Source organism: Aotus nancymaae, unplaced genomic scaffold (genome assembly GCF_030222135.1).
Source record: "Aotus nancymaae isolate 86718 unplaced genomic scaffold, 86718_ANA_hifiasm-v0.15.2.pri h1tg000014l, whole genome shotgun sequence".
Classification (NCBI taxonomy): domain Eukaryota; kingdom Metazoa; phylum Chordata; class Mammalia; order Primates; family Aotidae; genus Aotus; species Aotus nancymaae.
Window position 1 is genome coordinate 2,210,989 of NW_026988425.1, and position 144,179 is coordinate 2,355,167.

Here is a 144,179-nt window from a genome sequence, read left to right on the forward strand (position 1 = left end):
GGCTTCCCTGGTCTCCTCTTGTGGTTGCCTGTCTCGTAAGGAAGGTACAGGACGTTTGTGCCCAGCTGTAAGCTTCTGCTGAAGTCCTCTGCCAGTTCATTTTCTCATGAAATGTCTAGAGAAAATGTAGTGAATGCATGACACCAAACCCACGTCTGTCTCAAATCCTAGAACGTGGTTGTATTATCTAGATCATTTTTAAGAAAACAGAAAAATGACCAAGCCGGTGCCAGCACCCTGGGTGTGCCCCTCCCTGGGTGTGCCCCTCCCTGGGTGTGCCCCTCCCTGAATGTGCCCCTCCCTGGGTGTGCCCCTCCCTGGGTGTGCCCCTCCCTGAGCGTGCCCCTCCCTGGGTGTGCCCCTCCCTGAGCGTGCCCCTCCCATCGGATTCCCCTTTCTCTTTCCCCAGAAGCACCTGCGCTGCAGATTTGGCGTTAATTATCCTCTGGGCTTTTTCCTTTTAACTTTCGCTGCACATCTGTTTACCCACAAACAATAGAGAGTATTATTCCACATACTGTTATGCTTCATATCGACATGGCACCGCACTGTATATCTCTTTCTGCAACTGGCTTTGGAAGTGTTGTACCATGTTAGGTTCTGAAATATTGCCTTAGACTTTTTCTGTAAAGAGGTAGATAATACATGTTTTAGGCTTTGTGGGCAACTACTCAACTGTATCCTTGCAATGTGAAAGCAGCCATTGATAACACATAACCCAATGGGCTTGGCTGGGTTCCAGCCAAAGTTTCTTTACAAAAGCAGGCAGCTGGCCACATTTGTTCTGTGGGCTCCAGTCTGCAGATCCCTGCTTCAGATGAAGTCGGTGATGTGATTTAAACTCCTGTGAAGTGCTTGGTCACATGGATTGTGCAGCATTTATTTACCCACTCTCTTTTGTGCTAGATATTTACATTGTTTCTATTTTTTTCCTAGACATGGACTGATACATAGAGATGTCCTCGACTTCACGGTGTTTGCCTCTGAAGTTATTTCATTAATTCATACTCGACCCTCACCAGCACAGTACGAGATGCCTGGATTCTCTGCTTTCTCGACCAAACTTCCTAAAGTCAGACTTAAAACATTTTTCCCAAACTAGTGAGTGTGGTCTGATATCTTAATTTTCATTTGTCTGAATCATTTCAATGTCCTTTTCTGTAAATTCTGTATTTTAACTCTTTGCTTTGTCATCTATTTATTTGTGTATTTTCCCTTATATATAGTCCTGTAAGATTATATATATTGAAAGACTTCTCTTTAATTCCTGAAACCAATCTTTCACTTACTTAATCACAATATGAGTCCCTGACTTGTCTCATCTCCTCGTCAGTGGTGCTTTAATGTTAACGTAATGAAACATTTATATCTTTTTCTTTACTCCTCCTGCACTTGTGTCTTTCTGAAGAAATAATTTCTTAGCCCGAAATAATAAAAGAAACCACCTACATCATCTTCAAAACGTTTTAAGATGTTGCTTTTGACACTGAGGTTTTGTGGTATAGGTTTGTGTATGGTGTGAGGTAAGAATTTAATTTCACCAAGCTTTCCCATCTGAGTAAGGAATGTTTTAAACACGATGTAGTCATTTTATCTGCCTTTACTCTGTCATTCCTCTTCCACTTTTGAGTGTTAGAGAATATGTCCATATATCTGCTGGCTATTATTGGAGTATTCTTCCACAATAGACGGTGTTGATTTTTGTAATTGCATTAAATTTATAGAGTGTTTGGGGAGAAGATAGCTTTGCAACAATGTGTCCTCTTCTCTGTATGTTCCCATGCTGTCAGGGCTTCCTTTATGTTGTGTGGTTGAGATGATCACATCCTTGCCACTCGTCCCGTTGAGAAGTGGGTTTGCTCCCTCTTGAGGCCAGGCTGCTTCCTTGACTTCCTGGATGAGCAGAGTGTGGTGGCCCTGAGTGTGCCTGGAGCTTTCCCAGGTTTGGTACTGGGAAGCCTCGTGAGTCTGAGCACAAAGTGATGGTTGATCATCCTCCGACTTCCAAGATGAGGTCATGGGCGTTTTGGCAATAGCTGGCCTTTGGGGACGAGTTGTCACAGCAAGCCCAGGCTGCATGCCTGGGTATATGCTCACGGCAACGAGCTGTCCACATTTCTACACCGCTCCCTAGGGCACACAGACCTGGGTACCTGCACCCCTGTCAGACAGTAGAATTGGCTTTAATAGTCTTTGTGGAATTTGGAGTCATGGATTTATATAAATCTATGCAAATTTAATCATACACTAATCCAATCTAAGAGGTTGTTTAAAAAAAACACTACATTTAATCTTTCAATGGAACCAAAAAATCTTAATGCTTGTTTTATAAATTTAACTTGCAGCAGCTTTTCATCAAGTGGTCCACCCCTTACAATATTAGATGCACTGAGAAGCAAGATGAATTTCTGCAGCTGTTGCCAATGCATAGACTGCCCTTCTAAGCCATCAAGCACGCAGTAACACCAAGTTAGTATGGTTAAATTTCATTGTTTTTTTTCTATAATTTAAAACATAATAACCATAGGAACTCAATAAAGATCTGGTAATAAAGAAGTTACGGAGATAAATTATTCTAAATGGAAAATAAATGACACTGGATGATAAGCCTGATGAGGTCTGGGATTCAGCCTGCCACGTTCACAGCGGCGTCCTCACCACCCAGACACGCCTGGCTCGCAACTGGCACACGATAAATCCTCGCTGAATATTTTTAATAACTTGTACTCACTTCTAATAAATGTATTGTCACTTGATTAATTCAATTTTCTAAGAAACAAAATACACTCAAACCACTTTTGAATAGTCTCTTTAGGGATCTAAGCCAGGGACTACCAGGTAGTTCAATCGACCCACTAATGAGATCATTTCATCAACTTAGTGTTTAATTTTCTTGGGATCTAGTCCAAGACAGGCCCACGACTCTGGAGCTTTTCTTTATAACTTGAAGCACTCTCTCAGGTTTCCATTATTTTATGGGTGGGCTTAGCATTATTGGGAAGATAAACAACAGAACCCAGGACAGAGTAGAAGGTGAGAACGTTGCATGTGGGCACTCCTGAGTGGACGGGGCATTCCACCACTGAAATCCCTCAAATGTGTTCTGTACTAGAAGAAAAAATGTCTGTGTCTCCATAAATAGACAATTTCTCACTCACAGGAGGCTGAACAAGACACCAGTTTTTCATCTCACTATTGAATTGGCAAGGAATCCAGTAAATAACAAACAAGACAAGAATTTCTGTCCCTTTATTTAATAAAAATGGCAGGCAGGAAGTAACACAAATGGGGACTCTTAAAGTGAAATAACCACGGCGGGGCCCAGCCCATCTAGTTGTCTGTCTCACAGTTGTGTGGAAGACGCTACTGTGGGGTCTGTCGTCTCATCAGCTCCCTGTCTCTAGTGATGGAGACGGTCAAGCCTGTGTCCTGCAGTTTAACATGAGAGTGTGGGTGGCCCCACTGAGACAGAGTCATATCAAAGACGCGTCTCACTGATTGAAGACACACACACACACACACAAACACACAGACACAGACACACACAGATGATACAGATGCACACACAGACACACATATAGACACAGGCAGACATACACCCAGACATACACACAAACACACACAGACCACACAGACACAGATACATACAGACACACTCAGACACACATACAAACATACACAGACACACACACACAGAGACACACACAGATATACACACAAACACACACACAAATGTACCGACAGGCACACAGGCACACACAGAAGCAAACACACAAACACACACAGACACAGAAACACACACACAAACATACTGACAGGCACACAGACACACACAGAAGCAAACACACAAACACACGCAGACACACAAACACACACATAAACGCCATCATTATTATTCTTCCAAACTGGACTCATTGATAACGTGATCTCTTGGATTCTCAAGCAGGCTTATTTCTTGGCTCTATTCTCCACATAATTTGTCTTTGGTCAAACCTCTGAAAAATTTGTTTTACAATTTCCTCTTAAAAGCTTAAGGGGCTTAGCTCTATCCACGAAGAGACGTATGCTCCCAGCCTAGCATTTCTTCCAGCAGACGCTGCAGTGTGACCATCTTGCATCAGGCTGTGAACCCAGCAGTCAGACTGTAGCTCCATTACGTTGGCTGCCCAGTTTCTTCATCAGAGACCAGGCCCACCCCAGGAAACTCGCCGGGCCTCCCCTTCACAGGTGATGGAGCCAGGCATTGGTGGGACGGTGGGGAGCATAGCTGCCTTCCAAATGATGGAGCCATAGAGCAGAGTGGCCGGCACAGTGGGGCTCCCGCTTCCCACAAGGCCTGATGCGGGTCCACCAAACACTCCAGGCTACAGCAAACACTTGAGGCTGTTACAGCGACTCTGAGGCAAAGGGTTCAATAAGCCCCTCTCCTGTTTGTTTGCTTTTTTTTTCTTTTACTTGAAACAATCCTCAGAGAAGTGCTGCCTTCCAATGGTCCAAAGATTAGGCTTCCCTGCTGCAGTAATCAGCAAAGAGAGGCTTCTGGCAGTGGCTGTGATGACAGTCTCAGGGGTTGAGTGGCCACTGGCTTTGTCCTGGTGTCTCCTGGGCTTCCAGTTACTCCAAGGGGAACAGGAGGGTAGCTCAGATGCTGAGCGGTTGCTCGTACGTGCTTCAGATGAAAGATTCCAGACTCTCAAGCAGCACCCTGCTCTCCCCTTTGCAGAGTCTGGAGATCACGTCTCCCCCCGCAGCCAAATCAATCAGAGTTGCGAGAATGGACATCATCGTCCCAGCTCACACAGAAAGCAAGGTGTGTGTTTACAGTATTCATTGCAGCATTATCTTATAGAATAAATTAAAGCTGGATCATAATATTGTGTTTAGATTCTATACTTTAAAAAAAATGTGTGCCAAAAGAAGTCAGCATCCCGAAAGCTGCAGCAAAGGCCAGGTGCAAAGTGCTATTGACCTGTGACCCAAAGGCACCAAGCCAGGCTGCTACTGGGCATCAGGCTTAATTTTCAACTAGACCCAGATTCATAACACAAAGCTCAGCCGAGGAGTCCTTCCTATGTTTAGACCAATGCCTGAAGACCCGAGCTCTGAAGCAGCCATTTGCTTTCAATGGTGGGAGGCTTCCAATGTGTAACTCACAGCTCCAGGATGGGACTAGGTAAATATTCAGAATTTGTAAGAATGCCTGGCCAGCACTCAGCCCAACATCCAGTCCCTCCCGTGGCCCAAAGTGGGAGTGCGATTTTTCTCACCATCCTCTGGAAATCTTCCTTCTGGCCAGGTAAAGACAAGATTGTTTCAGCTAACGAGAGCTGCCTGTCTCCGTGTGGTCCAGGTGACAGACGAGAGGCGCAGCTACAAACAAGTTGACATTGTAGCTGCCACCTGCCATGACCACTGCAGAGGCACCTTCTTCTTCCAATCTGGTCACTCTGGAAATTGTTGGGTGCCATCTATATGCTTGTATGGATTGAGGGGTGTCTTCATGTGAGTTGAGTGCCTCTGTATTTCTGCATGTGAGTGTATGTGTGTGTGTGTGTGTGCGTGTGCACGTGCACACACATAAGGTAAATTGCATTTCAGAGAACAGAGAGCAGAGCCTTACTTGCAGTGCATCTGAGGGCATTCCTGCAGGGCCGGCGACTGACTCCCCACCGCAGGGACTTCTACCTGCAGTTCACCGGGGCTGCCAGTCCATGAATGACCCATCTCTAACAATAATGGCTTTTACATTTGTTTTCTTACAGTCAGCTCATCTTTCTCACCAGTCCATACACAAATACTTACCTTGCATTAAATTTGTTCAAGTTCAAAAACTAAATCAGCAATTCTGCAGCAAAGACAAGTAGGGTGCATGAATATGGAGACATTCCTTCTCATCCATCTTCATTCATCGTCCTTTCCAAGTACTTGAGAGGCAATGATGCTTCCTCTCAACCCAGTGAAATTTAGAAGAGAAAAAGGATGCAAGCCTTCAACAATGTACTCTCAACTCCAAGAAACAATCTCAATGGATGATCAGCTGTCTAGAGAAGCTCATTTGTTTAAAAGGTTTGTTCATGTATAGACAAAACAGATTCTTTAGACTTTCAAAATATTCTAACTACATTCTTTGTCATATTTTAAAGTGTGTGTTAAAAAAATAAATAGCCTGAGTGCAACAATAAAGGTCAGATGCAAAGTGCTATTGACCTGTGACCCAAAGGGACTAAGTCAGGCGGCTCTTGAGCATCAAGTTTGATTTTCAGCAAGACTCAGAAGTGGGATGCAAAGCTCAGCCAAGGAGCATCTGGAGGCCTGGAGATTTTGAAAGGTAAGTTTAAGGGATATTCAAATTTTGATTAAATCTTGGTTCTGGTCCTTATGTCTTCAGAGTAAACAGAGATGGTAGCATATTTCAAGGATATATTCCCAAAGGTCCTCTTGGAGTGTGGGTTAGTAAAAAAATGTGCTTGTGTTTGTAGAGGAGTGGGGTCCCTCTCAGACCCCACTTCAAGGCCAGCCCCCGCTCTGTCCACGCTGATTGAACACAGACCTTGCTACATCTGGCATCCCCTATCGCCTTCACATGGTGATGAGCACATGTCCTGAGCTTGCTTCACCCAGCAGGGAATCCCACTCCTTTCTGGTAGAATCTGAGTAAGAGCATCTCCAGCCCTGGTCAGTGTATTTCACCCTGATGTGGGAACCGTTGCCAGCCTGGAGGCTCTGCTGTTCTGCTCCAGCAGCATGATCGCTGGCTCCACGTTGCCAGGAATCTTGCCAGGTGGAAAGGGCCAGAACGCATAAGTCCCTGAGGGGTGAAGGCTATGGACCTAGAGGATCCTGGCTAGAGGAGGCCCCCTCTTCCCCGGGCAGATTCAAAGACAACTACCATTTCTAGACTGATTCATAGCTGTCCAGACCTTTGCTGGATACAGCAGGTACCAATGAAGCATGAAGCCCAGTCCCTGCCTTTAAGAGCTCACAGAGGGTACAGAAAGGGCTCTCCTTGGGATGGAGTGGGAGACTCACGCAGGATACCTGGACGCGAATGAAGAGAGAATATAGTCAAATGCAGGTGGCACTGCGTGTAGACACTGAAAACAACAGCAGGGAATCCTCCGAGCCAGAAGTGGGTGCAGGCATGATGTGTGTGAACTCCTCACACCAGAATGCCAGAAACAGCAGGAATCTGGCATGGGCCACAGTGGGAAATGCACCTAGATAAACAGAGGATGGGTAGGAAGGCTCCAAGAGCCAGAATCAATGTCACTCCAAAAGACCGGGAGCTTTCGACAGTGCTCTAAGGAGGCGGCGGCAGCTGGGGCGGGGCTCTGTAGGGTGGGTCCCTTGGGAACAGGTGCATCAGGATGACCCTGGGTTAGCCTACGAGAAGTTTCCACAAGGTTCTGAGCCCAGAAAGGCAAGCTCAATGAGGGCGCCTCGCTCATCACCCGCATCTTCTCATTTAGCCCTTATCTGATGCACCTTCTGTCCCAGTGTTCATAATCCTAAGGATCCAACGTGAAATGTACCAGTCTTTTCAGTGGTGAGTGGTGTCCATCTGCTCCCAGGTCCAAGGTCCAAATAAAGATCCCAACTTTCTTGTCCTACATAGATCCTAACTAAACACACACACACACACACACACACACACACACACACACACTGCTTTTTGGTTTGAGGGACCCGTATTCGTGAGCAGTTTCACAAGAAGCTGATTTCTTTTTAAGCTTCAGTCATGTAAAGTTTCCTGTTAGGAAACAATGCTCTGTCTAAAATAGGGGCCGTCAACATCATGTCTGCCCAAGGGGAAAAACAGCTGCACCCTGAGAGACACTGTGCCCGGAACCCAAGGCGGTGGCAGGGTCGTGAGGTCTGCAGGTGGCGAGGAACACCCGCTGCCGGTCCTTAAGCTGGACCTTGCCTCCTCAGCACAGTTTAGAGCATGTACAGCCTGATGCTGCCAGTCCTTCTGGGTGGTGGCAGGGGCATCTCTTCCCTGAGTTTGGAATAAGAAAATGACATCTGAGATAAGACCATTTGGAAGAACATAGTGCTTCAGCACTTCCGGGAAATGTGTTGAGTGGTCCTGCAGATCAGTGTGCATGATTCGGGAACATATCATCTTCCTGGAAGACCCCAAAGCAGCGTCTCTTTGAAGTGTGTGAGTAAAACTTCTGCAGTTTGGATCACGTAGCCAATTTAGGTCAATTAGAACTCTCTTATCCCCGAAATGCACCTGGAAATGATAAAAAAAAATCTAGCTGCTTATTTTGAGTAATGTTGGCAAAGTTTTCCAAGATTTTTACAGTTCAGCTCTAGCGCAGCTGAAGCAGAGGGATCTGTTTTCAACACCAAAGTGGGGAGTTTGCTGCCGAATCGCTCCTCACGGCAGCCAGATTTGTTGCTTCGATGTCTCAGAAACGACAATTTAAAAAGCACAAGTTTGTCCGTTGTCATTCTTGCTGCTGCTTTGAAACACATCCACTAAATGTTCTAGAAAGAAAGAAGGGGCGCTCACACAGCCTCTGAGAAATCATCCTGAGCATTAAAACAGTGCATATCAGACAGGATGTTTGGAAATCTCTTTTGCATCTTGAGCCAGTAGAAATGTTTTCATTAAAATCTTCAGATACTTTTACAAATGTACGTTCCTGGGTTTCCTTATTAAATGTGTGGCTCTGCCTCATTGGAGAAAAAAAAATTTCTAAACAAGTGATGGACTGGATGTGACCTCTTACAGGGGACAGAGTGGCTGGGTGTGGAAATGAAGCAGCAAGGATCAGGAGCCCTCCTGGGACCTGAGGGGTCTGCAGAGCCAGAGCCTTTCTGTGGCAAGTGAGTGTGTGCACTTTTGTGCCTGTGCATGCCTGTGTGGAGCATGTGCACGTGTGTGTGTGTGCCTGTGCATGCCTGTGTGGAGGGTGTGCATGTGTGTGTGTTCCTGTGCATGCGTGTGTGGAGGGTGTGCACGTGTGTGTGTGCCTGTGCATGCATGTGTGGAGGGTGTGCACATGTGTGTGCCTGTGCATGCCTGTGTGGAGGGTGTGCATGTGTGTGTGTGCCTGTGCATGCCTGTGTGGAGGGTGTGCACGTGTGTGTGTATACTTGTGCATGCCTGTGTGGAGGTTGTGCATGTGTGTGTGCCTGTGCATGTGTGTGTGGTGTGCACATGTGTGTGTTCCTGTGCATGCCTGTGTGGAGGGTGTGCACGTGTGTGTGTGCCTGTGCATGCCTGTGTGGAGGGTGTGCACGTGTGTGTGTATGCTTGTGCATGTCTGTGTGGAGGTTGTGCACGTGTGTGTGTGCCTGTGCATGCCTGTGTGGAGGGTGTGCACGTGTGTGTGCATGCTTGTGCATGCCTGTGTGGAGGCTGTGCACATGTGTGTGTATGCTTGTGCATGCCTGTGTGGAGGTTGTGCACGTGTGTGTGCCTGTGCATGCCTGTGTGGAGGGTGTGCACGTGTGTGTGTGCCTGTGCATGCCTGTGTGGAGAGTGTGCACATGTTTGTGTGCCTGTGCATGCCTGTGTGGAGGGTGTGCACGTGTGTGTGTTCCTGTGCATGTGTGTGTGGAGGGTGTGCACGTGTGTGTGTGCCTGTGCATGCCTGTGTGGAGGGTGTGCACGTGTGTGTGTATTCTTTTGCATGCCTGTGTGGAGGGTGTTCACATGTGTGTGTGCCTGTGCATGCCTGTGTGGAGGGTGTGCACGTGTGTGTGTATGCTTGTGCATGCCTGTGTGGAGGGTGTGCCTGTGTGTGTCTATGCCTGTGCATGCCTGTGTGGAGGGTGTGCACGTGTGTGTGTGCCTGTGCATGCCTGTGTGGAGGGTGTGCATGTGTGTGTGCTTGTGCATGCCTGTGTGGAGGTTTGTGTGTGTTTTCATGGGTTGTGTGTGTTCATGCATGTGTGGGTGTGTGGGCACCTGTTGAGGCAGGAGGGCTGGCACATGACTGACTTTTGGGCCATCTACAGCCACCACATCATAATAGAAAGGGGATCTGATAGGTGCAGGTTAGGAAAAGAAGGCAATGCCTTCCTTCCAATGGATGAGCATGCACTTCATTTCTCTCTATGACTCACTTCACCTGGCTGCAGTGAGCAGGTGCCTTATAGAGGCAGAGACCCTCTGCACAGACAGGTAAGGATTTGGTGATGCCTCAACATTTAGAGCAAGAATACCCAGAGAAGAGTTGGTGGGAAGGCCCACGGCAACTTTGCTTGCTCCATCCAGAATATTCCACACTAGAGCCTCAAGTGCATGAGGCAATCAATAGTCTTTCCCACAGAACGGACTGAAATTATGATCTTTATAATAAGGTGAAACCCGAAGCTTGGAAACCAGAATGTTGGAGTGCAGAGCCAGTCCTGTCTTTAAGACTGTGGAATGACTACACAGGCCTCTGTTCACTGATGGCAGAACTCGGGGATCTCGTGGACAGGTTTGCTATGTCCCTGTGTGGAAGTGGCATCCTTCTGTGCCATGCAACTCAATCTGTCTGCGCCAGCGAAACAGATGCATGATGAAAGCAGGGAGAACATACTCAACATGCTAAGAACACACCACTTCTCACTCAGGAAGCTCAGGGTAGCCCTCTCTGAGCCTGTCCTGCTACTGCAGCCTGAAAACACACAAAAAGGGCCATAATCAGGGCAGGGAGCACCTGCAGCTCATGGCAAAGGTGGCTGCGATCCTAACTTTGCTTGAGGAGCTCCGACAGTCGAATGCCATTTTAGCTTTGGATTGCAGCAACTTACTTTTTAAAGCATGGCCAATGGAGAGGAGACCCATCTCCTGAGGTGGTCAGCGCAGGCCTGCAGGGCGGCTGTGATGTGAATCTTTGAGTATCCCGTGGCGGGTGACAAGGACACTGGGTCAGCCAGGTCTGAGGAATCAACTCTGGCTGGACTTAAACAGACACAACATTTCTCCCCACCCCTCTTTGATTATGGACCCTAACGGGTGTTGTTGGAGGGAAGAAACACACGTAGAAGAATGTGTCGTGCAGGCCATCCATAATTAAAGCCCAGATTCAATGGGAGTGTCTCCTCGCCTTGCAGCAAGCTTTGTCATCCTGCAGAAGGAACATGAGCCTGGCGGTGTAGAGAAAAGTTAAACAATTGTCAGCGGAAGGCAGATGAGGCTTTATTGAATGCGTGTATTACTAATGCATGAAGAGGTGCTGTGCTGAGCACGGAAGATACAATCATTGCTTTAATCACGGTACAAGTTTTATCACCAATAGCCCCATTAAACATCAAGAGCAGGGCAGACTGACTTACTCCAAGGCAGGGAGCTCGTGTAGCTCCAGGAAAATTGGGGAGCCGGGGTCATTCAGATGCCAGTGATCCAAGCCGGAGGGTCACCTGGGTGCAGCGAGAGGGCTAGTGTTACCATCTCGAGGACAGAGGAGAGGTGAGGATTCAGGCCCAGGGGAGCTGGGGTCAGGGAGAGGCTGCCACGCAAGCGACTCCCTCACTGTCAGTCAGCACCTGGGGCCCAGCCTCCTCCCCTCCCCCAGGCCCAACCTGGGCAGGTTGAAGAAGAAAACAGAGAGGAAGGAGAGGCCAGCCTCTGCGGGCACTTCTTCTTCTTACCTGTTGCTTGCAGGGAGAATGGTTTGGGGCTGGGCAGTGGGCGATGCCAGGGATCTTCTCCCATCCCCATGTTGTCAACAGGGTCATCAGTTTCGGGTCTGGCCTGTCTCCAGGGGACACTCTTTCTCTCCCTGGCCTCTCTACTGGGGGCTTAGTGGGCGCGCAATCTCTGACTCTGGCTGCTGGGCAGACCCCGACCCTTGGGTGAGGGGCTTTCAGACACAGACCTTGGGGCCGCTTACAGACCATTATCCATGGGCCAGACAACCCCGGCACAGCTTCCTCGAAAGTTTTGCTAATTTTTGTCACCTTCAGACTGAACCCTAGAGAAGCCAGGACTAGGGAAAGCAACCAGGTGCTTGCCTTGGGCACAGGCAAGGGACCGGCCGTGAGGTAAATAACACTCAGCTCCATATTTAAAAAACGCACATCAATGAAAACAAAAGTCCGTTATCAACGAAGTTCCAAGGTTTTCTTCGAAGCCTGAAGCCAGGTGAAAAATCCTGCACTTACGCCACATTCTTATATTTTTGTCCATCCTGGGTATTTTGCATTAATTTAGACATTTAAAATATTGCATTGAAATATTCTATGTTTGGGTGAGTGTTTTTTTAGCCTTTAAATGTTACAGGTTGACTTGCCTCCCCAAAAAATTCATGTGAAAATTGTAACCCCCAGTACAATCGTGTGTCCCTTGCAAATGTTTAAATACGATTGTTTTGCACTGATGATATTTTATTACCCTTCTGGTTTATAAACCACACAGCATTTTATACATTTTATGCCAAATGGTCAATTTGTTCATTTTCGAGTCATTTCCCCTGCTCCCTGCGCCCCACCCCCACCCCACCCGGCCTTCATTTGTCTTGAGCTGGGCCTGTTTTGGGTTCTCTGCTCTGAATCCATCCCCCTTTGCCTTGGCATTTGGCTGTCAGTGCATGTGTTGAAAACACAAGCCTTACAGCTCCTCCTCATTAACCCGACCCTGTTACAGGAGCTGGGGGTGGGGAGGGAGCTCTGATGCGGACAGAATGGTGTGGAAACAGCCTCTCTGGTTATTACTTTCCTAAAGGAAGCTGTCTAGGATGCAATTCCATTCCTCTCTAATCCTTTTATTCTTTTTTTTAAGAACAAGATCAAATGTTGTATACAGTGTCAAGTTTTCATAACCATATAGAATAAATATTTTAAAGTCTGTAATTTAAACAGGTGACTGGGTGGCACACAGGCTGCCTGGGTCAGGAGGAGGTGAACGTGTGAGCAGGGACTCCGTGGGCCACCTGGGTGGAGCTTGGCTGCGTCTATATGTAGACGAACCCCAGTCATGGGGCAGCCTGCTCGTTCTGGCCACACAGGTAACATCAGTGGCTTATCAGGATAAATGGTAACTGTCTTAAACCACCTCTTCGCCACCTCCTCCTCCCAGCCCTAGCCCAGCCCCCAGTCCTGAGCAGGTGCCGGACTCAGCCTTGGTTATTTTCCTCTGCACTGCTACCACAGTGACACCTAGTTGATTCTCAGTAAATATAGGGTTGATTCAATGCACACCTGCCTCTGTCAGGAGATTAGAAACTTGGGGGCTAGGAAGGAGCAGTGAGACCACTTAGCTGCTTCGACAAGACACACAGGCAGATGATTCGGGAACTCCAGAGACACAGCTGACCTACCTTGAAAATGCAGCCTGTGGTAGCCCATCCTCGGTCCTTTCTGGAAATGTTAGAGGAAGGAAGACAGTCCTCTTTTCTCTTCTATTCAATTAAATAATTCAGGTAGTTTAAAATCTTCCCTCAACGTTTTTATTTTGCTTTCCAGTCCCTTAGCCACTGAGCACTGCTCTGGAAAGGTCTTCACCATTTCTCACGTTCTGCTAGCCCCGGAGGCCAGCTAGCTCTCACCTTCCCGCATCTTCCACACACGGTGCCTGCAGCCACACCGTGTTTTCTCAGACCGAACCATATCGGCCCTGGGTGGGCACGTGGCCCTCCCTCACCCTTGGGGTGGGGTCTTTCCCCCAAATAGGTTATCTTTCCACTGTGCAGGGATTGCGGGCCTACTTGCAAGTCATGAAATCAGTTGCTCCAAAATTACTGCCTCTATTTTTAAACCTGGTCCTATACCTACGAACGTGTGCACAGAGGACAGATACGTCTCTCTCTTTACCTTCTCTCGTGGCCTCTTGCACTCTTACAGAAGGGTTGCATTAAAAAGCAGCCTCTTGAGAGGCAGAATTCCTAAAAGTATGGGAGGTTTAACCAGATCCACTTACAACAACAATCTGTCAAGCAACGCACTTTAAATACATTTAAAGTTATCTTTCAGTAAGATGTGTCTCCTTTAAATACTATAATACCCATAACACTCTCACAAAAGCTCCACACATCATCCTGACAATGCTGTAACGTTTGTCTTTACCCAGAAGGTAAACATGCCTGGCCAGGCCCTCTTCAGGGCCTGCACACAGCAGAAACGCAGTTGAACTGAGATGGCTGCTTTGCAAAGGGACTTGGCTGGGTGTGAGTTCCAAGCAAAATATCATGCAGAAGCCTGGGAGAAATATGTTGAATTAGCTAGAACATTGGTCGTAAGTCCTCGGCAAGGCGATAATCCCCTAAAAATCCCAGTGCATGCAGTGATGAGGTTACCCCCATTTAGAACTCGACTGTCCATGGGCAAGGAGGCTGCGTAGAATTCAGTGAGGAAGGTTTAAAGATCCAAGACAGTCTGTGTGGGTGGCGTGTGGCGTGTGGGTGCGCTGTCCTCAGACCTCAGGTGACGCTGAGAAGGCGTGGGTGCCCATCCTGGGGTGCCAGTCCCCCCAGCAGTTCTGCAAGGGCACGGGGCGCTCCTGCTCCTGCCTGGAGAGATTTACACACAGGCACCCGTGGTGGCGTCGGCTCTCGGTATTGTTCCCAGGGGTGCTCAGTGACTTCCGCAGCAGCTCTTTCTCCGTCCCACAGAAACTCATGAGCCAACGCTTTCTGGAACAGGCCTGTCTTTCCCAGGCACCTCTTTTCTTTGGTTTAACTTCTCTGTTTCTGGCTCGCACATCTGTTCTCTCCGTCATCCCTTTCATTTGGTATTCTGAGAGCAGAGAGCGTGATTAACCACCGGCGCCTCCTCTGAGCTCCCATTTTCAAACGCAGCAGGTCAGAAAAGCTGTTTTAACGGGGCTGAGATATGGGAAGTGTTGGTCCCAGGTGAAGCACCCCAGGCCCCAGCAGGAAGCCTTGGGGTACTCTCTAGACTTCTGGCAGTATTTTGCATACCATTGATCTCTATGTCCATTTCAAGCTCATTACTTGTTTGGAAGATGTATGCTTTCTCTCCTGCCCCCACTTCTCTCTGCTCCTCATAAATGCCAAAATCTTTCACAAGAAGTAAAATTTCTCCAGTGCAAGCATGCGTCCTGTCTAGGCTGACACCCAGCTCTCGCTGGTATTTGTTCCCATCTGAATTAAGAATATGTAACTGAAACTAGGTTTCTAGTATGGTTTGAAATTAAAACTTATTATTTTTTCTTTTAGAAGACACTTGGTAAATGTGAACTGTCCACACTTAACAATCTTTTCTTGAAAAGGCATCTATCTATTGTGCAATCAATAGCAGCCATGAGGGCCATGGGCTTCCCCACGCTCCTCCCCCAGGCTCTGCTCCCTGCAGCCCCCGCAACAGACCCTGAGGGCAGCAGGGACCGATGTGGGCTGCCCAGCTCCTGGATCGGGGGATGCAGAATGATTCAGGCACCCCTGCCTCCTCACATCCTTCTGCCTGGGGGCTGCTGGGGCAGTCATCTGCCCAGCGGTCCATCCGTTGTGTGCACAAGAATGATGTGTGCATGCTTTTGTGACGGTCTCTCTTCTTTGTGTTAGTTCTCTGAATGCATGTGGGTGTGTAGGGCTCACCAGGCCTTCAAGTACAGAAGAAACAGAAATCCTCACTCTCTCATTCAGTCCCCTAGACCCAGAACTCCCTAGAAATGGCGTAGAATAAACATTTCCACATTATAAAGAATCAAAAGTTTGGAAATTTAGGCCAGGCAAAACGGCGTCATCTCCCAGAGACAAAGTGGCCAAATCCCTGAATCCAGTGAAAAAGTCAAATGGAACAACTCACACGTCCACAGGTAACGATGTCCACGTTAATCCTGTGATAAGAATAATAAGTTTATTCTGTTCAGGTGAATGTTTCAGACTCGAATATTAAATACTCTTCTTTTCCCCAAATCTTAGTATTCAAGCAGGTAATGAAATTATTCTCTGATGAGAATTTCCCACTGGATCTTGACCCTTAAGGAGCACACAGAAGTGAGAATTCGGAAAAGGCAGCTTTTGCTTGAGCGAGATGCTGAAAGAGAACATTCCCTGCGGTCCATCTCTTTGAGCAACCTAACCCTCTTGAGAGAAAACCAAACAAATAAAAGAGACACAGCGGCCGTCCAGTATCGACCACACAAACGTCTAAGCACGTTCCTACTGTGAGATTTCAACAGAGCCGAGCACTGGCTGACAGGAACACGCCTGGGGAAACCGAGGCAGCCCCAGACACTCCAAAGCCTCCTCTCACCGCCTGCCAGTTCCTCTCTCCTCCATCCCCTCCAGCCATCAAAGCAGTGGGGTCCAAGCCTAACCCTGCAGTCCCAGCCACCTGTGGAAGGAAGGAGAGGATGGAGGTGGTAACGACGTGGCTGGGATAATAAACGCATTGTTCCAGAGACAGACTGCAGCCTCCGTGTATCCTTGCAGCTGTGCAGGCTCCAGCCTGCCAGCACCCAAATAGACCATCGGTGAGTTTAGGTTCCCTGGGAAAACAACCTGCGGGAGGCATGCAGCCCCCCTCCCATCCCACAGCCACCAAATGAACATCGGATGATGTCATAGTGAGAAGCTTCTTGCCAAAATCTGGCCACCCTGCTTCAGAGTTTGCGCTTTGAATTTGGGTTAAAAGGGTTTAAATGCCCCTGAAATTTCTTTCTGAATCATCAAGAATGATTTTTCCCCCAGGAGGGCGTACTATTCTGGGGTCACTATCATTTTTTGCCCTTCAGCTAAAACAATGCTGTGATCGTTAAGATTAAAAGTGAGCATGAACAGCCTGAAACAAAATAAATACATCTACCTGAGCATCTGCAGCTACAACGGGGGCGGGGGAGACACAGTTTGACGCTTCTCCTGAAAGCGCTGCCCAGCCCCTGCTTTTGTCAAGGCGGGATTTTCATGCAACCTTCATGGCGATGTTTGAGTAACACCCGAAGCTGAGTGAAGTGTGGGTCCTCCTTTAATCTTCGCAGAAGCCTCCCTGTTAGGGCTCAACTTTGTTCTTTCTCCGCTGTCATTAATTTTCCCCTTGAACATGCTTTTTCTCTCTGACAAAATAATGATTTTATTTGAGCCGCTGATGATTATCTGGCTATATCAGACTTGAAAACTGTAATTTGAAAAAGGTGAGTCCCCTGCTCCCTCGAAGGCACATGCCGCCTTTTTCTTTTCCAGAGACAGATATTAGAGGGCTTCTTTTAAATTTAAGCTGACATTCTTTGTCCAGGGATTTGAAATCCTGTAGAATATTAAAGCCCCATCTTTATCTTTAAAATATACTTTTAAAATCTGTTCTCTGTGGGGCTGTTTTAGTCCCTGGACGATTCTAAGTGACATTAAACAGCAAGTGAATTAGACCCAGCATGAATCACTAAATGGAAATGTATGTTTTAAAAATAATTGATTCAGGTGGGTTTGGTGAGCTGAGCCATCGCCTGGAAAAGCTGGCAGCCCGTAGCCCTGGCTCTGCCCGCCTGGCATGATGTGACCTTGACTGACTTGCTGAGACCCACCTACCCCGGTTTCCTTGACTGAGAAAAGGAGCTAAGTCTGAGTGAACCCCATTGAGAACAGTTCTGGAATCAACCAGAGCTTAGTCACTGTGAAGTCCACAGATGGTTCTGTCATTGTTGAATGATGAAGAGAAGGGGGCCAAAACTGCCAAGTGAAACATTAAAACAAACGTAGTTGGTTCTCCCAACATGACTTTTGGAATATTAAAAATATTAACAAGTAATAATAGCCAAGGTGGGTGGCAAGATGGTTGAACAGGAACAGCCCTGGTCTGCAGCTCCTAGCAAGATCAACGCAGAAGGCAGGTGATTTCCGCATTTCCAACTGAGGTACCCAGCTCATCTCACTAGGACTGGTTAGACAGTGGGTGCAGCCCACGGAGGATGAGCCAAAGCAGGGTGGGTTGTCGCCTCACTGGGAAGCACAGAGGTCAGGGACCTCCCTCTCCTAGCCAAGGGAAGCCGTGAGGGACTGTCTGTGCCATGAGGAATGGTGCACTCCAGTCCAGAAATGCTTTTCCTAGTCTTTGCAACCCACAGACCAGGAGATTTCCTTGGGTACCTGCACCACCGGGGCCCTGGGCTTCAAGCACAAAACTGGGCAGCCATTTGGGCAGGCACTGAGCAAGCTGCAGGTGTTTTTTTTTCATACCCTAGTACCTAGAATGCCAGTGAGACACAACCATTCACTGCCCTGGACAAGGGGCTGAAGCCAGGGAGCTAAGTGGTCTAGCTGAGCAGATCCCACCCCCATGGAGACCAGCAAGCTAAGATCCACTGGCTTGAAATTCTCCCTGCCAGCACAGCAGTCTGAGGTCAACCTGGGATGCTCGAGCCTGGTGCGGGAGGGGCGTCGACCATTACTGAGGCTTGAGTAGGCAGTTGTCCCCTCACAGTGTAAACAAAGCCACCAGGAAGTTTGAACTGGGCAGAGCGCACCATAGCCCAGCAAAGCCAGTGTAGCCAGACTGCCTCTGTAGATTCCTCCTCTCTGAGCAGGGCATCTCTGAAAGAAAGGCAGCAGCCCCCGTCAGGAGCTTATAGATAAGACTTTCATCTCCCTGGGACAGAGCACCTTGGGGAAGGGGCAGCTGTGGGCGCAGTGTCAGCACTTAAATGTTCCTGCCTGCTGGCTCTGAAGAGAGCAGTGGATCACCAAGCACAGTGCTTGAGCTCTGCTAAGGGACAGACTGCCTCCTCAAGTGGGTCCCTGACCCCCGTGCCTCCTGACTGGGAGTCACCTCCCAGCAGAGGGTGACACACACCTCATACAGGAGACCTCTGGTTGGCATCCAGTAGGTGCTCCTCTGGGATGAAGCTTCCAGAGAAAGGAGCAGGCAGCAATCTTCGCTGTTCTTCAGCCTGTGTGATACCCAGGCAAACAGGGTCTGGAGTGGACCTCCAGCAAACTCCAGAAGACCTTCAGCAGAGACGACTGACTGTTAGAAGGAAAACTAACAAGCAGAAAGGAATACCATGAACATCAACAAAAAGGAAGTCCACACAAAAGCCCCATCTGAATGTCACCAACATCAAAGACCAAAGGTAGATAAATCCATGAAGACGAGGAAAAACCAGCACAAAAAGACTGAAAATTCCAAAAACCAGAACACCTCTTTTCCTCAAAAGGATCACAGCTCCTCACCAGCAAGGGAATAAAATGGGGCCGAGAGCGAGTTTGACAAATTGATGGAAGTAGGCCTCAGAAGGTGGGTAATAACAAACTCCTCTGAGCTAAAGGAGCATGTTCTATCCCAATGTAAGGAAGCTAAGAACCTTAAAGAAAGGTTAGAGGAATTGGTAACTAGAATAACCAGCATCATAAATTACCTGATGGAGCTGAAAAACACAGCACAAAAACTTCATGACGTATACACAAGTATCAATAGATGAATCAATCAAGTAGAAGAAAGGATATCAGAGATTGACGATCAACTTAATGAAATAAAGCATGAAGACAAGATTAGAGAAAAAGGAATGAAAAGGAACAAAAAGTGCCTCCAAGAAATATTGCACTATGTGAAAAGACCAAACCCACATTTGATTGATGTATCTGAAAGTGATGAGGAGAATGGAACCAAGTTGGGAAACACTCTTCAGGATATTGTCCAGGAGAACTTCCCCAGCATAGCAAGATAGGCCAACATTCAAATTCAGGAAATACAGAGAGCACCACAAAGATCCTTCTCAAGAAGAGCAACCCCAAGACTCATAACTGTCACATTCGCCAAGGTTGAAATGAAAGAAAAAAATGTTAAGGGCAGCCAGAAAGAAAAGTCAGGTTATGCACAAAGGGAAGCCCATCAGACTAACAGCCGATCTCTCTGCAGAAACCCTACAAGCCAAAAGAGAGTGGGGGCCAATATTCAACATTCTTACGGAAAATGATTTTCAACCCAGAATTTTATATTTAGTCAAACTAATCTTCATAAGCAAAAGAGAAATAAAATTCTTTACAGACAAGCAAATTCTGAGAGATTTGTCACCACCAGGCTGGCCTTACAAGAGCTCCTGAAGGAAGCACTAAATATGGAAAGGAAAAACTGGTACCAGCCACTGCAAAACCATACCAAATTGTAAAGACCATAGACACTATCAAGAAACTGCATCAACTAATGGGCAAAATAACCAGCTAGCATCATAATGACAGGATCAAATTCACACATAACAATATTAACATTAAATGTAAATGAGCTAAATGCCCCAATTAAAAGACACAAACTGGCAAATTGGATAGAGTCAAGACCCATTGGTGTGTTGTATTCAGGAGACCCATCTTACATGCAAAAATACAAATGAGCTCAAAATCCTAGTCTCTGGTAAAACAGACTTTGAACCATCAAAGATAAAAGAAGACAAAGAATAGCATCACATAACGGTAAAGGTATTAACACAACAAGAAGAGCTAACTATCCTAAATATATATCCACCCAATACAGGAGCATCCAGACTCATAAAGCAAGTTCTTAGAGACCTACAAAGAGACTTGGACTCCCATGCAATAATAGTGGGAGACTTTAACACCCCATTGTCAATATTAGACTGATCAATGAGACAGAAAATGAACAAGGATATCCAGGACTTGAACTCAGCTCTGGACCAAGCAGACCTAATAGACATCTATGGAACTCTCCACCCCAAATCAGAGAATATACATTCTTCTCAGAACCACATTACACTTATTCTAAAATTGACTACATAATTGGAAGTAAAACATTCCTCAACAAATGCAAAAGAGTGGAAATCATAACAAACAGTCTCTCACACAACAGTGAAATCAAATTAGAACTCAGGATTAAGAAACTCACTGAAAATCACACAACTACATGGAAACTGAACAACCTGCTTCTGAATGACTACTGGGTAAATGACAAAATTAAGATAGAAATAAATAAGTTCTTTGAAACCAGTGAGAACAAAGATACAAGGTGCCAGAATCTCTGGGACATGGGTAAAGCAGTGTTTAAAAGGAAATTTATAGCACTAAATGCCCACAGGAGAAAGTGGGAAAGATCTAAAATCGACACACTGACATCACAGTTAAAAAACCTAGAGAAGCAAGAACAAACAAATTCAAACACAAGAAATAACTAAGATCAGGGCAGAACTGAAGGAGATAGAGACATGAAACACCCTTCAAAAAAACCAATAAATTCAGGAGCTGGTTTTTTGAAAAGATTAACAAAATACATAGACCGCTAGCCAGACTAATAAAGAAGAAAAAAGAGAAAATCAAATAGACACAATAAAAAATGATAAAGAGGATATCATCACTGATCCCACAGATATACAAACTACCATCAGAGAATACTGTAAACACCTCTATGTAAATAAACTCGAAAATTGGCCAGGCGTGGTGGTTCACGCCTGTAATGCCAGCACTTTGGGAGGCCAAGGTTGGATCATGAGGTCAGGAGTTTAAGACCAGCCTGGCCAACATGGTGAAACCCCATTGCTACCAAAAATTCAAAAATTAGCTGGGTGCAGTGACAGGCATCTATAATCCCAGCTACTCAGGAGGCTGAGGCAGGAGAATTGCTTGAACCCAGTGAGGAGGAGGTTGTAGTGGGCCAAGATTGTACCGCTGCACTCCAGCCTGGGTGACACAGCAAGACTCTGTCTCAAAGAAAAAAAAAATTCTAGAAAATCTAGAAGAAATTTATATATTCCTGGACACATACACCTTCCCAAGAGTAAACCAGGAAGAAGTCAAATCCCTGAATAGACCAATAACAAGTTTTGAGATTCAGGCAGTAACTAATAGCTTACCAACCAAGAAAAGCCCAGGACCAGATGAATTCACAGCCGAATTCTGCCAGAGGTACAAAAAGGAGCTGGTACCATTCCTTCTAAAACTATTCCGAACAATAGAAAAAATGAGGCCAGCATCATCCTGATACCAAAACCTGGCAGAGACTCAATAACAACAAAAAATTTCAGGCCACTATCCCTGATGAACATTGATGCAAAAATCCTCAATAAAATACTGGCAAACTGAATCCAGCAACACATCAAAAAGTTTATCCACCACGATCAAGTCAGCTTCTTCCCTGGGATGCAAGTCTGGTTCAACATATGCAAATCAATAAATGTAATCCATTGCATAAACAGAACCAATGACAAAAACCACATGATTATCTCAATAGATGCAGAAAAGGCCTTCAATAAAATTCAACACCTCTTCATGCTAAAAACTCTCAATAAGCTAGGTATTGATGGAACATATCTCAAAATAGTAAGAGTTATTTATCACAAAGTCACAGCCAATACCATACTGAATAGGGAAAAGCTGGAAGCATTTCCTTTGAAAACTGGCACAAGACAAGGATGCCCTCTCTCATCACTTCTATTTAATAGTATTGGAAGTTCTCGCCAGGGCAATCAGTCAAGAGTAATAAATAAAGGATATTCAAATAGGAAGAAAATAAGTCAAATTGTCTCTGCTTGTAGATGACATAATTGTATATTTAGAAAACTCCATTGTCTCAGCCCAAAATCTCCTTAAGCTGATGAGCAACTTCAGTAAAGTCTTAGGATACAAAATCAATGCACATAAATCACAAGCATTCCTATACACCAATAACAGGCAAACAGAGAGCCAAATCATGAGTGAACTCCCATTCACAATTGCTACAAAGAGAAGAATATGACTAGAATACAACTCATAAGGGATGTGAAGGACCTCTTCAAGGAGAACTACAAACCATTGCTCAAGGAAATAAGAGCAGATACAAACAAATGGAAAAGCATTCTATGTTCATGGATAGAAAGCATCAATATCATTAAAATGACCATACTGCCCAAAGTAATTTATAGATTTAATTCTATTCCCATCAAGCTACCATTGACTTTCTTCACAAAATTAGAAAAAAAACTACTTTAAATTTCATATGAAACCAAAAAAGAGCTCGTATAGTCAAGATAATCCTAAGTGAAAAGATCAAACTGGAGGCATCACTCTCAAACTATACTACAAGCTACAGTAACCAAACTATACTACAAGGCTACAATAACCAAAACAGCATAGCACTTATACCAAAACAGATATATAGACCAGTGGTACAGAACAGAGGCCTCAGGAATAATGTCACACATCTACAACCAGCTGATCTTTGACAAACCTGACAAAAACAAGCAGTGAAGAAAGGATTCACTATTTAATAAATGATGTTGGGAAAATGGGCAGGCCATATGCAGAAAACTGAAACTGGAACCCTTCCTTATACCTTGTATAAAAATTAATGCAAGATGGAATAAAGACGTAAATGTAAGACCTAAAGCCATAAAAACCCTAGAAGAAAACCTGGGCAACACCGTTCAGGACACAGGCATGGGCAAAGACTTCATAACCAAAACACCAAAAGCAATGCCGACAAAAGCCAAAATAGACAATTGGGATCTAATTAAACTAAAGAGCTTCTTATCAGCAAAAGAAACTATCATCAGAGTGAACAGGCAACCTACAGAATGGGAGAAAAAATTTGCAATCTATCCATCTGACAAAGGGCTAATAAGAATCTACAAGAAACTTAAATAAGTTTACAAGAAAAAAACAACTCAATCAAAAAGTGTGTAGATGATATGAAGAGACATTTCTCAAAAGAAGACATTTATGCAGCCAACAAACGCACACACAAAAAAGCTCATCGTCACTGGTTATTAGAGAAATGCAAATCAAAACCACAATAAGATACTATCTCATGCCAGTTAGAATGGCTATTATTAAAAAGTCAAGAAACAACAGATGCTGGAGAGGATGCAGAGAAATAGGAACATTTTTACATGGTTGGTTGGAATGTAAATTAGTTTAATCATTGTGGAAGACAGGGTGGCGATTCTGCAAGGGTCTAGAACCAGAAATACCATTTGACCCAGGAATTTTATTACTAGCTATATACCCAAAGGATTATAAATAATTCCTTGATAAAGACACATGCACACTTATGTTTATTGGAGCACTATTCACAATAGCAAAGACTTGGAACCAACTTAAATGCCCATCAATGATAGACTGGATAAAGAAAATGTGGTACATATACACCATGGAATACTATGCAGCCATAAAAAAGGGTGAGTTCATGTCCTTTGCAGGGACATGGATGATCTGGAAACCATCATTCTCAGCAAACTAACACAGGAACAGAAAACCAAACACTGCATGTTCTCGCTCATAAGTGGGAGTTGAACAATGAGAGCACATGGACACAGGAAAGGGAGCATCACACATCAGGACCTGTTGGGAGATGGGGGACAAGGGGAGGAATAGCATTAGGAGAAATACCTAATGTAGATATCAGGTTGATGTGTGCAGCAAACCACCATAGCACATGTATACCTATGTAACAAACCAGCATGTTCTGCACATGTATTCCAGAAATTAAAGTATAATAATAATTTTAAAAAGTAATAAAAGCCACGAGTGCTGACAGTGTCTGTCTGGAAAGAGCACTGTGCCATCCCCTGCAAACTTGCTGCTGAGTCTGAAGGCCCTGCTTCCACCTCTCTGACCTTCGTCCTTCCTCAGCATCTCTTTCCACCCCTCTGCCTCTCTGGGGCTATTTGTCTTTCCCTTTGCACCTTGTATTAGTCCATTTTCACACTGCTGATAAAGACATACCAGAGACTCAGCAATTTACAAAATAAAGAGGTTTAATGGACTTACAGTTCCTCCTGGCTGGGGAGGCCTCACAATCATGGCGGAAGGCAAGGAGGAGCAAGTCACATCTTACGTGGATGGCAGTAGGCAAAAAGAGAGAGAGCTTGTGCAGGGAAAACCCCCCTTATAAAACCATCAGATCTTGTGAGACTTACTATTACAAGAACACCCCCATGATTCAATTACCCCCACCACGTCCCTCCCACAACATGTGAGAATTGTGGGAGATACAGTTGAAGATGAAATTTGGGTGGGGACACAGCGACATCATATCATACCTCTAGCTCAGATGGCTCCCGAGCTGGCCATGTTTCTGGCTCATGGGCAAATGGTTTTCTCCTCTTGCTAGTTAGACCGTCTTCCATCTCAGAAATTCGTGGCCATCACAGTGTGCAAAAGAGTTCCCTAGGACTGAGGAATGTTGTCAGAATCTCAAAGTTTCCATGCAGCCAAGGGCCCCAAAGGGAGAAGACACTAACCATTTTCCAGCAAGACCGTGGGTTCCTTGTCTTTTCTGAAGAAGCTTGATGAGTGTCTGGGAGGTCAAGCTCAGCAAGGCCACCCCAAGGTGGGCTGAGCAGGAGGGGGGCACCAGCCCCTGAGGGCAACACAAGCGGTTACTGACTGGGGGAAGGCTGGTCTCTGTCCCCCACACTCTGTCGGGGAGCAAGCTATCCTACTTCAAGGCATGCAGGTTCTCTATCTCTGTTCAGATCATTGATCTAAATGTTCCTGGCTGTCCTTCCCTACAAAGCTCAATACTTTGGAATCTCCAGATCACTAGTGCATTCTCTGGCCCAGTGGCTTCTGGCTGGAACCTTCCCATTGGTGAGAACTCCAGCCCCACCAGCTGTTCTGGCTGCGGCTCCCAGAAGACCTGGCCACCCCTTGGGAACAGTGGAAGGAGGGTGAGATGACACGAAGCCCTGGTGACTGGGCCAAAGCTCAGGGCTGGGAAGGAAGAGCTCCAAGTCAGAGATAAGAGCTGCTGCATCAGCAGAGGATGGAAGGCACCCACTGCTTCTCAACTCCGGGTGGCTTTGCTCCAGGGCACATTTGGTACTGTTGGGAGGTGCTTTTCATTGTCACGACTGGAGGCTACTCCTGACATTCAGTAGACAGAGTCTGGGATGTTGCTAAACAACCCAAAATACATAGGACGACCCTCCCCCTGACAAGAACAGCATGTCCCCAAATACCCACAGTGCCAGGCTGGGCAATGCTGACTGAGTGAGGCTGGCGGGGCAGTAGCTCTCGACCACACCAAAGTCCTGCTTCCATTCCCTGGTTCTATGGACTCTGGAAAACTCACCTGTAAAGCAGAGTCAATGATAACAGTGCCCACCTGGCAAAGCCGTTGCTATGATAAGGTGTGAACCCCAGCCCACGCTAACAGTGCAGTAAACGTTTGGTGTCAACACTGTCGGTTACACACGAGTTCTACAAATACACATCAGAAGTGTTCCACGCCTGATGAACTGCCCGCCTAGGAACTACAAAAGATGGAAAAAGAGTACTTTAAAAATATGTTAAAGTTGTGTCTAGGTGTGGTCAACCTAACAACAATAGGCAAACACAGCGCGATGGATGAAAAGTAAAGAAACCGTCTCCCAGGGCCTCTCCGGCTGCTGGCGGGCTCGCGTCTGCGCAGATACACAAAGTCGTCTGTCTGCAAGCAGACGGTCAGCATGTAGTTACATGAGCTTTTTTAGTTTTTGAAAAGTGGGGCTTTGAGAAAAACTGTAGTTGCTGTGCATTAGTGCCTGGGGAGCAAACAGGGCACTGGGCTGAGTCCAGCCGGCACTCCCGCCGCGCAGAGTTCCAGGCTGTCTAACCCATTGCCTGCGGTCAAAGGGGTGAAAAGGGTAACCGTCCCCAAAACAGAGCGTGTTTCTATTTGAGATTACTCTGGGCAAAGTCCTCCCTAATAAACATAAACACATTTGCAGAGAATGCGAGCTCTGTAGGATTTCTATTATTTCTATTCAACAGTGCGATGTGTGATTTTAATTTTAAATTAAATGTTTCTTTCTTTTTGATCGTGGTTTCATCTTGTGTGCACGCTACCTTGCCAAAGGGAACACCGCCCACATACACATAGTTTTACAACGTTACTCTTACTCTGATGGTAACTCAATTAATTAGAAAGATTGGAATCACATCTAATTACATACTTTGCTAGCGTAAACTCGTTAGAGTCACCTGACGTGAAATAAAATCCACAGAATCTTCAAATAAAATCAAAGGTACGAATAAGCACTATGTGCATTTATAGATGAAAACAATTTTCTTAAAGAATCATTAAGATAGATGGTCTTATAAGTCATAAGCCTTTTATATTTTCACTCCTAACCCTCGATATCTCATTGCATTATTTTTAGCCATGAACCTTAGGCTCTCATCCAAATGAGGGGTTTTTGGAGAGTCCAACCTGATGTAATAACTAACACATACTCAACCTGCCTTTTAATACCGTTCCTATATATTTGAAATATTTAACATAAAGCCTCTGGTAAAATGCCACTCCCAAAAGCACATATTAACAGAGATCTTTCATAAACAGCTTCAGAATGTGGAAAGAATGTCTTTGAACATTTTCAAAGAGATGGTCTATTTTTCATGTAGAAATGAATTTGCAGTTGTACAATAAAGAGAGAAAAGACATTCATCAAACCTTTCACTGCGCTGATTTTTATCTGCAGCTCTCACTCCCTGTGGCCCCTTCACTTACAGTCCCTGGAAAAAGCTTCTGAGAGAAACCATCTCACCAGAATTTTCTTCCAGGGGAAAAAAACTCACTTTCACCATTGACCTTCTTTAACCAAACCCTCTCTTTTGCCAAACCCAACAGCCAAGGGCTGCTTCCATTTCATCACGCTATGCAAAAAATAATCTTAAGATTAACTTCCAAAACAGTGACTGAACAAATGGCAAGGGAAACTCACGGACCCTGGATGTTTCCCGGCTGACAGCAAAGGAAGATGAGGAGGAAACAGCAGGGCCAGTCTGGAACACCTTCCCCATTGTAATTGTCCCAAAGGACAAAGTCTCCTGCACCAAACGCCTGGGAGGGCTGTGCCGATTAATTCACACTGGAGATTCTCCAGAAGTTTACCCACAATTCCAGCTATTTCTACCAAAGGACCCAGAAAGGTATTCCTTGTACCTCTTGCGGAACCAGATTCTCTTTCCTCTTTGCTTTCACTGTAGCCACAGTTCTTCATTTACCAAACTGTCAAAGTCCTAAAACAAACGTTTTATAGTTATATCTTACTTTCGTTTGTCGGTGTGTTTTTGGTTTTGTAGTTAGTCTTGCCCAAGAAAGGGACAAGATTAGCCCAGATCACGGTCTGCAAATCCATGATTATTTTCCTTTGATTTTAAAGCACATGCCAAACACGTGTCTGGAAGGAGTGAGAAGGTGGGAGAAGCTGTGCTTAGCTCCGGTAAAGCTGGGTGTGGCTCTGTGCTGTCGGACCATTCAACTGGTCCACGTCACTTTCATTCTTGGAGGGTGGAGCACAATGCATATGCTTAAATTCCGTTGGATCCATTTACTTGGTTACATTTAGAAATCACTTCCTGTGAAATATAGCCTATGAAAATAATTAGAAACGCCAAGAGGATTTATGCACCCACATGTCCGTTACAGTGTAGATTATAACAGTGAAAGTGTGAACAGGCTCAGTAGTGAGGAAGATCACCCACATAGCATGGCATGTCCATATTATAAAATGCCATATAATGGCAAGCAAACTTTCTCATATTATAAACATTTAAAAAGCAGAATTTTTAAAAAGTGATGTGATCATCCCAAACTTGTAAGAGAAAACAACAAATTATCATCTCTCTATCTACCTATCTATCTACAAAGAAAGAGTCTGGGGAGAAAACCACTGTAACATGTTGAAATAAATCTGGGAAGTATGACTATGAGTTGTTTTTAGTTTTCTTTTAAGAAATATTTTTATCCCTCCCCAACTCCCCACCCCCCCCTCTATCCCCCCTCCTCCCCAACAGACCCCCGTGTATAGTGCTCCCCTCCCTGTGTGAGTTGGGGAGGGATAGCATGGGGAGAAATGCCAGATATAGGTGAAGGGGAGGGAGGCAGCAAATCATACTGCCACGTATGCACCTATGCAACAACCTTGCATGTTTTTCACATGTACCCCAAAACCTAAAATGCAATAAAAAAAAAAAAATCAGCAAAATAAAAAAAAAAGAAATATTTTTATCAATTTTTGAAGTTGCTGTAATCATTGCTTTCATAATCAGAACATTCAAAATCTCATATTTAAGTATAATTGTCAGAAAAAAAATGCTCCTGAGATGTTGCAAACTAGAAAAGGAGGTTACACGTCCACTGAGTCATTTCTCATAATCACAATCGTAATCTTTCAATAAAGTCACGTGTATTAGTCTGTTCAGCCCACCATAGTGAAATCCATAGCCTGGGCAGCTGAAACAATGAGATTTATTTTCTCACGGTTCTGGAGGCTGGAAGTTCAAGATCAAGATGCCAGCATGGTCAGGGTTGGGGAGGACCCACTTCCAGGCAGTGGACAGCCACCTTTTTTGCTGTCCTTGAAAGGCAGAGAATGAGTCTCTCTGGTGTCTCTCCTCAAAGGGCACAAAGCCCACCCTGGAGGCCCCACCTCAAGACCTCATCTAAACTACCCTATCGCCCACAGGCCCCATCTCCAAATACCATCCCACTGGAGGGTAGGGCTTCAACATAGAAATGTGAGGGACACCGTTCAGTCCATAGCACCACTGAGAAGTCCCATCATCACGGGCTGGTTACAGAGGACCACTTGTACAGTGGGAGCACCACTGAGAAGTCCCATCATCACGGGCTGGTTACAGAGGACCACTTGTACAGTGGGAGCACCACTGAGAAGTCCCATCATCACGGGCTGGTTACAGAGGACCACTTGTACAGTGGGAGCACCACTGAGAAGTCCCATCATCACGGGCTGGTTACAGAGGACCACTTGTACAGTGGGAGCACCACTGAGAAGTCCCATCATCACGGGCTGGTTACAGAGGACCACTTGTACAGCGGGAGCACCACTGAGAAGTCCCATCATCACGGGCTGGTTACAGAGGACCACTTGTACAGCGGGAGCACCACTGATAAGTCCCATCATCATGGGCTGGTTATACAGAGTGCCACTTGTACAGCAGGATCCTGCAGACATTCAGAGAGGTTCTGGAAGAAACTAGGGCATGGAAATGCATGTGTCATGCATTTTTGTGAGAAAAGGGAAGTCACAAATTGTCCTTCTACCATTACGTGGCACTGGACTGGCTTCTCTTCTGTAAGTGGCTGACTTTGAGTTTCCAGACCTGCTCTTACGCTGCTGGGCGGTGCGGTGTGAGAACTTCAAGCACAGCCCCAGGGGCGGGTGGAAGTTCCCAGGACTGGTTCCGTTGTCCTGGAGAGGAGGGTGCCAGCCTGAGAGGAAGAAAGACACAGCTGTATCAGACGTGCTCCCACAACTCCGGTTAAAAAGTCCCAATCTGAGAAACCTGTAGCTTCTGATGCAGGCATCAGGCTGATATAACCCAAAAGTTAGGTACCAAGGAAAACTCAGCAGAAGCTGAGGAGGTCTTGGTAAGGACGTCGCAAAACCACAAACAGCCTTCAGGATGTGAACAACCCTTAAAGGAAACCCAGGCCCCGGCTGAGCGCTGTGCACCCACGTTCTAGACCAGGTCAGAGGCGCTGCGTGGAGGAAGCAGCGCGTTTCTCACTCCGGCTGCAGGATGAAGTGTGCTCTCTAAGTATGATACGGTAATCGTAGACAGAACGGCTGTTTCCTGGTGGCGTACTGTACTTAATGTGCTGTGGATAAAGCCATCCTGGCATTAAAAGGAATTATTGTATTTGTCATAAGTTCCTTTGAGAATAATTCCGCATTCAGCTCCGGGCTGGCGGGAGGGTGTCTTTGATGGCAAGCATGAAGGATTACACGAAGGTGGAAGGTCAGGGGGCCGCACCTGACAGGTGTGCTCCTGGTCCCAGGCCAGGTAACTTACTAAGACTAACCTGGGGCACATTTACATTTGAAAATCAAGCCTGACATCCAGAGAAATCAAAGTGCCTGACACAGCTGACGGCTTTATATTTGGAAATGAAGGGAAAATGCAGGCTCTGGGCTCCAGTGAGCTGAGTTGGGCCGAGCCCAGCCTGGTTATGGCAGGAGGGTGTGCAGCCGCCAGCTCTCATCTGCACTGTGCGTTCAGATGAGTGCTCTGTGAGCTTCCTCACCGTCTGCTTCTTACACGGCTTCGCTGCAACAGGCCGGGACCGCCAGACTCAGGATGGAAAACACTCTGCCTCAGTGCTTCCCGGACTTCTCCCGCCACCGTGGGGAAGGGCAAGCAGAGAGAAATATTCACAGGGAGGAGAGAAATATTGACAGGGAGGAGAGAGAAATATTCACAGGAAGGAGGAGAAATATTCACAGGGAGGAGAGAAAAATGAGAGGGAGGAGGGATAAAGAGGAAGAGAGATCAGAGGAGGAGGGGGAGAGAGAAAGGGATTTTTTTTTTGGTAGAAAGTGATTTATTTAGAGACAGAGAGAGAAACAGGAGAAGGAAAGAGAAAGAAACAGCTGACTCTCACGCTGAGTGAGAATCCAGAAAGATGGAATCCAGGAGAGGAAAGCATCTTCCACACTGAGTGGAAGGGAATAGAGAGAGGTGGGGTTTAGGAGGGAAGACAGACTCCCACGAGAGAGTGTGGAAGGGGACTCCAGAGGGGAAATCCAGGAGGGAGAAAGATGGCTTCCACAAAGGGAGTGTTCGTGGGACCCAAACGTGGAGTCCCGAGAGAGGGATTTTTATTTATTGGACAGCGTCTGTACAACAGAAATACAAAGTGCAGAGAATAAAAATGGTGGGGAAGTAGAAAGGATTGTACCATTTTTCTGTTTTTCTGTGGAGCTGAGATCTGTCTACAGCTCTTCACACAGCAGTTGGGCTGTTCTTCATATTTAATTTTTATAATCCCTGGCTTGTCACGGAGGAGGTAGCTGGCCCCGGCTCAGGCACATGGGTGAACTCGGTTTTGCCTGCTGAGTTCAGGATGTCCAGCCCCTCCTGCCTCCCGGGTGCTGACTGCCTGGAGGAGGCCTCGCTGTGGGGAGCCCTGGAGTCCTCCAGACCCAGTTCCGGCGCCTCTGGTCTGGAGCCTCTCAGGCACCTGTGGGGTGAGGGGAGGAGTCCCTCCTAGAACCACACCCTCATCTCCTCCAGCGCCAGCAGCAGCGGGGTTTTCAGTCTTTCAGTTGCTGTCGTTTGTGGCTTTTATTTTTAAATTCTCTCGTACAATCATTTCTACAGAAGTTAGACTGTAGACTGTGTTTATGGAAATTTCTAGCTGATGTGTGGTTGCTCTTTCCTAGCTCAGCCATTTCACTTGTAGAGAAGCGATGGCTATGATGCTCCTAGTTCTGGCAACAGAGTTACATTTTTCAGGATTGTAAATACAGCGTCCCACAAGGATGGCTCCTCTGACTCTGACGGGTGCAAGGACCCCTGAGTGTGAAGGAGGGGAGCTTCTCCATACCTTGTCTGAGGCACCTCCTCTGGGCATCTCCCCCGGGCACCTGCCTCAAGTACTTCCCCCCCAAACACCTCCCCGCGGACACCTCCACTCGGGTACCTCTCCCAGGCACCTCCCTTGGCATCGCCCCTGGGCATCTCCCCCTGGGCACCTTCCCCTGGGCACCTCCCCCCAGACACCTCCCCCAGGCACCTCCCACTGGACACCATGTAGATGCTGGCCTGGTCCCCACTGACCCGTTGGAATCAGACAAGAAGGATGGATCTGCCATTATTAAAATTACTCAAAAATGTAAGTTGAATGCACAAACTGCTGTCCCTTCCAGGTCTCCCAGGCATCCAGCTGAGAGGCTCAGATGATGACTAAGCAGGGTCCTGGACCTCTCAGCCATCGGCCAGCTAGGGCGGACCCTCTTTCACCACCACCCCAGGCCTCTGAGTGGGAGAAGGGAGATTCAGTCTTCCCCAGTGAAGCTCCAGAGACAGCCTGCTGGGCCAGTGGAAACTGATTCTCCCAGGACAGGCTCATCTCCCTGCAGGAGATGGAGACCCTCTGCAAACCTATAGCTCTCTACACACACAGTGGAGAAGTTAGAAAGCACCTTTCCAGCCAAGGTCGACTCTGCAAAAACATACTGAACACGGACTACTGACGTGAGGGAGTGCTTGTGTCTCAGGGAGTTCACACCACCCCAGCTTTCCGTGGTTTGGAAGAGCCATCCCTCCTTCCTGTCTGCTTTGCTCACGTGCGGTCCCTAAGGTGTCAGTTAGGGATTTGTAACTTTACTTTATTTTATTTTTTGAGATGGAGTCTCTGTCACCCAGGCTAGAGCACAGTGGTGCTATCTTGGCTCACTACAACCTCTGTCTCTGGGGTTCACGTGATTCTCCTGCCCCAGCCTCCCGAGTAGCTGGGATTATAGGCACAGGCCACCAAGTCCAGCTAATTTTTGTATTTTTAGTAGAGATGGGGTTTTACCATGTTGGCCAGGCTGGTCTCAAACTTCTGACCTCAGGTGATCTGCCCGCCTCGACTTCCCAAATTGTTGAGTTTACAAGCATGAGTCAGCATGCCCGGACAGATTTGTAACTTCTGAGTGGGACAGGTGGCACTTTCTGAATAAACCTGAGGTTGTACCCAGCAGGGATACCTGCCTGGAGAGCGAACGTCACACCTGGGGACACACCCTCCAAATGCAAGGGCACCTCAGGAAAAGACCACCCCATGGGACGGTGCCAGGACAACAGCATCTGTTCTCAGAAGGGCAGCTGTTTCTCTGTATCCTGGTATTAAAGGGAAGCTCAACTTTGTGGTCTGTCTGGTTAAACATCTTCTTTAAGTCTCATTACATGGCAGAGTAACATGCTTTTCATTTCTCAGATGTGATTAAACTCACATTCATTCCTGATTGAGGTTTGGAATCTTTTATTTAGGAAAAAAAATCGACTTCAGAAGGGAGCAGTCTTGGGCTTCGACGCTCCGTGAGACCATTAAATTTAATCCTGCCTTCACACTCACTCCAGGGGTGATTTCAATTAAATTTGTTCAAAATTTATCAGTTTCCTGCATGTTGGCATAAATGATTCAGGACCACTTACACAGTCACTGAGTAGAATGTATTGAAGGGTACACATTATTGTTATAACTTTTCACAGTTTCTTCATAAATTCACCTAATAGGAGTTTCTATTATTTAAAGCCCTTGTCCTCCACATTAAATGGCCTTGTTGTTCTTGGAGCGGCAGCATCTAATTGCCTATGCAGATTTTCGGAACACTCCGGAGTTAGGAAAGCTGCCCTTTTCTCTAGCAGTCGCTCTTGCTACACCGTCTTGCAGGACATGAAGGATGGCTTTTATTCTTCTAAAAAAGCCGCAGGAGTGAAGTCTTCAGACACTGAGGATCCTGCGGGAAGAATGAGAGGGAGTGTGGCGAGTTTAGGGGACAGGCTCAGATATCGGAAACTGAAGACTTTTATTTGGGGCCGCACCCTAGGGTGCTGTGATCAGTTGACTTTATGGCACACAGAGGAGATCTAGGCTGTGAAGATCAGCAGCGTGGAGCACATCACTCCCTCCCTCCAGATAACACCAGAGACGCGAGTGGGCATTTAGGCTGCAGTCTCAAGTCACTCATTCACACTTACCAGTCTCAAGTCATTCATTCACGCTTACCAGTCTCAAATCACTCATTCACACTTATCAATCTCAAATCACTCATTCACACTTATCAGTCTCAAATCACTCATTCACGCTTACCAGTCTCAAATAATTCACACTTATCAGTTTCAAATCATTTACACTTGTCAATCCATCTCAAAGCATTCACACTTATCAGTCTCAAATAATTCACACTTATCAGTCTCAATTCATTCACACTTACCAGTCTCAAATCATTCATTCAAACTTACCAGTCTCAAATCATTCACGCTTACCAGTCTCAAATCACTCATTCACACTTACCAGTCTCAAATCATTCATTCACGCTTACCAGTCTCAAGTCATTCATTCACGCTTACCAGTCTCAAGTCATTCATTCACACTTATTGGTCTCAAATCACTCATTCACACTTACAAGTCTCAAATCATTCATTCACGCTTACCAGTCTCAAATCATTCATGCTTACCAGTCTCAAATCACTCATTCATGCTTACCAGTCTCAAATCACTCATTCACACTTACCAGTCTGAAATCACTCATTCACGCTTACCAGTCTGAAATCACTCATTCATGCTTACCAGTCTCAAATCATTCATTCACACTTATTGGTCTCAAATCACTCATTCACACTTATCAGTCTCAAATCACTCATTCACACTTACCAGTCTCAAATCATTCACACTTGTCAATCCATCTCAAAGCATTCACACTTATCAGTCTCAAATAATTCACACTTTTCAGTCTCAATTCATTCACACTTACCAGTCTCAAATCATTCATACCACTCTCAAATCATTCATGCTCACCAGTCTCAAATCACTCATTCACACTTACCAGTCTCAAATCATTCAATCACACTTACTAGTCTCAAATAATTCATACTTATCAGTCTCAATTCATTCACACTTACCAGTCTCAAATCATTCACACTTATCAGTCTCAAATCATTCACACTTATCAATCAGTCTCAAATCATTCACACTTATCAATTAGTTTCAAATCATTCACATTCATCAGTCTCAAATAATTCACTGGGCACTTTTGTGTCCCCAAAAATGTGTTTACAAAACCCCATCAGGCAAGGATGCCTTAACATGAATTCTCTGTATATTGGCTACATAGGAATTATCTTTATTTCCTTTTTCCCTTGCAGAATTGCATTAGTAAGAGAACTTTAAGTATCCCAGATGTTCCCTACTTACTTAATAAGCAAAAGACAAAGTTGATATGAAAATAAAAGTACTGCTACCATAACAGACAAAAATACCTCCTCATCCAAACTCCTATCTAGCCAGATACTAGATTTCACAAGGAGGAAGTAAATTGACCCCAAGTTAATAATTAGAACTTTTAGTAGGCATGAGATGATTTTAATGAGCTCTTTCTCTTTCAGGACTTGACACCTTATGAAGTCTTCACATTGAAAAATTTACATGAAGAGGGTCTATCTTTGCCTAGATGGAAACGAAAAGGAGAGCGTGGCTGATGAAAAACCGTGAACAGGCCATTTAAGTCTTATTGTTTACTTCATGTAAGTAGAATCGTACTATCTCTATTTCACCTGAACTCTTGACTTCTGAAAAACAAGACTGGATATACATGTTTTTCTGAATCCTAGACCCAAACATTCAGCATCTCCACCCTGAGAGCGACAGCCATCGCGACACCTCAAAACTGAAGGTGCTTGTACTGAATTTAACAAATTATGTGCTGCTTCCTCTGAGACAAGGATTCTACAGCTCACTCCATCTGACTGCCAATTTCTAAAGGAAAATACATCTCAATTTCTGCTTTATGCTTTTCTCTCTGAGTCAGGGACCCCATGGGGCCTTCCCAAGATACATAGCTGTCGGCATCTCTGAGGACTTTCCCCAGGAGGCATGGACCTTTTCAGTTCCTGAGATCATGTTGTCCATGTAAAGGTAAATGTGAATCTATGCCCTACCAGTGGAGGGTCCTGAACGTGGGACGACACAGCCTGGAAGTCATGATGTGGGGCAGGCTTCTCTCCGGTCACTTCTCCCTCACTCGTCATGACTTCTTGGTGAGGCACCTCTGAGACTGTGATTGAAATCCTTTGGAGCTTGCAGGTCTCGCTCATACGCTACAGAAGTGTGTATTCCCAGTGTTTGCCAAGAAAATGCCAGTGATGATTCTAGTCACTGTGACAAAAAAATTCAAATATCTAGCAGAAGAGAGAACCCCCACCACCATCAACAATAGCAGCAGTGGCAACAACAACAGCAAATAAATATTTTTAAAATCCAGAGCAAAAAGGTCACTCCAACTGCAAAAGTGCAAAACAAAGAGAGTAAGGTCCATGGCTGACTTCTCAACAAGGGAAGCCAAAATATGAGATATGACGGACTGAAAATGCTCAAGCAAAAAGCAACTCCAAAACTAGAATTCCATGCCATAGAACATAACGTTTAAAAGTCAAGTTAGGAAACCAGATATCAGTGAAAATAGCAAAGTAAAGACCTCTGAAAATTTTCTCACACAAAACTAGGCAGAGCACTGTGAAATTTGTCAGAATCAACTTTTTCAAAGCTCTGAAAGTTAACTGAAGCTTTGAAGTATTCCAAAGAGTGTTTATTTAAGAAAAACAAATGAGTCACGGTAAGCAAGAGCTTTATGGCATTTTAATTTTTCCTATTCACATTTTCTCCTTCCCAGCTCTAGTTAGGTTTAAAAACCCATAGCCTACAATCACAGTGGAATCTTAGCAGCCACTGAGGAGGAAAAAATTGGGCTGGAGATCCTTCAAAGCAAAGAATTGGCATTATTCGACCTGTCTGGTAGTTCCCTGGAAGACTCACTCATGGGACTGTGCTTACTTTTGACATCACTTGAAGCTCACACGGAAGAACAGCCTTCCCTACAATGATGTATGTCAAAAACAATTGCAGTCAATTGTTGAACATTGACGTTGCTTGAGGTAGCAGATAACAGTGGGGGCAGCAGATAGGCTAACCAGTAAGCTAATAAAACTTAAAAGGAACTGCTAGAAAATGCAGCATCAGCACAGCTTCAGAAACTGCACAGTATTCTTGGGAATCTAGAAGGACATGCACATATGTAGGTCTGTGTTGATGCAGAAGAAAGAACAGAGAAGGCATTGAGCTCTCACCTCTAGCTAATCTTGAGGCCATGTACAAGCAGGAAGTAAAGAAAGAGGCAGTGTTGCCTGGCTCACTATGGATTAAAGGTGTTCCCCAATCTGCACACAAAGTCCTTCAGCAAAGACCAGTAGAATAATTGGTTCCAGGCATTAAGAAAATCCCTGTCTTCTCATTAGATGACCATCAAACGAACTGTGTAGAGACTTCAGTGGCCACACATAATGAAGAGAGACTTACAGAATTAATTGGTAAATAAGCAAACTAAAACAAAAATAAAGAGTATCAACATAAAACCCTGCAAATGAGGAAAATCTAATCAAAAGAGTTTCCACATTATATTTTAGAAATGCTCGATTTTTAGCAACAATAAATATGAGACATGCAAGTAAATAAGGAGGTGTGGGCCAAACGTGTGGGGGTGAGGGCAAGTGCAGTGAACAGAAACTGTTTTTGAAGAATTTGGATGTTAGAAATAACAGACAAAGTATTTTAAAAAGTTGCTTTAAATATGTTCAAAGATCTAAAGGGAACCATGTCTAAATAACTGAAGGAAAGTATGAAGATCATATCTCACCACATAGAGAATATAAAAAAAAGTCAGATACAAAAAAGAATTATTTTTGTAGAAGTTCTTGAGTCAAATAGTATAATAAATGAGTTGAAAATTTTACAATAGTGGCTCAGCATTGGATTTGAGCAAGAATCCACAAATTTGAAGAAAGGTCAATTGGAATTATCTAGTCTGAGAATCAGAAGAAAAAAAGTGTGAAGAAAAACAGAGCCTCAGAGACCTATGGTACACCACCAAGCACACTAACATAGGCATCATGGAATTTGTAGAAGGAGAGGAAATAAAGAAAGGAGGAAAAAAGATTATTTTAGAAAATAATGGTCAAAAAGCCCCAAATTTAATGAAAAACATGTATCTAAATGTCTAAAAATATTAATCAACTTCCAGGTAGGATAGACTCAGAGAGCCAACCAGAACATGTTATAATTAAATTGTTGAAAGACAAAGACAGAGTTGCTGCTTTCAGTGGCAACAAAGAAGCAACTAATCATGCATAAGGAATTTTCAATAAGATTAACAGCTGATTTCTTATTAGAGACCATGGAGGCTAGAAGACAGTGGGATGACATATTCAAAAAATTTTCAACCAAGAATTCTGTACCCTGAATAACTGTCCTTTAAAAATGAAGAAATAATGGTATCCTAAAATAAATAAAAGCTTTAACAATATTACTGTCAAATCTGATCTATAATACATAACTAAAGGGAGATTTTTAAGATTAAATGAGGAGATGTTAGAAAGTGAACTCAAATCCATGAGTAAAGAAGTTGAAGATACATTTAGTATATATATATGAATGTTTATGTCCCTCCAAAATTCTTATGTTGAAACGTATTAGGTCATGATGTTGGAGCCCTCGTAAATGAGGTTAGTGCCTTATAAAGGAAAGCCCAGAGAGTTCCCTTTTCCTGTACCTGTCATGTGAATAGACAACTAGAAGCTGTCAGTCTGCAACATAGAAGAGGGCCCTCACCAGAACCTGACCATGCTGGCACCCTGATCTCACACTTCCAGCCTCCAGGACTATGAAATATAAATTTCTGTCTGTTGTTTATAAGCCACCCAGTCATGGTATCTCATTACAGAAGCCTGAACTGCATAAGACGTTTCATAACTCCCTTTTCCTCTTAGTTCATTAAAAACCTATATAAAGCAAAAATTATAAATACGTGTTGCTGGATTGACAATGTTGAAGGCATTAATTTATTACATACAACTGATTATGTATAAAGATATAATTTATAACAACACAAAGGAGGAGGGAGAGAGGAATTGAACTGTATAGGAGCTAAGTTTTTATATACTAATGTGGTTAAATTAATACTAAAATGAACTAAACTGTTATAAATTAAGATGTTAATTATAATCCTCAGTTGAATCATGAAAGAAGAAAACTCCAAAGAAATTGTAATACCTACTTAACACAGAGAAAGCAATATGAGAGGAATAGAGGAATGAAAAGATACAAGAAATACAGAAAATAATAGCAAAGTGACAGGTGAAAATCCTGCTTTATTAGTAATTACATTAATAATAAATCGATTAACCCCTTTATTTAAAAGGCAGAGATTGGAAGAATAAGTTCAAAAAACAGATTACTTTCCAATGCTTTCATATACTTGAGATACAGTATATATATGATGAAGTGAGAAATTTAAAGGATAAATTAAAAACTGCAAAATTATATTTGGATGATTATTATTATTATTATTGAGATGGAGTTTCATACTTGTTGCACAGGCGAAAGTGCAGTGGCATGATCTCGGCTTATTGCAACATCCACCTCCCAGGTTCAAGCTACTCTCCTGCCTGTGCCTTCCGAGTAGCTGGGATCACAGGCATTCATCACCATGCCTAGGTAATTTTTTGTATTTTTAGTAGAGATGGGGTTTCATCATGTTGACCAGGCTGTTCTTAACTCCTGGCCCTAGGTGATCCACCCACCTTGCCCTCCCAAAGTGCTGGGATTGCAGGTGGGAGCCACCGCACGTGGCCATATTTGGGTAATTTAATGCACTCCACAAAAAATAATAGAGCAGGCAAAAATCAGTACAGATGTAGACGATTTGAATCACATGATTAATAAGTATGTCCCAGCTAATGTAAACAACACCACAGGTAATAACTACAGAATAAGTATTCTTTTGAGGGATAACACAGCACTCAAAAAATTGGCCATGTTCTAGGTTCAAAAACGTAGATTCAACAAATTTCACAGGCCTGAAATCATTCACAGTATAAATTCTGATGTCAGTGAAAGCAAGCCAAAAATCAAAAATAAGAAAAAGAAACTAGAAAACACCTATATATTTCAAAATAAAGGAACACACCTCCAAATAACTGATGTGTCAAGGAATTAATCATAACATCAATTTTAAAACATTTTGAACTAAGAAAAATAAAGCCTGTTAAATGAAAACTTGAGTAATTTATGAAAGTTTTGTCTAGAGAAAAGTTATGGCATTAAAAGTGTTTTTCATAATTTATGCTTTGAGAAATTTAAAAAAAGATTTAGGCACAATAAAAATGACATAATAAAAGTATGAGCTAAAAGTAGCAAAATGCAACCCAATAATATAATAAAAATAATTATAAAACAAAATTAGTTTCAATAAACTAATAAAATTAATAACAACTTGACAAGACAGATCATGAGGGGGAGAGAAGACAGATAAAAGGAAAAAGAAGGCATAAAACCAACAGCAGTGAGAAATGTGATACCGCTTAGACCTCACAGACACTAAAAGCTGATGCGAGGGAATTGTGCACAATGCAAGGCAATGAATTTGAAAACCTACATGAAATGGTTAAATGACTAGAAAAAGACAACTTTCTAAAAGTGATACGAGAAAAAATAGAATACTGGAATATCCCTAAATTTATTACAAAATTAAATGCATAATTAAAATTTTTCCAATGAAGGAATCTCCAGGCCCTGATAGTTTTTTGAGTAAATCCATCAATATATGAAGAATGAGAACGTGCCACGATAAAGTCTAGTATATTTCAAGGACCGCAGATTGAATTTAACATTTGAGAGTCAGTCAATACATAATACTGCTTTACAAAATGAAAAAGGGGTGTGTGTGTGTGTGTGTGTGTGTGTGTGTGTGTGTGTGTATGTGTATATATATATTTTTTGAGACGGAGTCTTGTTTTGTCACCAGGTTGGAGTGCAGTGGCGCAACCTCGGCTCACTGAGCTCAGTGGGGAGTCAGGGCCTCCTGGAAGTCTCTGGTGCCCTTTTGCCTTTTCCTTGCCACAGTTCTTACCTGCACAGTGGCAGAGAGTTGTTCCTGCAGAGCTGCCTCCACCCCGCCGCACCCAGAGGTGTCTCCAGCTCAGCCCTGGCTAGGGAGTGGCATCTCTAGTGGCCAGTGTAGCTGGGAACAAGCAGCGCTGGGCTCTGATCAGCCAGCCAGGCCCAGGCGAGTGGCTGGAGGACTCCTGGTCATCCAGACCAGCGTCATAGGAGCCGCATCATCTGATTCCGCATCCTCCGTATCAATCGTTCCAGCCTCCATCTGGGTATCCACTATCCCACGAGCATCTCTTACTTTCATGAATGACTGTATTAGAAAAGCCTTCCTTGTGAGAGACCAGATTTGCCTTTTTATGGCAGCTGTTGGGCCTGTTTCTTACTTCTGGAACTACTCAGGATGTGCCTATTCTTTTTTCTCTATCAAAACTATCCCAATGTGCAAATAGTCTAAAGACCTGGTGATACCTGTATTTAAGGTGAGCGGGGATGGAGGACAGCAAATTGAGTGCATGTCCTGTTTTCGTGAATTTCAGTGCTTTCCAGGTGATGCTTCCGCTTTGCTCTCAGTGACTAGAAGACATTATAGCATTTTCTAAACTCATCTTTCGCATTCCTTTCAGTCGGTGATGTTGGGTTCAGACGGAGCATCCACAATATTTCCAGGCAACTTGCTCTATGAACAATCAGGGACATGGCAGCCACGCCATTACTTTCGAACTCGCCATTAAAGTTTCATAGGCGCGTCATGAATTATTGAGGACTTAATGTTGAGGTCCAGCTGTGTGCCCCAGTTCCCCGCGGAAGTGCCGGTGCGGCTCCCTGGCAGCCCAGGCTGTGGAGCATGAACTTGCTCCATTGCCTCTCACGGCTTCTGTTTCTGATGCAGGAAAACAAACAAACAGAAGAAAACACCTAAACTTCTTATTTTGAAAACAAAGGCAGACATAACTGTCATTGTTCTGGCTAGATGATAAATGGGAGGCCAGAGGAAGATTTCTACCAATCAGCTTTCACTTTTGCAACTGTCAGGGGAAACGTCTCTTTTAAACTAGTTGGTGGATTCTGTTCTAAAAAGAAATGTTCTCATGACCCCAAGTCTTCTTCACGGAAGACACAGGAGTTGGCTGACAACAGCATTGTTAATGGCTGAGTCCCTTTCACACTCCAAAACAAAAGAAACATTTCGCATCTCCAAATATAAACTTTTCTTCTTAAATCACCTGGAGTGCCTCACGTTTCTCACTGAATTGTGCTCAAAGCATTTTCCAGCATCCTAAGCCGTAAGACACAAGGAGAAAGATTACGTTTCTGTTTTAGTTCTGAAGGTTGCTCCTCAATGAAATTTAATGCTACTTAAAATTTACTCATTATTAGATGAGGATAAAGCGTGAGATCATTACACAGAAATGAAGAATGAGGTAGGACTTTATCGTTAGGGTGGGAAAACGAGGTCTCAGAATCCCAGGCGCACTCACTGTGACCAGCCGCTGCATGTTCTCACGTTGAGTTTTGCTTGTGTACCCTTAAGAATGCGGACCTTGACGCCTTGCAGGAGAACTTGGCAGGAAGAGAGCAGAAATTCACCACCTGCTATCTGTGTGTCTGTTCCATACCTTCTCCACCTAATAAAAATTGGCACATTCAAATGATAAGAATGCAAGAAAAATTTATGTCATTACTTCAGATAGTATGCAATTTGATTTTAAAATAAGTGGATTGAGGCTGGGTGTGGTGGCTCGCCTGAGGTCAGGAGTTCAAGACTAGCCTGGCCAATGTGATGAAACCCTGTCTCTACCAAAGATACAAAAAAAAAAAAAAAAAAAAAGCTGGATGTGTTGGCACATTCCTGTAATCTCAGCTACTCAGAAGGCTGAGGCAGGAGAATCACTTGAACCCAGAAGGCAGAGGTTGCAGTGAGCTGAGACTGCACCACTGCAGGCTAGCCTGGGTGACAGAGTGAGATTCCATGTAAAAAAAAATGAATAAAAAAAACACAAAATAAAAAATAAAATAAAATAAGCAGAGTAAGCTATAACAGAATTCAAAAACAAGTGTGCTAATAAAACACCTACAGTGTTTAAAGATGAATTAAGTTGTATTAATATTTAATATCTTTACTCAAGTTGAAAAAATAGCGAAACTTCTTTATGAAGCTAATTCATTTTATTTAAAAACAAAAACAGGTAAAAAATGAAAAGTTCATTGTTGAATTGTTTGTGTGTATTTTTGAGATGACCACACCGTAGCTGAGACCCATCTCCAGCCTATCTCTTGTCTGATAAAAATCCCCAGTCTATCTGATCAGTTGTAAACTAGTTATTGCTGGTTTGGGTATAGAAATGGCTAGTTAGTCAGGAAGGTGGCAGTGACACAGACAGGAGGTGATCACTTCTGTGGGTCCCACACCTGAGGCATGGCCATGGAGGCGCTCACCTGTACAGTCAGCCACTTGCAAAACCACCCAAATAAGTTGAACGCGGAGACATGTCCATGAAGCCGGCTATTCAGCTGGTTATGCAGAACGAGGGGCACCAGCCTCTGGGAGAGGCAGATGCTTTAAACCAAAGAATTGATCAGAAGTCAAAGCCAAGATCAGCATGCAATGTCTAGCCCACAAGGAGAGCTGTTGGCTCTTGGGGGCCAAGTAGCATGGCCGGGTGTGGTGGAGGCTGGAGGCAGGATGCAGGTTGGAAGGAAGAGGCTGCTGCTGGACACAGGGAGATCAGGCAGGAGGAGGTTCCAGGCTGTCCCTGCAAAGACAGTGCCTTTCTCGTGATCAGGGTCCTGTAGGGTGAGTGCACTTTGTTCTCACCCTAGGATCAGCTTGCAGCCCTTGAATGAGCAGCTGTCTGTGATGAGGTGGTGGGTTTCCAGAATGGCTGGGCAGGGCCCTTCAGAGGAGGACACGTGTCTTCTGCTACCACCATCCACGTGTAATTGGGTCGGTGGCACTGGGCAGAAGGAACATCTTGATAAACAAGGAGAGCCCAGGGGACGGCTGAGCACTCCGCTTGGAGAAAGAGCCTCTCCCCAGAGCCCGGCTGGCAGAGGGTGATGGTGAGGCCACCACGCCAGGTGGGACCCTAATTGCCTGGAGACCATGGATGGTGATGTGATGTGGGGCCACGCAGAGCACAGGCAGGGAGTGTGGATGCTGAGGCCAGGCCCTGGCTCCTCCCTGGGGATGGGACAGTGAGGAGATCAGGAGAGGGTGGCGGGAGGGAGTGGCTGGCAGGAGGGAGCCAGGCAGAGCAATCTTCCCATGGGGGCAGCACCCACGGTCGTCCTGCAGGAGGGTAGCATGCTGGTTCCGGAGCAGGCGCAGCCCGGGAGCCCCGGGCAGGTCACATGCTTCCCACTTTCTATGTCACGAGATTCAGTATCACCTCATAGTGGGTTGGTCCTGAGGGTTGAGGTTGTGCTCCTAAAATTTTTGCCAACATTGGTGCAAACTCAAAGCTCCATAGTAAGTTAATCTTGTTTATCACAGACCCGGGGTGCAGGCAGGAGACACCCCTGCCCATGAGAGACCACCTGCAGAGCAGACCATGTGACTCACTTCCCAGACAAGGCCCTGGACATCTGGGCCACAGGAGCAGCTGGTGAGGCTGGAGCAGTTGGGACTGGAAATTCCACATCTGCAGACCTGTCCTGCCCAGGGACGTCTCTCTTGGTGCCCTTGTTCTGAGCTGTGCATGGCTTTGCTGATGGAAGATGAATCAGAGCAGGATGCTGGTGGCTTTGACTTGGAGCCATGGCCCCTGTGTCATCTGTGATCCTTGGTCGTCAGGGAGCCATGTGCTATGTGTGTTTCATATTTAAAAATGATACCAGTTGCATGAACTGTCTGAGAGGTCACCCCTTCACAAATGCTTGGACCCCTACAATTCAGTTTAAAGGTGAAATAACATGTCATATTCCAGGGATATTCTCATTTGTCACACTCACATTCTCAGCCACACTTCCCAGAGCTGACTGTCATGTGGTCAGTGCTTGTGTGTGTGTGTGAGAGAGTGCTTGACTGCCTGCACATGGGTATGTATGTAGGTGTGGGTGTGTACACACAAGTACCTCTATGAGTGTGCACCTGCATACATGCATATATCTCTGTCATGTGATCATATGTGCACATGTGCACCTGTTTGGGTATGCACATCTGTTTGTGTGTGCATGCATGCTCATTTGCATGTGCACATAGGAGTGCTTTGTGTGCATGTGTTTGGACACATGCATGCTTTTGTGTATATGTGTCAGTGTCCGACTGTGTACATTCAAATATATCCATGCACACCTGAGTGGCGGATGCGCCTGTGTGCATGTTAGCGCCTGTGTGCATGCACGCGCTTGTGTGTGTACTCGCACTGGTGTACACGTGTGCTCATGCATGTATGCAAACACCTTCCTGAGTGTGCACACTCTTGCATGCTTGTGTCTGTGTTCCTTGGCGTGTGTGCACCTGCCCTGGTGTTGTGAGAGAGGCAGTTTGCGTGGAGCCCAGGACGCTTATCCTCAGGAGCAGCTGAATGTGGAGCTGGTCTTCCAGGCTCCAGCTTGCGACCCTGGTCAGTCACTTGACCCCTCTAAGCCCCAATTTCCTCATCTTTAAGCCAAAGGTGCTTATGACTGAGCCTTTCTCTTAGGGTCGCCGTGAGTACTGAGGACTTCACATGCATAAAGTGATTAGCAAAGTGCCCCCTCAGAGCATGTGCTGTGCATGCGAATTACGATGATGACGATGACGACAATTTCGACCCTTTGGTGGCTGCTGACCTGGTTCATGTCAAGGTGGGCGGGAAGTCCACGGTTTCCCTATTTGGATGGTATGAGCGTGAAGCCATTGTTTTACTGTAAACCTTCTTACCTTTTACTGAATTTGGGAAGTAAGAAGTGCTCGCCCCTTTTGCTCTGCCCGGCACCTGCATCTGCTTTCCCAGCAGCCATCAGACATGGCACATTACTAAAATCCTGGTGAGCTGTGGCATAATTATGATGGAGATTGGAGCACCCAGTGTCACATACATCACTCAGAGATGCCAGCAGCTGAAATTAACATGCCACCCTCACCCCATCATGATTTGTTAGGTGAAATTAGTTAAAAACAAAAAGATGAATAGAGATGTAATTCTTTCTAAAGAACAAATCACCACTACCACTCCTATTTAATTATTTTAAAAAATATTCAAATGCTACTTGAAAAATTGCCACCTAATTTTTAACATTCTACACATGGGATTATATTTATGCAAGTTTCCCCAGATGCAAGTGCCATTTGGAATAGTCAACGATTAGGCATTTTCCAAAGCATTTATTTTTTAAAAATGTCTGGCCTAAATATGCCATTATAATTAGAGTTTAGTGATTTTTACAGTCAGAACATAACTGTCAAAAAGGGCTGTTTTTGGATATCATTGTTACTGCTGAGGAAAACCACAGCCCTGAATTGGAAAGCTCGTCTCCCAGGAGAGGCCCACGCCTTTCACGGCGTCCCTCAGAAGAGGCAGCCCACGTCCACGTGAAGCGAGGCACAGCCAGGGTGGAGTCCGGGTGGGTGTCTGCTCTCGGGTGCTGGATGATCCCGAGGTAGGAGAAGCCCTAAGGTAAAAACAAACTTACTGCGAAATTAAGTGTGGAAAATAAGTGCTTTTGTGATAATAAAAAAGGCTGAAAGAAACTAGCATGCCGTCCTTGCTATCTGGTCCAAGTGCATTCATGCCAGGCCACAAGAGAAGCCATGTTTCGGGGCTCGGCTACGCCCTGAAATGCTTGCGATGAGCCATGTGGTCTCCAGACAGCCGCGAAGCACACCTGTGCGGTGCCGAGGCTGGCCAGGAGGACTCAGTGCGCTGTCTGCATTTTTCCTGGGACGATGGCAGTGCCGCTCACCTGGATTTGACGTCCTTGGTCTCCCTTTACATGAGTTTTTGGGATGAGTCTGTTTCCCTGAGCAATGTTCCCATCTGCTCATTTTTTCGCAGCTTCCCGGCTGCAGGGTTTTCCTCACTGCCCTTCTGTGGCCAGTGCCAATTCTCCCCTGTGTGGGATGGCCAACATCCCATGGGCTGCCGCACCAGCCCCATCCAGGGGAGGGTACCCATCAAAGGGAGCCCCCATGCCGGAGGGAATCAGAGGCATGGGAGTCCAAAGCCCAGACTGCTGGGAAGGATCAGGAAGTGATGGTCCCTCCAGGAGGACCCTGGGTGCCACCTCTAATGAAGCAAGCCACCCTCTGATGACCACCTTCCTGCAGGGTCCCAGGATGCTGTGGGCCCTCCCTGGGGCAGGTAGCCTCTGTGAAGAGAGGAATCTTGGGGACACCCAGAGATGGCCTGTGGACACCTGGGAGGGCAAACTGGAGATTTCAGAACCCTGGAGACCCAGTCCAAGGCAGGCCCATCAGAAGGATGGAGGCAGCTCCTGGACCTGTCGGAGCGGGGCAGACGTTTATGTCCTGGGCCCAAGCAAAGGAACGGAACAGCAACAGTTGGTGGTGGTTTCTCCTGGCTCTGCAAAGCCAAAGTCCTGGGTGTAGTTATTATATAAATGAACAATATTTGTTGTTACTTAACAGTATCTGTGTATATCTGGAGCTGATTTCAGTATTTCATACATTCCCAGAACTGGGAAGGGTGTATTCTATCCACGAATATTCTCTGAAACCAACACCTACGGGGAAGACTGGGGAATTATGGTGGTTTACGTGTCGTCTCTCATTCTTTCATTTTCCATAGAAACACTTTCATTTATCCTGCCAACCACTGTGGATACAGAGTGAGCTGTGTCACTCCAAAATTCCTGTGTTTAAGCCCTACCCTTCAATGTAACGGGATTTGGAGGTGGGGCCTGCAGGAGGAACCAGTGTTGGAGGAGGTTGTGAGGGTGAGAGCCATGCCATGGGACTGACGAGTGTCCTTATAAGAAGAGATCCAGGGAGTTTCCTTATTCTCTGCCATGTAAGGACGCAGCACGCAGGAGGCCGTCTCCAAGTCGGAGGGAGGCGCCCCGCAGAACTGGCTCTGCCCACACCCCGGTGTCCGACTTCCAGCTTCCAGAGCTCTGAGACACGCGCTTGGCAGATGAAGCCTCCCATTCCACAGCACTTTGTTACATTACAGCAGCTGAGCAGACCAAGACAGCTCTGCTCTGATTGGTGACTCAATCATTTTTTATTAAACCAAAAATGTCTAACCATTTCATTGTACTTTAAAAGTTGTATACACCTTTTCCAATATGATTTTTGCATAATGGATCAAAATATCTTGACAGTAAACATAGAAAATGACTTAAATATTTTAATTTCAAATTTTCAATATAAACTAAAAATGTATATAAGCCAACATAAAGTGAAATGGCTTATTAATGGTATCTGACAAAATGAAAAAAAAAATGAGAGTGTACAAAAATTCTGAAGCAGTCAAAAGAGTCATTAATTTATAGGAAAACCCTCCAAGTCCCGAGACATGCCATGAAACAATTAAAACTAAGATCGACCTGCAGTGGCCAGAAACTGTGCCCTGCGAAGTGACTGAGATTCGCCAGGATAGGTCTTTCCTGATGAGTGAACTCCAGTTGCTTAGTGAAAGAACTTGGCTGTAGAAGTTCGGCAACCACACTTTGTAGCTGGTCGGCTTCTATTACGTAGCTGTTAAACTCTCCGTAAGTGCCTTTTCAGGAATCATTTTGTCTTTAATTAGCGTACGCTGGCTGTCCTATTAAACCTAAATTAAGTCCTTATTTGAAGCAGTAAATTTGGAGATTTAACCAAATGTGGACATCTGCAAGGTAATAATTTCAGTTTCCAGTCACTGATCTAGGGATTCTGTAATTATGCAGGTTTGAAAGCTCGCCATTCCTCAGACAAATGCAGGTTCCACCTGACAGGGTGGAGAAGTGTTAGCGTGTGTGTGCACAGGTGTGTGTGTGTGTGAGCACGTGCCTATCTCTGTGTGTGTTTAGACTAAAGGCCCCAGAGGCAAATGTTTCCATCAAAAAAGCACAATTTATTAAACATACAGTAAAATTACATTTCCATTGTGAAGCTTTACAGCTTGTTAACTTTAGAAAATTCTACACAGCAAGGTGCCACGAAGAATTGCTGCCGGGACGTGGAACTCCTGGGTTGGGCTCAGCCCCTTCATAGACTCGTTTTCCCAGCCCCTGCTTCCAACTTTGCTTCACAAAGATATTTTCAGACTGACTATTCTCCAAGTCCTCCCAGTTCTAAAATTATATCATGATAGAATAATAATTAAATCGCAAGCTTTAAAGTTAATTGTGCATTGTCTGAAATTCAAACATGTTTAATATTCCAGCACATTATCATTCCCGGTGTGAGAAACAAATTGACTCACGTGAACCCAGAGAATGGACTCAGAGACTCAGAGAACTCACGAGCTAAGGAGCTGGGCAGGCTGAGAAGAACAGACGGAACAAGCTATTTTGCAGGCCAGTAAACTTTTAACTTAGACTACACTTCTCTGGTTTGGGTGAAGGCAACTAGCGGGGAGGGGAGGAAGCGGGAAGCGGGAGGCCGAGCAGGAGGCCTGGCATATCCAGTTTCTTCTGTAGTTTGCTGACCTAGGCCGGTTCGAGGCATTTTGTCTTGGGAATGGACCAGGGCATACATTGTTTTCTTCACAAGGCAGCTGTGACGGTCCACCGAGGAGGGAAGGAAAGTGGCACATTTCTATATAAACACAAACAGGCTTCTCAGAAACTTCTGTACTGATCATACTCGATTCCAGGGTCGGCCACCTTTACGTGGTCTTTAGCCAACAGATGAACCCGAACGTACGCAGGGCACACATGCCCCGCTGGACTGATGAAGGCAGGCTCGGTAAGTGCATGGTTAGTGTTTGAAAAGTCTGTGGCTCCTCTAAAACTGTATGTGTTCACGAATAGTGACTGAAGAAACCTGGAGAGAGATAAGAGGATGCAATCCACACTTACTTTTCCAATTAAATTGTGTTACCTCCGGAAAACGAGCAGTGTGCTGTAGAACAAAGATTATTCAGCTAAGTCATTATATAAATAATTGTAATTTACAAATAGTCGTTCCCATGTATGTTTGTTATCCAAAAAAATATTGTCTCTGGTAATGAGGTGAGATTTATTGCTGGGTTATTGCCTTCCAGCTTCTATACACACAGTCTTATTTAATCTTTACTGTAGCCAAGCGGAGCACGCTTTATTCTCGTTCTCGTCTTACAAACGAAGCAGTAGAGGATCTGAGAGATTAACTAATTCGTGCAAGGTATCCCAGATATCAGTGCCGGCCCTGGGATCCGAGCCCAGGCTGAGAAGAGGCTCTCTTCACATCTCTCCCAGTTCCAGCAGGAAAGCTGCAGAACTGCCTGAGAGAGCCCACGCTTCTAATGCTTATTCCTGTCATCTGATTTCTTAAAGCGATGGCCAGTGTTCGAATCGCATGACTTCTTTAGAGTTTTTTTCCTTTTTATTTGATTCGCTCATTGAGTGTTTGTGTTTGACTTTTTGGAATTGCTGGGAGACCTTTGTTCAATTTTAATAACTATTTTAACATAAAGACGATTTTTGCACTCTATGGACACACGGGTTAATCTCTATTTTGTGTGCGATTTTGTTCGTTCGTTTGCTTGCTTTGGTGTTTTGCTTAGGACGACCTTATAGGAAATTATAAATGTAAATTCTCCACTTGTTTTTATCTTATGGCTTCCACTGCCTGACACAGTGTAATTATGGAGCACTTAAAATGTGACTGCTCGAAAAGGAGATGTGCACACTAAATTGCAAAGTCTTAGTATTTAAAAAAGAGTGAAGAAATTCAATTCTTATAGTGAGTATCTGTTAAAATGGATTTATTAAAATAAAATATACTATTAAAATTAATTTTAGCTGTTTACTTTTAGTTTTTTAATTTGGCCATTACAAAATTTAAATTGTATATGTGACTTACGTTATATTTCTGTTGCACAGTGTTCTTCTGGAATATTTTACTTTTATTAATACACATAGTTTATATATGCACCTTCTAAAATTCGCGTTGATGTCATTTTTTTTTCTAAATGGTTAAACAGTAGCTCAAAACTATTTTCACATAGTGCATGGTTTCCCGTGATCTGCAGCGCTGGCTTACAGTACACGACATCATTGCTCAGAGTTGGGTCTGCCTCTGGGCTCACTATTGTTTGATTGTTGTGCCTTTGCAAGATGCTCTAGGACTTGGCATTTTAAAATGAAAATTTGACATGTATTTATTCTTTTAAGTAAATTTTAGAAGAATTACATCATTTTCTAAGCAAATTTAGATAAAATTTATGTTGAACTAGCATTTATTAACTAATTTATAAAAATTGACATATTCATAATACTGAGAGTCTTCCATTCCTTAGCTATTTACATCTTTTCACATGTGGTCTCTTTTTATGTGCATTAGCAGAGTTAATGTTACATTCATCTCTGTATTTTTTCCTGTGTACATGCACATGTGCATGAATACAGTTTTTTTTATGAATCGTATCTCTTTTTCCATATATTGTATGTGTCTGCTGATATATAGAGTGTACCTTTTATGTGTATTGTAACAAACCACCTCTCCTATTGTAATAATTTTTCAGTTAAGTCTTGAATTTCCAGGTAGACATTTTTATCATCTGCAAATACTGAAAATGTTATTTTTTAAATCTCCATTATTCATAAATCTTATGTTTTTCTTCCCTTATTGCATTGGCTTGAACTAACAGGAAAAAATATTAACTGATATCACTTCTTGTTCTTAGCATTAGCATAAATTTCTTTTGTTTTAACTGCAAGTCTGACCTTGATTGTTTTAGATGAGATCTTGCAAACCACATACAAGATTATAATTTCCATTTGTAGATTACTAAAAGAATTTTTTTTCAAAATTATTATGATCGTACTTTAAGTTCTGGGGTACATGTGCAGAATGTGCAGGTTTGTTACGTAGGTATACACGTGCCATGTGGTTTGCTGAATCTGTCACCTGTCATCTACATTAGGAATTTCTCCTAATGCTATCCTTCCTCTAGTCCCCCAACCCCCTGCTGTCCCTCCCCAAGCCCCCCACTGCCCAACAGGCCCCAGTGTGTGATGCTCCCCTCCCTGTGTCCATGTGTTCTCATTGTTCAACACCTACTTATGAGTGAGAACATATGATGTTTGGTTTTCTGTTCTACTGGAGTATTTTTGATAGTAATTAACATTTATTTTTATATTAATAAATTAATTTATTAAATTAATAAATAATTAACTAATAAATATATTGTTAGCATCTACTTATCTGTTTTGCCTATTTACCTGTTAATGTGAGGACTTACTTTAATAGTGGTCATATCAAATACCACTGCATTCCAAGAGTGCAATCAATTTACTCAGGACGCATCTTCCGTCTAACATTCTCAGTAGCACGTCACTAATATCTGTACTGTGTAAAGCAAATGTGTAGTTCATGAATCTCAAACTGACAAGTATTTAACAGATTTTAAAACTTCAATAGCAAACCAGGTTGAGGCGTCTCAACACCCTCGGGAAGTGGGTACAGTGGATTTCCATGCTGATGTCGCTTCCTTTCTCACCTGTCTTGGTTTGTTTAGCCATTGTAACAAAATACCGTCTACTGAGTGCCATTTAAACAACAGAAACCTCTTACAGATCTGCAGGCTGGGAAATCTATGATGAAGGCACCGGCGGATTCAGTGTGTGCTGATGACCACTTCCTGTTTCATAGGCTGCGTCTTCTCACGTATTCCCATGCGGGAGATGACAGGGACCTCTCTGGGGTCTCTTCTCATAAGGGCACTAATCCTTACAAGAGGGCTCCACCATTGTCCTAATTACCTCTCAAAAGAGCCCATCCTAATACCATCACCTTGGGGATTAGGATTTCAGCACAGAAGTGTAAGGAGGATACAGACATTCAGACCACAGCACCCTGTCCACAGATCCCATGACCCACGGCTGCCTCAGAGAAGCTCCTGGATCCCCATCCTTAAACTTGCTCTCTCTGTAATATTCTGTGCCAAAATAACTTTTCATTTTTAATCTTATTTCTCAAATGTCTGTCCATGCTTTTCAAAAGACATTATTTCAATATATTTCAAATTTTTTTTAGTATAACTTTCTTAAAATTATTTTTTCTTAAAGCTCCATGATTTAAAAAAGAGAGAAAAGTAGTGTTTGAATCATATGAAGTAATTGGATATGCTTAAGTTTGTATTTACATTTAGCAAAAATCAGTCAGAAGACTGGGAGGCTTTAATGTAAATTTTAATTAGGTTGTTTATTGGACTCATATTTGTCTTATCACTCATTTTTTTGTAATTTCTTCAGCTTGCAAAGCATCAAGAATCTTCCGACTTACAAAAATAAGCAGCTACAGTTGGTAGCAACTTTTCTAATTGTTTGACTTGCAAATTCAAGCTGTGTTTCAGCTGAATGATTGCAGAAACTTAAAAATGAAAAGATACTGCTATTTCAAAGTTAAAATGCTAAGGATACCTAGCAGTACCAAACCACACCTTGTGGTTTCTAAGTACGTGATTTAGAGGCAGTCCATGAATCTGACATATGTTTCCACAGTCAGTTTGAATCTTCATTCTTTCATATAAAATATTTATCAAATGTAGCTTAAATAGTATCCAATGTCATTTTAATAACTCTCAGATACTTTAGCGTTGACCTTGCTCAGGTGTTTACTCAGAGTTTCAAAACAAGCAGAATCTGGGTTTATGTGTTTCGTAAATCCCCATTTCTTCCGTGGCCCAAAGCCTGGGTCTAAGTGTTATAACATTTGACCTTGAGTTGTCTAAATGAGGTTATTCAGCTTATTAAAGGTCAGATAAGAGACATTAGAACTTCCAGGCCAGGTGCAGTGGCTCACGCCTATAATCCCAGCACTTTGGGAGGCTGAGGTGGGTGGATCACGAGGTCAAGAGATCGAGACCATCCTGGTCAACATGGTGAAACCCTATCTCTACTAAAAATACAAAAATTAGCTGGACATGGTGGCGTGTGCCTGCAGTCCCAGCTACTCAGGAGGCTGAGGCAGGAGAATTGCTTAAACCCAGGAGGCGGAGGTTGCAGTGAGCCGAGATCGCGCCATTGCACTCCAGCCTGGGTAACAAGAGTGAAACTCCATCTCAAAAAAGAAAAAAAAAAAAAAAAAGAAAACTTCCAAAAAGTAATGAACGTGTACTGTACTATTGGGGGTGTGTAATGTTATTATTATTTTTTTTACAACTATGAGGTGCCATGGGAATCGCATGCAATTTTACACTTACAGATACGCACACAGGCTTTGATTTAAAAGTGACCAGGGGAAGCCCCAGCCTTCACGACTAAACGGCCAAGTCTAAACGTGTAAACGGTATATTCCAAAAAAGCAGGCTGCCAGAGCGCCTCAGTGATGTGTCAGGGCCTCCACTGAGCTCTGCCTTGTTTACAATGCATTGGTTTGTGTATTTGGGTAAATATAGAGTTTAAAAACATCCTTCTTAGGGTAAAATCAGAGTCAAACATTTGTGGGACCAGAGGACCCTGGATTTTCTCAGAACCGCAAAGCAGAGACATTGATTGATGAAAATGAGTTGACATGTTACCCCTCGTGGGCTATTTGGATGTTAGTTTAATTACTCTCTAATGTGTGATTACAGGCACTGTGGACAACTCATACAAGGCTGTGGGTTAGGCTGACCTTCCTGTCCTTCTCCAATTGTGTTTCAGCAAAACAATCTCATCTGTCACATTAAATTTATGTCGCAATTTGAATTACATAGGATTTGAAATTCTGCTCATGTTTAATTTAAAAATCAGTTTTGGTTTTGTGGTCGTAGTGATGACATAAGCACAAGACACTTGTATACACTGCCCTATTTGTATGTATTTAGAAACATTGTAATAAAAGTCAATTCAGATGAACACTAAAGTTTACAGGAATGACCAGATTCAAGAAGCATGACTGGCAGATTTTAAGCTGAAATTTTAAGCATTATTATTTTAAACCCAATAACAAATACAGGAAACATTGAAAACATATGATTATTAGAACCAGCCAAATGATAGTAATCAGGTAAAAAATTCCAACCTCATAAAAACTGTACATGTTGTCTGGCTTCTCAGGGACAACTGTCCCGTGTAGCCTCAAAGAAGCCTGAAAAAGTAAACTCACTCACAGTCACAGGTATGCCTTCTGCTTTGCCGAGGGGTTATAAGGAAGAATAGGAAAGTGTCCACTAGTTCGATCAGCCAAGGATGCTTCAACAGTCAATCACAGGCCAGCGCCCAGCAGAGGGCCCCCCACAGACAGGCACATGGCAGCCAGGGGTTCAGCTGCATTTGGCCATGCAGACACCACACCCCACCTGCATCCCCATCTGCACTGCCCTGCACTGAACAGAGCTCTCGAGCCCCTCCTCTAATTCCCTCCCCCCGCTCTGAGGGGCCATGGCCACTGCCACATTGAAGGGCACCTGGGCGTCCCCCTGGAAACCCTGGACTCCTTTGTGGATTCCGAAGGCAACGCCACACTCAGCAATCCAGCCGTGCAGACAGTTTCATGGCAGGGCTGCCCGGGTTCCAGCTCAGCATAGTCACTGAGAGTGTGAGCTGCCTGTCCCTCACGTTCAATAAAATGGCATATGAGTAACCCACACCCAAGGTCTCCATCACTAGGCTGGGCATTAAGGCAGAGTCTCTTCTTCTTGCAGCTGTGGAGGAAGGAGGGCACCTCCCCACCCGCTTTGAAGACAGTCATAATCATGCGACTTGGTTAAGCCAATAAAATGGGAGTCAAAGTAACATGGAGAAGCATTTCATCATCATTGTTCTATTTGCTAACCCACGCTTTCCCTGGCCTGGACGCTGGGGAAGGGCACACAGACAGAAAGCTGCCCAGAGGCAGTGCAGCGCCAGCTGTGGAGGGAGCTCTCGGGGGAGATCACAGCCCACAGATGAAGGCCCTGCATCAGGAAAGGAAGCTTTACCCCCTCACTTCTGACAGTTGGAGGCTGCTTGTTACCGCAGTGCAACCAAGCCGATCCTGACTGCTACACTCTCCATAGAACAGAGATGAAGAGTGGCGGTGTGTAGTTAGCTGACTGGCAATGCCTGGCCTGCTCAGTCCTGCAGGGATGTGAGCCCCTGAGATCTTGTTCTAAGATGCAAACCTTCCCTTGACAGACGGCTAATTCCTAAGTGTGCTATCATCTTCCAGTGACCCGGTAGAATGTTTGGTATGTAGCAGGCATTGGTAAATGTTTGTTGAGCAAAATTAAGAAGCGAGTTGTATAAATGTCACCGATACAATTGGAGAATACCAATTTAAACTATATACGGAAGAAATTAGACGCTGTTCTATGATCCGAATGTATCCCCCAACATTCATATGGAAATTTGATTGCCAGTGATGTTAAGAGGTGGAGCTTTAGGAGGTGCTTCTGCATGAGGGTGGAGCTCTCATGCATGGGATAAGCAGCTTCATAGAAGAGGATGGAGGGAAGCCGTAGTGCCGTTTCCCCTTCTACCCCTGTACCACGTGAGGATGTCAGGAGCTGGCATCCTCGCCAGGCATTGAACCTGCCGGTACTGCGACCTTGGACTCTCCACCCTCCCAAACCATGAGAAATCCATTTCCTTCTTTTACAAATTACTCGGTCTGTGGCATTTTGTTATAGCAGCACGACTGGGCGGAGAGCCCCTGTTTGAAGAATGATGCTGAAGTAACAATGAATTCTGCATAGATTCCCACAAAATATCAGCTTCGTTCTGATATAATTTGGCTGTGCCCCCACCCAAATCTCAAATTATAGCTCCCATAATCCCCGCATGTCATGGGAGTGGCCTAGTTGGAGGTAAGTCGATCACAAGGGCGGGTCTTTCTTGTACTGTTCTTGTGGTGGTGAATAAGGCTCAGAAAATCTGATGGTTTTATAAAGGGGACTTTCCCTGAACAAATTGTCTCTTTGCCCTCCACCACATGCCTTCATCTTCCGCCATGATTGTGAGGCCTCCCCAGCCATGTGGAACTGTGAGTCAATTAAACCTCTTTCCCTTATAAATTACCCAGTCTTGGGTATGTCCGTAACAGCCCCGTGAAAACATACTAATACATCACCAAATGTTCTTGTTCTCCATCACGTTCCAACTCATACTATTAGAATCAACGTGGCCGAACTCTGTATAAATAAGGTGAGAGAGTAAATACTCCGTAACTAGATACCCCTGAAAGGGCCACTGCTAACTCTGATTTCCACGTGGGCAAATAACCACGAGTAAAATGACACCCTCTTCAAGTCAGCGCCACGCTCTGAGGAGTGCCCAGTCTCCCCTGCAGTATGGCGACCCACTCTGCTGCCCTGCAGGTGGGCTTTCTAGAACACAGGGATTAATAGCTGCTCATTTTGTGTGCATTCTTTTTGTCTGCTCTTAACTTTGAACTTTTTACCAGGCAGACTCTGAAAGACTAACGAGGTGCATAGCATGAGTCGATGCTGCGTGGCACCTGGGCTTGCCCAAAATGCTGGCTTGTGGGCTCCTGTGATGTCACTTTCAGCCAATCGGAGGAGCTGAGGAGCAGGAGGAGGCTTTTCATGGATGCAGGTGTGCAAGCCTCAGATGGCGAGCCCTGCTGCTCCCCTCCTCGCCTCCAGGTGGGGAGATGCTTGTGTGTGGGGTCCCACCGCGCAGGGCCGGGTTGCTGGGAATATGGAATCACAGGTTTTGCAGCAAGTTATATTCCCGTACCTCACAAAGAGCAGCCACAACTGAAGGATGAAAAATGATGGGAAAGAAGGAGGCGACACTGGAAAATTTTACCAAATGAGCTTCTGGCTGTATATTGACAATATTTAAATAAATGGACCATAAGGCATTTATGAAACCTTCAGAATGACTCTGCTTTCAACAGCTTCTTTTAGAGTTTCAGATGTGTCACGCTCACTGCGGCATTAAATCTTCTGCATCATCGTGACAGAGAAAAATGCGTCCTTACAGTGTGACTATTATAATGCAAATCGCCGGGTGGGTCAGCAAGGCGGCCAAGTGAAAGCGTTTTATGAAAATGCTCAGATCAAGGCCTTCAAGGATCTTCCTCCTTTTACGTTGTCTAATTGATTCCAGTTTATTCATGATAGTCCAGGCAATCGTGAGGTCATCCTGACATATTGTGCAAAAAAAGAGATAATAAATGTATTTCATTTAGAAACAAATTCAGAAATTCCTATTTAGCCTGTTGAGCTACACTGTGTAGAAGACAAAGACAGGGAGACGTGGAGACACGTGCGCACTTCCGTAACGTTTAAGCTCCCGCCTCAGAGCCGGGGACCTCTGAGTCTCGGTTTGGCCCTTTTGATGAAAATACAAAATGCTCAAACTCGTATCACTCATGAAAAAGTGCATTTAAAGAAAAAAAGAACACGCGGTTGTAATTCCCATTACGTCTCGCCTCCCATCCTGGTGGCATTGATACTGAGTATTGGAAGAGCGCTGGCAAAGCGTTAGTAGCAAATTCCGCATGAGTCTCCCCTGCAGTATGGCGGCCCACTCTCTGCATGTCTTGTCCAATAATGAGGACGCTTTAAAAAATAAAATGTGCATTGTTTTTGAGACAGGGTGTCACCCTGCCACCCAGGCTGGAATGCAGTGGCACTATCTTGGCTCACCACAGCCCGGACCTCCTCGGGCTCAGGTGATCCTTCCACTTCAGCCTCCTCAGTAGCTGGGATGCCATCGCAGACCACCTGTGACCCGCAACCTTGACTTGCAGGTGCCAGGAGCATTGCAGAGGAATGGGCGGACTCATGCTGATTTCCCCAACCCTGGCTTTAGAGTATATAAAATCTCTTCCAAGATGACTAAAGTAGGGGAAGAAAATATATATTTGGAAAGTGTATGTGTGTGTGTGGGGGGGGTGAATTTGTGTTGAATGTTTTTCAAGCCCTGAGAAACTTCAAATAATTACACTTTTACATATCAAGTTTTCAAGGCTGCCAAGAGCTCTTTCTAAGTCTAGTGAAGACAATTTTGCCCTAGGAATATGTCCCTTCCTGATCTGCTCTGAGGTCCTTGCCTGTGATAACAGTCACTGACTGTTTCTAAGAGGAAAAATTAAACGTTTTGTTTGTGGATGGTCCAGATGCTGTGGCGCTTCTCTGCCGACGGCCAGTGCCCACTTCCCATGGCTGCTGTTTCGCCGACTGCCTTTTGTGAAGACCTAAGCTCTGCACGGCTTAAGAAAGACATGACTTCAGAACTTTCCAAGGCTGTGTCTTTCTTGGTTTCAAGTGCTAAATTACTAATAATAATCCTCAGTCCAAATGATTCAGGCCACAGCAGAGGCGAGGATCCTGATGAATGTATGCTCCTGTTGGTTGACCTAAATCATGTAGGAACTCTTTCCACATTTCCCACATTGTGAATTCTGTTACACCAGTACCTAATAGGGATAGAGAGGGGAGAAAAAACTTCACCCTGCCCCGCCCCCAGTTGGAGAAGCACACGTGCTAGCATCTGCAAATGTGTGTGCAAGGGGGTGACTTGGGAAGACAAGGCGTCTGCCCTCCGGGCACACCTGCCCTCTGGGAACAGCCACCTGGAAGATCTTGCAACCAGCCCAGGAGGTCAGGGCCAGCGGCCTGGGCAGCTTCAGGGTTGCAGACAGAGGACCTGATTGTTTGTCTCTCTGTTTGTTTGTTTATTTTTGAGATGAAGTCTTGCTCTGTCGCCCAGGCTGGAGTGCAATGGCACAATCTGGACTCACTGCAACCTCTGCTTCCTGGGTTCCAGTGATATCCCTGCCTCAGCCTCCTGAGTAACTAGGATTACAGGTGCACACCACCGGCCCCAGCTAATTTTTATATTTTTAGTAGAGATGGGGTTAAACGATATTGGCCAGTCTCGTCTCGAACTCCTGACCTCAGATCATTCACTTGCCTTGGGCACTCAAAGTGCTGGGATTACAGGCGTAAGCCACCAGAGGACTCTCGCCCAGTGGCTGGTTGTCAACCTGCAAATGCTGTTCTTGGTACCTATGTCTGGGTCTTACTTGTCCTGAAGTTGTGGGGGCTCCTAACAGCCTTAACTAAACTCACTTCTGCTTTTACAAGTTGGAACTGGCCCTCTTCTTTGCAACGGTATACTGTGACCCATACAGTCTGGATTTTCCAAATGAAAACGCCAGCTGATGTCCAATTTCAGTGACATATTAGATGCTACCGGTCACCCAGTGTATACACTCTGTGCACAGGGACCGTACCCAAATAAGCGATAAGGGTGCGCTGATGTGAATAACAGAGGGTGTCATGAAGGAGGTTCACATTCAGCCTCATGCTAAAATTGTAGGCGTGTAACGTTGCCATTCTCCCAAAGCTCTGGTTCCCAGGTGGAGCCTCGGCGTGGCTGTTCAGTCCAGCCTCAGCGGCCCCTGCCTGCAGTCCTGGCTCTGGCATCCCTGGGATAGGCACGTGGCCTCCTGCCTTCAGAGTGGACCTTCCTTGGCCCTTTCTACTCTGCTACCATCCTCTTTCTTGCAGATCACTCAGGAGAGATGGAGTAATCTGACACCACAGCTGACACCACCAAGCTTCTCAGGGCCATTAGCTACCGTCCTGTGGGCTGACCTCAGGCACTGACCGTCCTTAGCCAGGTGACACAATGTCACAGGGGCACACCCAGGACTTTGTTATTTCACAACTTTAGGAAAGAAACTACATAGCTCTGTGATTTTTTTTCCCCTGGTGGAATAGAAAATTCAACAAGTTTAATAAATGACTGAATAATAATTAATAAATGGGACGAAGGAATAAGAAAATGGAGAACAAAGACAGATTGCAGAATCAACAATAATCATATTCCAACAGTATGCATTTTAACTGTGATTTGTAGACAAACTCGGGTTTTCAATCAGAAAGAGAATAACAACTACCTAGAAAAAAAATGCGTAATCTTTGCCCAACAGACACAAGATGATAGCCTATTAATCCCTGTCTTATGTAAGTCAGTATAAATCTGCAAATAGGGACCAGGTTTCAGTTTTTCTTATTATTATTTTAGTTTTATTTTAACAAAAATCAAAATCAGGCTATACTCTACGGATGTTTAATAGTAAGGGAATAGCTACTTAATTAACTGTGGCTTCGAGTTTGCTCCTGAGATTTTTAAAGCACCTCCATACTGAGAAGTCTGACGCTTAGTACGTGGAACATGCATCCCGGACGCTCAGGAGCCTGGTGTCACTGGGTCCCGTCCTTGTTGTAGGCCCAGGTCACTCTGGCTCCGCCCTGCCTCAGTGACAGCTGGATGGCCGCGCCTCCTCTCTGGTTTGCCAGACCCCCTCACCCGCTGCTGCTCTTGGACATGGGCCGCCAGGGCTCCTGCTCACTTGTCCAGGGTGGTGTGCACGGTGTCAGCACCGAGCTTTGCATCCACTCATCACGATCCTCAGCATCAAAGCGCACTGGTGCCACATCAAGGCCTTCATTCTAACAGATCCCAAAATGAGCCGGCCTTGATAGGAAAGGCCCAGGGGTTTCTTGCTAAGTCCAGTTATGCAGTTTTGGACAGGAGCACACTGTTTTCATAGACCAACCTCTTCCTGACTGGTGGTTTTCTTCCGATTCACAGGATGGAGGCTGGCACAGCCTGGGACGTGAGACTCCTCGATTTCTCTAAGTTTTTCTCTTTTTCTGAGGACTTCCATCTCATGCTTTAATTCCCACCCGTCTGCCTCCACTTTGCCACACTCAGGCTTCACTCCCGTCAGAGACGATGTCATGACACCCTTGGCCCTCACTGACACAAGAGCCCCGGCCTGCCCGTCTCTCCAGCCTGGCCCTATGATCCCAACAAAGGGGCCCATGACCCTTCTGTCCTCCTGAAACCTTCCCACCCCGCTCAACACTCACCCCGAGGACTAAGAAATAGGGAATCCCTTACAGTCTCCACTCACCAATCACCTGCTTGTCCTTTATCTGTTCATGCTGTCAGGACCCCCAGCTCCTAAGCCACAGCCCCACTGCGGTCTTCAATTCACGGACACTCTCACTGCCTCGCTACACCTTGCCGGGGCCCCCATAGCCTGATTGATGCTGTTCTCGATGTGACCTCCCTCCCATTTATTTAAATATTGTCAATATACAGCCAGCACGCACCCGAAATGCCCGCTCCACATCTGTGTGCTGGGCCCTGGACACAGTCCTGCTGACAGCTCCAGCTTCCAGGGGGACCACTTCCCTGAGGCTGGGGCTCTCCGTGCAGCGCAGCCCGCTTCCACTCCATTAACCCAACCCCTTCCTCTCCCACTGCAGGGCCCCAGGGGCTGGAGGATGGGTTCATACCTTCTCCTCCCATGCCTGCCTGCCCTCCTGCTCTCAGCTGGTGGCCTTGCTTCCTGTGCTCTGGAGAAGATGGAGCCTCTGCAGAGACTGGCCACCCGTGCCAGGCCACCCACGCCAGCCCACGTTGGCGCCTGTCTTCTTGGCAATCACTCTCCTGGCACAGAGGAACCCTCCTGCTCCTGCTGGAAGCCAGTCCCAGAAGTGTCCCTTTTAGGGGCCTCTGGCTCTCAGACTGCACAGTCAGGGCTAGGGCTCCTCCTTGCTACCTTTCCAGAGCTCTGCATGATGTGAATCTTGAAAAGGTAGTATCATCATGAGTTTATTCTCACTTCCGATTCAAATTTTGGGCAATAGTTTTTTAACCTTGTATTATCTTTGTTTTTCTTTCACACTGCGAATCCCAGCTGCTGTGACATCCACATATATTCCCATTGCTTTATCCTACACCAGGTGTGAAACAATCTAGGAATAACGATGTCAATCTTTCTTACACCAAAAATATGAGCATTGGAAAGAGTTCTTTTCTGTCTGTTTTTGTTGCGTGTGTGTTCGTAAACAAACGAGGTGAAGCAAAGACTCGAATGATCTTTGTAAGCTCACTGGAAACGGTTGCCCTCCTGAGCTCATCGTCTGTTGCTGTCTTTTGCCAATTTCTATTTCCTCTCATCCCCTTTGAGCCAGAATGCCAGCCCCACCACTCCCGGAATGTTGCTCCTGTCACGGGCACAAATGACACCTCGGCTGGTGAGCGCGGGTGCACTCAGCAGCAGCAGGTGACGGCCGATCGCTTCCTGCGCCAGAGCACTTTCTGAGTGTGGATTTCAGGACTCCACACTCGCAGGCCCCTCCTGACCCCCTGTCTGCGCTTCAATGTGAGCATCTTATTTCACAGCCATGTGAAATCCCTGCCATGCAACAGAAAAAAAGTGGGGAAAAAAAAGCCATCAGTTTGGAGGGAACATGGTGCCTTTGGAAAGTGGGGATCAGTGGATGCTAAGTGAGTCAAGGTGATGGCCACCGGGGCACGACGGTCTTGACCAAAGTCCTGGGAAGGAGATGGCCTTATCAAAATGTGTAATTGGACACTTTGGGGATTCAGAGGCGCACATTGAATGAACGCACCATAGGGAAAGGGCCAGAACATCAGTGGATCAAAAGCCTTTGTCTTTGTTCTCCCGTGTTCTTGGCTGGTGCAGCAAGGCTTGGAATTCAAGAATCACTTCCCAGTTTCTAAGCGGTATCTTCTCGGCCCCTTCCTCCCAGTGACTTACCCCAGCCCTGGTGATTCTGTGTTTGGGTCCAGTGGGGGCCCAGTGCCCCTTTAGGTGATGTCAGATTGTCCCTGGGACCATTAACAGGTGCCGCTCTGATCAAGGGATCACTTGGCCAGATGAAACAAGGCCAGTCCTGAGCCTCCTGAAAAGCCCTTTGCTGAGTTGAAGACAAGCGTATTAACTTTTGTGCAAGTGTTCCCTGGGCTGTAGGAGGGGCACGCAGCCCTTTCTTTGAGGAACGGTGCCAGCATTCTACGGGATACGGGTACTTCATGGAACTCAGCGTGGGGATGGTGCTCCGGGATGTGCTGGTGCCTCATTTCCTGTCACACTGAGAGTGGGCTGCTGCTGTGACTCAGGCTGAAGATCTGGGCTGGGGCAGAGCCCTCCTGAACTCAGCTGGCTGTGGTGTGTTAATCACTGAGATGCCGAAAGCAGTGTGATCACCACAGGGGCGTGTGCTCGGGGGCCCTGTGGGCTGCCTCCTACTTGGTGCAAAGACACATAACACGTGACCTCCTCCTGAGTCACATGCACCCTCATCATGAGGCCAGACTGACCATCCCAGACACACACAGCACTGTGCAAGGACTGAGACCAGTGCCCATCTGGGCCAGAGAGATGGGCATGGGAACACTCCCCGGAGGAGCTGAGGCCACAGGCAAGCCTCTGCAGTCCTGTGTCAGCAAGTCAGCTTCTTCCTGCCCCTCAGCAATAGTCCAAGCCTGCCCACCCTCCCTGTTGGGGAGCGCTCAGGTCTGTCTGAGGCTGAGCTGGACCCTGCAGAGGGGCTGTATCTTCATTTCCCCATTTCTTAGCAAATACTTGAGAGCACACTCTGCTGGTTTAGCGCCTGGTAAGCAGTCCCTGTGGAGCTGGTGTCTCCAGAACATGGGGGTGGGAGGGGTGCAGCGAGGCTGGAGAGGTTCAGCTATGCAGGAAGGGTGCAGCGAGGGGGGAGGGGTGTGGCGAGGAGGGAGGGGTGCAGCTAGGCGGGAGGGATGTAGTGAGGTGGGAGGGGTTCAGCGAGGTGGGAGAGGTGCAGCAAGGCGGGAGGGGTGTTGTGAGGAGGGGGGGTGCAGCTGGGCGGGAGAGATGGAGCGAGGCAGGAGGGGTGCAGCTGGGTGATCCAAATGCACATCCGGGTCCGTGTGGTCTTCAAGGCGGTCCCAGCCGCAGTGTAGGTAGACGCCCCTGTGGATGAAGGGTGTGTGCTGAATAAGTGGCTGGGATTCTTTTCTTTGGTCATCTGGATTTCCTGCTGTCCTCCAGTGAATACGGATTCCCTATGCAATGCAGGACTGTAGCCACAAAGCTATAGATCAAGGAGAAATTTGTCATTCCCTTCCAGTATTTTCTTATTAAATTTTTAAAAAGCCTAATGGAGCTTGGTCTCAGTTTGAGGGACTATAGACCATGCCTGGAGGATTTAATAAAAATCAGATGGAGGCCAGAAGCTCCATCACTAGCACAGGTGTAGCCCATCACCCAACCAGGTCCCCAAGGTGGAGGGTTCCAGCTCTTGGCCTGGCGCTTCTCAACCTTGACTACACACAGGACACCAGGGGGCTTCAGAAGAGCCTCACTCCTCCCACACCAGTGCAATGAGCCCAGGGAGAGGGCTGGTGGGCAGGCACACCTCCTGTTTCTGATCTGCCCTGCAGATGGTCCTGCTGCCCAGGGAGAGGCAAGGTCTCTGCTCTGGAGCCAACCCCGGGCATCCAAGGGGTACTTGGATGTAGGAGGCAGAAACATCTCACAGCCTTGGGCCAGACAGCCGGGCTGGTCAACCCCGGACTTCACAGAGGAGTGGGTGGGGTAGAAAGATGACTAGGAAATAGAGCTCTAAACATGGCCCGTGACACATAGCTCAGTTTCTATCACAAAAGAAGAAAATCCCTTTAGTCTGGGTCTGTAGTTCCTAGCACAGAAGTCTATGTTGTTAAGATTTATTTATTTATTTTTTTGAGATGGAGTTTCACTCTTGTTACCCAGGCTGGAGTGCAATGGCGTGATCTCGGCTCACCCCAACCTCCGCCTCCTGGGTTCAGGCAATTCTCCTGCCTCAGCCTCCCGAGTAGCTAGGATTACAGGCACGTGCCACCATGTCCAGCTAATTTTTTGTATTTTTAGTAGAGATGGGGTTTCACCATGTTGACCAGGATGGTCTCAATCTCTTGACCTCGTGATCCACCCGCCTCGGCCTCCCAAAGTGCTGGGATTACAGGCGTGAGCCACTGCGCCTGGCCAAGATTTATTTTTATCTATATTATATGAAAAGGGTCAAAGAGAATGTTTAACTCTTGGTCAATGCATAGCTTTGTGGTTACCGTGGTTTGAACATTATAGCATACATGTAGAGAATTCGGTTAAGTCTTTTCACTTTTATTTTGGTGAGAATCTGTGGGTGGACTGAGCCCCCACCTCACAGGAAACAAGCAAATACCCCCCAAGGATTGCAGCCTCTCTGTTCTGTGGTCCTCTCTGCTTACTTCATGGCAAGTCCACAAATACTAGTGAGTCCTGTGCTGTGCACAGGATTGAGCCTCGTTTATTCTGTGAAACAACATCTATTAGGTGGGCACTGCCTTTTAGCCATATGGCCATTGAACAGCTTTAAATGTGTTACTGTATTTATTTGTATGACTTTTGATACGACCTTTCTGAGTCACTCAAAACCTGAAAGAAGAGAACTGTGGGAAGGGGCGTTCCTGCCCAGCCAGGAGTCACAGCAGAGCAGACCAACCGACAGTTCAGCTTTTGCCTCTATGCTATTCTTTAAGGATTTTGGATTTTTCAAAACATATAAATATGACTTTTATTTAAATTAATTTTAAATTTAGAGAGACTAAATTAAAAAAGAAAAAACTTTAAAAAATGTGGTTTTGGTCTACCATATTGGTTTTTAAAAATATGTTTGAAACAATAGCAAAATCCTTGCTGGAAGCTGAGAAACATTGTCTCTGTGGAGTGATACAGGGTTTTCATCAGATTGAAGCTTTACTTGAGAAGCCTTGTCAGCCTTGACTTTTTCTGTTCTTCCAGGTAGGAAATGGGGACCTTTTCACTCACTGCAGACCTGAATATAATCAAAGACTGGCAAAAAAGTATACATATGTATCTCTACTTATTAAAACAATTTTAGTGAAGAGTTATCTAGCTGTCCTTTCTTCCTTTCCAAACACACACACACACTCAGCCTTCAAAATGCTTGTGTTTCTTGCATTTATCCCTGGGCATCCCCATCTTTCCTATTCAAGGTCTCCTTGAAAGCTTATTCATTGTTTATCCTTTTCTCAGGTGTCTTCTCCAGCAACTCACGTGATCAGAAGTGCACAGCACAGGACTTGGTGCTTAGTGGGCATGCGATACACTTTCACAGACCTCAAGGGTGATGCTTCAGTTCATCTGTGAGAGGGGAACTGGGCATGGGGTGCAGCGACTCCCAGTGTGGCCTCTGAAATTAGGTCAGAAACTAGCTGAATATTTTTATCGTGGCTGAGTCTCTTGTCAGCCATGATAAAATCTTAGTTTTCTTATCAGTTAGAAGGGAATAATAATACTACCCAAGTTAGGGGCGGTTGAGAGGCTTCAGTAAAAATGTGCATCAAACAGTTAACAAAGTGTCTGGTAGCTTGTTAAAAGTCCCCTGCAGGGACTCACGGGACTGAGGAAATGGGACAACTGCACCCCACAAAGTACAGTCACTTGCCTCTTCAAATCCTGAAGGGGACGGGTCCTGAGAAACATATGCTCAGGTGATTCCCTCCCAGTGTGAACGTCCAGCCTGCTACACACCTGGTCTGTGTGGTCCAGCCTATTGCTGCTGGTCTACACACCTGTGACTGTGCTGAATAATGCAAGCATTTGATACACAATGGTCAGGATTTGTATCTAAACAGATCTCAACATGAAATGCTACAGTAAAAATGTGGTATTACAATATTATGGGGCCACCATCCTATACACAGTGTGTTCTTGACCAGACATCTGCATCCAGAAGAAGACTGTATGCATTTTGTTTGATTGCTTTTAGAGTATATGGTTCTGGCCACATTCTGGATCATTCTGGCACCCTTGTCTTGGGAAAGAAGTCAAGTCAGAGCACACCAGACAGCCCAGAGCTTCCAGGGGCTGTGAGGCCAGGCCTGAGGCTCCCTGAGCACGGCCTGTGCCAAGTACAGCTTGCCCATCCCCCGGGGCAGGTGGGCCACCGTATCCCATGGGGTCATGGTTCTCTCTTTAAAAGGAAGCAGCGCTTTGCTTCCATTCAGGATTCGCGCTTGCTCAGAGCTGTTTCCTGTATCTCTCCATTCAGTGGGACTGCGGGATCATAGCCGGCTTATTAAATCTGAAGAGCTCTGCGACCTTGAGGTTTTCCTTCCTCGGAAGCTCTCTTCTGGCAGTCTCGAGACGGGCCGGCTCGTCTGCGAGGTTAATTGAAAGATGGTCCCAGATGAGGCTGCATATTGGCTGCACCACAGGCATCCTCGCAGGAAGGAATTCAGGAAAATGGAAATAGCATTGGACGGAACATAAAGACCGGGATCATCGGCAGAATCACAAAAGCGGTGCAGTGCGGTGGCCAAGCCTGGGCTGCTGGGCAGACGGCGGCACAAAGAGCCGGGGACTGGGAATGAAAGGACGGTCTTGGAGTCGCAGCTTCGGAGCTTGGCGTGAAAGGCAGCGGGAAGAAAAGCTGCACGCTGAATAAGAGGAGGGGAAGTGGGCCCTTTATTTCTAAATCCCTGGCCCTGACCACAGGCTCTGAAGTCGGTGGGAACAGGCGTCGGTCCTGGGGCACATCCCGGGTGCAGTGTGGCGCCTCTGCTGCTGGCCGGCGTCTGGACATTGGTGTGGCTATCGGTACCTTGGTGCTTACCCTGAGAAAGGGGCGTCGGATGGCTTCTTGGCAGGAGTTAGGCTTTGACAGGCACCTTTTACCAGCCAGCGTCATGAACGTGGACAGGGCATTCACTGTCCCCAACGCAGAGGTGCCAGGCAGGCCCCAGGTCCAGAGCTCTCCTCCTCCCCGACAGGGAGGGGTGGGCCAGGCGAAATCCTGTTTCCCACAAAGCCGAATGAATCCCCCTTTAGACTCTAAAACTTTTTTTGTGCATGTTTAAATCATTTTCCCTTCATAATTCCTAAAACGATGCCATCATCTTATTCTTTTCTGAAACTGCTGATGGAACTTCATTGGCTCTGGAAGTTGCGTGTACCCAGCTGCCACTTTGCAGTCGCGTCCTGCCCGAGCTGCAGGACAGCAGGGCCTCAACGCCCACTGGCGCACTCCGGAGCGTTGCCCTCGACTCCCTCTAAGAAGGCCTGTGTTTGAATCGTGTGGTTTACGCCTCCTTTGCCATAGACCGTCCGGTGTTACGCCTCTGGGTCTGAACATCTCCAGGCTTATCCGTGTGGGACTCTACATTTTTCTAAGTGTCCACTTCTGGTTTTGCCGGGCAGGTTGGAAGCTCCGGGTGAGGTCGGAAGCTCCTCCTCCCAGCGGCACGCTTTGCCTCCGGCTGCTTCCTCCCGGCTGGCCGAGAGCCCCGTCCCTCACTCTGCTGGCCAAACCTCTCATTTTTTTTTTTTTTTTGAGACGGAGTTTCGCTCTCGTTACCCAGGCTGGAGTGCAATGGCGCGATCTCCGCTCGCCGCAACCTCCGCCTCCTGGGTTCAGGCAATTCTCCTGCCTCAGCTTCCTGAGTAGCTGGGATTACAGGCACGCGCCACTATGACCAGCTAATTTTTTGTATTTTCAGTAGAGACGGGGTTTCACCATGTTGGCCAGGATGGTCTCGATCTCTTGACCTTGTGATCCACCCACCTCGGCCTCCCAAAGTGCTGGGATTACAGGCGTGAGCCACCGCGCCCGGCCAAGCCTCTCATTCCTCACGTCCAGCTCCGCTTTGCCTCCTCCGTGAAATCCGCAGCATCAGAATTCATTGTTCTCTCTTCTGGATCCCACAGCCTCCTGATCCGACGGCCGGTGGTACCCGTGGCTGCCTTCCTGTGCGGCGGGAAGGAGCTGCTGGGCTCTGGTGACTGCAGCTCTTACCACATTGCTGGGCACACAGCAGCGAGTCCATAACCTAGAAAAGCACACCTGTGGATACAGACTCCATGGAACCTATTTTACTAGCTCAGAATATTCTTTCTCACATTCCAGTTTTTTGTGTGTTCTAGATTTCTGAGTCATCAGCTGAAAGTTTAGCCTGAAAATCAAAAACGAGTTCCAGGACTGTGCCCAGCCAGAGCCAGTGCAGGGGGCATACTATCAGGACTGTGCCCAGCCACAGTGCAGGGGAGAGCCTGTTTTAATTTTAAAAAATATCCATAGTGGTCTCTCTCTTTCCCACCTGCTCCTCTGACACTGTAGCCTGACAGCTTTTCATTCCTCCCGGTACAGCTGGGGCAGCAGAAAGCCTGGAGGCACCGAGACGGGCTGTCCATTCGTAACTCCAGGCCACCCGGGGGCTTCTCCTGACTTTCTCAAAGGTCCGAGGTGGAACGTGGCCATGGTGTTGGCCGGCTTTGGGCGTTCCGGCAGTGGTCTGTCTGGCTCCTGATCGTAAGGGCAATTCTTCCCATCCCCAGAGGGGTCCTCTGAGGTCGTCCCCTTAGCTAGAATCCCCTCAACTGGGGCCATATATTTAATGGAAATGTTGTGAAATGTTTCAGGACAGACACACACCTGTGATACCACCCCCTAATCCAGGCAGTCAATGTGTCCATCACCTCCAAAAATTCCCTTGTGTTCTTTCGTGGATTTTGTGTGTGTGTTAAGACACTTAGCTCATCATCTCTTATTTTAACATATTTCAGAGTGTATGAAGAAGTCCAGACCAGATGAAAATGTTACCAAAGGAACTTGAATTCTGCTTCATGTGCATAAAGTCAGGCACTGTCCGGCATCTTAAAATCCAGTGTTAAAATGTATCTTTTCCCTGGGACCCCGAGGCCCAGTGTGTGACCCAGGATTGCCCGGAGAAGCACGCTGGGCCTCACCAGGCCCTGGCACAGCAGCAGGCTCCCACCTCCTGAGAAGCTCCTGGAATCGGTGGCCCTCATTCATTCTACACATGAGGGAACAGATTTTTAAAGTCTATTGGGGTTTATCACCACACATCATTTAGATTCCAAGATGTGTATGAAAATCCTCACTCTCTCAAATTCACCACTGGATTTCCGATTGGTGGGGCAGTCAGCATCTTGCGGGTTTTCCTCTTGTTATGTTTATGCACAACAGGCAGACATGTGCATGCTTTCTCTGCTGTGGGTTGTTTAAATTTAGCTAATTTTATGGCTCTCATCTGTGAAATAAAAATGAGAACAGCAGTTCTCTTCATGTAATGTTATGTAAATTAATTAACTGGGAGTTAAGCATATGGAAAAATAAAAATGTCAATAAATACATTAGTGGCATCATAAATCTCCATCCAATTAACAAAAACTCCATCTTTACTTTGGGGGTCTCACCTCTCTGACTAGCTAACAAACCTTCCTTGTGACTATGTGTTTCTTTCCTGTGTTTAAAAAGAAAACCTCCGGTGAAAACACTGGCCTGCTGGCATGAAGCATGGAAGAGGGCACATTTTCCACCCTCAGCTCTGATTCCACCTGTGGGCACTTGATCACTTCCCTACCTGGGTCCTAGTTACGTTGCCCCCTGAAGTGCAGGCTCAGCCCTGGGTCCTCAGAGCGGTTGCATGGAGCAGAGCTGCCTGGGAGCCCCAGAGCTGCAGGCTGCCTCAGCGGCGCTGGACTTCCTTCCAGGATGGCTGCCTGCTTGCTTCTTCCTCTGTCCTAGCTGCAACATGTGAAAGTGTTGGGGCAGCAGAAAGCCTGGCCTGGGAGGCACCGTGAGGGGTTTTCCATCCATAACTCCAAGGCCGCCTGCTCAGTGGCTCCATGCCCCCTGCCCTAGAAAGAGGAATTCAGGCAGGCTCAGGTCCCTCCTTCATGTCCTGCTGCTCCTCACAGCTCAGCCGCTGTTTCCCCTCTGCCGCCAGGATCCTCCTCGCCTCCCTGAGGACGCAACGTGAGCTCCTCCCATCCATGAGGGCTGCCCGCCATTCTATGCACATCTCTCCATCCTAAGTGACTTTCCCCTGCTCTGGGCCCCTCACACACGTGGCTGTCATGCCTCTGGGTGTTGAGGGATCCTCTCAATGACGATGTTCTAGTCCCCCCGCCTCCCTAACTGCCCAGAACCGGGCACACACACCTCAGTCTTTCCCGCTGCTCTCTTGTTGCCGAGCAGGGTGTGGCTCACCGGGCTGGAGCTCAGGGAACACATTTGTACTTTAACTGAACCAGCCAGGAAACTGGCTGGTGGGTCTCATTTTGAAGGCATCAGCACCGCTCCTGCCTGAGACTTTTGGTAAGATACAACACAGCCCCTCAAAAGGAAGATGTGGATGAAAAGTCCGTCACATAGCTGCACAGGATTCACGGCCAAGGGTTTGCAGTTATCCAAGTGCTCCTTTTGTTCATATGACCTGAGGGCATAGGGCGACTTGTGAGTGACAGCTCAGGCCCAGAGCTGAGGGAAGAGCGTCCTCAGAGCATGGAGATGGGACTAGAGAACAAGCGTGCAGCGGCTGCAACATCCATGAAGGTGATGCTGAGAGTTCTCCCTCCTTCTTAGAAGCAAAGGAAAGAGGCACTGGCACGAATGCAGTCTGATTGGAAATGAAAGTGACCATGATTCATCCCTTCTGTTATTCTTTTTTTTTTTTTAGACTGAATCTCACCCTGCCACCCAGCCTGGAGTGCAGGGGCGCCATCTCAGCTCATTGCAACCTCTGCCTCCCAGGTTCAAGTTATTCTTCTGCCTCAGTCTCCCAACTAGCTGAGATTACAGGTGCCTCCCACCACGCCCAGCTATTTTTTGTCTTTTTAGTAGAGATGGGGTTTCACCATGTTGGCCAGGTTGGTCTCGAACTTCTGACCTCAAGTGATTCGCCCTCCTTGGCCTCCCAAAGTGCTGGGATGACAGCCGTGAGTCACTGTGCCTCACCTCCTTCTGTTATCCTGTTTTTCTATCCCAGTGTGCACATTTGAAGGGAAAATTGCTGGTGACGTCTTGCCCTATTCCCCATGCAGGACAAGGTAAGGACCCCGTCTTCTGGTGCAGCCTGACAGCTTTGCGTGTCTCTCGGTGGCAGAACTGGCACAGTCTGGCGCTTTGCACAACGTCTAGCAGCAGATCAACTCTGAAGCCAGGAGGCAGGAGTGTGTTTAGGGAAGAAGCTGTCGCTCTACTCTCGTCCTCCTCCCCAGACAGTTTCAAAGGCAGCAGCCCCTCTGCTCGCAGACCCTGCCCGTGCTTTTGTTTGCTGTGCGAGGAGTCCCCGCAAAGGAGCTGGCAGCCTCCCCAGCCCCTGCCTCCTCTCCTCCGCAGCCTTCTGATGTCTTTCCAGGTTGGAGCTCCTGCTTAGATGAAACAGATGACTTTCTGGGCCTGCTTCTGCTCACAGCAGGCAGGAGCAACAGTGACTGATTGGTTGAAACATGAGGATTAATGGTATTTATATTTCATTAAATTTTATGCTCACTGGAGAATAATGTATCACTCGCAGATATTGAAACATATGTCAACCCTATCCACTTACATATAATTCAATTTGACTTAAATGCATTGATCAAATTTTATTAAAGTCCAATATATCTTCCAAAAAGGCTGCTAAAGCAGTATCGTCCCTTCAGAGTCAACCGATAAACGGAGGGGCCTGTGTTAGGACTCCATTTGTACCATTTTTTTTTTTTTTGAGGAAAAAAAAGAGGTCGTTGTGGATGAAGTACTCATTAGAAGGTGAACAGGAAAGTGAGATTCTTGAGCAGATTCTCAAGCAGGGGCCCTGGAATCATGACCCGAGAGAGGGTCAGGTCTGACTGCCCAGCCGCCAAAGCAGGAGGGCGCGGCTCTGCTTGTTCCCGCAAAGCAAACGGCACCGCCCTGGGTCACAAAACTCGCCTCAAGAATCCTAATTCTGAATCTTCCTTCTCTGGCCTAGCTGCAGAGCTCCCTGGGGGCTGCCAGCCCGGCCGGGCGCTGAGCTCGGAGCTCTGAGCTCTCTGCCTGAGTTTCTTCTCCCTTCCTCTCTGCCATTTCTGTGTTCCCACCAGGACAAATGTGCTTTTATTTGTTTAACGCCTATCTGCTTACAAACAAAAATAGGTGTGAGTGCACTTCAGGTGAGACAGCTCCGGCATTCAGGCAGTTCCTAGTTCACTGCTTATGTTAGACGCTGGGCAAGGTAAGTTGAATAGCGAGCACCCGTGGCCTGTTGGAGATTATTTCCGCAATTAAATGCTCACTTTCTAATGAATGCACACTATGCCTATGCTGGGAGTATATGCACATATTTTGGATAGAATTTGAAAATAAACAGCAATTCTTAAAATGTCGTTCCCAGGTCTTTCAGATGTTGTAAATATGATTTAAAAATATGGAGACTCCTGCACCTCCAACTTTACAAAGGAAGCAGTAGTAAAAAGTGCTGTCCTTAAGCACGTTGATAGGACTCGGCTCTCGGCCCCACCCAAATCTTATCTCAGGTTGGACTCCCCAGCGCCCGGGGAGGGCCTGGCGGGCGGTGACTGAGTCCCGTACTGTTGTAGGGATAGTGCATGAGCTCTCGTGGGATCTGATGGCTTAACGGTGAGGCCCCTCCCGCTTCGCGCTTCCCCCCTCCGTCCTGCTAAAACGCGCTTGCTCCTCCTTCGCCTTCCGCCATGACGATGAGTTTCCTGAGGCCTCCCAGCCACTCTTCCCCTTAAGCCCGTGGAACTGTAAGTTAATTACACCTCTTTTCTTCATAAATTACCCAGGCTCAGGTAGATCATTATAGTAGTGTGAGAGCAGACTAATAAGTATCTGTTCTAAAAGTCAAAATATGGCTATAGTTTTTGCAAAATTAACTGCCTGACACATAGGCTGGATATTTCTATAGGAAATAACTCATCCTTTCACTGGAGAAGCTGGGGAAGTGGGAGGAGACTTCACTCTTGAGGGCAACAGAAGGCCCTGTCTCCTTCGGAACTCAGAGCTCACTTCCAAGGCGCTACCAGGCAAAGCCTCTTCTGCCAGCCAGACCAAGTCACATTATGTGCAAGTTTGCAATCACAAAATACAAATATTGTCATTCATTAATAAACTGAGAGTCACTCAGATTCCCCATGCAGAGCTCAGCATAACACTTCATCAGCAAATTCAGCAAACCAGGCTCGCAGTCTAAGGGCAGGGTCCCAGAGGGACCACCTTCTGCTCCCTGAGCCTGAGATGACGCGTCTTTCCGCTCCACAGACAGTCTGGGGAGGTTGAGGACTTCAGTCTGTGGAGGAGCCCTGAAGGTCTCAGGCTCAGGATACTCAGAGGTGCATGGCACAGAGAGACAGAGCAGACAGAATGACAAGGGAGACAGGGCAGGCTTGGTCAGGATGCTCCTGAGCAGCAGCTGAACCAGCAGCCCGCTCTCCTCTCGGTCCCCGCACAGCTGGGGCTCGCAGGCCTCTGCCCGCTGCGGATCCCTCGCCACTGCTCCCAGGCAGCCACGTGCGTGCCAGGAAGGGAAAGGGCAGGCCAGCTCCGCAGCCTCACCCCTTCCTACTTCCCTGACCCATTAGTCCTGCTGACTCAGCACCTCTGAGGACCCCTGGCAGCATGGGAGGGAGCCCCTGTCCAGCGACCGGGCTGTGCTCCACTGCCGCTCACTCTTCGGCTCTCTGGGGCTTTTTCTTAGGAAGCCCAGTGGTCCACGGATTGCCATGCAGTCTTGCCCTGTGGTATTTGAGTGAATAATCAGCTGTCACTCACCTGCTAACTTCACCACGAGATCCCAAACGAGCCGTTTTCTCTGTCTGAAGACATCCTCTGCCCCTCGTCTGTGGCAAACTCCTGGGAGTTTGAACTACTTTGAGTCTCATCTTCAAGATCTCCTTAGTCCCCCAGGATGGGTGAGGCTCTCGAGGCGGCTGGACACTTGCTCAGTCTGTGGCTTCTTGGCCATCGTCCGGTCTGTTTGTCGACCAACAGTTTGAAGGCTTCTCTCGTCACCGAGCCCCAGTGCCTGGGGCAGAACCCACAGAACCTGGATCCTGGGGCAGTGAGGGTGTGCACGGGGCAGTACAGTGACGAGCAGCACATGTCACACATCGACAAGACCTTTAACTCCCGCAGTGAACACAGGGACAAGGGCTATAAACAAGCGATTCATAACCCAGAAATGAATGCAAGAATCATGAGGACTCGCAAAACTCTTAAGGATGTAAAGTAAAGCAAAGGGAATCAGTAAACGAATTCTAGTAACCAGGGTCTCTGAGGATTCAGAAGCGGTTTGAGGCCTTTTTGACAGGAGGAAGTTTCCCAGTCTTCTCCTGGAAAAGGTAAAGGAGATGCTGGTGCCGGCCCTGCAACCTCCTGAGATTCCTCCCAGAAGGAGAGGACACACCGTGGGACCCTGTGCTGAAAAGACACTTCCAGAAGAAACTCCACAACTCCAGGTGGGCTTTGTGACTAACGGAAGCATGGTTTCTGTCCAGGGAAATCTCTCCACTATGTGGTGTGGAGGGCAGGCAGGCTCCCTCCTCCAAGAGCTCAGGAAGGGGTGGGTGCCCCTCCCTCCCACCTGGCCCATTGCTGTCCGCACTGAACTGGCCCCCTCCGTGCCCTCGCGACCAGGACGTCCCCCTGCACCCATCAGTGGTGTCCACTCTGCAGGTCTCAGGCCTGGGAGACACTAAGTTAAAATTGTTAGAAGATAAACTGAGGCACTCCAGTTTCAGAAAGCTGGTTTGAGCAGACGGCGATGCAGGAATCTGGCAGCTCCAGACAAGCTGGTCCTGGCTTACCCAGCATGACAGCAGAAGACTGCATGGTAAACAGAGCCAGGCAAGGAACACCATTGCCATCTGAAGAGGGCCGGTAGCCCTGGCTGGAATCATCCGGTGGAAACTCCGCAGTGAGAATGCAGCGGGCAGCTCCTGACTGTGTAAGCCTGGTTTCCTCTCACTAGGAACATGGAGTGGGCTTACCTAGAAACCCAAGCACTGGAGCCATGGCTGGCACGGTCCTGACCTCACGTTAATGGCTTTAGCAAAATTAAGTATTTACTATAGACTAGAGCCTCTCTGATGCTCATGGACACTTAGGACAGACACTGTAACCGGGGAAGTGCCCCACGAAGCCAGTTTTTCAAGAGATACCTAATATCAAGGAACACTGATACAACGCAGGGCACTGTTTACAAAGACCACGCTAGAATCTACCTTCCTGAAGACAGAGTTACTTCTCACTCATATTTTTATCTCTAGTGGTATTTAGCACATACGGAGTATGATCAAGAAATAAAAGAAGAAAGGAGTGATGGGGACAAAACGTGACTTAGGGCAAAAGCAAGTCCATTGATTCTTCTGCTCCACAAACCACCCCAACCCCTAGCAGAGAGACTGTCCATGTGCGCCTTTGCTAATGTCTGAATGAGCAAATGAATGAATAAATTTTTCATTGTATCAATAATACCATATATAAAGAGGCTGAAATTAATCTCATTTCACTTCTTGAAATATGAGGACAAAAATGTGAGGCGGGCTCTGGAAATGAGCCAAGAGACTTCACAGGAAATGACTGTGTGACGTTGACAGCTTTGTTCACAAAGACTGCCGCTCAGGGCTGAGCTGGGCTGCAATGCACAAGGCCAAGGAAAAATGGGACCGGTCATCAAAGCACTGTGTGAGTGAGTATGTGTGTGTGTCTGTGGCTTACTTAGTGTCACATGTTTTGGGTGGGTTTTGTTTTTGCATTTTTGTGCTTTTTGTTTGTGGTTTTACAGTTGAAAACACTCCCAACCATACTGATACAGTGCTGTCCAGGGCAAGAAGGCTGTGATGTGTCTTATGGATAAAACAGTTGTGTTAGATGAGCTCGCTTCAAGCGTGAGTTATAGAGCAGGCGGCTGCAAGTTCAATGTTAACGAATCAGCTATAACCAGTCATGCATCACTTAACAATGGGGATACGTTCTGAGAAATGTATCTTAAGGCAATTTTGTTATGTGTAGACCCTGTAGAGTGTTCTTCCACACACCTAGATGGTCTAGCCTTACACACACCTAGATGGTCTAGCCTTACACACACCTAGATGGTCTAGCCTTACACACACCTAGATGGTCTAGCCTTACACACACCTAGATGGTCTAGCCTTACACACACCTAGATGGTCTAGCCTACTACACACCCAGGCTGTGTGGTGTGCTCTACTGCTCCTGGGCTACAAACCCGCACAGCATGCACTCTACCGGCTACTGCAAGCAATGGTAACACAATGGCAGGTGTTTGTGTATCTAACACAGAAAAGCTACAGTAAAAATACAGTCTTACAATGTCATGGGACCAACATCTGTGTGGTCCGTCACTGACTGAAATGTCATTATGTGGCACATGACTGTATATTTAGTAAGTTGTCTTTACACAGAAACACATGTAAAACAAAGTTATGTGTTGATTGGTTGAAGAAAATGTCACCAGAGGCTTGCAGGACCCGAACCCTGTATATCCGCAGGAGCCATGGTTTAGCCTTCAATAATTCAAGATTTGCAGTGATTTTATAGAATCCAAAGACAGGGAAGAGCAAGGACCCGCTGTATGTGTGTGAGCCTGGCCTCTGAGAAAAGGAGTTTCCTCCAAATCAATGATGAATGAGAACTTCATGTAAATTTGTTCTGAAACTTGGGTGCACATTAAATTAATGGTGAGTCATTAAAAAAGAATCCGTGACACCTGTAGACACTGCCCTTCTCCAGAGTCTGCTCTCATCAGATTGGTAAGAGGCACGGGCATCAGTGTTTTCAAGGAGCACGAGGTGATTCTCACATGCAGCCAGGGTTGGAAATCTCCAGCGTATTAAGGAACTCAAACAACTCAGTAGCAGAAAAGCAAATAATTGATTTTTAAAATAAGCAAAAGACCAGAAGAAACATTTCTCAAAAGAAGACATAAAAATGGCCAACAAGTGTGTATAAGAATGTTCAACATCGCTAATTATCAGAAAAAGGCGAATGAAAACCACAAAGAGGTATCACCTCTTACCTGTTAGAATGATTGCTATCACAAAGACAAAAAGTAAGAACTGTTGGTGGGGATGTGAGGAAAAAGGAATCATTACACACTGTTGGTGGGAATGTAAATTGGTAAAGCCATTAGGAAAACAGTATAAACAGGACAGAGATTCTTCAAAAGCTACACATGGAATTATCGTGTGACTCAGGCATCCGGCTACTGGGTATACATCCAAAGGAAATGAAATCAGTGCATCAAAGAGACACCTGCACTCCCACGTTTATTTCAGCTTTAGTCAATTTATGGAATCAACCCGAGTCTATCAGTGGATGAATGGATAAAGAAAATGTGGTACATAGAGACAGTGGAATAGTATTCAGCCGTGAAAAGAAGAAAATCCTGCCATTTTTGACAGTACAGATAAGCCTGAAGGACTTTATGTCAAGTAAAATAAACCGTACTCAGAAAGGCAAATGCTGCATGAGCTCTCTCATACGTGGAACCTGAAAAGGTGAGCTCATGGAAGTAGGAGCAGAGCAGTGGAAGCCAGAGGCCGGGGAGCGGAGGGGTGGGAAGACGGAGCAAGTGCGGCCACTGGACACAGAGGGAGCCGGAGGAAGAAACACATTCTGGGGTCGTGTTGCACAGCAGGTGACTAGGGTTACCAAGTATGCCTGGCACACTTTGAAGTAGCTAGAAGAGAGGATTTTAAATGTTTTCACCAGAAAGAAAGAACACGTGTTTGAGGTGATGAATATGCTGATTCCCTGCTTAGATCATTACAAAATGTATGCCTGTACCAAAACATGATATGATACCCCACAAATAGGTACAATTATTATCTCTCAATTTGAAAAACAAATGGAAATGCCCAGCGTACCCACAGCACCAGCTGGAATCTTTTCCAGAGTGTCCTGAAAGTGAAGGGAACCTGCCGGCATCCTCACAGGAGCTGTAAGATGTCTGCTGGTTTCTCCACGTCCACCTCCCCTCCCACCCACTTTAAGCATCAAGGCTGGCTTTGAACCCCGTTATGCAGGGTCACTTCCCGGACAAGATTCCTCATGTGCAGCCTTCAGTGTGGCCCAGTGACCGGAAGTGGTCTATGGGGTCTGGCTCTCTGGACTCAGTCCTCACCACACACGAACTGTTCCGTGACCTCAGAAGATCACAGACCACGCCTGTAGTGTGGAGATGGTGGCACTTCCCCTCACATGAAATTCTTTTGAGATTTAAAGAACACAAGCACGTGAGCTGTTTGCACCTATCGGGCATGTCTTTATTGAATTAAGAGGGAACTGAGACTGTTACCCTCCTGTTTTCTTTGCCCACGTTGGAGCCAATGGTAAAAGATAGAGTGGACACATGCTGGTCAGGCCATTGGGGCTGATAGAGCTGATTTTAAGAGGTGGACAAGGTGGGCTCTGGCCAGGGCCTTCTCCCTGTGAGTCCCAGGATAGAGGCAGCTCCTGTTCCATCACTGGCTAGAAAAACAGAGGATCTGCAGGTCGACCTGAGCAGCTCCTTGATCTTGGTGCACCTGAGTGGACTTCACTCCTAGTCTATCCTTATTGCCCGGCATAGAGTATCAGAGATCCAATGCCGTATGAAGGCGCTCTGATAACAAAATGCCAAAAATCAATGACGAAATCCCAGGGAAGTCTGGAAGCCTGCACGTTAAGAATGAAATGTGTTCTCTTCCAGCTCTCCTTCCGCTAAGCCTCACGTGGAGAGAGGGGTGGCTGAGGTAGGAGAGGTGAGGTCTTTGGGAAGCTGCATCTTGCGCTGTGTTTACCCAGAATAACTCTATTAGTAATTCCCATGGGACCTGTGGAATTGTTTCAGATAAAGCCACATTCACGTGTACCTTGCTTTCTGAAGAGTTACTAAGACATCAGATAGCATCAGATCACAGACTGTGCACCTACAAATACAGGACACCCAGGCTCAGGGCAGTTGTCCCCAAAAGTGTGTGCCGCCCAAGGCCAACCAGGGACTCCATGGCATCAAGGTCAGCTCTCCAGCATCTGCGACCTGCAGCCTGAAAGAGCCATGCCTCATAGACCAGCAGGAGGCCAAGTGTGGCACTCCATTTTCCATATTTGGTGGGAAAAACCCAATGGCCCCTCTGATCTTCCTGCCTTCTAACAGTGTTTGGAGAGTCACAGTGGCGGCTGCTCCAGCTTCCAGCTCCCCTTGGAGGTTTCTTTCCATCTCATGCAGGCCACACAGAATCTCTTGTTCCCATTTTCCTTTCTAACCCTGAGTGTCTGGCCTTGAGGTGCAGAGCAAGCATTCTCAGTCCTGAGCCAAGGGGCTGCCCGACTGCCTCGCTCACTCACCCCGCTGGACCCCTGCAATAGCTGCAGTGGGACAATCACCCTGTATTGCCCTTTGCTGAAACTCCTCGTAACGTTGGCTAGAATATAATTTGCTAAGAAACCAAATGTCTTGTAAAGTGTATTCATGTCCCCTGTCATCCAAGGAGCGTAGTAACTGATTTACAAAGGAGACTTGGTCTGAAATAGCTCATCTTAACTCAGCTTCACACCGCGAACCTCTGGGAAAGCATCCTAACAAGATTCCAACAGAAGGCGTGTGCTGTTTCAGGCCCCCACACTGGCTTGTGATTAGTTTCCCTTTAAAATATGTCTTAAGTTCATTTACTGGCAGGTGAACAGTAATTCAGCCCTGAGCTGTTGGTCAGCTAGGCAGAAACCAGGGTCCCAGTAAGAGAACAGCTCCTTCCCAGCCACGGGCTTCTCCTCTGGGCAGATCCCCCCATCCCTTCCTGCCGTCCGCGGGTGGCTGCGGCATATGGCGCAGCAGCTGGAGAGTAGGGTGCCAGGCTGCTATAATGAGACCCCTTTGAATCATTAAATAGCATCACAAAAGAAAAAGGCCTCTACAAACAGAGCCCTATATTTAAGTTCATGAATCAATTAATCTTTAAAGGGCAGAGTTCACCTAATAAGCTGGCATCAGAGGGCACCAGCTACACAAGATGTGGAAGTCAGGGCGACCACAGTGTCAGGACCTTGTATCTGGCAGGATTTGTAGCCATGCTATCTCGAGAGACATAAAATCGTGAGGAAGCAAAGCAAGAGTCCTGCCGCTCCATCCTCAAAGACTCTTTCCTCCCACCCCAGAAAATAGCTCCACCACTCCCTCAGTCTCAGGCACCAGGGGCGTGGCGGGTGGCAAAAACAGCCCAGGGCCTGGGAAGCTTCAGTCAGTCTTGGAACAGGACAATGAGAGAATGCAGGGACGCTTTCTTAGTAAGGGCGAGTGCACGGTCGCACGGTCTGCTGTGGTCTCTACACGTTTTAGCTCATGGAATGTTGATGTGTCCATGCTCTCGGCCAAGGTGAGATGGAAACTCATACAATTACAGGTTTATTTTTGTCAGGTTGGACAGAATTATGGGCCATACTCAGCTTTTTCTAACTTTCCCCTCAAGTTCACAGAACTCAGGAATCATGTGTAAAGAAAGAGCTTTGTCTTTCCAGTGAACTTGCCTGTTTCTTTGAATGTTCCTATGCAGTATTCTTTTATTATGGTTTTATTGTCATTATTTGGTCTCTTCATTTTCAGACAAGTTTCTGTTTTATTTGGTTTTACATGCTCGCTATTTTGAGGAAGAGACAGTTGGAGTTCACGAATCTCTGTAATTATCTATGATTGGGTGGAGTCCAGGGACCTAAGCTGATCTTTGTCTTGCGGGTCTCCTATTAAGGGCTCTGCTTTTAAGAGCCCTCCTCCATAACACACACACAAAAGGGCACGACACACACATGGACACACGCACATGAACACACACAGAAACACACACACAGACACACACAAACACAGAGACGTAAATAGACACAGGAACATACACAGGCACACAGAGACACACACACAAACACAGACACACATAAAGCCACACAGACACATAAACACACACAGACATACATACAAACACAGACAGACACAAAGACAGACACAAATAGACACAGAGACACATGCAGACATGCAGACACACACAGACACACGCAGGCACAGACACCTAACCACCTACACAAAGACACACAAACGCACACACACACAAATATAGACACAAGCAAACACATGCAGACACACACAAAAACACATGCACACACACAAACATACAAACACACAAACATACAAACACACACGCAAACACATAGACAAACTCACACGCCTCATGGAAAAAAGAGCACACCAGAATCCAGAGGAAAAAAATCAAATGAATTTCTAAATATAGGCATTTTCATAGTTGCGATTATTGTCCATACCTTTTTATTTTGCTTTGTTTTTAAGTGTAAAGCAGAATCACTTCTTGTGAAAGACAAGAACATTTTGGTTTTTAAGACCCAGGCTTTTTCCATAGAAGAGTGTTTTACGATGGGCAGACTTTTGTTCTTTAAATTAGTTGAATATGCAGAGCCTGAGCCCTGAACACAGAGTCCATCCAGGAGCAACAGAGTTGGGAAAAAGTTTTCCCAACCAGGGAAACTCAATTGAAAACTGTTCTCCTGGACTCTGAAGGAAGTAACATCTGCAGAAATTAGGGAAGAACCGATACAGTCAAAGCGCAGGTGGAATCCTCCTCCCCATCACCCTCCTCTGCAGCCTGAGGCAGGAAGGAAGAAGTGGCCAGACCTCCATTAAGGACCCCCAAGAAGGGGCTAGCCCTGCCCGTCCAGCAGCCAGGCCATCAGGAGAGGCCCCCACCAGTGCTCTCTGCAGCTGGTGGGCTGCAGGGAGCCTGTGTCTGGGGAGGGAGCACAGAAAGTGTGTGTGCCTTCAGAGGGGAGTCCACAATGCTGAGAGCAGGCAGGCCAGCTTCCTCCCCTCTGACAAGGTGTGTGTGTCCTGGGAGACACAGCCAGTGTCAGCTGGAGGACACTGGGGATGACCTAGGAGAAGGCAGGTGACCATCGATGCAGGGAGCCACATCAGGGAAGCTGCTAGGATGGGCCGCAAGCACGCTTAGCACCCCAGAGACAGAAGCAGATGCAGCTTTGAGGAGGAGGAAGAGCCTGGGGCTTGACTGAGAAATCACTGAATTTGATGAAATTCACCTGTAAAATTAAAATCAGGCAATTTTTTGTCAAGCAAAAATGGAAGTCAGAAAACATGAAGTCGATTAATGAAAAATGTGGAAAGTTCTGTGGTCAAGGGTGGGCTTTTTGCAAGTCTGCCATTCTATGCAGTAGACGCTTCCAATGGCCCCTCAGACACAGGTTCTGAGGACGTGTAAAAGAGCCAAATTTCAGCAGCATTTCAGAAAGCCGAGCATGCCTCTCAACAGCTCAGAAGCAAGTGAAGCAAAAGCTAGCCTTAAAGGAATCACATTTTCCAAACAGGTGTTGGAAAAATAAAGTACCTCCATTTCAAACAAAGTAATAAAATCAATAGGAGCTGTCACTGTGGACGGGAAAGTGTGTCCTGCTGTGTTTTTCAAACTCTGGGCTGTGACCCACGGTAGGTGCTGGAAGCAACTCACTGGCTTTTGCCAGCATTTTAATAACAAGAGTGAAGCAGAAGAGAAAATACCAGACTGCACTGCAGGTGGTAAAGCTGAGCATTCCTGTGCGATATTGTGTGTGTACAATTTCTAACAGTGGTTTGTAATCTAGGATCTGAAACCACTGAAATAAAAGCCAACTTTGAAATAAATTATTAATCCATTTATGTTATTTTAACCACAGAATCCTTCCCATTGTAATTTTTGATTATCTCGGTATTCCAATTGTCTATTGTTATGTAACAAACTACTCCAAACTCAGTGGCTTAAAAGAACCACTGTTGGCTAGTTATGGTGGCTCATGCCTGTAATCCCAGCACGCTGGGAGGTGAAGGTGGAGAGATCACCTGAGGTCGAGAGTTTGAGACCAACCTGGCCAACATGGTGAAACCCCGTCTCTACTAAAAAAATACAAAAATTAGCGGGGCATGATGGCGAGCACCTGTAATCTCAGATACTTGGGAGGCTAAGGCAGGAGAATTGCTTGAACCTGGGAGGCAGAGTTTCCAATAAGCTGAGATCATGCCACTGCACTCTAGGCTGGGCGACAGAATGAGACTCGGTCAAAGAACAAACAAAAAAGCACAGTTTCCTACTCCAAAACAGTTTCATATTCCATGATTTGGTGAGTCAGGAATTGTTCAGGGCTCAGCTGGGTGGTTCTTCCATTATCAGGGGAATGGACAGAGGCTGCCCAGTGATGCTCATGGGGCAGATGGCTGCTGTGGGGGACTCAGGATGGTACACCTCACATGCCTGGTTTGTGGGGTGGCTAGAAGCCTGAGCTCAGCTGGGATTTTTGACCTGAGCATCCAACTGTGGCCCTCTGGTGCAGTGGCCTTGGGGCAGTTGTATTTCTGATGTGACAGTTCAGGTCTGCAGTGGGTGTTGGAAGTTAGAGCCTGGGTTGCCTTTTATGACCTGGCCTCAGAAGTCACATGACATCACTCCTGCTCCACTCTGTTGGTTGAAGCAGGGTTGAGGGGTGAGGATATGTGGGCCCTACCTCTCTATGGAGGCAGGCCAAAGAATTTGCAGCCATGCAGATAAAGCATCCACACCTGGCCAGCCATTGTAGGGCTTTCCTCGATGGCCAAAGTCTCCTCATAGAATGGGATGTTCTAATGACAGCACCTGCACTGATGAGCTGTAATTCATAGCTAGCCACCAAAATTTGCTGGACTTAGCAGACTACATCATGCACTTTACAGTTCTTAATTATTAGTTGCAAATTCAGGGTATATGAACCTAATTTATTTTCAGCAGTTAGGAGAAGCCTATTTATGAACAGATACACTCATAGTCTACTCCTGATGAGTTTGGTAGCCTCCATGCATCCTCAGTCAGGCATCTCACCAAGCTAGTAGAAGTCTGCAGAGCAACATCCTGAGATCGCATCTCATGTCACAGGGTCTGAATCTGGGCTTCAGAAACCCAGGGGCCCCTGGCATTCTGTGTGCCATGTGGTGTGCCATGTGGTGTGCCATGGGTGTGCCATGTGGTGTGCCATGTGGTGTGCCATGGATGTACCATGGGTGTGCCACAGATGTGCCATGTGGTGTGCCATGGATGTACCATGGGTGTGCTATTGGATGTGCCATGGGTGTGCCATGGGTGTGCCATGGATGTACCATGGGTGTGCCATTGGAGGTGCCATGGGTGTGCCACAGGTGTGCCATGTGGTGTGCATGGATGTACCATGGGTGTGCCATTGGGTGTGCCATGGGTGTGCCACAGGGGTGCCATGTGATGTGCCATGTGGTGTGCCATGGGTGTGTGCCATGTGGTGTGCCATGGATGTACCATGGGTGTGCCATTGGATGTGCCATGGGTGTGCCACAGGCATGCCATGTGGTGTGCCATGGATGTGCCATGGGTGCGCCATTGGGTGTGCCGTGGGTGTGCCACAGGGGTGCCATGTGATGTGCCATGTGGTGTGCCATGTGGTGTGCCATGGGTGTGTAGCTTGTTTCCATTTCCTAAAGCAATAAACAATCTGCAAAGGATTAGAAGCTGTTGCCTGTGTAGTTGTTTCGTAATTTCTGGGTCTTAACCATAAAATAATCAGGAAATCAGGAATGCTGGCAGGTTTTCTTTTCTTTTCCTTTTTTTGGGTAAACTACTACTCCAAAAATATATTTTAGTTAGAAGCTATACTTGTAAAAAAGATGATGAAAACCAAAAAGGCGCTGGTGGATAAACTCCATTTTGTTTGTTTTACATTTTTAAAACCATAGAGGGCAGGAGTTTCAAGCTGATTTCAGAACCTCCTTGAATATGTTCCCCGAATGTGAGAATGTTTTCCTATCCATCATCTATTTCACAGTGACTTTCAAAAACAGGGTTTGTGTGGCATTTCTATTGTCATTTATAATATGATTCTGCAATATCTTACAGAGTTTTGCAGATTTAACAATAGGGTTATTTAAAACCATCTTTCTTATTCTCAATTCTCACTATATTCTTTTTTGGCTGGGAATTAGAAAAGTTGTTGGAAATGTTTTAACTCATCTCTTCAGATTTATAGATTCAAAAATAGAGGAAAGATAGATGGATAGATAGATGAATAGATAGATAATAGATGATTATAGATAAATAGATGATAGATGGATTTAAAACAAAGTAAGGAGAGCTGAGACGATGCGCAGAATTCTTGATGTGAAGGAGCTGGAGTTTGTGCTCTTTGGTGAAACAATGGTAGAATGAGTGTATTGATGATCCTACATTCAATGTGCATGCTATGCCAGCTCTGTGTCCTGTCTGAGACACTCTACACCACACTATGAGGGGACACAGTTGTCCCCCTCATGTCACAGGGAAAGGGGCAGTGACCCAGATGTTCAGAGACCTCCTCAGTTATCTCGGCTGGTCGGCTGGCCCCTGAGCAGGGGCTCACAGAGTGGAGCCAGCATCCCTCGGTGGAGAAGTCTGGGTGTCTCTGGGAAGGAGGGGTGCTTTATTTCCTTTTCTTTCATTTGTTTCCATCTCTAAATCAGGGTTCCACAACCTGGGCAGTCTCTGCCTCTGGGATGGGACAGTTCTCTGTTGGTGGGGGCGGTCCTGGACATTGTATCTTATGATTCCACTGGCCTCCCTGACTTCTCCTCACCTGCAGCAGTGGCAGCAGCCATGCCAGTCGTGACATTCCAAAATATCCCCAGATATTGTTCAATGTCCCCTGCAGGAGCAAAATCACCCCCTACCCAAGTGGAGAACCATGGTTCTAAATGAACCTAACTGCCCGTTACTATGTCTATAATTAAAATTATGTATTTTTAACATAGAATTTTCATAAATGTGGGAAATCAAATAGAATTTTCTCCTCTTTTTTTTTTTGTTTGAGACAGAGTTTCGCTCTCGTTACCCAGGCTGGAGTGCAATGGTGCGATCTCGGCTCACTGCAACCTCCGCCTCCTGGGTTCAGGTGATTCTCCTGCCTCAGCCTCCTGAGTAGCTGGGATTACAGGCACGCCCCACCGTGCCCAGCTAATTTTTGTATTTTTAGTAGAGACGGGGTTTCACAATGTTGACCAGGATGGTCTCGATCTCTCGACCTCGTGATCCACCCGCCTCGGCCTCCCAAAGTGCTGGGATTACAGGCTTGAGCCACCGCGCCCGGCCTAGAATTTTCTCTTCTAAACTGTCCTTTTAAGAACTTCTTATTCAAAAGAAAACACGTCCCCTACAACAGATGTCCACCCTGAGGAAACCTGACCGTGGAGTTACAATCGGGTCATCTTCAGCCATGTCCTGGCCGAGTCCCCAGGAGCAGGTCCTTGAGGGTGACTGGAGTGAGTGTGGCCCCTGCCATCCGCCCTCCCCGACCCCAGGACACCATGTCCCGCCATGTGGACGGAGGAGAACACTTTCACAACAGCACTTTGCCGGCTGTCACAGGTACAAACTACCTGGATATTTAGATACGAGAGCATGTAACAGGGCACCGTCAATCTTTTATGGTAAGAGAATACATAAATTATAAACAAATATGTCATTTGGTCTCGTAGAACAGCATAATGATCAAAGAGACACAATAGAAATGCATTTGCTTCTGCAGTCGGTGTATTCCCCCAGCTCGTGGGCTGTGCTGACGGACAGCCCGGGAGCTGCCAGCTCTTGTTCCATCTGTCAGAGTATACTTACCTCCTGTCGTTTTAGGTAATCAATATGGGGGCTGAAATCACCTACTGCTACCTCCGCTGCCTCCTATTTTGTCCACTCATAAATTATGGATCGCTGCACAACATCAAGTGTACAATTTCGATTGCATTTGCTAATCATTGATCAATAATTCAGGAGCCTCTCCTCCTTCAAGGGCCCCTGGCTTCCTGCGGCATACGGCACCGGGCTGACAGCGAGCAGCAGAGGCGTCCCTTATCACAAAGAGCAGCCGCAAAACAACTTGTTTAGACTTGTTTCTTCTCCTTCCGCTTCTTATTTTTCATCAGGGTGACTTTGTACTTCTGTTCGGCGCCGTCCTCTGCTTGTTAGCTGTAATGACGGCAGTCTGGCTGCCGCAGAAGCCAGACGCAGCCCTGTTTCTCGGTTTGCATACACAGGGCACTTAGCAAAACGGTGTCTTTCGGTTTTGTTCTGCAGCTCGGTGTTCTTGTGTTTGTCAGTGAACTGAGCCTGGGGGGTGGTGGGAGGAGGTGTCTCGTCCCTGTTTGCGAGGCAGGATCCTGCCTCTGGGCGCGCAGCTGGGGCACAGACCCCTCATTGTGCCTCTGAGACTCACCCACAGGCTCGCTGCAAGTTCGGAGGGAGACGCGCTACCCTTCAGCAAACTCCTTGGCAGAGCACACCTGAAACTCGGAGCTATTTAAGGGCTGGCTCTGGTGACTGTGTTGTGTTTTCAGGCCTGTTTTCTGTTTCAGTCCAGTTCTCCATGTTTGCGTTTCTGTGCTTTCAACGAGATGGTGAAGTTAAAAATCACAATGCTTTCAGAAACCCTCTTGCAGTTTTACTAGAAAGTGTCACCTTCATCTGACCTCTCAGAGGACAATGAGGTTGGACCTTCTCCTTTGGAACCTGTAGCTCCCAGGATGCCTCTTATTGATGGAGAAAGAGAGAGGGACAGAAAGCAGATTGCAGAGGAGAAGCGATCGGGTTTCCAGGAGCCACTCAGCAATGAATTTCTGGGAAACCTTTTCCACAAAAGGCAGCCATGGAGGGCCCTGGAGGTGGCCTGTGCGCTGGGCACAGCCCACCCGCCCCCTCTGAAGGAGCAAAAGGGCATGAAGTGGCCTTTGTCATCCCCCAGAGCCTCAGGCCTGCCTCCCCCTCCTCTGCAGCCAGCTGAGGGAAGCCGCCCTGCAGCCGTGCCTTCTATAGAGGCCGCTGGCCTCACCCATTGTCACCACCCAGCAGGGGGGCTGTGGCCACAGGAGGCTCTCAATAACTTAAAAATTGTGAAAAAAGAAACAGCAGGAAGGCCGGAGGGGAGAGCGAAAGGAAAAGGTTTAAGACAATCTTGTGGCAAGAAGCCCTAGGGGGTGATGGCGGGAAACAAAACTTTTTTAAAGTGGAAAGAGAGAAAGAGGAAACAGGAAATGCTTTTAAAATATTAAGTGAAAGTGAAGACAGAGTAAGATTGGAAGCAAAGAAGGAAAACGAGACCAGGAAAGAGAGCCCACGCTTCCTCTTTGCCGGCCTCTCACCTGCCTCTCCTCATCCTCTGTCACCTCCACCCGATCCCGCCCCGGGCACAGCGCCCACCCCACTGGGTCTCCTGGGAGACCACACTGTCTGTTGACTAGCTCGTGGATGTAGCTGCTTTGGAGTTGAAAATAGAGAATAAAACACAATATCATTTCCCAAAGGAAAACCCTTGACATTGCCCAAATGACCAGTGTGAGTTCCGCTCCTGCCCAGTCCACCCCAGGTCCAGTTCCCAAACTTTCCTACCCACTCCATGCAAGAGAAGCAGTGGAGATCGTGCTGGTAGGTGTGTGTTAACGTTTCTGAGGCCAAAGCGACCCTCCCGGGCTCACCCACCACTGCAGAACATGCGTCTGACTGGAGTGGGTCGACCACACCCCTCCAAGGGGTCCCGTGGGTAATGCTGAGGAGTTTCCTCTGGGAAATGATGTTTTATTCCATATTTTCAACTCCCAACGCGTTACACATACATGCTAGTCGACTAGCAGTTGTGGTCTCCCCTGGTTTGATGAGAGGAAGGGACTGATTTGACACCACGACACCCCGAGAAACTCACTCAGGGTTCCCCTTCTCACTTCCTGTGGCTGCCAGCAGGAAAGGATCATCTCCAAGGTCCCACTTGGTACTCGTGTTTGGATTCTGTTCCTTAAACTGGCTCAAGCCTCTCAGAAGGAACTGCTCAGAAATACACACACACTCATGTGCTGGGGCCATCCCCCAGCAACAGAAGCTCGGGACCCTTCACCCTAAACTTAGCGTCTACGCCCAGGGAACTGATCTGCTAACAATGGTGGGGACAGCTCTTCTTAACCTAGAGAAACTCAAAGTCCCTTCTGCTGTCAGACTGGGAGCCTCTCTACATCAAACAAGAAGCAACCCCAGTAAACGCTGCCACCACGTTGCCTCTAGTTTATGTACCAGAGTCCTCCAAGACACTTAGGAGTTATGTTTATAATAAGTCCTATAAATCACATGCACTGTCAACACTTTTTTTATCCCCAAATTATCCATCCATTCTTCCACTCATCTATCTATTGATCTTTCTATCATCTATCTATCCATCAACTTATCCATTTATCCATCCATCCATCCATGTATCCACCCATCCATCCATCCATCTATGTGCCCATTTATCTGCCTACCTATTCATTTATTCATCCATCTATTCATCCATCCATCCATCCTCCTATCTATCATCCATCTGTCTATTCATCTATCATCTGTCTATTCATTTATGCTACCATCCATTCAACCATCCATCCATCTATCCACCCATTCATCTATCTATCTATCTTTTTATCTGTCCATCCATCCATCCATCTATCCATCCAGTTATCTGTCTATCATAGATATTTCTCATTAACAAATGCCTTTTTTCTTTCAATAATTCACAGTTTTCCAATAAACTAAGTGTGGGGGCACTGCTGTTACCCTGTGTCTTTTAAGTTCTCACTTCCTTTTTAGTAATGGGTTCAAATTGTCCCAGCCCATTCTGTGTCCTTTTTGAGGAGCATGTGCGGGCTCTGCTGTGCGTGTCTGTGTGGTGTGTGCCTGTGTGCATGTGTGTGCAGGCTCTGCTGTGCGTGTCTGTGTGGTATGTGTCTTTGTTCATGTGTGTGAGAGCTCTGCTGTGAGTGTCCGTGTGGTGTGTGCCTGTGTGCATGCTCCTGTGTGCGGGCTCTGCTGTGCGTGTCTGTGGTGTGTGTCTGTTCATGTGTGGGCTCTGCTGTGGGTGTCTGTGTGGTGTGTACCTGTTTGCATGTGTATGCAGGCTCTGCTGTGCATGTCTGTGTGGTGTGTGTCTTTATTCATGTGTGTGCAGGCTCTGCTGTGTGTGTCTGTGTGGTGTGTGCCTGTGTGCATGCGTGTGTGGGCTCTGCTGTACATGTCTGTGTGGTGTGTGTCTTTGTTCATGTGTGTGAGAGCTCTGCTGTGAGTGTCCGTGTGGTGTGTGCCTGTGTGCATACTCATGTGTGCGGGCTCTGCTGTGCGTGTCTGTGTGGCGTGTGCCTGTGTGCATGCTCGTGTGTGCGGGCTCTGCTGTGCGTGTCTGTGTGGCGTGTGCCTGTGTGCGTGCTCGTGTGTGCGGGCTCTGCTGTGCGCGTCTGTATAGTGTGTGTCTGTGTGCGTGCTCGTGTGTGCGGGCTCTGCTGTGCGTGTCTGTATAGTGTATGCCTGTGTGCATGCTCATGTGTGCGGGCTCTGCTGTGTGTGTCTGTGTGGCGTGTGTCTGTGTGCATGCTCGTGTGTGCGGGCTCTGCTGTGCGTGTCTGTATAGTGTGTGCCTGTGTGCATGCTCGTGTGTGCGGGCTCTGCTGTGTGTGTCTGTGTGGCATGTGCCTGTGTGCATGCTTGTGTGTGCGGGCTCTGCTGTGCGTGTCTGTATAGTGTATGCCTGTGTGCATGCTCATGTGTGCAGGCTCTGCTGTGCATGTCTATGTGGCTTGTGCCTGTGTGCATGCTCGTGTGTGCGGGCTCTGCTGTGTGTGTCTGTGTGGCGTGTGCCTGTGTGCTTGCTCGTGTGTGCGGGCTCTACTGTGTGTGTCTGTGTGGCATGTGCCTGTGTGCATGCTCGTGTGTGTGGGCTCTGCTGTGTATGTCTGTGTGGCGTGTGCCTGTGTGCGTGCTCGTGTGTGCGGGCTCTGCTGTGCATGTCTGTGTGGTGGAGCGGCACCTTCTGACAGAGCAAGACCTAAAGCTCCCACAGCCTCCAAGCCCTGGATGTTCCCCACTTCCAGCCAAACGCATCCAAACTGTTCTCCTACGGTCTGCGTCAGGTTGGCCTGTGGGGCACTAGGACCAGGAAAGCGTGGTGGCTGGGGTCTGTGGAGGCCTGAGAAAGGTTTTTGTAAGCTCATGGACTGGAACTGAATGGTTTGTTTCAGCCCAATTTAAAATGATGGGTTTCAGCTCCCTCTGGCCCAAGCCCTCCCTGTTCCACTATGGACTTTATGACAACAAGAAAGAAGTGGGGGCCCCTGCACACCAGCCTTGCAGATGTTTTCTCAGAGATGTAAGGCACAATTATAGGGCAGCTTCCATCTTGCTTTCTCTTTAAACATCAGCTCAAGCAACACTGGAAGAGAGGAGGGGGTTGTTTCCATGTATCCCCCACACTCACTCTGGGTTCTGAAATGTCTGCACGAGCAGAATTACAGCACATCATCCACTGCCCTCCAACCGGGCTCAGGGCTGAGTGGTACCGACCGCTCTGGGCTGACGTTAGTGGGGACCAGAAACCATCTTGGGATGCTCTCAGTCTGGCTGGGGAAAGGGCCACTGAACAAAGACCAGCAACCCCACCAAGGGTGTCGGGGCCCAGCTACAGGGGGAGACGCCTCAGGGGACACAGGGTGAGGAGCCCCGCTGTGCCAGGGCTGGCACGGAGGCTGTGGAGGTGGCCTTGTAGGAGGGATAAGGACGGTCCGTGTGGCTCCCTCCAGGACAGGGAGCTGAGGTGTCCAGAGGCCTGCTCTCCCCATGGAACAGGGAGCTCCTTGGAGCTCAGTATGCCTGCCACTCCCCCTTCACCCCAACCTCAGTAGCAGTTCCGGGGACAAGTCACACAGCTGAGCAGCATGCTACTGTCTATGAAGAACTGTGAAGCTTCTCCAAACAGCCCCTTCCATATGCTTCAAATACTTGATTCATTGAACTTCCTGGGCTTGGGATTAACTGTAGATCCTGGGAGGAGGCAAGTCAAGTTCAGATTCTTTATAGTTACAAGCCCTGTCTTCACATACCCATTTTTTATGTTAAGGGGCAAGGGCTGCGAGTGCACTTTCTAATCTGTAAAGTGCACAGTGATTGATGGCACTGCCCTGGTGATTCCTTTCCGTCCTGCCCCTGGGTACCCGCTTCAGTCACTCCACAGTCCAGACCTGCACCGCCCCATGTCGTAGCCACACAGGCTGTGGACGTTCCACATGTGGCCAGCATGACGGAGGACCTGAACCTGAAATGTCAATCTTAATTAACTTATGTCAAGATTTTATGTCTGAAGCTGAGTCAACTGTTTTCCCATTAAACACAATTTGATTTATTTTTTCTTTTTTGCTAAGACGGCATTTCACTTAAGCTATTAAAAATGTGGCACCTGACATGAGATGCAATGTAAATATTACATGGTCACAGATTTTTAAGACTTTGTCCAATTAAAAATACAAAGTATCTTAATAATTATTTATGTTAATTACACATGGAAGTAATATTTTGTCTATACTGAGAGGTTTTCTTTTTAAATTTTATCTGCTTCTTTTTACTACTCAAAGATGGCTCCTGGACAGCTGTAAATCACCTCCGTGGCCTCCACGTTATTCCCACTGGAGGACACAGATCCGGAGGGGAGGAGTTAGGTCTGAGGATAAACACACATAAACACGGGAGGATGTCAGCGGGACAGGACCAGAGCTCCTCCTGCTCCGAGTGTCTCCTGGAGCAGAGGGTCCTTCTCATGCTCTCTCTGACTTCCTTCTGAGGTGGCCAGTTACAAACTGGCAGAGGGCGTCAGCTCCTGGAGGTGGCTCGGCCCGAGCAGCAGAACGTCCAAGGAAACCCCGTGATATGAGTTCTTGGTTCAGTCCTGGGGACCAAACACGCACACCTGGATTTTCCAAAAGGACTTGAAGTGGGCTGCGGAATTAACTTACCCTAAATACTTTTAATACTTAATTACGTACTAAGAGGATTAAGCTGAACAGTTGTGGAAATTGATATATGTAGCGTATCAGAAAACCGAACAACAGACCTAAAGCTCATTCAGAGTTTGCAGATCATGTCAGGTGCCTACCCTTTGGAAGGTTCTAAAGAGAAGATGTTAAATACAGGGTATTACTTGTTCATTATTCTACCATAAAATAAGAATTGGAAATAAGAATTCCTGCATATCCACATGCTCCTGGACAATGACTTGTTTTTAGAACCATTTCTGAATAGCTGCAGTCAGTGATCTCTGGGTGTCTCTGAAGACTTCACTAGGTTCCATCCCAGGGGCAAAGAGCCTGAAGTCTGCCCTGCATCTGTCAAAGCAGCTCCAGTGTCCAGGCACACACGTCAAAAGGTTAATCAAAGGATGGAGATATTTAGTAGGCCTAGTTAGTCCATTTCTAATTCTGGGATTTGTTGGGGTTTTTTGTTTCTTTGTTTTGAGACAGGATCTTGCTGCGTCACCCAGGCTGGAGTGCAATGGCCCACAGCCTCCTGGGCTCAAGCAATCCTCCTACCTCAGCCTCCAGAGTAGGAGGGGCTGTGACTACAGGCGTATGCCACTGCCCTATGCTAATTTATTTTTAAAATTTTGTAGAGATAGGGTCTTACTATGTTGCAGAGGCTGGTCTCAAACTCCTGGGCTCAAATGATCCTCCTGCCCCAGCCTCCCATACTGCTGGGATTATAGGCACAAGCCATCATGGTTGTTAATAACATTTACTGAGATATAATTCAAATATAACATCCCCCCTTTTGAAGTGTACAATCAAGTGTTTATAGTCTGTTGATAGCGCTGTACAACCATCCCTATTATGTAATTGTAGAACGTTTTTCTGTCACCCCCAAAGAAGCTCTGAAGACCGTCCTCCCTGCCTTTCTGCCTCTGGCAGCCACTCATCTACTTTCTAACTCTGGTCCGTCTTTCTTTTATAAGGACACTAATCCTATCAGGAGGGGCCCACCCAGGTGAGCTCATCTCTCTTTAATTACCTCTTAAAGGCCTCCCTTCCTCATACCATCACATTAAGGGTCAAGGCTTTGACATGTGGATGGGCGAGGCACAAGCATTCGGTCCATAACAGGAAGATTCGAGTAACTACGATAAAATGGAGCTGAAAGTGACACAGTCTCTCTGCCGACCCACAGGCTGTGCTTTTAACAAATATCAAATTGTAAGGATTGCTCCGATTCAGCCAGAGGATTATATAGTCAGCGTCTGGGGCTACATTTAAGCCAAGGAGAGAAAGGAAAACTTCATAGTTTAGGTGACAGCCGCGCTGTTGAGTAAAGGCAGCATTCATGGAGGATGGCCATGAGATGAGGAGGGAAGTGGGCAGAATTCAAAAAAGAAAGCGGGGCCTGTCTCCCAACACAAGCCCCACGTGATGCTCAGGGTTCCAACGGCAGCGTGCAGACACGTGTTAGAGGCCACGCGCAGCACAGGTGGTTTTAAAATGTGCTTGGCTGCACTTCTGCTGCCGGGACTGGCAAAGTCAATTGCTCTAACAACGACAGTCATGACGGCAGGTAATAATACACTTGCAGCGTGTGAGCCAAGCATGGAGCTGCTTCAACAACGGCCCATAGTGATGGTGTGAACACAACATTTAAAAATACACCAGCATGAATTGACCATGAAAACTCAAAAATGTTCATCAAAAAAAGGGAGGGAGGTCATCACTGCCCACCAAGTAGGGGAATAAAGTGAAGCTGGCTGATCACAGGGAGTGTCGGTGAGGAAGACGAGCAATGGAAACCTTCTGCTTTGCTGGTGGGAGTGCAAAAGGGTGCAGTCACCTTGATAAAGAGTCTGGCAGCATGTTGTGAAAGTAAATGTCACTAGCATCCTGCAATTCTGCTCCTAGGATCTACGCAAGAGAAATGAGGGTGCACACCTACACACACACTGGTATGTGGGTGCTCCTACCTGCAGGGTCTGCAGTGGCCCCACCTGGGGGACACAGTGTCCGTGTGCTGTGGATGAAGGAACATGTGCCGTGTCCACTATATGCAGTGTTTCTCACAGGAGACGGGGTGAGCCGCACGACACACAATGGCAAGCGTGCATTTCAAAAGCGTGTTGTAAGTGAAAAACACCAGGCAGAAAGACTCATACTAAATAATTTTATCTTATAAAAATCTAGAGGCTGGGCGCAGTGGCTTACACCTGTAATTCCAGCATTTTGGGAGGCCGAGGCGGGCGGATCACCTGAGGTCAGGAGTTCAAGACAGCCTGACTAACGTGTTAAAACATTGTCTCTACTAAAAATACAAAAAAAAAAAAAAAATCAGCTGGGCATAGTGACAGGCACCTGTAATCTCAGCTACTCAGGAGGCTGAGGCAGGAGAATTGCTTGAACCAGGGAGGCGGAGGTTGCAGTGAGCCAGGATCTTCCCATTGCACTCCAGCCTGGGTGACAGAGTGAGACTCTGTCTCAAAAACAGAAAAAACCTAGAAATAGCAAAATATGGTGACAGAAGCAGATGAGTGTCCACCAGGGGCCAGACTTGGGGAGAGACGGGCAACTGCAAATGGGCAGGAGGCGGTGTTTTACGACGATATGCAGCTGCCAACGTGCACCCAACTGTACACGTAAAACGAGCAGAGTTTACTGAATATCAGCTGATATCTCAATAATGACAACACAACTAATTTTGCATGATAAAATAAGTAAAATAAAACTAAATAAAGCTGAGAAAAAGTTTTCAGAGGTAAAGTAGTGTGTTGTCTCCTGACTGAAATGCTACATGTTGGTTAATTTGATTAGAAAGTTTCTCAGAGCTCCTGGTGACCATCCCCTGAGGGGCCTGGTGACCATCCTCTGAGGGGCCTCGTGACTTCTGCAGCAAATTCGTAAGGTGGGGGAGTGTTTCAGGACACTGAGATCACCCATCCATCAGTGCGCACTTGCCGAGGGCCCTGGGCAGCCTGTCTGAACAAACCTGGACCAGTTGAGACTTTCTCTAGGAATTTACAGCGGAGATTTGAGAATCAGAGAGGGCGTCGGTCCGCACATGTCTGGAACCGAGATGAGAACACTGCATGGAGAAGAGCAGGCTGGAAAACACAGAAAGGCAGGGCTCCCAGCAACCCTAAGTCTCTTCTGTAGCCAGCCGACCTTCACAAGGAAGCCATGCCATCTCCCGGCCGACCCTGCCCAGGTGGGACCCCAGAGCCCAGGAAGGACAGACACAAATGCCCACTGCCGTGGTGTTCTTGTGGACCTCAGAGGCTGAACCAAGCTGGGAGACTGCTTCTGACCTGTCCCCATCCTCTCCAGGGACCTGCTGCCTCTCTGCATGGCCATGGGGCACTGCCTCTGCTTTGTAAGCAAGGTCAAACACTGTGACATCAGAGATGAAAACAAGGGACAAAGTCAGGACCGCTAAAAGGCATTCACAAAGTTCTTGCTATTCAGTCTTTATTATTTTATATCCTTGTGCTTATTCAAGTGCAGCCGAGCAATGCATTTTCCCAGAAGTCTAAGCAGCCCCTGGAGCCTGCGCGGGGCACACGTGCACCCCGGCCCTCCCTCCACATGCCGTACAAGCCTTTCTCTTCCTCAGCTCCTCAGGAGCCCCTCAAACCTCTTTCTCACCACAGCTTCTGCCCTGAGGTTTCCTTTTTATTAATTTTTTATATTTCCGTAGATTATTGGGAAACAGGTGGTGTTTGATTACTTGAGTTCTTTAGTGATAATGTGTGAGATTTTGGTTCGTCCATCACCCTAGCAGTATGCGCTGCACCCAAAGTGTAGTCTTTTGTCCCTCATCCTCTTCCTACCCTTCCCTCTGAGTCCCCAAAGCCCAATGTACTATCCTTATGCCTTTGCATCCTCACGGCGTAGCTCCCACTTACCAGTGAGAACGCAGGATGGTTCGTTTTCCATTCCTGAGTTACTTCACTTAGAATCACAGTCTCCAATTTCATCCCACCTTATACAAAAACCAGCTAACGATGCGCTGAGGTTTCTAAAACTTGCTGTCACACTGCCTGTCTGCACAGCTCCCAGACAGTGGGCCTGACCAAGTCTTCCGGCTCTGGGACATGGGCTGAGTCCCTTTCCTGGGTCCCATCCACAGCCTCGAACCTGGTGCTTCCTTTCACTATTTCTTATCTTCGTTTGTCATTTTATTCACTTTCTCGTATGCCCAGTAAGTTCACAGAAGGCAGGAAATTTAGTTTTTCTCTTCACCACCTAGCCGACGCAATGCACAATTAAGTGCTTAATAAATGTCTTTTGATGGTAATAATGGCCAAAGAGATGATAATGGTGCTGAACTCCCTCCTGGGAGAAGTTTGCACACTTTGAGAATTGGCTCACTGGAATTGAATTATGAAATGGAAAATCGGTCGATGTAGATCTTGGGTGAACCACAAGGTTAGTGGCTTAATGAAGGGTGGGATAATGGATGCCATGCTGAATGAAATGCTGCATTTCTGTGCTAAGCGTTCACCTCTGGCTCAGAAGTGTTTAATTCTGCCCAGACCATTTTAATTCCACATGCTCTGACTTGTGAATTCAGAATAATGTAGTTCATTTGTGAAATAAATTAGTATAGAAACACAATGTTGAAAACGGTAGGTGAGCTTCCTAGATTAACATTAAGTTGGTAACAATAAAAAGCTTAATTTCGTCAATTTCCAACTTTATTATTTTTCATTAAACACATATTTCTGATTATGGTATCACATGGCCTTTCCTTGTTACTATGCTCTGGGTACCACATTCACTGCAGAGAGCATATTCCCTTTCATGGGAACATCACAGATGGGCTTCATGGAGGGGGCAGAGGTGGGACCAGCAGGATGGACCAGCCATGATTCCAGAGGCCCGTGGGAAGCTCTGCAGAACTGCAATTCATTTCAGGGAGTGCTGGCAGCAGGGGCCACTCCATGGGCAGGAATCAAGCCAGCTGGGAGCCAGGGGGTTGCTTAAGAGGGGAGGGGCAGGCTGGAAACGGTGGCTCGTGCCTGTAATCCCAACACTTTGGAAGGCAAGGCAACAGGATCAGTTGAACCCAGGAGTTTGAAACGAGCCTGGGCAACATAGTGAGACCTCCATCTCTATAGATTAAATAAAAAATTAGCCAGGTGTGGTAGCGTGCATCTGTCATCCAGCTACTTGGGAGATTTAGCTGGGAAGACGGCTTAAGCCCAGGAGATCAAGGCTGCAGTGAGCCGCGTTCGCACGATGGCACTCCAGCCTGGGCAACAGAGATACCTTGTCTCAAAACAAACAAACAAACAAACAAAGAAAAAAACAAATGAAACGTCTGAGAGCAGGAGTGAGGGTCGGGTACAGACGGGACCTTAGCCTGCCGCCCCATGGCATAGTCCGAGTGTGCAGGGGTAAAAGTTGGGCGAGGGCTCCCAGCTTGTGCGTTCATTCGTCTGTCACTCCCTTCCCCAGTGCTTGATGCACAGGTGCTGTGCTATTCCTCTGTTCAGGGCCAGGAGAGACAGCCCCACTACGAATGAGGCTCCCATGGCCCCAGCGCTCTTGGGATTCCTTTTAGGGGAGGGACTCAGGCTCCAGGCTGAAGTAGACAAAAATCCCTAACTCCTCTGCTGGACATGAGGGGCACACAGGGATGAAGGAGCAGAGCCACAGTTTTCAACACTGTCCAGCTGCCCAGGTGACAGGGCTGACCTTCCCAACCTGTAGGACAAAGGAAGAGAGTCACTCCCACACGCGGTGCCCATGAAGAACCCAAGGTGTGCCCTAGCACAGCAATGGTACAGATGGACACAGAGGTTAGTTTCCCATTTACTTTCAAGCAATGCTTCACCCGCTCTCATTCCACAAGGAGAAGAGCCTTTGTAAAACCTTTGTCTTAAATTGGGACTAAGCCATGCTTTGGGATGGGCATCATTTTATGTGGCCACTATGTATCTTGCCTTTTTCTGTTGTGCCATCAGGCCATGGGCTGTATAGGGCCACCAATTTCCATTCAACAAAAAAGAGGGGGGACTTCCCAGAGAGGTGCCCCAGTTCTACAAGACGTCAAGATAAGTTGTCTCCATTCCTCTTCAATATGACTTCACAGAGAGCTTTTTCCAAAGTTGTATTAGTCCATTTTCACATGGCTATAAAGAACTACCTGAGACAGGGTAATTTATAAAGAAAAGAGGTTTGACTCACAGTTCCACAGGGCTTCAGGAAACTTAGAGTCATGGAGGAAGGCAAAGAGGAAGCAGGCACGTCCCACCACGGCAGAGCAGGAGAGAGAGAGCGCAAAGGGGAAATGCCAGACACCTTTCAACCATCAGATCTCGTGAGAACTCACTCACTCTCAAGAGAACAGCATGAGGGGAGCCGCCCCCGTGGTCCAATCACCTCCCACCAGGCCCCGCCCTCCACACATGGGAATCATGGTTCCAGAGGAGACACGGGTGGATACAAAGAGTCAAACCATGTCACAGGGTGTCTTCAGTTTCCTGGATCAACTTCAGAGCAAATAACTGAATTGGACCCCCCAGAACAACCTACTGTAGATCTGCTATGCAGTGGCAAAGAAGAATCAAAATGTCAGTGTCTAATTAAAACCCATAAAGAAAAATTAAATTCCTTTAATGATGCCATTTATTGTCATGGATACTAAGCATGGAAAACACAGATGAAAATGCATTAAGGAAATTTTACACATAGTGAGAAGTAGACGTTGGGAATTAAAACTTGTGGTGTATTTATTCTACAGCTGAATTATAATTGTGTCATTTTATTCTGAATATATGCATCAGTGACTTGTGTTACTATAGGGAATAAATGGTTCAGAATTTATTCTTTGAATTACATTTGTAGATAATTTTTTCTTTCAATTCTGAAACAGCAATATAGGAGTTTACAGAGCCATGCAAACAAAAAATACAATGTTTCTGTTTTAAAAATGAGTACTGAAAATGTGTATTCTATATTTCACAATGTAAAGATTTTCAAAGATGACTGTTTTAGGTCTAGGGGATGGAATAAGAGAACATCAGCCAAGCCACGTTAGCACCGAGCTCTGGATTTAAGCATAAAATATGAAGTGTGCTTTAAATCTCCCAGCCTACCCAATTGGAAGAGCCTCACATGGTTTCGTTAGGAATTAAGTTAATTGGGTTTGCTGTAAGGTTGGTGTCCTTCCTGCTGGAAGCTTTCCCAGGTCTTCCTCGGCGTTGCTGCCCACCAGCCTCCCCGGTCACCCTGTTAGCCCAGACTTTAATTAGCTCTGGCGTCCTCTTCATAATGATAAATGCAGAGATGATGAATCGAAATGCAAATGACGGTGAAGTGCCTCAGCCATCAGCGCTGAACATCATTAATACCTTCCCACTGTTAAATCGATCACTGTCGTCCCTGGATGCCGGCGTGCAGCGGGGCACATGGCTGCCAGCCAGAACGCCTTCCCGAGCCCCGGCAGGCCAGGCTTGGTAGGGTTTTCCTCCCAGATGCTTTTATTCATCTTTTGCAGAATATTTGTTTGGCAACCAGAGTTCCAATATATTTCCAGCTGAGATGATAACTATTTTGGGTCAATAAGCAAATAGCTAATTTAGAGCAAAATAAATACCAATAAGTAACTGTTGTCTGAGCATCAAGATCTAAAAGGAAGTCAATGTAGTGACTATATCTGACCCATTTCAGAACTGAAAGAGCTACTTTCAAGCTGTATATGATGTCGGTCTTAAAGAGAAAGTTCTGTCTATAGCCCCAATGTAAATGATTTTTGTTTCTTTTTCCCCAAGGTCTCGGACCACCAAGTAACATAATGGCCGACGCAACAGAATTGATTCTCCCTGAAACGCGTGTTTTTGTAAGAATGAGACGTCTCTTCTCCAGAGAGATGCCCTGCAAAATGCCTCAAAAACTCATGCCCCTGACAGCTCTGGTCCTCTCCCCTGGCAGCTGGAAAACATTACCTCCTCTTGCATGGAGCTGGGCCCTGTCTGTCAGTTTAAGGGGCTTAAGGCGTTGCTTTGGCCTTTTTATTTAATGAACTGAAAGACGCACTATTAAAGAAAATTTCACATGGGAATAGCAATAGATGAATTCTACCTGCACCTCCATTTCTGATCCCCCCATTTCTCCAGCCCCTCTCACTTCACATCAGTCACACTTCTTTTCTCTCTTTCTCCACCCCCCCAACCGTCTGTGTGCTAACTTATGTGACATCCCCAAAAGGAGCCCGGGGTTCTTCATGGCCAACACCCTGGAGACGCTCCTGGTGCGAGTGATATCAGGCTCCATGCTACCTGCAATCTGCCCCCTTCCCAAACCAAAAGGCGACTCGTTTTGATTCTGTTTTCCAAGATTTGAGACATCAACACCTGGAGAGGTTCACCTGAGCACGTAAGCTCAAAACGTGGAATAGTCCATTGTGGGTGTGCTAACAATTTTGCTCCGTCTTCAAGGAAAACTCTCAGTAGAGTGAGGCAGGAAAGTGGACCAGCATTCTCTTGGTTTTCTCCCCAAATCTGCTCCTTCCACAGTGTTAGTTCCTTTCTCAGAAACAGGTGGCACCATCAAGATGGCCTACATTACAGAAACCTGAGGCCCTGGCGCACCTCCGTGCCGCCTCCCTCCCGCACCGTGCCCATGCGGCCTCTCCATCCTGTGTCCCTCCAAACACATCGTTGCTTTGTCTCTGCGGGCTCTGCCTTTGTCCACCCTCAGTCTTCCCCCATAAGGAAGTGCTACAGCCTCACCTGGACGCTGGCTTCTTTTCCTGATGCCCCATTTTCCTCAAAACTCATTTTCCAACAGCAAGTCAAGTGATTGAGAGATGACTTATGTCACTGGAAAATTCCCATGCTAAAAATATTTCAGAGCTTTTCCTTCTCCCTGAGAAAATCTAAACTCGCAGACTTGCCTTCAGAGCCCCTGCCACATGCCCAGGACTCCCTTCTGGACCCCTCGTGCCAGACCCCTGCCCTCGCTCCTGCCCTTGGCTCTCCCTTTCTTCACCTACCCGAGTCCATGCCCACCTGAGGTCAGGTACATGCAACACCCCCGAGCTACTAAGCTGGGAAAACCCTGCCCGGTAGTTTATGCGACATCACAGGGGATAAATCTCGTGCTGTGTATTAGCAAATGGGCGGTTCTAGCCTCTTAGCAGACGTGACCTCAGCAGTTGCTTGACGCCTTCTGCCTCAGATTCCTTATCTCTAACATGAAATATTAGCTTCCTTTTAGGAAGGTTGTAAGGACTAAATGAGGGAATACGTGTGAAGGCGCTTGGACCCTCGGCTCATAAACACGATAAGTGTTTAATGGCTTTACCTCCTATTATCTTGATGGTCTCTGCATGAACATCACTAGGTCCCAGGAGCTCTCCTAGAACCGGTGATAAATTTGTTTTCCAAAGCTGACTGCACCAGCCTCTTCCATCCCACGTGCCCTTCAGCAGTAGGATCTTGCCCAGCTCCCAGCTCCCATGGTGAAATGAGACTGATTTTCTGACCCCCGTTCATCTGGGTGGGATCTGCGATTGCTCTGACGAACCACCTCAGCCTGTGACACTGACAATCTGAAGGAGACTTTCGAGAACCCTGGGCTCCTCCTTCTTGCCCTTGGGAATGCTCGATGCTCGCTCTGGACCGCTCCCTCTCGGATGCCAGCCACTGTGTCCTGAGATGCTCAAGCAACAGAGCGGCCACACCGCAGGCTCTGGCTGACTTCTGAGCAGCCAGGCTATGACCGGGATCTGCTGGCAGCTGTGCCAGTGTGCCATCTTGGGTATCTAGCATGGCTGAGGCTCAGGTGAGTCCAGCCTTGTCAACATCTGACTGCAACAGCGTGAGAAGCCCCAGTTGCCAGCTGCCCAGCTGAGCCCTGGCAACCCCGAGACTCCTGAGAGCTGAAGCTAAAGCAGAGTCCTAACCCACTCGGCTTTCTCTTCCGCTCACGGGGCCTTGTGACGTTGACGAGGTCAGCTCTGCCCTGGTCATTGCCTCTTATGGCATTTCTCAATCATTATTTCTCCCTCTCTAGACTGAAATTCCCCTGAGGACAGGGACCAGTTGTTTTTGTTTTCAGTGCTGGATGGAGCCCAGTGCCTGGTGGGATCGCAGGAAATATTTGCAGAATAAGTGACTGTGGATGAATGCTGTGCTGTCATCTTTGGTGACACTGCCTAGTCTCCTGGCCGGCAGGCTGGCTTCAGTGAGTGATGATGGGTGGAAGCCCAGACTGCTGGCTCCAGGGACCTCACAGGCTGAGAGCCTCAGCGATCACAACCACCCGGCCTTCCAAACCCAGCCACGGGCTGCACTCGGCCCAGCCAGGTTCGGGTCTGTCTATTCTTGAGATGAATTTAACAGTCGCCTCCATTAATTTTAAGTGTTTATATTAGGAATAAATGCAACTTCGCAAAGGAAAATCTTAAGTGGCAAGGCAAAACAATTATATTTTAGTTACATTTTTAAAATTTTGGTACAGCTATTCTGCTTATCATGTTAATAATTTATAGACATGTCAGCCTAAAAAGACAATGAAGGTAAACTGTTTCCCTTAAAGCATTATCTCTTGCTGTAAGGGAGCTTTTAAAATTACTGTTTTATTAAAATTAACATCTCAATATTACATTTCATAACCATACCTCCTTCTTTAATGAGATAATGAGAGATTATAAAAGCACCTTTATTTAAGGGAAAGTAATTTCTTCATTAAAAATTAAGATAAATTAATTTCCATCTGACTACAGGTGAAATATTGTATGTGTATAATGCAAAGAGAAAAATAAAAGGAGACAAATGTTTTGTTACCTTGGTGCCTATGAAGGTTTTGGCACCCTTTCCAGAGAGTGCTGGCCAACTTCAATAGCATCAGGAACATGAGGAAATAAATTAGACATTTTAATTGTGAGATGGTAACGTGCTGATGGAGGAGCTGGGGCAAAGCCAGAACAAATGTTAATGACAAAACAATAATCCAAGCGAAGTCGGAAACATTAGACTCTATGGGCCTCGGAAGAAAATCAAAAAGCAAAATGAGCAGTGCTTCTAAGGTTATGAAGCTCGTAAACTACAGGTGACATAAACTGTGAATGAAGTTCACAAAGTTTTTATAGATAACACCCACCCCTTTAAGCAATAAATCAGAAGCATAATTGGTTAAAATTTTAGATAGCACGAATGTTTGATGTTTTAAGTAACTACAAGAAAATTAACTACAAGAAAATTGTATCCTGAAGGAAAGTAAAGAAATTTCAAAGTAAGGAGTCCACAGTGTCCCCTCGTTGGTGACCGACAGTGAGCATTTATACCGTCTTACACCATTTAAGTTAGGAAGCACGGCCATGGATGAGCAGTCTTGGATGAAAGAATTTTACTTGTCAGATTTCCCAAACAATAGGTCTATTCTCAACACAATTAGCAAGTTGGCAGAGGGGAGAGCCGGATGGAAGCTGCTGATGCCGTGAGAATTGATTAGCCCTGGATCTCCACCTTCCTGAGACGCAACCACAGGCATTCAGATGTGCCTGCACAGGGTAGCCTGCAGCTGATCTTCTGCCCTGCTTTGCTGCTTCCCTGGGGGTGCTGCATGCTTGACCGTCTCCCCAACCCGAAGTCTGACACAGGACAGCACCGACGATTGTGGAGGATACCACATAGAGAGCTCAGGTGGCTTTGTGAACTCTCACTTGGGCTAACTAGCTTTTAATCTGCTTTATTGGGGTGTAATTAACGTACAAAAATGTTATACATTTTGAGCTTACAGTATGATGACTTTTAATAGACCTGCACATCTGAGCAACTACTTTAAGCAAGATGCTGCCCATTTCTTAAGCCCCAGAAAGCTCTCGGGTCTCTGCCCCGCCAAACGACGCCTCTTCAGGTCAACGCTGATCGGATTTCCAGTGGTCCAGATTGATTTTGCCTGTTCTAGAATTTCATATAAATGGGACTGCATCGTATTTTCTTCCTGTGTCTGGGCTCTTTTGCTCACATAAAGCCTATGAGGTTCATCTATGCTGTGTGTGCTAATAATTCACTGTTTTATGAATTACTATTGTTTTATTCAATTACATTGAATTTATTGAATTACATTGTTGTATTACATCTTTATTTTATTTTATTTCAATTACATTGTTTTATGAATCACAAATTGCTGAACATTCTTCTGTTGCACCGATGCCCTGAAATTTGTTTATCTCTCCATCTACGGGTGTTGTTTTCAGTTTGCGGCTATTATGGATAAACCTGCTTTGAACATATTTTTACAAGTTATTTTTTATGGGCATAACTTTTTATTTCTTCTAGGTAAATATTTAGAAGCAGGTCATATAGTAAGTGTAAAGTAGATGTATGCTTGACTTTATCATTGTTGTGCAAAATGGTTATGACATTTTACACTCTTACCAGCAGGATATCAGACTTCCATTAGCTCTGTCCACTTCAACGCTTTGCACTACTAATCTTTTAAACTTCGGTGGCATTTGGGATCATTGTGAATTTACTGTGAATGTATGTGACAACTTTATACTGAGCATATTTCATATGCTTCTTGGTCACTTACATGTTTTCTTTTGTGAAATGACTTTAAATAGCTCACCCATTTTTATTAAGATGTTTATCTTGTTACAAAATTTTTTATTATTGTTCATTTGTACACATTTATGTATATATCTGTAGATACATATATATTACACAAATGTATGCATTATATAAATATATATGTATATGCCTATAGGTAGTATTGTGCAAATATATGTGTGTATATACATATAAATAAATATGTGGAAATTCTGGATACAAGTCTTTTTTCATACACATGTGTTGTGACTATTTCTCCCAGTCTGTATGTACTATTTCTCCCATTTTTTATATCCTTAACATCATTTTTTTTTGGAGACAGGGCTTTGCTTTATCACCGAATTTGGAGTGCAGTGAAGCCATTATAGCTCACTGCCACCTGGGCTCAAGCAATCCTCCCTCCTTCCTCCTCAGCCTCCCAAGTAGCTGGGACTACAGGTATGCACCACCACGCCTGGCTGTCTTGTGAAGATCTTAACATTTGAAAGTCGGAGACATCCAGTTCATTATTTTATTTTATATCTATGTAACCAAATCGACTTTCCCATGTTAATTTCTGCATGCTGTATCTATCTCATCTTTTTACTTTCAATGATTGTCTTTATATTGAAAACATATCACTTGTAGACAGAATTTAGTCAGATCTGGCTTTTCCAATCAGTCTAAAATCTCTGTCTTATAATTATTCATAATGAGTCCATTTGACTTTACTGGACTTTATGTGATTATGTTAAATCTGCCATTTTAACAGATGATGACTCTGCAGTCATCATTTACTCCTCTACTCTTCAGTTCTGCTATTCTATTGCCATTTTGCTTCAACTAATAAAATAGTATTCCTTTTGATTTCACCTTTTAGCTTTAAATCTATAATTATTTATTATTATTATTAGCAATAATCTAAGGCCAGTAATAAGCATCCTCAACTTCTTATATATAAGTTATAACTTATCATATATAAATCATATATCACATATATATATTCTGCAGAGATAAAATCCCCATCATACAGTGCTATTGTTTTTCAATCTGGCAAAAGTCGGTTGCATTTTAAATAGATTATGAAAGAAAGAAAACAAATTATTTTATATTTATCTCTTTGGATTCCACTTTCAATATGTCATTTCCTGTACATTCAAGTCTCCATTGTATATAATTTCCCTTCAGTCTCAAGAACATCTTTAATATTTCTTATAGTGTATATCTGCTGGCAACAAATATTCCCAGATTTTTAAATCTTAAAATGTCTTTATTTCACTCTTATTTTTATTTTTGAATATAGGCTTTCTTTTCCTCTCACTTTTAGCACTGTAAAGATGGTCTTCCATTGTCAGCTGGTCTCCATTGTTTCTGAAGAAAAATTGGTGATATTCTTATCCTTGTTCTCTGTACCTCTTTGGCTGTTGTGTTTTATTTTGTTTCTTGACTGCCTTCAAGATGGTCATTTTATCTTTGTTTTGGGCTATTTGGCTATGACATATCTTCATTTTCTATTCCTCTGTCTCTCTCTATCTCTCTCTGCATCTCTCTATCTTTCTCCCGTACCCCTGCTACACACACACAAACACAGGATTCACTGATATTCTTGGATCTGTTAGTAAGCGTCTTACAAATCAAAATCAAATTCAGGAAGGTTTAGTAATTTTTTTTCAAATATATTTTTTTCCTACCCCAAACTTGCTTTCTGTTCCTTCTGGTATTCCGATTCATTGAATGTGAGGCCATCTAATAATTTCATGCAAATCCTGAGGCTCAGTTTAATTTTCTCCAAGTCATTTTCTGTCTCATTTTAAGATTGGACAGTTTCTACTTTTCTGCCTTCAAGTAAAACTTTTTCTCCCTCATCATCTACAATCTACTAAGAGCATCCACTGGATTTTATCTGTTGTTTTTTCACCTCTAAAAATATTCTTTTGATTTTGTATGTTGTTTATTCCCTACTCAGATCCCTTCATTATTTAATCATAACCATATTGTTCTTCACTTCATGAGAGTGTGTCTGGATGCATGTACACATATCTATGTCTATAGCCCTCAATTCTGTGGTGACTAATGCCATTCTTCTTTTTCTTTATACCTTGATTATTTTTTAAGGAATAATGAAGTCAGAATGCATAGAGTGTTTTAGAAATGTTGGCCTTCATTTTCTTTCCCTGAAAGATTATGATTCCTATTTTTGCAGGCAGCAAATAGCTGGCTAATTTCATTTAACTTGCTCAGGCTTGGTTTTGCACTTTGTTAGGGTAGATCTGGAACATTCCTTGCTCTGGTTGATGCTCTTTGCTGCTGAGCTCGGCCTTGGATGTGTCTGCTGGATGTCAGGGGCACAGGCAAGGTCTTCAGAGACCATCCCACTCTGGCAGGGCTGGAACTCCAAATGCAGCCTGGATCTGCGCTTGGCCGTCACTGACCCATCTCCAGCACCTCCTGTCTCATCTCAGGTCTGTAGCCGCTGCTGTGCATCAGGCCTCAGAAGTTCTCACCCCACAGATGTGCAGCCCAGCTTCTAGCCCTGAACTTACCAGGGGATCTCCTTGCAGAATTCTGAGATCCCTCACTACAAAGGTCTCTTGTCTCAATGCCTCATCCCACAGTTTCACACTGGTCTTGGTGTCTTAAACTCTGACCTCTGCCCCCTCAACTCAGTGGGATCATCTTACTTTGCAAAAATCAGCACACTGTTCAGCTGTGGACTGTCCCACATGAGAGCTGGGTGGCCGTGGAGTTCACATCCTCAATTTACCTTCTTCTTCTTCTTCCTGGACATTGGCTGAACACCACTGTCTCCTCTCGTCTGTCCATTGTTACAGCTGTTCACGGGGGGAAGGCTGCTCCGGTATCACTTATGCCATCATGGATGTGAAATTCTGGCCTGAAAATTTTATGGTGACAAATGAGCCTTTGGGGGTAAAGAGAAATGATTTGCATGTTTCAGTAAGTAACAGATTTGTATTATCTCATCTAAAGCTGCAGTAAGAGAAAATGAAGTAAAAATGTAACAATTAGCTGCTTAATTTATTCAATGTAGATAACTAATTCAAGCAATTATGTTCTCAGAGTTAAACTGTTTGGCTTGAAATAATCGAGTTGACTCTTCTTGATCAAATAAAATGATATTTACTAGGTCTGCACTTTGCCTAGTATCAGGTAGACATGGTTTGAGATACAATCTTTGTATGAGGAAATAATTAGTCTCTGCGTTATTTTCTCCATTCCTCTCATTAATTTATTATCAGCTCCACGTTTATATATGCCATTAGGCAAATTATTTCTCTTGATTTAAGAACTTCTTCTTTGTTCACATGGAATCATAATTCAGATAGAACTTAATTTTTAATATACATATTTTTTCAAGTTTTAACTTCAAATTTTCATTCTTTGCTGTGTTCCATGCCTTCCAAATGATTCCCCTTGGAGAATGTGACAAATACAGTGACACTGACAGGGTGATTCCCATGGAGAACTGGTGTCCAGTGGAGGCGCTTTGGGTCAGAATTGCGACTAGTTGTATGGAACTAAACACCAACACGCCAATGTGCCCATTCACACTTCCATTCTCACTCTGCTTTTTAAATTGTGTTTGAAGGTTCGGTACAAACCTATGAACATCAAAAACGACTTCTGCTTTTGTGCAGAAGTTTCCGAATGCTTGCGGTGACTGAAGTCCCTCCCAGCTTGCTTGCTCTGGTGTTGAGGAAGCGTAGCTTCTACTGATAGTCACCTGTTTAGTGACTCAGTCATGCGTCTCACATCTAGGCAACAAGGACCATGCCAAAATACTGTGCTTTTGGCCTTCTAGAAGCTTAGAGAACAAGAGAGAAACACAAGATACAAGAAAATAGGGGAAAACAGCACATGTCTGGGGCTAAAAAACGAGTGGTCTTATTAACATTGTGTGTTTTGGGCAGCAGGGGTAGTGGTAAACTTCAGAGAATAGCAATCGGGCCCTCCCTTTCTCCTCTTCTGAGGGCACGTAGGAGTACGGGGCAGGACAGGCATGGCCAAGGATCTCACGGTGGTGAGCATAAGCAGGCTCCCAGCTCCACGTTGAGGACTTGGACTGGTATGCCCCATCTAGAGTGCAGTCTGGTGCCCACCAGGAAGCAAAGGCGCCATCAGGTCACTGGGAGTGAGATGCCTGCATCTTCTCCAGAGTCACCTCCTGACCATTCACATTGTTCCCAAAGAACTGGCCTCTGTGGCATTGGGCCACTCCCTGTCCCCCAGCTCTCTCTTCAACTCCACACCCTGGCAGGGGCCACCAGATCATGAGCAGGCACCATGGACACTGGAGAAGCTGTGCCCTGATGCACCCATCCGCTGTCCTGGTGCCCCAGACACGAGCTGTGGCCATGAGCCTGGCTTCTCCAGGAAGTCTTTTGCCCTTGCTGGATCAAGCCCAGCCCCAGCTCCTCCTGGATGTGTCTTCCCTCGTGCACCTCTTCCCTCACACCTGCCCCTTTGCTTATTCCTGTAGACACTTCCTCCCCACACACTTCTCTGAAAATAGCTCCCTCATGCCAGGTGGCCATCTTTTCTGGGTCTAGTTCTGAAAACACATAGGGCTGCTCCTCTCCTGGTGGAAGGAGGCCGTGAGCTGGGCCAGTCCAGCATAGCATCTATCGGCCTTAGACAACCTGGAGCCAGGGATAACTGAGGATGAAAACACTCTGCTGAAATATGCAAAACCTATCACCCAATGCTGACGCCACAGGGCTGGGTATGGAGCGTGAGTCAATGCCATCATCCTCCAGCTGCTGATCGGAGCTCCGTGGAGCTCCTCCTGCCAATACCCCACTCAGGTGAGCCACACCTGCAGCTTCTCATGTGCTAAGGCTCGCCCTCTGCCCTGCCTCCTGTGTTATCAACACAGCTGATCTTGTCTGGCTTTTAGGAACTAGGTTATTTGACTAAACTAAATCACAGAAACATGCAACTCTGATTTCTGTTACCGCAAATAGCATTGTAAGTCAGAACAACAGAGTTCATGCTCTTATTTGCAGAGTGCTTTCCACGTTCCAGTCTCAGACAGGTGCTGAGGCTCACCTCAATCCCCATGCTGCATATGGAGAAGGGGTGTGGGGGGCCCAGGGAGTGGGCCCCTCACGTAAGGTCACATGCTGCATGAGTCAGGGACCAGAATGAAGAATGCTGAAGAGCTGGAGTGACGACCACTTGAGGTCTTCACTCTCAAGCATGTATTAGCGGCGCGGCACCTACTGAGCCCTAACGGTGAGATGGCAGCAGAGCCTCTCCAGGGGGCTTCCCGTCACACCGCGCACGGCATCCAGAGTGCAGCGTGGCTCCCGTGAGGCGCCCCTGCCTGTCGCTGCCACCTGCCGCAGGCCGAGCAGAACAGCAGCCCTTGCCATGCTGGGCCTCCACATTGCCATCCACTCTGACCCACAACTCACTCAACTACCAGAGAATCCATTTCTACCTGACAACTAAAGACAGCGTATAGACGTGTCAAGGCTTGACATTCTTTGTTGAGGTCTTGGAACACAATGCTATCTCTTTAGGGAAGCCATTGACATTTTCACTACATTGAAAACCGATTCTAAACAATATAAGCACGTTTTTAGCATTACACAGACACTCAATTCCACATCAGCATTTACACAAACACATGCAGGCTGCTTCAGGACCGTGCAGCAGGCTCTGCTGTGTCCAGCTCTGGAGCCACTGAAGCAGGTCACGGCAAGATGGGCTCTGTGGAGCTGCCCAGGGCACAAGCTGGGCCCAGGGGTCCACGCTATGTCAGCAAGAGTTATCTCTCAGAGGCAGAATCACGGGTGATTTTCACTTTTTAAAAATGAGCATATAGTACTTTAATTATCAGAAAAACATAAATCCTATTGCATTTTTGAAAAAAACAAAAAGAAAATCAATTGCATAAGCTGAAACTATGGTTTCCTCTACAGTTTACACTGAGCCAGTGAAATTCTAAATTGCATTCATACAGGGCAAACATCATATGACTTATGAGAATTATGATGATAAAAATGCATTTATAAGCACACTTCAAAAATACATATTGTGTGTCTGTGTTTACATGTGAGTTTTCAAGGATGCCCAAACTTTGGAGTTAACTTTACTTAACATCAAGGAACAGGTAGCTTATTTAAAAGGGAGGAACGCAAACAATACTGTCATTTTTGTTTTTTCAAGATGTGGACCTCTGCTATTAGAAACGAAGGAGAACCAGCTCACCTAATAGGCCTTTTATTTGCTAATCAAACCTCTCATTAACAATTAATTGGATCAAAAGTTCATAGGCCATTATTGTTGAGTCAATTAGATGCGCAGGCCTCGGAGGCTGAAACGGAATGACCCTCTCGGGTGATAAATAATTTCCAGCAGCGACTCGCCTTACCGCGGGCCGGCAGTGTGGAGGTCACCGTCCCGGCCTCCGCGGCCAGCACAGGCTGTCCTGATGACAAGAAAAGATGCAGGGTCTCTTATCGCACATGCTAATTTAAGCTCCGTAATCTAAACCGTGTGAAACACCATCTCGGGGCACACAGCAGATGCCGTCACTGTGTCTCTGCTAGAGCCCTACAAATGGTTGTGTGCTCCTCATGAGAAGAAAAAGAATCAGGAGAAGAAAAAGAACTTGTCAGCCTTGAAGGGCCACACAGGCTTGAGACCACGAGATAGCGCGGGCTCCAGCTGCCCGCTGCCACGCGGAAACCCCAATGAGGTGGGATCTCCTGACAATGTCGCCAACATAGAGATGGAGTCATCTGTTCTAGATCATCGTTCGTTCACGTTTAACTCATTTATTGGATTTCCGCCCTCCCGTAAAGAAAAAGCCTTACTTAGTCCTGGAGTCTGAAATGTTATATTATCCCAGAGACTGTTATTCCACACCAAACTCATCAGATGCCCTCATGAGTCGTGTTTCGGTCATGTAGTTCCCTGGACAAAAATAAGATAGCATCTACAAGAGGACAAGTTAATTGAAGCAGGAGAAAGCTTTTGCTGTTAAAAGTTCTACAGGATAAATATGAAATACATCTGAGCGCTGTTTTTCAGCACTGGGATTACCGTACAGCTCCTTCCTGTTTCTTTGAGGGAGTAGCAGCCTCCAGGACGGTGGGAAGCAGGTTCTTTTAACTTCATATGCTTCAGGTCGGTCTATGGGGAGATAGTACATGAAACTGTGTTGGAATGAATGAAATTTGGATTGAATTCAACGCAGGCAGTAAGTCAAGCCAGTCTAGCAAAATTCCTTATGAAACTGAGGGGTCAGTCATCTCGATTCAAAATCCATTTTGTGTTTTACTGTGAGATGCTACGGTGGGCGGTTCCTAATCGACACCCCCAGCCTTATGAGCCGGAACGTGGATGCGTCCAGGACTGTGAGGTCACCTGCTGTCTCCCACAGAATCATGCCGTTCTCCCCTCCTGTTTCGAACAGACTGGGGCATACTGGGCCTAGGTCAAGGGGGTCTCTGAATGAGGCTAGGGCGAGGGCATCTAATTCCTGGCTCTGGAGACAATGGCAGAGGGTTCGAAACCCACTCCCTGAAAGCCTGTAAGGGTCCCATCACTCTTGCCCATCGGGGAGACACCCACACCCTCCAGGGCCCATCTTCCAGCCCCCTTCCCATGCCACCAGCCCACAAGCCTTCTCCTTCTGACCCTGTCCCTGCCTGAAGGGCGCCTCTCCCAACCTTCTTGCTTATATTAGTGTAGAGTGTGAGCACCAGTCATTCATATTTGTTAACTGGAATTAAATTTCAGCAGAAGAGGAAGTCACCTCAGGGCCCATGCATGCGGCCTGATTAGTAAATCTGATTAAGAAATGTACTGGCTGTAATGCTGCCTGGGAAGACTCAGTCGGTCGAAACGTTGGTTTTAACCGAAAGTCGTTGCAGAAGCAAAGACCGATGTGGTCTGCTGCTGTGGAGACTCCAGGAACTTTAAGACCGAAGTCTCAGCACCCTAAAGGCAGCGATGCTTATGGCTTCAGACTCTCAGGGAAGTGCCTGGGTCTCGAGCAGTGACCCAGCATCGACGTGCCCCTCAGCAGCCATGTCCACCCACAGATGAGGGGTTCACATGGCACAGCTGTGCTACAAGCTGCTTCTGCAAGCTTCAGAGCAAGCCTGAGTGTTTAGGGGCCTACAGGCCCAAGACTCCTTCCCTAGAGACTGCGAAGGTGTGGGTGCAAGGTATTGAGTCATTTACAAAAGGCTTATTTTGCATGCAAGATGAGCATTAGAATGGGAAGACAGAATCGCAAACTGTCACACAAAAGAAAGAAGACAATTTGTGTCTGGGTGATGTATTTCTTGACGTAGTGGGGGCGGTAGAGTCCTGAGAGGGAGAAGAAAGGAAAGGATTGCAGGACTATGGGAGAGCTAGGCCTACTCAGCACGGAGCAGAACGGGGGCGTGTACGAGAAGGTGGCCACTCTCCAAACACGCGTAGGCACTACCCCCGTGCACTTCCTCATCCGACAGGCACTAAAGATCAACCGCTCCTACGTATGAGCAATTAATTTTTTTGTTTCACAGGAATTAAAATCATTGAGAGTCATTATTTTAAGGTGAACATGTCCATTGGGGCAGCTGCACAGCTTTTTTCTTTTTTTGAGATGGAGTCTTGCTCTGTCATCCGGGCTAGAGTGCAATAGCCCGATCTCAGCTCACTGCAACCTCCTCTGCTTGCTGGGTTCATGCAATTCTCCTGCCTTAGCCTCCTGATAAGCTGGGATTACAGTTGCACACCACCACACCAGGCTAATTTTTTGTAATTTTAGTAGAGAAGATGTTTCAGTACATTGGCCAGACTGGTCTTGAACTCCTGACCTAGTGATCTGCCCACCTCAGCTCCCATAGTGCTGGGATCATAGGCATGAGCCACTGCACCGGGCCCAGCAGCTAATTTTTAATCAACATTTGTATGATTGTATTTAGAGCTATACACTTATGGAACAGGGCATCATCACCGATCAGATACATAGAGCTACTATTTTTCCATTATCGGCACATTGGGACCATCTAAAACATTGGCCAATTCCCATGCACACAGGCATGGCCTCTGGGGCAGCAATTTACAAACACATGCTATCTACTGTGGGGAAATTTTTCCCAAAGGATTGGAAATGTCTTCCATTCTTTTCTTTTCATTATTCATCTTTTTACGCTATTTTCATTAATAAAGCAAACATGAGACTTATACCATTAAATAAGTACAGGACTAAGATGTTGATTTTATTTCTTCATTTGCCTAAACGTCAAAGCAGCTGCCTTGGTGTATAATAAGACATTGATATTTCAGTGAGAAGAGAACTGTTGGATACACACACCCTACTTGTCAAGACTCCAGCTTAAATATTACGGGTTGAATCCTGACTTTTTCTCCAGTGTCAAAATGTGAGTGTCCAAATTTCAATCATGCCACCAGAGCCCTCTAACGCTCCCCCTGCAGCCACAGCCGTGACCCCCGCTTGGCTCTGAGCCCAGCTGAAGGGTGCAGTGCAGCTGCCGGCCCTGGAGCTCTGCGATGTGTCATCAGCCTGTGTGTCCTTCCCGTGTCTTGCCAGCAACACCCATCACACTGTATGCCTTCTGTGTGTGTATTGACACTTTCCCTGGGCAGGCACCATGAACCCTGTCATAGGTGAGGGCCCAGCTCGTCTACACCCACTGCTGATTCAGTTGGAGCCCCACTTGACTGTACGTGTGAAATAAGTGGATTTTAGGTCTTTTTGCAAGGCGACAACTTTTTGATATGATCCTTGATGAAGAGATTAAAAAACAAAAACCAGCTCACAGCAGTCGCAGGAAGGAACTGATCTTCTGTTTCCCTGGCTTTAGTTCAACACCCTATGAATATTTAGTCATTGTGGCTACAAACCATAGCAGGTTGCTCAAAAGCTATGTGTTCATCTCAGCCCAGACAAGAAAACAACCCAAGCCAGTTGATGGGATGAGGGGTTACAAAGGTGTTGGGAAAACTGAGAAGTCAAGGGATTCAGCAATGGAGAGGGTGACAGCAGCAACCCACTTAGTGCTTCTGGGAAGGAGGAACTGAGGTGGGGGAGCTGCCGGAGCACAGGGGCTGAGGAAGGCTGGACCCAGGGACCTCACAAAGGGGACCATCTGCAGCTAGAGGAACCTCAGACGGTGGCACATGCTGATGGAGGCGCAGCCAAAGGAAAAAAGGAAGAGGAGGAACACCCTGGCTCCCCTCCTCCCACTCTCCTGCCAGCATCTGCCTGTGCCTGCCGTGGTGTGGGCACCAAGAACCATTGGCCAGTGGGCGAGGGAGACGGGGAAGGCAGACCAGAGCAGGGAGGGGCCCGGCAGTGGGTGTGAGCATGGCCAGACCAGTGCCAGCTCGATGACCGCAGAACCCACCCTGCGCTGTGGGTGGGGCCAGGCAGTGGGTGGGGCCAGGCAGTGGGTGTGAGCATGGCCGGACCAGCGCCAGCTCGGTGACCGCAGAGCCTACATCTGTGCTGTGGGCGGGGCACTGCAGAGGCTATTAAGGCCGAGGCAGCCCTGGGGAGCCGGCCCTGCTGAATCAGGGCCTCTGCTGCTGTGGGAGTCTGGGGGCCTCACCTCAGTTCTTACTGAACATGACAGCCTCTCCAGAGCTACTGGTGCCACTCTCACTCCTGGGCAGGGCTGGATGAATCATTCCTGGCATCACTTTTTGATAAGTAGCTACTATAATTCCCCTACCTCCTGGACATTCTGACATCTGGCCACGGATGGCAGGTCAGCAGGAGATACCTAGGTGTGGGGGGCCTGGCGCTGGGAGCCTTTGTGTGCTCCCCTCTTTGGGAGTGTCAGTCTCTGACACTCTGAAGACACAACAGAAGGACACTGTACCATGAGGGAGACTGGCGCGCTGATGGAACTGGAGGGGCCCGTCTCTCCTGCAGGGCTGTGGCCTCTGTGCAGGTCCTGACGTTGAGTTGCCCTGAGTGGCAGGGTGGGGAGATGTAGCCGGCATGGTGTCAGAGCAGCTGCGGCAAAAGCCAGCTGTCCCTGAGGAGAGGAAAGAAGAAAAGACCAACCCCAAAGGAATAGCTACTGGGGGTAATCTGGCCAGATGAATAGTCCCTCAAGGCACCTCTTCAGTATAACAAAATACAATAATTACGGTTCACAACGATGACCTTGAGTCATCAAAAAACTATTTAATCATGTTCAAATAATTTTGTTTCCAGAGAGTTCATTTCAGTTCAACAAATATTTATCATCAGCTAATTACATGTGGGGGCTGTGAGCACACCGGGGTGAGATCGGGGAAGGGTGAACTAATTTGAGCAGTGAGGCTGCAGCCCTGAAGTAGCCTGTTGGGGAGGATGCATTTGATGGCAAGGAAATGACAGCTCTGACCGGATGTGCTGGCCTCACATGTGGAGAGGCAGTGTCAAGGCAAATTCAGACTCGATTCTGGACTCAGGGTCCTCGTGGCTCCCACCCATCTCAACCCGGAGCTCAGCTCTGCCTTCCTCAGCAGCGTGGAGCCGGGGGTCACAGGATCACTGCTGGTGCCAGACCTCCTTCTCCTCTTCTTTGACTTAGGGGAGGTGAGAGAGTGATGTTTGTGGAATCTTTTTTTAAAAAGAAAGCTTTGATAGTCATGTCAACAAAGGACTGGATCCAGATGGGCCAGGACTGGAGGGATTGGACTGGGGGCTCTGCAGGTCACCTGTGCCCAGGGCTGGAGGGCGCTGCAGGTGGAAGGAAAGTCCCGAGGGGAGAAGTGGCGATTTCCCACCCCGCAGGGAGCGGGAGCATGGCAGCTGGCGGTAATTAGCGCAGGAGCCGGAAGAACAGCACCTGCAGAAAGCTCTGTGCTAACTCACTACATCACCATGACGAGGATACCTGTGAAACTTCTGGAAGATGTCTGTTAAAACAGATCCTTATTAGTTCCTAAGTGTAAAGGAAGGAGAGCCTTACAGAGGACTGATGGGTTAATAAATAGCAGGAAGGAACAACTGAACCTGATTCTTATGGGCGAGGCTTCCCTGTTGCCATAAACACACAACAATTAGCTTTTCCAGAGAGGCTCAGGATCCACGTGGGATGGTTTTTGGTGTCAACTGATGGGTGAGATGCATCCCCGAGAACAAGGCAATGCATTCCCAGAAGCTGTTCAAATTGAAAGCATCGTACTTTGTCTACAATTGTCAACAAAAACATGACTTTGTTCATGTGCTGGCCCCTGCCGAAGCCAAAACTGTCTCCCCAGCAATACATCAAGAAATATGAATTAAAATAAGTAAATGTGCACACACACAGCTGAGTCAGAAAAAAGATAAAAACAGGAAGTCCTCGCATGTCAGAAAGGAACAGGGAGCTCAAAGCTGGCTCAGAGAACCCTTGGAATGGGGCCCTGGGCTTAGGATTGGTCAGCCTCCGTGAGAGGCCTCTCTCCTGGCTTTGGGGCCGTCATGAGAATGGGCCTCAAAGACTCCAGATGAAGCGTGGGTGGGAGGCCTGGAGTTGCTGATGTGATCAAAGACTCATGGCACAGTTGTGTAGACACCAAGCTGCCCGGGGGCTGCCTCTGATTGACACCTGGGCCTCCTGGGACAGCTCATCCCGGTTGGAAGACCCTCTGAAGCTTAACCAAGCCTCCCTTGGGTCCCTTCCCCCGCCTTCTCCCCTGGGCCCTCTCCTCAGAGGACCCTTCCATCCTGCTTCCATGCCGGTCAGCCCGGCCGCCTCTCTCCTGACTTTTCTGCACACGAATGTTTCCTGCAGTGAGGCCCATGCCAGTGTCTGCTTCTTTGAGGGCACACTCTAGCATGGGTCTCACTGTGTGAAGTGAGATGGCTTCTCATGGTGGAGATGCTTGAGGAACAAAAGAAGACCCCATCTGCTGGCCTGGAAAAGCAAGAAGATAGCTGGTCATCTGCTGGAAGCTTAAAGAAAAATGTTTAAAAAAGAACCCTGCATTCACTACTCAAAATAGCAGAGACTTGGAACCAACCCAAATCCCCAGCAACGATAGACTGGATAAAGAAAATGTGGCACATATACACCATGGAATACTATGCAGCCATAAAAAAAGATGACATCATGTCCTTTGCAGTGACATGAATGAAGCTGGAAGCCATCATTCTCAGCAAACTGACACAAGAACAGAAAACCAATCACTGCATGTTCTCACTCAAAATGGGTGCTGAACAATGAGAACAGATGGACACAGGGAGGGGAATATCACACACTGAGGCCAGTCAGGGGGCTGGGGGACAAGGGGAGGGATAGCATTAGGACAAATGTCTAATGCATGCGGGGCTTGAAACCTAGGCTATGGGTTGATAGGTGCAGCAAACCACCATGGCATGTGTATACCTATGTGTATAGGTATGTGTAAACCTGAAGGTTCTGCACATGTACCCAAGAACTTAAAGGAAAAAAAAAAGACCCTGCATTCAATCAAAGCTCCAGTGTGTGACTTATGAGTAAGGTCTACATGCATATGACCGGGATCATGTAAAAACTGCAAACCCATGGATTAAGACATAAACTGCTCAGGGACTACAGACTTATCTATGCCCTGGTGAAAAGAAACACACACACACACATAAACACACACACATACACATAAACACACACACACATACACATACACATAAACACACACACACATAAACACACACACATACACATAAACACACACATACACATATACACATAAACACACACATATACACATAAACACACACACATATACACATAAACACACACACATACACATAAACACACACACATACACATATACACATAAACACACACACATACACATACACACACATATACACATAAACACACACACAAACATTTACACATAAACACACACACACATATACACGTAAACACACACACATACATATAAACACACACATACACATATACACATAAACACACACATACACATAAACACACACACACATACACATAAACACACACACAAACATTTACACATACACACACACATACACATAAACACACACACATACACACATACACATAAACACACACACACACACATAAACACACACACATAAACACACATACACATATACACATAAACACACACACATACACATAAACACACACACATATACACATACACACACACACACACACACCCTGAAACTCTATAGGGCCATCCATCCAGCACACAGTTTTCTCATAGAAAACACACAAAATAATGAATCACCAACATCATGAATCACTGTGAGGAAAAACCAGGAGACACAACAAAAGAAAGCGTGAGCCCCTAACAGAGAGAACAAGTGTGTTACGTTTTTTTGTGTGTGGATTTCTTTTTTTTCTTCTTCTTCTTTTTTTTTTTTTAGATAGAGTTTTGCTCTTTTTTCTCAGGCTGGAGTGCAGTGGCATGATCTAGGCTCACTGCAGCCTCCACCTCCCAGGTTGAAGTGATTCTCCTGACTCAGCCTCCTGAGTAGCTGGGTTAGAGGCATGCACCACCATTCCTGGCTAATTTTGTGTGTTTAGTAGAGACAGGGTTTCACCACATTGGCCAGGCTTGTCTTGAACTCCTGACCTCAAATGATCCGCCTGCCTCAGCCTCCGAAAATGCTGGGATTACTGGAGTGAAGCACTGCACCCTGTCAGTATGACTGTTAGGATACTGTGGGGTATGTGAGTTTCCATTATTTTAAGCTACCAAAGAAGAGCTAGGAATCCGTTTTAAGTAAGCTATACCTGAAAGAAATAAAATATAATTTCTAAAAATGAGAACAACTCCAGTCACTCTGATGTAAAGTTCAATGGATGGATTTCACAGCAAAGTGAATATGTGAGAGAGATTTAATGAATGACACACAGTGCGGCCCAGAAAGGCAGGAAGAAGGGAGGCCAGGGAGGTGAGAAAGAGAGAATAGAGTTCCCGAAGAAAGCAGGAAAGCCACAGTAAGGAGCTCTCGACGATGGAATGAATACACTGTCCAAGGCTTCATGAAAGAGACAGAGCTTTACTAAGGAATCCCAGAGTTCAAGTGACGGGGGTGGAAACACATTGACACTGGCATTCTGGTGGAACCGGAGAATCCCCAAGGTAAGTCTTAGGAGCATCCAGGGAAAAGAGGGGCCTGGAAGGCGTGTGGCAATGAGATAATCAGGTCGGCCTCATGAGCATTAAGGGGGCCAGAAAGGAAGGAGTATGATTGCTAATTGCTGCTAGACAATAATAGTCCAGCAAGAATTCTGCACCTGGCAAACTGTTATTAAAGGGTGAGGGTGGGGTAGTAAACAGAAAAAAAAAGATATTAAGATGAATTGACCTTCACTGAAAAACTCACCTAAGGATGCACGTGAGTAAGGAGAAGAGTAACCCAAATAAAAGGACTAGATATAAGAAGCAATAGTGAACAGAGAAAGTGGTGAAACTCTGGGTTCATCTGAACACACTGTGACTGTAGGAACAATAGCAATCAAGGTGAATAATTTGGGGGTTAAGAGGAGGTGGAGAAATACTGGAAAGAACCACATGAAAGTTGAGATGTCCTTAGAGAGTTGGAGTAAAGAGTAGAGATATTGATTAACTTTAGACTTTTGTAGGTCAAGTATGCTTGTTGACATTTTAAGGGTAATCACCAAAAGAATATAAATAGAATACATAACTTACACACAAACAGGGGAGAAAAAAGTAATGAAAAAAGTAATCAATACGATACAAGATTGAAAAGGAGAAATAAAAAAAGCAAAGAACTGGCATGAAAAATCATGAACACAAAATAATATAGTGGAAATAAATCCAGCCATAATATGAATCATATATCAATTGTTCAAAAATAAAGAGTTCTCAGGTTGGATGTTTTTAAAAATCCAGTCATGTAGTGTTTACAAGAAGCACGTACAAAACAAAAAACGACGTAGACAGACTGGAAGAAACAAATGGAAAAGAGAGATATGCCAAATGTACCCACCCCTGAAACAGGCGGCACACTCGGAACACTTGAGGAGAGCCTGGGCGTGGTGACTCACACCTGCAGTCCCGGCATTTTGGGAAGCCAAGGCAGGAGGACTGCTTGAACCCAGGAGTTTGAGACCAGCTTGGGCAACATAGCGAGACCCCGCCTCTACAAATAATAAAAAATTAGCTGGGCATGATGGTGCATGCCTGTAGTCCCATCTACTTGGGAGGCTGAGTTGGGAGGATCATTTGAGCCTGGGAGGTTAAGGCTACAGTGAGCCATCATGGCACCACTGCATCACAGCCTGGGCAGCAGAGCAAGACCCTGTCCCAAAATAAAAAAAGGATAAGCAGGACTGAGGAGAGTTAACTTACAAGCTATTTACAGGGGTGGTGCAGCACCGGGGCAGGCGAACACCCAGCAGATGCCGCCTCCAGGTGTGAAGGGGTGGGAAGGAGGGGACGTTCCCTGGAGCCTGGAGAGCGAGTGCCCTGTAGGGTCAGCTGCCTCGAGAGGCACAGTGAGGAGTAGGGTGGGTAGGGGGAGGCAGGAGTCAATCCCTGACCCCTCCAACCTCTCCATCTTGTCTCCTGTGGGCTTCTCGTGGCTAAAGCCAGCTGGAAGCCAGAAAGCTTGGGAGCCGATGGTGTGGCCAACACAGGTTCCCTCCTGGGATGAGCGTCAGGAAAGAGAGGGTGCTGTGGAGCAGGGTAAACACAGACGTTCTCACACAGGACTGTTCCTAACCACTCTCCCCTCCGCCTCCAGTCATCACAAAACATGCTGGGATGTTAGCATTGGTTGAATGGACTCTAAGACAGACATGTTAAGATTAAGGAATCATTTCACCATGAAAAAGATTGGTATCATCTCACCAGGGGTATGAAAATCCTGAATCTGTACACACACTTGTCAATGTAGCGTCAAAGAGCCCGATGAAGATGTGGAGAGAAGGGAAAAGCGGCTTTTAAATCCGCAGTCAGCGTGGAAGGTTGTAGTAGGCTGCTCTCGGAGACTGATAGGTCAAGCAGATAATCTCGAGTAATGATCTGGAAGCCACAAGCAACACAATTAACAAGCGTGGTCTTCCAGCTGAAGAGGAGAAGCAGAGGCCTGGGCTGCAGGGGCCATGGTGGGCAGCGGGGAGTGTCCTGCTGTGAGTTCAGACCTGAGCAAGCACCCATAGGCAGGAAACGCACCCAGGGGCCTCCTCCACAGACCGGTGGACCTGCACTGATCGCAGTTCCCCAGGTGAACCACAGCGGAGAGGAAGCCGCACGCCAGCTTAGGTATTAAGACAGCTCCTCCAAAATCAAGACCAGGAGGACTCCCTGGGCATGCCAGGACCCCCTTGTCACAGACTCCTCACTCAGGACAATGTTCAGTGTTATTTCAGCCTACCAGGAGGGTTCCTGACTTGTCAAGCGAACCCTGGTGAATGTCACGGGGGTCAAATGAGATTCAGACCAGGCAGAACTTTCCTGCACAAGCTGCCAAGGAAGCTGAACGCAGTGCCTGTGGGCTGGGACCTCTCAGGGGCATGAGACATCTCCCAGCAGTCTCAGGAGAAGCTGAGGCACAGGTGAGGGCAAGGATCTGGGAGACAGAAGCAGAGATGCAGGATGAAGCAAGCGAGTATGGGCGGAATGCTGCGGGCCACTGCGATGCTCATGTCCCTAGGGTCAGACTCTCCACTGCCTGCACCCCTGCAAAGGCTCCCACGTCGAGAAGGGACTCCCTTGGCAGGCCCCTCCTCTTCTGCAGACCCTGGAGCCTGATTCTCACCTCCGCCTGGGCCCACACACGTGGCTAAATATTCCTGATGCCGTCTCCAGCCTTGGCCTCTTCTCAGAGGTCACATGTCTGTGACCACCTCCTCTGAACATCACCGATATGCCTTTAGAACCTCCAACCCGTCTTTCTTACTCTCTAACCAGCTCCTTTTACAGTGTTTTGAGGAAGAACCACCACCATGTGGCTGCTGGAAGATAAAGCCAGGCACCGTGCTCTTTCAGTTCACAGCCTGCACCTGCTGTCCCGGCAGACGCCTCCGCCTCCTCCAACCCCTCCAACTCCTCTTCTCCGTCCTCCTCTCCACGCTCTCACAAGCCAGCCTTGCTTCCAGCTCATCCACGTGCCTGGGTGGACCTTGGCCCTCTCCCGCCCTCAGGTCCTCCTTCCCAGGACCCACCTCTACCCTGCCTGTTCCCTGATATAAGGGTCATCTAAACAAAGGCACACCTGTCCCCATCACGGAAATTTGAATGAGAAACAGTTTTGCACAACTGTTGGTCACACTCACATGTTCCGGGGCGTGGGGAGTTCTGCCGTTGTTGTTTTATTTACTGTTTGGTTTTGTTTTGTGGTGTTCACGTTCTCACTCTCAGACATAGAATAAAATCCAAAGCTAGCGGAAGGCTACTGTGTCAGTCCATGAGCTCTGTCAGTCCAGACCCCTGCTGTCCAGAGCAATGCACGAGAAATTAAAACACACCGGGAAGCCCAGACACATTTAAATTCACTCCCAATCACCAGTGCTTTATCCTAGAAAGCAAAACAGAGGAATGCAGAGCGCAGCGCTGAGACTAACACCAGGCTCTTCGTCCATGGCTGTACTCACTGCTTGTAACAGAGGCATTACAATCAGTGGTCAGCGGATGTGTGTGCCGCTGCTTCCCTCTCTATTACCGTATTTAATTCACGAATGTTTGCAATCAGCCCCAGGCAGCGCCAGGTCTTGCGAGGAGTGACCTCGGAGGAACAGACATTGGATAAGAATATCCCAACCTCATTTTGCAAGCATCAAATCTCTGAGCCTTTTCAGACAATTCTTTCACCCTAAGAGTCCCCCTGCCCGGTTAGAATTGCAAGGCAAATATTTCAAACATTTTAGAGGAAGACTTTTAAGATCAGCATTTATAATTAAACAGTTATGATAGTAACAAATCATTCCTAACTCTGCTAGCAATGCAGTAATACACAGGGGTGAGAATGTGCTTTTGGAGTCAGAAAACGTCAGCTCACGTCCCAATTCTCCAGTGATTCACTGTGAAGTCTATACAGATCACATATTCTCTCTAAGTGCGTAGTATTGTTCTGTTTTGTTTACGGTAGGGATAAAAGACATAGCCATCTCACAGTTGCTTATGTATAGAAAGGGTTAATAAATATGGAATACTTAGCACAGTGCTGAAGTATTAGAGAAATTCAACAGGGAGCTACTGGTCTTATGGGCTTATTAATATTGTTCATTAAAGCAATTTTCTAAAATAATTCTGCTATTCAAACTCTCAATAAGTATGACTCTTTATGAACGATGAAGGTGAAGACATTAGCTATTAGTCCACCAATCCCATGTAGTCCTGCTTTTATTAGAGAAGTAAGTTTTTGTTGAATAATCATTTTACCGGGATGCGAAATGAAGCCAAAGTGGGAATTGGGGTTTGATTTCTTTTGTTTTGCTTTTACATGAAGACATTTTCCACTTCTGTCTAATAAGGTTTATTCAACCCTTTGAGCAGCCTCTTATTATTATAAATGAACATACATTTCCCTTACTTTAAGTGGCTCACGCCTGTAATTCCAGCACTTTGGGAGGCCGAGGTGGTGGGTCAGGAGGTCAGGAGATTAAGACCTGGCTAACATGGTGAAACCCGTGCAAAAATACAAAAAAATTAGCCTGACATGGTGGCGTGTGCCTGCAGTCCCAGCTCCTTGGGAGGCTGAGGCAGGAGAATCGCTTGAACCTGGGAGGCAGAGGTTGCAGTGAGCTGAGATGGTACCACTGCACTCCAGCCTGGGGACAGAGCAAGACCCCGTCTCAGAAAAACAAACAAACGGAACAAGAACCTAGGCCACTCGTGCTGAGAAATGAATGCTGATGAACACATTAGGGATGTATAATCCCTGGGCACAGGATGCCGCTGGCCCTGACTTTCCACTTCCTTAATGCCTTTCAACTCACTCATTCATTCACTCCCTCACTCTCAGAGAGCATGTGCTAAGCACCTCCTACGTTTCCGATGCTAGGCTCAGAGATGCAGATCTTACTGTAGTACCAAACCCACCTGCACGTGGTCAGTGCTTGAGAATGTAGCGTGCGTCAGAAACGCAGAGGGAAGTATGAGGACTGTTGCCCAACGTTTCCCGAGGTTCCAAGGCAGCTGGAAGGCAGAGATGTTTGAGACCTGGAGGCACTGGGAGTGGAAAGGCTGGGCGTGTGGTGAGACACCCCTCCTGGGAGTGTTTTAGAGAATGAATATGTCGATGTGCCCTGTCCCTCTTCTGCCATGATTTCAGAGGCATTTACAGAAGTGAGGAAATGTAACAGACTCAAGTACCTTAATATCAACTCAATTGAGTGCCGTGCACTTGAGCCTCAGACATGAGGCTTTCTCAGCATCCTGCCCTAAAATCAGGAATGAGAGATGAAACATCACTACAGCTCCCACAGACAGCAACGGAAAAATAAGGGCATATTATAAAATTCAAAAACTTAGGTGAAGTGGACCAAGTTCTTAAATCACACAAACTACCAAATTTCACTGAGGAGGAAATAGTTGCTATGCACAGCTCTGTTTCTATTAAAGACATTGAAGTCATACTTTTAAAACCGTCTCACAAAGAAGCTTGCCAGCCCCAGTGGCTTTAGTGGTGAGTTTTATCAAACATTTAAAGAAATGATGGTTTCAATTCTACAAACTCTTAAAAACTGGAAAATGAAGGAACACTTAACACCTCATTTTATGAAACTGTCATACTGATAACAAAATCAGGCAGAGACTTTACAAGAAAACTGCAGATCATAAATATAATTTCTTATACATTTTCTTATGAAATTTTTAATAAAATTTCTTATAAAAATCAAATCCAGCAATTAAAAAATATAATATATTATGACAAAGGTTGATGGATTTCAGGAATGCAAAGTTGGTTTAACATTTGAAAACCAACCAATACATTTAACCAATGGGCTAGAATAATTAAAAGTTACATGATCCTATGAATAGCTGCAGAAACGTTTGGTAAAATCTGACACTTACTCACGATAACTGTCAGTCAACTAGAACAAGAGAGAAAAAAGCATAGAAGTTGGAAGGGAAGAAGAACCACATTTTCAGCTTCAGTGCCTTGATCATGTGTGTCAAAAATATGATACAATCTACACGAAAAGTACTGAAACTAAGACCAGTTTACTGGGTGGAGGAGAGTATACCAAAACCTATTGTGTTTTATATGCCAGCTACAATTATTTAGACACTAACTGTTAATGCCATTTACAATAGCATCAAAATACATGAAACACTTAAGAATAAATTTAACAAAATATATTAAAAATGTTAAAAGAAAAATGCAATGGACCTATCATATCCAACTCAATTTTGAGGAAAAAATAATGAAGGGCATAAATATTACTTAAGATTTATATAAAGTTACAGTAATCAAGAAAGTGTGATATTACCGTAAAGGGAGACATGAGGCCGGGCATGGTGGCTCACGCCTGTAATCCTAGCACTTTGGGAAACCGAGGCAGGTGGATCACCTGAAGTCAGGAGTTCAAGACCAGCTTGACCAACATGGAGAAACCCCATCTCTACCAAAAATACAAAATTAGTCAGGTTTGGTGGCACATGCCTGTAATCCCAGCTACTCAGGAGGCTGAGGCAGGAATCTGGGAAGTGGAGGGTGCAGTGAGCCGAGTTCACTCCATTGCACTCCAGTCTGGGCAACAAGAGCAAAACTCCATCTCAAAAAAAAGAAAAAAAAGAGAGAGAGAGAGAGAGAGACATGAAAATAATAGAATTTATTAGAGAACCCAAGAATAAACCTACATATAGGCAGTCAATTGAATTTCAACAAAGATGTCAAGGAAATTCAATGGAAAAACAAATTGTGCTGAAATAATAATAATTAGATATTTGCATATAAAATAAAAAAAGAGTGAAAGATGCGTATCCTTACTTTACACCGTACAAAAAAATTAAATATTTCATAGACCTAAACGTAAGAACAAAAACCATAAAACTTCTATAATACCTTTCAGGAGCCATGCCCTTGTGACCTTCGACTGGTCAGAGTTCTTAGATAGTACACCACAAGTCTGAGTTATATAATTTCAAAAATAAATCCATCAATTGGATTTTGTTAAAATTTTAAAAACGTGCTGTTTCAAAGACATTTTTAGGAAAAATGAAAAAGAAACCTCGCACTGGGGAAAATAGCTAAAAATCATATATGTTATTTAAAAAAAATCTTGTGTCAGCAAATATAAAATACTTTTACAATTTGATAATGAGACATTGAACAAGACAACCCAATAAAAATAAAATAGGAACAACATTTGAAGAAAAATGAAACAAAAGTATATATGGTTAATAAGCACAACATATAACCGGTGATTAATGTTCAGCCTCACTAATCACAGGTTAATTAGAAACGAAATGAAATTCGTTGTTTTAAAGTCTGCTAATAATACCAAGCACTGATGAAATTGTGGAGCCATTGAAACTCCATGCATTGTTTGGGGGAAAGCAAAATAGTACAGCCACCTTGAAAAACAGCTGGCATTTTCTTATAAAGTCAAACACACACTTTACATGAGTCAAATATCCCACTCCTACACAGTTGCCTAAGGAAAATGAAAACACGTCTACACAAAGAACGATAACTAAATATGCGCAGAGGCTTTATTCTTAATAGAAGAAAACTGGAAACAGCCCAAATGCTCATCATCTTATGGGTGCAAAGTCAGGTGGTGGCTCAGCACACAGTGGAATACTACTCAGCACTAAACAAGGCAGACCACTGATGTGGCCACCACGGGCAGACCCCCAAGCATGGGACTACGTGAAAGTTACCAGGCAGAAGCACGCGGGCTATAGGAGCGGTTCCATTCACCTAAAATTCTAGAAAAGGCAAACTTGAGCCACAGGAACAGGTCGGTTATTGCCAGGGGTCATGAGGGACGAGGTGCCTTTTCGGATGGGGAAATGTCCTAAGTCTTTTTCATGGTGGTTGTCACACGGTATACACATAGGGCATACATTTGTCAAAACTCGTCAAGCTGTGCACTTAAGGTGGTGAATGGGACTGCATATACACCGTACCTGAGTAAATACATCATTGTTTCACTCTAGTGGTCAGACGAAGAAGGAATTAGAAAGACGCCCCAGGATAAAAAGGATACCAGAAAAGAGGCTACTGCGGAGTCCCGGGATGAACGTGGAAGCAGCAGTGAGGGGTGGGCGTGGGGGCTGGAAGGAAAAGATGCTGCTACTGTGAACTGGAAGCCATTTTTCCCTTTGAGAAATTGAATACCTCTGAGTAAAATTCCATTACTAAGAGCAATGCTTAATAGCGACATATGTTTTGTATTGCAAATATGATACATTGCAAGCCAAATCCAAGTGCCCCTGAAGTGCCCCTAACAATACCCTTTTCTTTTCCTCTAAGACAAGTCGTCACTTTTTTATGATGTGGTTCACCCCCTTGGCCTGATCTCTGCACAGGCAAACCCAGGCAGGACCCCTGAGCATGAGCCCCGCTGCGCCCCACCTCCATCCTTTCTGGTAGAAGCCTCCCTCTGGGCCCAGCTTCACGTGAGCTTAGGAAACGGTCCCCCTGGCCCAGCAGGAAGGCTCTCCTACCAGTCGCCCCCGAGAGGGGCAGGGGTCTGCTCTGTGCACTTCACCTCCTGGGCAAGTCTAGCTGCACATTAACCACTACATTCCAAGAGAAAATGAGACTCACTGAAATTTCAGATTGTTCAAAAGCTCTTTGCCTTAACCCTTCAGCAGTCAGGTCGTACCTTTTTTATTTGCATGCGCACTGGCTACGAGGTCCAGGCGTAGAGTAGAGTAGACTTACCGACTCATCCTCCAAAGAACGCGTGGGCGTGTGGGCGGGACCTCGGGATCCGCTCAGCGGCAGAGACCTCTCGCGTACGGATCCACGTTCTTCCCAATGCGTGGCTCTCATCCGCTTAATCTTCAATACTCTGACATTTTCCAATACACATTTGCGCATATGTCTCAATGGTTTTTATCTCTTTTTGCAGCACTAAGCATTGATTTTTCTTCTCTGTGATTAAGTTATTCCAGACGGTAGGTTGTGAGGCGAGAAGACATTTTATTAGTTAATAATTTCCTTACCAAACTATTTGAGTCATGACCGAATCATATATTTTTATGGGCTACTAGGTCACTGAATCAAAGGCAGAAGAACTGAAGCACATTTTTTGCTTCTGGAAAGTTTGAAATGGCCCTAATATTTTACCAAGGAAGAAGCTTTGACCATTTCAAATATTTCAGCACCAACTTTCCTTATGAGCCTCCATTCAGCTGAAAATTCAGTGGACTATAAAATATTCACATAATTATCGCCAGAAAAACCTGGAAAGGAAAATATTAGCTAACATATCTGTGGTAGCTTGAATATATTCTTGGCTGAAGTGTGTATTGCCTCCTCTGAAATCAGAATAGCACCATGCAAAAAAAAGAATTTAGCAATAAAACATCAAAGAAAATGTAATGAGAGTTTGGTGATGCAAAAAATTATTTCTTTTTCCTATCTAGGTCCTTTACCTGATGGAATAACTTAGAATCTCTCATATCCTGCTCCTCATAGAATAATAAAATCACGGCCGTCTTGTTTTTCTTCGTTCTTTCCCTGTGATGTTGCCGTCCCCCAAATTAATTGTGTCCCCCCAATATTTCTGTGTTGCCCTCAACTCCACATGTGCAGAATATGACTATATTTCAAGACAGTCTTTAAAGGGGTAATGAAGGTCCCGTGTATTTAGAGATAGAGTAAACTGGAGACTGTATTTCAAGATAGAGTTTTGAAAGGGCTAATGAAGGTAAAGTGAGGTCATATCAGTGGGCTCTATTTAACACGACTATGTCCTAACAGGAAGAGGCGTTGAGGACACGGGCACACAGAGAAAAGACCGTGTGAGGACAAGGGGAGAGACGGCCGTCTACAAGCCACGGAGAGGGGCCTCAGGAGAATCTGAGCCTGCAGACGCCTTGATCTTGGACTTCCAGCCTCCAGAGTTGGGAGAACGGACCTCCTGTTGTTTAAGTTCCTGGTCTGTGGCGCTGTGCTAAGGCAGCCCCGGCAGACCATCACAGGGCAATGCGTCTAGCCCTGGACCCCGGCCCCTCTGGGTAACAAAACACAGCTCTGGTGCGGGAAGATGCCAGGCTGGACTCAAACTCCATGGCAACCGAGCCCCTAGCAGGCTCTCATGCTTGCATCGTTCACTCTGAGCCATGGGGTCCTCTTGTCTACAGTCAAACCAGTGCCGGGGCTGACTCCAGCACCGCCAAACTGCAGTTGAAGATGGGCTCCAGCTCTGATGACAGCGGCCTCAAGTCTCTGGCCACATGGTGAGCTGGCTTGCCCCAAAGTGGCTCCGGCCATGTTTGAGAAGCCCAGGTTGTGAACATGGGTCTGCCTTGTCCCTGTGCCCCTGCTGTGCCTGCTGCGTGCCAGCATGCAGATCCAGAGCTGCTTCTAGGAGCACCCCCTTCACCACTGCCCAGAAAGGGCCTTGGCAGACTCCTGGGAAGCCGGTGCAGCGAGGCAGCCTGGGAGTCCTCTGCTGGGCCCGTGTGACCTGGGGATTCTCATGGAAAGGAGCCCCTCCACTCTCTGCCTTCAGCTCCCTGTGTCCTGCCAACAGTCCTCCAATTTCTCAGACACAGTGGAGCCACAACCCACATTTAGAAGTTTAAAGCAATGTCTGCAGCCACCGGCCACTGTGTAGTCATGCTGTCTCCCTTGAGGGGCCTCTGCTGACACGGAGGGTCTCAGCCTTCCAGGTCTGATTCTGACTGGCTGAGCTGCGTGTCTGCCCAGGCTGGTGTCGGGCTCTCAAGGCGTCACCTAGGGCAGGAGAAGGAGAGCAGCCGTGCTGAGCTCAGGGGCTGGGGTGGAAGCGAGGCCAGGGGTCACCGCATCACCGGGGAGCAGGGAAGCCCACGCACAGGGCAGGGGGGCTGCCACCTTGCTTTTCCTGCCTGGTGGCCACTTGTGCATCATCTGGATGCCTCTCATGTGGCCACGTGTCAATCCTACTAAACAAGAGTTCTCAACTCCCTTGAGCGTGTTTCTGTTGGTGATCACCCCTCGATTTCTGAGCAGGACTGTAGTTTCCTCGTGGAAGTAGGGGCTGAACTGTGGACAGCCTCAACCAACTTCATCAATGACGCTCCATGCTCTAGAAGCCAAGCTAACCCCTAAGCGTGACCAGCGCAGCGTGGAAGCTGGAGGATAAATCTGTCTCCTGGAAGGCGTTCTTTAAAGCCATGTGCACAGCAGCCACAGTGCCAGCTCTCAGCCCAGCACGGGTGGGCACCTGGGGGCCCATATCTTCTAAAAACGCTTGAGGTACAGAGAGATGGCTCCTCCTCTGCTTTCCCCTCTGAATTTGGTGCTGTTTCTCCAAACACTACATGTTCCATTTCGTCCAGGTTTCTCCAACCTTTTACCCCAACCCCAACCCCCGGAAAACAGAGGCGGCTTCTAACAGGATAGGTGACTTCTTCACCGCCTTCTGCCCACGGACTTGAAGGCAGTCGGAGATCCAAACCCAGCGCGTGGAACGCGGCCGTTCTCACTGCACACGTCACATAACGTTTCTATGAGACACAGCTGTTTTAAACGTTATCATGTATCTGTACAAATTATCAGGTAGCTTAACAACATGGATGAAAGTGAAACAAACCGACTTCAAGCTTGCTTTAAGCTCTTTCCGAAACTCTATGTGGCAATTATCATAATAACGCTTAGCATCTTCAAAGCCTCCTGAAAACATTAACAAATTAATCTCCACCACGGCGAGGTGAGGAGAGGCACAGGTGCGCTATTATCCCCTGTGATTTGCCCACAGAGAAACTAAGGAAAAGTGGTTATATGAAAGCCCTGGACACCACACATAGCCACACACGTGCACACACACTCACACGCCGTGGAGTCGGAACCTCAGGCATCCAGGCGGTCCCCGTCCTTGGGGAAGGGGTATCCAGCCCCATCAGTGGCTCGATTGTTTAAATGCGGCCTTCTTTCTTTCTGAGCTTCACTCTCGATGACTTTGCCTCTGCGTCTTCTCAGATCTGGTGCCATCATTATCTTTTGACCAGCACGCAGCAGCCCACCTCCTTTCTCCTGAGAGCGCTGGTCTGGCATCGTGCCTCGTCCTCGGGCCGTAGTAGGATGCCTGTGCTCTGTGCGCCCATCCTTCCTCCACAGGCAGGTGGCCCGCTGGGGTCTTGGGTGGACGGTGTTCAAGGATCAGCTCTGGGCTGCCGGAAGTGAGGTCTTAGATTCAGTAGATGGCAGTCTTACCTCTGAATCAGCCGGCATCAGTGTGGCTCTGCACAGGAGCACCTGAGAAAGACGAGATAACCTTGTTACTTTCCGAATTTACAGCAGCAGAAATTTGAAAGTGTGTCCTCTTAGGGTGGAAATTATAAGCTCTTTGCAAACTCCCTAAAGGGGCCTGCCCCTACATCCTTTGACTAACAACCTCTGAAAAACATGCAAAAGGACTGAGACAAGTGGAAGTGGTTTGGGCTACGAAATACTTCTTCTAGCAAAAGACTTTCCAGAAGGTTCTGTCAAGCGGCCTGGTCATCAGCACTGGCGTCATTAACTTACTTCTGTTCACACGTGTCTCATCTCCTGTCAGCCCGTGTTTTAGATGGACGCTTCCCTTAGACAGTCTGTCTATTACCAGGTAATGCTATCTGCCCTGTGTACATCTCATTACTTTTGCTCCATTACCTGATGGAAAATAATTATGACAAAAACAATCAATGGCATAAGATATAAACTAGATAGCCAATTTATTAAGTAGCTTTGAAATCCTTGCCATCTGTTTGTTTTTCTGACTTTATACTTTTTGAAGTCTCAAGCTGCCGAGAGTAAGACAAATTAAAGCTTCAAAAAGGCCTTTTGCCATGGAATTAACAAAAAATGGAAACAACTCCAATTCCATCAGGAAACCGTACTCACTGCGAAGCTTGTGGTTGACTCCTTCTCGTGGTTTTAGTGAGGATTCCCATGGATGCAATGAGAGAAATCAGCTTTGATTTGGCTGAAAGCAACAGGTAAGTTTACCAAAGGAAACTTCGGAGTCCCTGAGAATTCCGAATCAGCATTATTCAGGGGCGACCTGGAGCCAGGAGCCGCAAGCTGTCAGGACTTCCTGTGCCTGAGAGTCTGCAGATCTCTCTCCAGCGCATGTTGGTGAAGATGCCTGCTGCTCACAGAGCCCAAACTCAGACTCCTGCTTCCCAGAGAACAGCTTCTCTGACTTGCAATTTTCAATTCCCAGTGAAGCCTCTCCAGGGTCCAGCTGGGATCATGTGACATACCGGAGGACCAGTCATCTCTGCTGGGGCTCAGGACACACAATGGATCCCAAGCTGCTAGACAGAAGGGTTCAGTTCCCAGAGGAAGCAGGTGTGCGTGCATGTGTAGGTGTGTGTATGTGTGTGTAAGAGAGGGAGGGGTTCAAAAAAGCAGAGAGAGAGGAATATGGGCATAGAAATAAATTGGTGCTACTACACAGGTTATTTTTATAATTATTAAAGAACTTGTCTTTTTAATAAAAGCAACATCTTAGGGCAGTTCTTAAGTCTCCATCGCACTTCTTAAACTACAATTTGTTACATTTAGGAATTCCTAGTTTCAATGATGATACAAGCTTGAATTATTTCCATTTTTCTCTAAAAATCTGATGGAGTTGCCAGGATTGGTATAATTTTTTCTTGCCCTCCCTCCGACCCTCCCTCACTCCCTCCCTTCCTTTTTCTCTTTTCGTTTTTTTTTTTTTTTTTTTTTTTTTTTTTTTTTTTTTTGATAGAGTCTCACTCTATTGCTCAGGCTGGAGTGCAGTGGTGTGATCTCAGCTCACTGCAACCTCCGCCTCCCAGTTCAAGCAATTCTCCTGCCTCAGCCTCCCAAGTAGCTGGGAATACAGGTGCAGGCCTAAAGGCACCTAATTACAGGTGCCTGACTAAATTATTTTATTTTTAGTAGAGACAGGGTTTCGCCATGTCGGCCAGGTTGGTCTCAAGCTCCACCACCCCCAGCCAGTGCTGATTTTCATGACATCCCGCAGCGGCTGGTAAATGATGTTTGGGCAAGAGGAACGTGGGTCCTGGGGTGGCTGCCAGAGGTACTGACCTGTCACCCCGCCAGGTCTGATTCTCGCCTTTCCCCAGAAGAGGGTGGAGAAACATGGCAGGTCCCCAGCAAAAGCTCTGGGAATGAGGGGCTGAGGGTGCAGTGAGGTCTCCTCTTGCCTCTCCTCTAAGCTGAGCTGCACATTCTCTTGAGCCTTCCTTGCAGGAGGTGGTGAAGGAGAAGGGTTGTGCCTATGGGATGGATAGGAGCACTGGTCCCCGGAGAGGGCCTGGAGGCGCATCTGAGCTTCCGCTGTCTCTCTCTCTCTCTCTCTCTCTCTCTCTCTGTCTTCCTCTGTGACTCTCTCTCTCTCTGTCTCTCTGTCTCTGAGTGTCTCTCTGTCTCTCTCTGCGTGCGTGTCTCTCTGTCTCTGTCTCTCTCATTTTTCAGCCTTTGTTTTGCGCCCTGCCTGGCACAGTGCTCTGGTCCTCTCCAAGCCCTGCCCAAGGTGTGCATGTGCATGAGAGCGTTTGGACCTGCTTCCTTCTTCTGAAGCCTTCCTGGTTCTGATGTCCTAGAGAGTCACTGAGCTCTTGCACGTGCCCCTGCTGTGGGCGTCCAGGTCTCCATGAGTCCACGACAGCTGCTGAACAGGGTTCCGCACACAGACCCTGAGCAGGGGCATGCTTGTCTCTAGGACAAGTCTGCGAGAGGGGCCGCTGGGCACAGGGCTGCATGGGTGGAAACTGGGAGGATCCCAGCAGCGGAACATGAAGAGCCGGATCAGCACAGGCACCCACCGATGCCACCAGGCTGTCTGATTCCCACTGAGCCTCCCCAACAGGGGTATGATCGGATTTGGAAGCCTTTACTGATACTGGTCTTGGTCCAGTCCTTTTCTATTTCTTCTGGGCCTGGGACCTGTTCCCTGAGGCTTTTCCACGCACTTTGGTTCATCTGTCTCTTCCCTGCTGGCTTCTTTCGGCGTCTACACATGCTAACCTATTTTACTTGTTTTCTCCGGCATGTGGGAAGTAAATTCACAAACACATATGCTCATGCTGACACTCATGCACACACACACACATGCACACACATATGATCATGGACACACTCATGCACAAAAGCACATGCACACACAGGTGCACACACTCATGCACACACATGCACACACATGATCATGGACACATGCACAAACGCACATACACACAGGTGCACACACTCATGCACACACACGCACACACATATGATCATGGACATGCACAAACGTACATGCACACACATGTACACACACATGATCATAGACACGCACATGCACAAGCGCACATGCACACATATGCACGCACACGCACGATCATGGACACATGCACAAACGCACATGCACACACGTGCACACACTCATGCACACACACATGATCATGGACACACTCATGCACAAACCCTCATGCACATGCACACACACATGATCGTGGACACTCATGCATGCACGTACACACTCATGCACAAATGCACAAGCACACATTCATGAATACATGTGTACGCATGCACTGCCATTTGCCTGTGTGACATGGTTTTCTTCTCTGTGAACTGCTTGTTCCTGAATATTCCATCTTCATGCAGGGTCTCCACCTCTGCCAACCAGCTGACATATTTTACCAAGGTCACCCTGACTTCCTAATCGCCGAAGCTAACGGGGATTTTGGAAAATTCCACTTTCATTGTCAGTTTTCGTCACGTACTGTGGAAACTCTTTCTTGCAGCTCTGTCTTTCTACTCTGTGGCTCCAACTGTCCCTGTTCCACATTCTTTCTCTTCTCCTGGCCCTTCGCAGACTCCTCACAGTTGGGTTTCTCTGTGGGGCTGCACCCTGCCATTTACTCAGGGGGTCCCATGGCTGCTGTGGCCTCTGCTTCCACCTGCCCAGCCCCGCGGTGTCTCTGCCCAGCATCCCACAGCAGCCTGGTGACACGGGCTGTCCCTCCATTGCCCCCTCCACTTGTAGTGCTGCTTTGTTCTACTCACTGTCTGGTGGATGCCAGGGTCCATCCCATCCATCCTGTCTCCCCAACTCTCCATCTGGACCAGCTACTCTGTGTAGCTTTGTCTTGTCTCTCCTAACCGGCCTTCTTACCCACCCCTTCTCACTCAGCCAGAAGGAGCTCCCCAACCCCATCTCTGGTAATGTCCACCATGCCTCCACTTAAATGCCCTTGGACTCCTGCCCAGTCATTTTCCATGACACGCCCAGAGCGGCTGCATCTCCGCCTCTGCTCCCGGGCCCGTCCTCCCTGCACCGTGGAGCCGTGCTCGCTGTCACACCTCTTACTCTTCATTGTGCATCTCCCTTCTCTAGGTGAGTTTCCTCATGCAGGGCTCTGTGCATGTCCATCCTCACATCTCTCTTGCATGTGAATGAGCTGTCCCCATGTATTATTTGCTGAATGAGGGAACGAACCAAGAACTTGGTCAATGGATGAATCAAAAGAATCAAGCAGAGAGTGGCGATCGGTTTCTAAGGGAGACAGGCAGGAGAAGGTGAAAGCCAGGGCAAAGAGTCGATGTAAGGAAGAGATTCAGAACAAGTTGCCCTGAGTGTTAAAGGAGCCTCAGTGTGCTTACCTGCAGAGAGAAGAAGAGGTACCTGCACACGGTTACCGTGACAGCGGAAGGAGACGTGGACAAAGTCTTGCTGTTTCCTCTCCTTTCACTTCAGTCACACATGTATCTTTACTTTTGCTATTTGGGGAGTGCAGGAAGGGAGGTAATGTGCACACCTGAGTGAATGTAGGTGTGTTCCCGTGTGTGTGGTGAGGGTCAGGGCAGGAGGCCGGGACGTGGGACCCCATCACGGCCGTGCACAGCTGCTGGAGGGCAGAGGGCTCTGGCTAAGGCCTCGGCTGCAGTTATGCTTCCTGTCCCTGCCTCTGCTTTCGTCACCTCCTGAGAACGACCCAGGGCAAAGTGATGGCCAGAGTCAATGCTCCGGTCAAACGTGGGTGAACTGGACCCTGGCATGTCCTTCGTGTGAACTTCCTCAAAGATTCCTGTCCACCCACACACTTAAGAAAGACAAATCTCTGTCCAACCCGCACCCCCATCATTCGGGATCTGGAGTCGCTCCCGCTGGTCCCCTGTGCTTCCTATAGTGCTACTCGGGGCCATCTCTATCCCTTCAGGGACTGCTGGAGGGAGTGGTCGTCTCTGCTCACATGGTGAAGGACTTCAGAAGCAGAAACCTGACTCCAGCCCTGCAGAACCAGAGAGGAAGTTCGGGACAATCTGGCGTTGACACCCTCTGAGACATAGAGCTCATCCCTGGGCCACAGTGGCCCAGAAAGAAGAGCATGAGGCGGCCACCCCAGGAGGAGCGATGGGGGTTGACTCCTGAGCACAGCGTGCGTTTCTCCTCCTCATCAGCACCCATCTTCCCATGGGCAGAATTCTCAGGTGGCCTCCACGCCCAGCCTCTGTGTAGCTGCAGCCTTTGGAGCATGGCAGAAGCTGTGACTGTGACTCAGCGAGGTCCTCACAATTGTGCTGGGCCACAGGGAAAGGAAAGGCCATGGGTGGGCCTGGCCCCATCAGGTGAGCCCTTACGAAGCAGAGTTGTCCCCAGTTGGTGCTGGAAAAGAAAGAAAGATGGACTCGGTAGGGCTGGCCTGACAGCAAACACCTGCCCTATGGGCCACCTGTGGGGGCCATAGGGAGGGGACCCGAGGGGAGTTCTAGGACCTAATTTTGGTACCCAAGTGAAGGACAGCAAGAAAATGGGACTTCAGTCCCACAACTTTAAAGAAGTGAACCTGCCAACAGCCAGTGAGCCTGAAAGAGCACCCCGGCCTCAGCTGTGAACAGCACCCCTGGCTGACACCTTAATCTAAACCCACAGAGAAGCTGAGCACAAAACCCAGCCACACTATGCCCAGACTTCTGCCCCACAGAACAGCCAGGTCATGAGCACATGCCGTTTGAACCTGCTGTTTTTTTATCATGTATTGCTCAACAATAATTGATATTCTGGATCTGCTTGTAGCCAGAATCCTAGAGACAGCCCAAGGAACGTGGATTTCAGTATTTTGCAGATGGATGGGGTAATCCACCTGGCATTCTCTAATCTGAGGCCTGGCTTCACACAGCTCCTTACGCCCATGGTTTGCTGGCCTTTTGTAATCAACTGAAGGTTTCTCAATGGCAAACTGAGATTGGTCTTTTGGAAGCCTAATAATCCAAAATAATCAGCACACTGTTCCGTTTAATGTTTTCTTTTGGTGAATTGTTTTAAAGCTTAATAAAAATCCTAAGAGGATTAATACATTCATATGAGTTTTATGTTTTAAGATAACCATTAAGAAGACACAAACATACTTAACATCAGATTATACTATGATTGCATGTAAGGCTTAGAACTACCTGTATTTTAACACTTTGAACGTTGGACTTGCTGGACAGAATTCCGAAGGTATGTGTTACTACTGAATTCTCTAAATCTATTTACAGCTAGAACCCAGCAAGCATGTGGGGAGAGGACCCGGCGGTGCGCCCCAGCCTCCGGGAGGCCGTCCCGACGGCAGGCGGCTCCACGTGCTCCCCTCGCCTCACCTGCAGGGTCTTCCGCTTGCTCTGCTATTTCACAAGAGCACTTACGAATGTGCTTATTGAGAGAAAAGCGATCCCTTTGATTTGCGTGTATTATGTCTTTTATAAGGGACTTTTTCCTTCTGCTTATGAAATAAAATATTAATCATTCCTCTGTGAGGGTGCTCTGTGTGCACCTGAGTTTTGTTTTTGTTTTTTTTTTTTTTGGAAGAAAGAAAGAAAGAAGAAAAAGAATGAAGAAGAGGAAGAAAAAGGAAGAGAAAGAGAGAGAGAGAATGGGAGTATTGCTTTCTTGCCCAGGCTAGAATGCAGTTTAGTAATGGGTATTGAAAACCTCTTTTATACCAATAATTATACTTAATGATGTAGACAGGAAGGAATAAGGGAAGAAAATAACAAACAAGCAGCCAACCAATATTTCATTTAAACCTATGAAATGCTATGAGATTACTGAGGAGTGATTTACTTCCAATTATGTAGTCACTTTTCTAATAGGTGTGAGGTGGTAATGTATGTTTTGTGTATTTGAAGTGGAGAGTTCTATAAATGTTTATTAAGTTTACTTGTTCCGGGTCTGAGTTCAAGTCCTGAATGTCCTTGTTAAGTTTATGTCTCGTTGATCTATAGAATTGTTAGCTCTTCTTGTTACATTGATCCTTTTGCCATTATGTAATGTCCTTCTTTGCCTCTTTTGATCTTTTTTGCTTTAAAGTCTACTTTATCAGAGACGAGAATTGCATCTCCTGCTTTTTGATTATTTGTTTATTTTTACTCTCTGGTGGGTAAATCTTCCTCCTTCTCTTTGTTTTGAGTCTTTGTGTATCGTTGCATGTGAGATGGGTCTGGATGCAGCATACTGATGGGTTTTGGCTTTTTATCCAATTAGAATATATATAAGTTTAATACTGGCATTTGATGCTAGCTGGCTGTTTTGCCCATTAGTTGGTGTAGATTTTTCATTGTGTTAATGCTCTTTGCTTTTTGATATACTTTTGGAAAGGCTGATGTTGTTTGTTCCTTTATAAGTATAGTGCTTCTTTCAGAAGCTCTTGTAAAGCAGGCCTGGTGGTGGTGAAGTCTCTAAGTACTTGTTTGTTCACAAAAGATTTAATTTTTCCTTCAATCATAAAGCTTAGTTTGGCTGGATATGAAATTCTGGGTTGAAAGTTCTTTTCTTTAAGGATGTTAAATGTTGGTCTCCACTCTTTTCTGGCTTGTAGGGTTTCTGCTGAGAGATCTGCTGTAAGTCTGATAGGTTTCCCTTTATGGGTAACCTGACCTTTCTCTCTGGCTGCCCTTAGTATTTTCTCCTTCATTTCAACCCTAATAAATCTGGCGATTATGTGCCTTGGGGTTGGTCTTCTTGGAGAATATCTTTGTGGTGTTCTCTGTATTACCTGGAGTTGAATATTACCCTGCCTTGCTAGGTTGGGAAAGTTTTCCTGAATGATATACTGAAGAGTATTTTCCAACTTGGATTCATTCTCTTTGTCACATTCAGGTACACCTATCAAACGTAAATTAGGTCTTTTCACGTAGTCCCATATTTCCTGGAGACTTTGCTCATTCCTTTTCATCCTTTTTTCTCCAATCTTGTCTTCTCGTTTCATTTCACTGAGCCAGTCCTCGACTTCTGATATCCTTTCTTCTGCTTGATCAATTCGACTGTTTAAACTTGTGCATACTTCTCAAAGTTCTCGTGTTGTGTTTTTCAGCTCCATCAATTCACTTATATTCCTCTCTAAATTGTCCATTCTCATTAACATTTCATCAAACCTTTTTTCAAGGTTCTTAGTTTCTTTGCATTGGGTTAGGACAAGTTCTTTTAATTCACAGAAGTTTCTTATCACCCACCTTTTGAAACCTGCTTCTGTTATTGGAACACACTCGTTCTCCATTAAGCCTTGTTCCGTTACTGATGAGGAATTGCGATCCCCTGTAGAGGGAGAGGCATTCTGATTTTGAGTATTCTCTGCCTTTTCAGGCTGGTTTCTTCCCTTCATTATATATTTATCCCTCTGTCATCTTTGTAATTACCGACTTTCTAACTAGGTCTCTGAGCGGACGTCCAGCTTTTTGATTCCCAGCGCCGAAATCTGAGCAATCCACTGCGCCGGCCAAAACAGCGGTGTTAAGATTGATGGTGCTTTTCTGCCCGGGAATCTCCGGACTCTGCACCAAGAACTGCTGCGCTAAGGCGCCAGCAAAACTGCCACGCCGGCCACAAGAGACGCCCTGGCGACCCATGGGGCTCCTCTGCTGGGAATCTCCTGGTCCATGAGCAACAAATATTCGTCTGAAAGTGTGGCGTCCTCTCGTTCTCTGTGCTTTCACTGGGAGCTACGAGCCCGAGCTGCTAGTGATCAGCCATCTTGGATCTCTCTCCTGCGCCTGAGTTTTGGTGGCATCTTTCCTGGTCCACGTTTGACCCATAGCCCATCCACATTACCGTCTGCCCAGCACTTCTGTGAGCAGCCACAGCAGGTGACAGGAAGGGAAGAAAAGGCCTCTGCAAAGGGGAATTCCAATACAGTGTCGTTCTCGGTGACAGTTCCCAGACGTCACTGCCAGAAAACAATGGACGAGCCATTTGATCCAACAGGACAGAGGGAGAACGAATGTGTCTTACTCACCACTATGAAAAAACAAGATAAAATGTGATGTCCTTAACTAGATGGGGCCTGAAGATAGAGCCAGTTCTCTCTGGAAAACAAGGTGGCGTGGGGTGCTCATGACCAGCCCGTGGGTGGAGTGATGTGCGTGCCTCCGTGCCCACTTGGGTGGGGCCGTCTAATTCGTGTAATGTAGCTTAATCAGGTTCCCTTGATTTGCTGCCAGCAATATTCTCATTTCCGTTCTGAGCTCACACTCACCAGAGACGTACCTGTTTTATTAAGCTGTTTCTTAGGGATTCAACTGAACAGAAGAGTGTAAGTGCTTTCAACCCCTCACGTTCGCCCTCTCCATGTGTCTTTGACTTATACATTCTGTTGAGAATACAGGGTGGTAGCCTCTCTGTTTTGGCCGAGTGTTTCTGAATAAGCCACACCTTTCCACATTTGCATTTTAGTAATGTGCATTATCTCCATCAACCTCTGATGACAAGCAGACATGGTTTCCACAGCACGCATGACTTCAGGTTCTTCCTGTTTCTTAATTAGGATTCAATTTCTTCT